Consider the following 144,179-nt stretch of genomic DNA (forward strand, 5'->3'; position numbering starts at 1 on the left):
CTGGAAGTTTCATATCCTTGCACTCTGCCTTCGTGTTCGCATTGCTAACGTATTTTAGTTGTGTTTTTTTTCGCTAGGTGGTACTGGTTTGACTCTCCAGGTGTATGCTTAAGCAACGTATTTCAAGCACAGCTCTCCATTCAGCAGCAGCGCCTTGTGGATAGAATAATTCATAGACAACACTTCAACAATCGGCAATTTATTTTTGTCAAACTCGGCAACCGGGTGCGTTGGTGGTTCAAAGCCTCTACAAGTATGTGAAAGTGCAAGGAACAGCCTGTCAAAGAATCCGAGAATAAAGGTTCTCACATCAACTAATCATGTAGAAAAGTGACGTAAAAAGTGCATTTCGCACAAAAGTGCTTTTCAAGAACTAACATCAGCATGCACTATCTGTCTTGTCAGTTTGAAATTTTGGCGATAGATTTTTCGGTTTGTGATATCTTGGACTTTGAAAGAAAAATTATTGCAATGTTCACTGATCGGTATGAAATAAATTTGGTTAAAAAATGAAAACCACTCTATACACATTACAGTAGCTTACTATGAATGTAAAACTTACTGTGTGTTTTTCATGAAATTTTTAATCATATAAACAAATACAAATGCTTTGATGATCTTTTATTGTGTACAATAAAAATTAACGCATACACAAAAGATTGGGTTATTCAAAAGCAACTCAAAATCTTATAAAGCAGTTTTACTCAATATATAAAATACAAGTAACTTGGTTACAAATACAATATTTATTTAAATAATATTTTTGACGTGTTTTGTACAATGTACAAGGTAAAACCTAGCAAATAACGACAAAGGTTATTACTTCAAGTATATGGGATCAATTGTATTGCACTGTAAATAGCATGCAGTCAGTTAAATAGCAGTGGTAAAAGAAATGTTAACAAAATATGTTTAGAATTACAAATAGTGATGAATATTGGCAAATGCAAATAAAAGAAATGTTGTCTGATGAGTGAAGTTGATTCTTTAAAGTTTCTTTATCCTAAAAAGTGATGCAAATAAATAGTAAAAATAATAAAACAAAATGATGGGTTTTTGTTGTGCAAGCTTTATGATAAAGCGTATCATTGTAGTTTAGAAACTTATATGACGTTTTTGTTGCATTTTTTTTTTTAAAGTTGCATCAAGTGTACAAAATATCATCTTTAAAAAATTCAACAACATGAAACTGTAAAAAATAATCCACTTTTCACTTAAACATCCAATCATCGACCACAGAATCGTCCAGCTCTCCAATATCATCTACAATATCTTCAACCGTTCCGCTTCTGTGTCTAGTTTCGGTTGAGGCACTGTCTTGACAATGGTCTTCATTTTGATATTTTTCGCCTGAACAACGGTTACGAATTAATAAATTCTCACAACATGCTATGACTGTAGTCGTACTGATCACCAAAAGTGGGAAACAATACGGATAGCCAGTTGTTATCAAAGGCTACTCCTGTATCAAGAGTCGAAAATTAGTAAATTTGAAAGTAGTTCTTTGTTGTAAAGGTTTCGCTACTGTAATAGACTCGAATTGTCTTTAAAGTTTTTCCTTTTGTGGACTTACTCTTAGAGAACACTACATATTTTAGGCCATATTTTTAAAAGGTAACATAAACTGTGTGAAATATTTTTTACATTCTAATTAAAACTATGGTTTGAACGATTGTGATTAATAGTCCTTATTGAAATTATCACGACGTGTATAGTAGACCAAATAACTGTATCAGTGCCCTAATAAGAAACCATTAACTGCAAAAATTTATGCGTTCTACTGGTACAAGTTAAGCTGAAGCTTAACTTGCACCAGTAGAACGCATCAGGTTGTTTAACTAAATGCCTGGTGAACAGCCTCATTCAATTTTCAACTGCAAACCTGGTAACATTTTACATGTATAAATTAAAAGGTCCGAAACCACTATAAGGTAAAAATAACAAGTTTACCATCCACTATAAGAAAAGACATTACCTAAGCAAGCCGCAAATTGGACGACACTTGCAACATGAGTCTGTTCATGAACTCCATTCAGCAAATGAGCCATTGGGCCGGAACCAAGGACAATAACATCTTCTGCACTGTGGGTTTCAGCAACCAGTGGAACAGCACTTTGTTGTCTGTACCATCGCCTAACTGCAAAACATGGTTGTGTTTCTACTAATTATCTAAATTGTGTCGTTTATTTCACTCTTTGCGAAAGTACTAAGAGGTGGTTATAAAAGTATGTATAAGCTCCATGCTAAGAAAACAACAATTTCAAACAAAAGTGTCTAACTGCCTATGCAGCCTGATAGCTTACTTTCTAGTGATAATATTACGTTGTGATAGGCTATTTCCAAGTTGATTTTTCTAACTAGAATGATGGTCATAAATTATTTTTATAGCCTATATAAGTCTACTAAAGATATTGTTACATGCCCACTACTGCTGAATACCTACTGACTTCACGACTGCTATATGTATATCACTATGCAATGGACATTGAAAAGGAGAACTAAAATTGCCAAATGGTCGTTTCCTAAGTTTATTCTCTTTAAGTTGGAACCAATGACTGAACTGTTAGCTTTTGCTTACCAGTTCGCGCAGCGTTCACTGCCTGTCGCCCTGTTTTTGGAGAAACAGCGTAACCAGGACCGTTTCCGTAAAGAATAGAGGTGTAATACTTTCCATCTTTTGCTCTTCGCGGTGACGAGTTTGAAGGAGCAAGTCCTGTCAAATAGTAAAGCTTAAAATTAAAGTCAAATGTACCACATTTTGCATTGCATGCACGCTATTAGGTTTTGAAAAATATAATTGAAAAATGGTTGTGCATTTTTTATGTTTCAGATTATTTTATGGTCAAATTTAACTAAGTAAGTGCAGCGATAGCTTACATGCAACACTGTGTTTACTAACTGCGTTTCCATGCTAAAATTTAAGCAACAGATTAAGCTTTATTTTGCGATAAATCACTTTTGCTTTCTTCCTCTGTCATTTTAGTATGTAAAGCACCAGTGTATTATCGTGATATTAATATATTTTAGAAAAATATAAACCAGTGATTGATTGATCGGAGAACACTTTCTTCAGGCTACCAACAAAAACGCTAGATTTACCGTAAACATTATTTCCTCTTTTGGAATATCCCCCAAACATGAACATGTGTCCATGATCAGCAGTGGTGACAATCAACGTGTCTTCATCGTCAGTCAACTTTCTTGCAATCTGTAGTTTACGAATGTACGTTTTTAACTAATGTACATTTTCTATATTTTTAGATGAAAAGAAATGCTCAAGTATAATCTTATAGAGATAAGATGTGGTTGACATCAGAAGGTGATAAAAGTAAAATCTGGAAAAATCAGATGAAAATAAACAAGATATAGCCTACAAAGTGTAACAAAATGTCTCCAAATTCACACTGAAGAGAATATTGTAGTGGACTTAAAAAATAAACTTTAGATGATTCATTATAAAACATTTAAGTCGTTTTCCTTAAATCTACATACGTCGAGCGATTTTTCCAGCTCATAAAATTCTTCAATGGCAAATTGAGCTCTTCCCATGTGATGTCCTTTGTCAATCAATCCGCTTTCAATCACAAGGAAGAAACCGTTTTTGTTCTTTCGGAGAATCTTGATGGCCTGGATGATTGTAAGTTTTGAATATTTAGCGATTCACTTAACTTGCTGACTCTTTCTGAACTACAGTCGGGGCCAAATATTTAGGGGTAGTCCTAAGCTTTTGGCCACGACTGTATGTTATCACTTACTGGCTGCGTGTCGTAAAATCTTTAGACGCTGCGTTAACGGTTATGTCCGAAAGTGGTTAATAAAAAATAGCGCGCAGTACATTGTGTATGTATTGGAAATACGTGCATAATATAGCCTACCTGTGGTTTTTATACATGTAAACATATTAGAAAGTCATATGTCCTATCAATCGTAAATATTTCTCAATGACACTGTGTCGTTAAGCTTAATGGGCTGCAGTTTTATTAGATACTAAGAAAGGTTTTAACGAAGTCAAAGTAAGATTTTCACCTTTTCAGTCATTTCTGGGAGAGATGGTTCCCCCGCTTTGTCCAGTCTTTTTCTAAATCCAAACTCAGTATCGAAAGGACTAAACAGAGCCATCAGATAGTCAGTACTTTCAGGATCGATAGCTTCAAAGGCAGTTTTGTTCCAAACATATCTGAAACGCCACAAGTTTATTGAATGTATGCAAAATCAAAGTAGCCTAAAATAGGTTAAGCCTACATCAAAGAACAAATGTTGTTATTTTAATGCATACACATAATATCTTGTATAAACAAATATGAAGATTTTATTATCGTGTATAAGATAATGCAAATTAGAATACTGTAGTTAACTTGCTGACAATAAGTTTCAACTGTCTAAATACTTATCATAATACCGAGCTGTGTTTTCTTTGTTTAAATCGTCCATCCATTCGTTAATTAAGTTTCTCCTATCTCTTCTTTCGCCGAACGTGGTGGTGTACTCTGGGTCTCTCTCATTGATAGGGATCATATGTGCTCTTCCTCCTCCCATTATAACCTGTAAATTATGAAATAAAATGGAAACTCTGGTACTTTGTAAAGTTTAAAATGGTACTAACATTTTTTAATTTAACAATTTGCTAAACCTACAGAGTCGCAAATTCTTATAGTGTAAGCTATATAGTGTAAGCTATAAGCTATATACCACTGTGCTACATGTAAATAATACTCGGTCAACCATATATTGTATCTGAACCCGTAGAAGTTACAATGTAATCAAACCAACAGTTAATAACCACTTTACCTACCTTTTACATATTATTGTACACCAGTTAATTTTGTTAACATTTTTAATACAAAAGCTTCAATCGGCTTCAGTTCATACATTGTATTGTAATACCTGAATATCTTTTCTCTTGTTGAACAGCTGCATAGAAATGTCTGGACATCGATCTTTGTACCTTCTTTCGGACGGACGATAATATCGGTCTGAATAGAAGCTTCTATAAAATTCATTAGGAAAACGTTTACTAAAAGCTCGCAACTTGATTTGTTGATTAAATGTTAAATGAGATTCAAGTTCATTATGAAGAGATGTATTAAAGAACTTATTGTTTTGTAGGTTACTTAGGTTTTTTATGCAAGAGCCATTTATACTATTCATTGTAAGTTTGTAATGATGGTTTGAGTTCAGTAGCAATGTTTCATATTAAATGCAAAGATGACAAACAGAAAATTTGCGTTTCACATGTTTTTATGCAGCAACTAAGTTAAAGACATCAATTAGAAACTAATAGCTTTGACATCTTCTGTAAAGTACGGTATATAGTAGGCAAGAGAAAGGTATTAGCATTTTGCACTCACCGTTTGTGCGCATGCGCATAAGTAGCTGCTGGTGTGGCATGTTGTACTCTAGTTGTTGTGATAACTCCCGTTGCTTTACCTGACGTGAAGAGTTTTATTTTGCATACATAATTTTAGTAGAAAAATCGAAACCTTGATCACAGAGGAAGTTGCTTAGAATTTATTACATGGACTTTCAAATAAATCTTATCGCAGCAAAAATACTACGGACAAACTATCAAGCTAAATCATGTAGCAACGTTTGATGATTTGTTGAAGATGCGTTACTTGTTTCATGTTTTTTTTTTTCAGGGGTTATTCAAATATCAAGTGATGCTTCTTCGTAAGAGTTTTGTAAAAGTGTCACTTCGCTGTGGCCTATAGGGTGGTGACAGACGCCATTTAACGATACATTTGAAGGTAGTTAAAATTTCAACTTTCTTGCAACGTATCAGCCTACCTGCTTCAGCAGCGTATTCCAATGAGCTCTTAACAGAATTTTTGTTAACTCCGAGGCAAGTCGATCCTTTAGCGTTGACACCAAGAAACCCAGTGTTAGTCTTTACCCCACTCATAAAGGCCGTTGCTGTCGAGGCACTGTCTGGTGTCTGATGGTTGACTGAAAAAATTGAGGTGAAATAAATATGCGTTATTTACAAAGTCATCAAAAAAGCTTGGTACTGAAACTATGGTTGTAACAAATCAGGCCAAAGGCGTTTCAAACTACCTGCAGGCCTATGGGTTGCGTTTTTAAAGAGGTCATACATTGTAGTTTTAAAGGTAGCGAAATAAATTAATAAGTGGGCCTACGGTAGGCTTGTATGTAGCCTAGTTTATACTGTAAACTGCCCATCAGGGAGCAGCATAATTTTTTTTCTTCTGATATGTAGTCGCTAGTTATAAAAGACAGTTTGACATGTCCAATACAGACCTATGCTTATCTCGGCACAATTTAAATTGTGAATATCTACATAACAACAAATTGTAATTGTTGTTATTGAATAGTTGTACATGCTAATACTAGGATTAAACTTGAGTAAAAGCTTACTGCTGTAGGTTTTCAATAACCCGGAATGGGGCATTTTGTCCAGTGACGTCATGTGTTCTTCACCACTTTTCTTAAACTTTTGTCCAATGGCAATTCTTCCAGCTGTGACAGTGCTTAGACTCATACCATCACCAACAATCATAATGACGTTCTTTGCTTTGTTGGTGTTCAAGAACTCGTATTTTTGCCGTGATTGGAAGAGCTCAAAATCCGTAACAGAGTTCCAGTACTCCGTTGTCTGCTCAGCTGGATTTCCTAAAGAAACAAGAGTTACAAGTTGTTAATTTTTATTATTCACAATTGAGAAGTTATTTACAAATTGACCAGAGAAGATTTATTTTTTTAAATGAGACCCAAAGAAAGTTATTTTTTCTCATGTAAATTTCAGCTTATTACTTACTTGTCAGAGCAGTGTTGATCATCACTAGCAATACAAATGCTTTCACAGTCTTCATTATGAATAATTTATAAAAACAAGTTTAATATCTTTAAGTTTATACAAAGTAAGTAATCTGTCAAAAATGTAATATAGCCACTGGTAAGAAATTGTACAATCAGGAAGGAGCCCAAGATGTAAACTTTAGATTGGATTAAGCTCTAAACATTCTTTGCCTGTTGCAGGTATCTCACGTAGCAAAGATTTTTTTTTTATTTCTTTACTCTGTTTTTTTAAACTCTGACCCCAAAATTTTGGAATTGAGTGGCAGATTTTAGATTAAGCACTGAATCTTCCACTAGTCGCTACAATAGCCTATATTTAGGTAAACATTTTTATGAATAAACTTGTACATTTTAAGAACGCTACAAGTTTTTAAAATGTTTTAGCCATTACGTAATTTCACTGCCTCGGTTGTTTAGCCAATGCAAGGCGGTATCAATTAATTGCCAAGAAGTAATATGCATTGTAGATGCTGAAGCCGGTATCGTAAAGTGATGATGCAGAAACGTTAAGCCTTCAATATTAACTTTTCAATATCGCCCTTGCTGGACAATGGAACATATTCTAAACATCTCCTATTAGTGCCAACTCTCAGGGGTCAGTGTCTAGATGAACTCAAAACTAGAGAAAGTGTTCATCTCCCAAGAAATGAGTATTCAATGCCTATGCAGTAGTTTACCATAGTTAAATAGAATAAATACTTTCTAATTTTCCAACTTCTATCTCTGTAAAGAATTGAATCTTGGTTTTGCTTTTATATCCAGATTTTGCAATGAGAAAAAACTTAATAAATCGATTTCATTTTGACAACGTCAATTCAGTGACGAACTTTGCAATTTACGTCAAAATTGCATCTAATACATAATAGGCCTACTAAGAAAACGTTCAGTACTTCACAAACTGTCAATCCATTAGGAATACGCACTATTTGAAATAAAGCTCAATGGGTTTAGACTATGCCATAAGAATGATGTAACACTAAGTGATGTCTTGCACGCCTATGCACGCAATCAAAATATTGCATAATCAGATGCACTTTCAGTGTTTTCATAGTGTATTTGATCAAGTTTGCAGAAAATAGGTGTACACAACCACAATTCTGTGTTTACGTCTAAAAAATAAATGACCAGGTCCAAGCTTTTATAAAAATGCGATTAGCTTAAAAAAAAAAACAATATCGGCATAGAATAGAGGTCAGCTAAATGTCTCGCTTCTCTGTTCCACATAACTAATCAAGATTACATGGATTATGAATTGCAAAGTGCAAATGAAGACTATCATCATATTCACTTTAACGTGTTTACTTGGTACATTTGTCGTATCCAGGCTTATGTTGGGTATTTGAAGATTTAAATCAAGTAGACGGGAAGGCAAGAAAGCCAATCTTCAGGCATGCCTTTAAGTTTTCTGCCAAGCACACAGTCATATGCCCTTGAGCAGTGTCGAACCGGCGCCCTTTCGAATGCCGTACCAGATCTCTCATTCCTTCGCTTGTAGGCTGCATGAGTAGTTAGGCTAAGAGAGACGAGTTATTTATATAGTCACCCCTAGTCGACCTCGATTTTAAGTGGGGTCTGATTGATTGATACAAATAGATGGTTATATTAAAACTGTACTTAATATATTGTTTTAAGACAATCAGGATGCAATTCGTTCCTATAACTGCAATGTATGGCGATGATTTCATGATGAGTCATTGTTTGAGAGGTGATTTATTTGAAATAATAAAAGCTTCCTTTTGCATCCAAGTCCGGAAATGCTCGGATGAAAGCAATTCTGAATATAAAACGGTTTCTTACAAACGAAACATGGATTACACAAGTGTGACACCACTTTTCTTACATTATGTTCAAAAATGCTTAATTGTGTCCATCAACTACATACGTCACAGTGTCCTCAATGACCCTACAAAGGTCAATGATGGACTGATGGCGTAAAATCAAATCATTTGAAGCTTGGGGTACAGGGCATAACTATCTTGATGTTACTTTTTTGCTTGTCTAATTGTTTTCGAGAAACAGGTATTTTTTATTTCATTTAGCATTGCAACATCATTTCTGCGCATTTTAGAACCATAAAATAAACGCAGTTAAAATTCGTTCATTTTTTATAGTTTGATTTTCTTTAACTTTTCAACCTATTGCATTTATATGAAATGAACACACTGCTTTTATCAAAATGCTGTATACATGAGCTGGCATGTTTTGTTTTAAATGTAAATTATGCATGATTACTTTCATATCACAAATGGGGAATTTATAATTTCAGTTAATGTATTAGTAGCTGAATAACTGATGCACGAGTTAACGACTGCATTAATGACATGTCCTCCATATGAACTCTGAAACTGTGACGTTTCAATCGATCAATCCAGAAAGAAAAAGTACAGATAACTTTTATTTCACAATGCATTGTAATCGTGATTGAAAGCTTTAACATGAAATAGAAAAGTTTTGTATTCAACATTGGAAATATGAAGGTCTACTTCGATTACGTGTTCAGTTCGGTTGGTTAGCCCCGATAGCTCAGTTGGTTTGCGCGTGACTCCTGGAACGAAGAAGCTTCAAGATCAAGCGGCGCTGGTTCGACTTTCGGAGTGTGCGCTTGAGCAACGCACGTTAACTGCTCTCCATTCAGCGGCATCTAGGCTAATGGATGATACAATTCCCTGGCAACAAGACTTTTACTTCCTCATTTAAAACGTTTTCCTTGTAAAACAACTAATGTCCTTTGCAGGCTTTAGCTTGATTTCAATTTTAGTTAAAAACCTCCTTTTTTGTTTTGTGAAAGATGTTTTTTCTTTTTTAGTTTTGCTATGGCTGAATTGCAGAATTAGTAGGTTACTACAAGAAAAGTTAGGTGGCTATAGGTTAGCAACAAAAAGCTTTGCAGCTTTGCATCAAAGGCAAAATTATATTTTAAAGATGCAAACACAGATCTCAATACGTTATTCGCCGTCAGAGTGAAATAGTTTCGATAGAACCACAACAATATTTCCTGTGTGCGTCTTTTATTCCACTTTGAAACAAACAGTTAAAAATAAAGGTATGGATTTCATCCTTCGTCTGTCTGTTACTGATAACACTTTGCAAGACATCAAAGAAGCGATATTTATCGTCTTTTTAATGTGTTTCCTCTGGCGTTAGCATTAGGAAGCGTTCTGCTGTTATAATAAGCATCTCCGACGTCATATACTGGTGACATCATCAGTCGAGGCGAGCCATTCCCTGGCCTGGTATTGTCGCTGCAAATTGTGACATCACTTGTCACGGACGCCATGTTGCGCTGAGGTTGATGTTGGCTTAAAAATCTGAAAAATACATAAATTAAAAAAAATGACTATTCCTGCTTTGATTCGATACACAACAGACAGACTAATTTCACCCACGACACTGAGAGAGTCTTTCAATGTTGAATATTATGATTTCGTGCAACAATGGAGTAATGCATGTGCAACACGTTTGAAACAAGCGTGGGAGGAATGAAACAAACCTTCGGTATCACGTAAATTTATTCAGATATAAGTAAATTAATTGTTGCTAAAACCTTTGCTAATATTAAATATTCTGTTTTACTTGTCTACAACTATGATATTCTGTATACAGTATCAGGTAGTCTATGTTAACAAGCCAACTAGTGCAAAAGGGTGAAGATACGAAATGAAGGCTATGTAACTGCTGAGGGCAGTGTGCAAGGATGTTTGAAAACTTGCGGTAACACAAAATATTTTTTCCAAAGTGCACAACGAATTAGACACGATTTCAAAACCACATTGTTACGTAACGCACCTTGCGTCATACGTCACATTTTCTATCTTCGGCTTAATAGACGTCACGATGAGGTTGACATTATCTGGATCGTTATCAATATACCGGATGTGACGTAACGTTGTGGAGCCAAGTTTTAGAAAAGCGATCAAAGCTTGATACATTACTTCTGTTGCAATGTGGAAGGGAAAAGAGTCATCTGCAAATATTAATCCACATTCTCATGTTGTTCATATTTTGTCGAATCTAATAATTTATTAATGTATATAAGTATAACTGCAGACATGGCGCCACTGCTTCAACTTTAAGGCCTACTCAGTGCAGTAATCGTACACTAGACAGTACGCCTTATTACTACAAAGTAACTCAGCGTGGTGATTTTACATTTCTGGTTATATACAGTTTATACAGCATTGTGTATTATAGCCTGCTATTGTATATTTGGTAACTACGGCATTTCACATTATCTATAGCCTACTATTGTTATTTCTGGTACAGTGAAGATTTTTTTTAAAGTGAATAGATTTTTCGTCAGTTTCAATTTATCGTCAGGAATTCTAAAGGATGTTAAAGATATGCTGTGTTTTCATTTCACATTCAAAACTTAAGCAATCAAAAATGACTATGGGCTCATAAAAAATAAATTTACTGGACTCAAGAAATGATTTTTCAATAAAGATTTTGCCAACATATCTTGACTAAATTAAAAGCACAAATACAACAAGAGCAAGAATAGACAATTGGATGCTTTGACCAAACTACATTTTGTCAAACAATGTGAATAAGAGACAGATAAAACCAAGCAACCACACGGCATTTTAACATAATACATTAAACTGAACATAAATTATAAACTATTTGTTTACGTTCAGTTTAACGTATAGACAATACTCTGGTTGCAACAATTGGGAGATGTTGCCTGAATTGTTGCCTCATAAGCAAGAAGAAGAAGTTTAACGTATTATGTTAAATGCCGCGTGGTTCCTTGGTTTTATCTGTCTGTGGTTGAAGAAAGTCACCTCTTTATTAAAATTATACAATGTGAATAAGAAGAATGAGATCACGCACCGGTTTTTCCTGCACACTGTAAACCTATGACAGGAAGGGCGAGACTTTTCGCTTTCAACTGAACATTGCAGATGTTGAAGATATTCTTGTAAGTGTTGTAAAGAAGTTTTTTGCCTTTTTTTATGTCATTTTTATTCCACTTTGGCGCCACTGCGTGGATGATATTAGCGCTAGGCAGACCGACACTAGGCGTTACCACAACCTGTAAAGTAAAGTAGGCGGACTGTAAAAGTAACACCTAGCAAAACTAAAATGTAAAAAGTAACAAGTAGTAAAAAGTAACAACTAGTAAAGTGGAGGACTGTTAGGTAAAAACTTGAAATTATAATGACCAAGGTGGTAGTCAGCAGAAAATTTCAAGGAATGGGGCAAATCAGTATTATTGCACATGTTAGTGAGCGAGGTAATGAGTCAGGAAAGACGAAGCACCCGGAGGGGGTCTGGGGCGCCTTCCTCAGAAAAAATAGAAACAAAAATACCACAAAATTGCGCATTCTGAAAGTGCTTTTGGCCTAAATCAATGCTAAGACTCTGTTAAAAGATGCTGTAACACAAGTCAAAATGTTTATTTCAAATATTTCAAGAAGAGGGAGGGGCAATTTTTTCCCCCGACTACTCCCTGATAATGATTTAAATGTTCCTGAGTCATTATACTTCAAGCAGGTCTCCAACTCGAAGGAACAATAATGATAAACATTTAAAAATAAGTTAAGGTAGGTTAAATTTAAAAAATAAAATTAAGGTAGATCTCTTGCAGCAGAAATGCAAAGCGGCCTGGGGGCATTATGGCAGGAATCAAATTTATTCTTAACGAGTCCTGCAAACTTTCATGACTCCAGACCTACAGGTACCTTCAATTTAATTTATATTGCGTAAGCTTGAGTATAAATTCATCTCGACCAGGACGTTTAATCGATGTAAAAAAGTTTGATATTTTTCCAGTTGTGAATGTGGTCACACGTTAGCATGATATAGTAGCGTAAGCGTAAGTTTGAAAGGTTTAGTCGCAAAAGTTTTAGGAGTTGAGAAGCAACACAAAAATTAACAACATTACTAATTTTTAATTTAGTTTTCAAAAAAGTTGAATTGGCTAGGTGATGGACTATACTGGTTTAAGTTGTAAGTATTGTTTTAACTTAAATAAAGCCTTTTTAGTGTTCAATCTAATCTCGAAACGTGGCTCAACCTACCTTTGATTCCATAACTGGTCCGTGCATGGCAACATGAAATTTAGTATGTTTCGGAATTTCGAAGGACCCATGCTTAGCCACGGCCCATGCCAGCTCTCCGGTCACGTGTAGGTGCTCGTTTGTGACGTTTACTATTGCGTCACAGCCTGAGTCAGTTACGTCACCCTCGTGAACTTCTATGACCAAACCAGTGGGTGTTGTGACCTGCCGAAGAAGCAAATTCAACATTTGACCATAAGCGTGAACTAAGCACAACTGTTTAAAAGGTGTAGATATTTAGTTTGAAAAGTGATGCAAACAAAACTACATCAATAACAAAAAAACAGTACCTCAAAATACTTCTTATGGTGTTGTATGAATCGAAAGGGGCTTTTTAGTTGCGGAATGATAGAAGGTTTCTTGAGCAAGGAAGATGGTTGGCTGTCGTGTCTTGTCAGTGGGTGGTCGGTGTTTCCATTCTGAAACATAGGAAGTAGGTCACATGGTCACAAGCCAAGCAATCCAATGGATGTCATTAGCTTGCTTATTATGACTTGTTTTATAAAAAGACCGTCATTATAAGTACGTTATCTGTTCATTGCTAATCGCATATAAGGATTCTGAAATAAAATATACTGACAAACGTCAATGAATTAATTGAGGTATCAAAGTAAGAATTGTATCGCCTAAAATGGCACATTGTTTACTAGATATAAAAACAACCTACTTTTTGTTTGGTGAAAGTATTCCATTTTAACACAGAAGCAAATCTATCTTCGTGTGGATTGGACCGTTTGTCTGATTGCTTGTTAGCGCCATCGTGATGATACAAGTAACTCCCTTTCTGAGAGTCCAACAAACTTTCCTGAGTGTTTGGTCTTTGAGCTCTTCTCGGGGGACTAACAACTCCACTGCTTTGTATATCGTTGTAGTAAAAACTGTCGTAATCTGGAGGTAGAGATGTTTTCTCAGCTGAAGATTTGCTTGTATTTAGATGTGTCGGAGATGAATGAGTGTGCTTTAATTTGTTGTGTGCTGGTATTATTGCTGGAAGGATTGTGCTTTCAAAGCTTCCTCCTGTGTATAATAGTTAAATAGTTGTAAGCATCTGTATTTAATAGAAAAGAGTAGCTGATGACAGTTTAAATCAAAAATTTACTCAGCACATACGGAAGACAATCACGCACATATTCGTGGTGAGTTTACGTTATTGCAACATCAGTTGATTGACATAGTTTGATGTGTTTTGCCGTTAGAAGGAAAGCCAATAGAAGTATACAACATAACAACTACGCCAAGTACAGTACAGCGTAAATAATTATAAGCTAAAAAAATCAAGTGGTAAAAAATCAAATTCCAGCTCTAACCCGGCCCCTACTTTTTGCAAGAATTTCAGACTCCCTCTCTATTCTGACTACTGCCGAAACCGGAGACTCCGATTTCTGAATGCTCCAAAACTTCAATTCCTGTGCACATCTGCTACAGGGTTTATAAGTGTATAAGGCGGTGGAGAGCATCACGTATGTAGGCTACTTAGCAACAACAGTATTGAGCTGTAGCAAGTACTTGGTACTAATCTAATGTAGGCTGCAACCTAATCCTCCCTACTGCTTACCGACTTACCTCTGCATTTTTACTTTTTTTTTTTACAATTTAAGTTGTTAAATTTCAAGTAAATTCACAGAAAAAAAAAAAACAGTTGTAGAGAACAAAAATGGATTTTGCTTTTTTCAAAGCAACGACACCAACAAAGAGTGACAAGCATGTACCAGAGCCGGAACGATCGTGCATTGATGCGTATTGGCTGAAGTGTGGACCCATTGTCCCATGATGGCTGCCATATCCGGACGAACCATTGGATGATGCGGTCTCTTCCGACAATCTGAAAAAAAAATGGTAAAAAGCATATACTTATCATCAAGGCCTATAAGAGGGGGGTACGGAGGGTATGGCGTACTCTTGAGGGCCCAGGCCTGTGTTTGTTGGGGGGCCCGAAATTGTGATTTTGTAGTTTACGCAGAAAAATATTTGGTTAAAACCATCCTAAACGACTGATTTCAAGCATAAAAGTTGTTATTCGTTAGTCCTGGGGGGTCCGTAATCTAGAAAAAGGGCCCAGAAAAGTAATCGAGTGCTTTGCGAGCAAATTAGGGGCCCAAAGTGGTAATTTAATGCTTTACGTGCAGAAATGTTCTGTTAAAAGCACCCTAAATTAAATCATAAAAGTTAGTTATTCTCCTGTCCTGGGGGGCATAGTGTAGCAAAAGCAGGTTTGAGAAAAACCCGGGCAAAAATCCTGGGTGTTTTTTTTGTGTTTTTTAAAAACTATTTGACAAAGGTAGTTTCACGCTTATTTCACTTCAAAATGAATTTCTTAGTTAGAGCAGGAGCCGGAGAATACTTTCGGAGCCAGAGTTAAAAAAGTGACTTCTCTCGTTCACCTCTGCTTGTGCTGGGCAATGGGCATGTGGTGAATGCAAAAGTTAATGAAGAAAGGTTAGGATTGGTCAGATGATTAACTTGATTATGTTTTAACAAGATGTTATGTTTGAGCCTGGGTAGAGAGCATGGCTTGTACCAGATACACATAACACTCAGTAACGTTAACGGATTTCGCTCTAAACACACAAAAAACAACATGAAAAAACTACCAAATCCACCGTTTTCGACACCACATAGTGTCCTCTTCAAAAATAATTATAAGCTACATCAAATAAAAAAAAAAAAAAAATGAATTTAAAAATTTTACATTAAAGATGTACAATAAGCGACACCTCTCAACAGCACCATCAACAACTGACACACGAATTTAATGCAGGATACACAAATTGGCAAGGGACAGATCAGATGATATGCACAACACAAGATAATAGTTTTATTGCAGCCCATTTTATTACTATTATTGCGCACAGATGTCCAATTCTGCAGTAAAATGTAGTGTGGTGTGCATTTATAGGGTGCATCATCTGCCCCTCATTTTTTGTTTGATTTTCTGCAGTGGATTAAAATGTTCCTTTTTATCATTGTTGAAGATGTGCAACTTTTCAGATGAATTCATTAGCATCTAGGGGTACCACAATTGGATTAAATTATGTCATTTTCTGTTATTTTGGGGTCATTCCATGGCTACTGGTACAGTTGTAGAACCACATGTCGCATATTTTTTTTTATGAAATTTTATATGTAGAATCTCCGTGCAATTCTGAGAAAAGTGATACCAATTTTCCGGAAGTTAACGTTTACGCATGAGCGATCACGAAAAGGGCAAATTTTCAATCACCGATATCTCAAAAAGTACTAGGCCGATTTTGGTAAAATTGGTATCACTTTTCTCAGAATTCTACAGAGATTCTACATATAAAATTTTATAAAAAAATTACCACATATGGTTCCATAACTGTACCAGTAGCCATGGAATGACCCCAAAATGACGCAAAATGACATAATTTAATCTAATTGTGGTACACCTAGACGTTAATGAATTCATCTGAAAAGTTGCACATCTTCAACAATCATAAAAAGGAACATTTTAATCCACTGCAGAAAATCAAAAAAAAAACTGAGGGGCAGATGATGCACCCTGTGCAATATGCCTAAGCAAACATCACACTTTTTGCCCAAGAAAAAGGGGGCCCGGAAAGAAGGGGGCACGGAATGACTCTTTGTACCCTTAGTGAAAATTTCTCTCAGAGGCCCTGCTTATCATTAATAGTGCAAGATAGCCTGGTTTATAAACAAAAAACAAAATAAAAACAACGTTTTGTTTTGTTTGTTTGCAATGTAAACAAGGTATAGGCTAAGTAGACCGTCTACTAAATGAAACTAGTCAAAGCATGTTGTCAGATTGAAGTAGCAAAAGCTGCTTTTTATATTTCGGTCAAAATTTTAGTTCATACTTAGGTCTCATTGATGAGGCTCTTCCATCAAAAGGCGTTCCATTTTCCTCCTCGAGATAAGCTTTGTTCATTTCTAATTGAGATGGTTGATGATAATTTGACTGAGGGAATACTGAAGCTGATTTGAATTGCAAAGTTGGAAAGTGTATCGTATTTGCAAACGGTTGGGAACGGTTTTGGACAGACGCAGATACTCTATTCTGGAGGATAACGTCTTGGTTGCATTGATTTACATTGTTTAAATGCCTTGTCTTTTTTAAAGTGTTTTTGTGACTTTCTCCACCGGAATGTGATGAATTAGATTCATATAATTCTTCACTGCTGATACCATTGGAATCTCCTCCCAAAGATTCAGAAGAGTCATCATCTCTCAAGGCTGATAGAAAGGTTCTTCTCGCTTCTCTAACATCAGCAGCAGGACAATACAGCACGATTCTTCCAGTTGTTTTAACTTCTGAAAATATGGAAAAACAAATTTTTGAAAAATTATTTACTCTATCTCTACTTTTTGTTTATTTGAAAAACCATCTTTATTTATTTTTTTATTTTTATTTTTTGTAAAACTGTCTACTTTTATCCGATAAACTAAAATAAATTGTTCAGTGTACCCATCTTGTATGCTGTTGCATAGCTTACTATGGCCACCTGGAGATTTTTTGGTAGCCATGAGCCTACAGTACATACATACCTTTTATCATTGCCTTTGCGTGAAACTTTTTCACGTTGTGCGTGGCTTTATGGTACTCATGAAGTGTTATGTTTGTAACGTGACTGGAAAGAGGAGAAGCCACCAGATTCGATGAGATGTGATGGTAAAACGAGAGAAATTGCTGAGTTGCCAAGTGAAGAAGTTGAGAAGCATCCGAGCGTGACGGCGTGCAAATGACGACGTTGTTATCTTTTCCGGACCACGTGATTGAGACTTGATAAGTCTGTTAAAAAAAGAATTAGAGTTAGAAATAGCATTTTAATGTTATTCACAAACACAGCCTAACAAGTAATTGATTATTGTTAATTACGTTTGCAAAAATATCTATGTTGCCTTTGGCGAAGTTGAAACGATGTAAAAGGCAACTTTTTGGGAAGTTAATTACACTATTCTATACATGAAGCAGTTGGAACTTCTGTTAAAAAAAACAGTGATCTCGGTACCGTTTGCACATTTGCACTTACTTTGTAATAGCTACAGAATTGCACTTTTACATTTTTAGTTCAAAAACCAAATGATCCGCTAACATAAACATGAATTTACAAGTAGTCTCTCTACTTTGCCTTTTTTGTGGTTTGCTCAACAGTATGGTTGTAGCTGAGACTCTAACCTGTTGGATGCGAGCAAACTCTTCATAATGACAATACAGAATGTAAGCCATTATGTCTGCTTCAATTTTCAATGAAACCATTCCTCCTGTAGCCTTCTCCAAAACCGACACTGCAGGGGCATCTTTCCCATCATACATTATGGGAGGCGGTTGAGAAGCGTTGTCCAGTGTATTTGTAGACTTTGTAGGTCCACCAGTGTAATCTGAAAAATTAACATTTATAAATAAAACTAAACCTAATAAAAAATACTAATCATGTTTTATTGTGTGCTAATTGCGACAACATACAGTACACTATGAATAAAGATGTAGGCTATAGTGCCATTCAAATAACGCCATCTTTTGTTATTTATTTGCAATCTTGGAACAGCACGGTCACGTAAGTTTCTGATGATCTCCTTTTTAGGGTGAAACAGACTGTAAAGATTTTAGAAAGTAATTACTGTACTAAATTTGTTGTAATTTCCTCTGCTTGTTTTTTGCTTGGTATTGAGCAGTTTTTGTAGCATTAATAGTATTTATTGTTTAAATTAGTTTTTATAAAGTTTTGTATCCATAAAAATAGGCTACAACTACAAGTTACTCTAAGTTTAGTTTGCTGTTAAAATTTTACAAAGTACAGTATAGACTTTACAGGGTCAGTGCAGCCTTTAAGACGTAACAACCGAATACGATATTGCCCTAAATCCATTACGTTACTAAATACAAAATATGAAAAAGATCTAGTGGAAGCTTTTAAAAAATCCTTTGGTTTAACCCGTCAGGGCATCGAACTCAAACCCACCTACTTATACAAGGACACTTTAGCCACTCAGCCATTTAGAAACACTGTAAATAATATCAATCACACGTTTTCAATATCCAGATTTTTTATATTTTCAAATATCAATAAAATAAATTAACTATTATTCAATTGTAGCATTGTGGTTTAATTTTTTTTTTTTTTTAAGAATTGTTTTTGCATTTTTGAAGTCTTTAACTGCACAATTCAATCTTACCTTATGTGTAGCTAGAAGTTGTGGTGTAGGCTACAGCATTTACTCTTTCTAAAAGAATGTTAAAATATTAATTTATCTATAACTTATCACAACTACCTACCAGAAGAATTTTCTCTTGGTGTCTTCTAATAAAAATAGAGTAGATGTCTCACTTTCAGCACGTATGCTTACAATAATGCCAACATTTAAAAAAGAATCTTTTCAGTTTTTGCCTATGTTGCCTGTATGAGTAATATCATTGTGGTAAATTTGTTGTCTCTTTACATCAGCTAAGGTATTTTAGCGACAGAGCTCATTTTTAAATCAGATTTACGATGTCATCACATTATTACCCGATTTATTCTCACTACTGTATGCAAGAAAGAAAACAATCGGTACCGTTTTTAAAGTCTTTGGTTGATCCGACCTGGAATCGATCTCAGATCTACCAGCACCAGATCCTAAGGCGAAACCACTCTGCCACGGAGCTGGTAAAGAGTTAGTAATGTTTGTGATATTTGAGAAATTCACACAGCTTACTTTGTAAGCAAACTCCACAAAAACAATCAAACAGTTTTTACTTGAATAATTAAAATCAAGCGACATTTTAATTGCATTAACTTGATTGTTTTCCTGAGGTGGAGTTTATTTGTCGCAATTTTATTGCCTGCCGTTGGAAAGTCTGTTAACGTTTTGATGTTGGTAATACTAGTTTATTATCTACTTGAAGAAGCTGTAAAGCGTACAGTGTAAGATTTTTAGATTTTGTCATATTTCTTTTAAATAAAGGAATTAAAGTGCGACCTAACAAACATGCCAGCCGAACTTGGGTTACACTTCAAAATTCATGAAATGTTCACTGCTTGTTGCAAAGGTTTCAAGATTACGATCAAAGTATCGAGTTACACATTGGCGAAACAACATTTAAAAGATCAACTGTCGTTAGCATAGTGCAAATACACATCTATTGTTTATCGACCACTTAAACTCTGCGTAAAATGCTCGGAATAAGCTCATTTTGTCATTTCGGCCAAATGTTTATGTGAGTTGTTTGCTTAGGAAACCGCATAGAAACAAAAAAACATTTTAATCTTTTCCAAATTATTTTCAAAGCAAGCATGCTAATATTCTGTGAATCATCAAGAGCACAAAGAAAATGTTGTTCTTCTTGTACAACGCGCTTCCTGAAGACTATACAATTTTATAAATAATTTAAAGCCAAACCAAAAACAAAGTTTGAAAACGAATAAACAAAAACTTGTTTCTATGCCTCTGGTGTAAATACAAACACAAGATTACTTGTTGTGAATGTGCAATTTTGTTTTTCGCTCACTCAAATTTTACTAAGTCGGCCATAGACTGAAAGCAAGGACTTTATCAAGACCACTACACAATGCTGTTTAATGTTTATGCTGTCGGTTTTACGTATAAATAGGCTATAGGGCTACTTCTCAAATACTAATGCCTCAACTAAAAGACATATAGATTAGGCGAATAAAGTCAATATTATCCTAAAAAATTGACAGTCTGTTTTACTCAATGACTTATTCAGAAAGTTTTTATTCAAATAGAATCAGCCTACAGCTCACGTAACAATTGAATAAAATTGTAACACTTCAGCTACGTTGCTAAACCTTTGAGGGATACGTTCGTAACTACTAAGGAACAATTTGTAAATAAAGACACGATCGTTGAAACTGAAAGGAACTTATGCACCAATTTTCCCTTTCAAGTTAAATTGATTTTTTTAAACTGTTTGTTTTGTTTTTTTGTTTGTTTTATTATCTTTATCCTGCATTGCGGGAAAGCGGACTTGAGCGCTATGCATCGGTGTACGCCTTCCGACGTACACCTGACCCACGCTGCAGCCGACTGCAATGTCTGTTTCCGGTTGTCTACTCTATTTATGACTTAAATTTGGTACTACCCATTACTCGAAATCGATCACTGGGTAGAGGCAATTATCGTAAAGTTTCTTGCCCAGAGAAACAACAGCAAGTGCGGGTGGCTGGAGTCGAACACGCAGGCTCTCGACTGCGAGCCCAACGCGCTAACCACTCGGCCACTCCTGTTGTTGCTAAACTAGATGTGTAACAATAAACCAATCACTTGAATCACATATCTACAGTAGTGACAATAGACATGATTGTATTTACACAATAAACTCTGAAAGATGTATCAGAAACTAAGTTACGACTAGCGCTATTAGAAATTAAGCCCTGTCTCTTCGGCTGATTGGATTATTGTCTTGTAGTAAACTGTCTTGTTAATCCTTCGTAAATCTCTTCTGACAACTGCTACGCTTGCTAGGCACAAATGAAGACGTAAAGCTACAGCAAAAGATCTTATTTTATTGATGAAGAAATAAAGGAAAAGACGCAAACATATGTTCGGGTTTTAACCTGACATAAATAATTAAAATCTCTGCTTTCAATACCGGCTGTTTTTCTTTTAAACAACAAGAAAGGCAATCGAATAGATTTAAATTTTGTGTTTGTTTGAAGTTTGAACAATGTACAACTAAAAGGGATGACTGTAAAATGTAAAAAAAGTTCTCAAGCAGTTGTACATTGAGTATTGAGAAAAAGGTGCATGTTTTTCTTTTAGCAAAACCAAACAAGAAACTTATCATCTGTTGTATACTTCAATAATCGAAAAGCAGCCTGTTTTAATTATTTATTAGAAGAGGTTGTCTCAAAGCTGGCAAAAGCACTTTGCTGACGGTGCTTGCAGATTACCAATCAAAAAAAGTAACTATCAATAATATTAAAAGTAATTTGCGTTCTTCTGGTGACTATTTACTAGGTTACCTCCTGACGTTAAAGATGATAACTAGCTTTTGTATTTCCGACGTTTCATCTTTAACATCAGGAGGTAACCTAGTAAATAGTCACCGGAAGAACGCAAATTACTTTTATTATCAAATGCCTGGTGAACAGTCTCTCTCTGTTTTTACTATCAATAATATTTTCATTGTCACTACAGACTCGATGTTTCACACAGTAAGTGCCCACCTCGTAGTCGGTGGATATGGGTTCAATACCCTGCAGTCGGATTATAACAAAGACCTTTAAAAAATGATACTAAATTTGGTTCCTGCTTGACACACAGCAAAAAAGGAATGGATTTAGGGTTGTTGCCTGGGCTGAAATGTGTAGTGCCTGTAGCTGTAATAAAATACAAATTTGTCTCTTTCATGCTTTTCTAAGACTGCAATGTTGTTTTAAGATGTGTTTTGCTCAAAGGTAGGTTAGTTTTATCGGCTTTGCGAGCTTGGGCATTTTTTATTATGCTCAGTGGCCGAGTGGTTTCGCCTTCGGCTCTGGTGCTGGTAGATCTGAGATCGATTCCAGGTCGGGTCAAACCGAAGACTTTAAAAACGGTACCGATTGTGTTCTATCCTGCATAGCGCAGTGAGAATGAGTCGGGTAATAATGTGATAACATCGTAAACCTGATACAAATTAAAAATGAGCCCTGTCGCTAAAAGACCTTAGCTGTTGTAGAGCGACAATAAATAAAACCATAACATTATTATTATTACCATTCTTAGTAGCCTACACCATTCTAGTACACCATTCTTACTATTGAGCAGTTAGTTGAAAAATGTTTATCGTCAGTTGCAGAAATGGTCCGTTGTTCACACATGCGCTGATTATTTTTTGGAACCTGAGTCAAGTTGAACAAGCTCATTTGCAGGAATTGCTGTATGGTAATAATGTCCTCTGTTGTTCCCCTTTACAGCCGCACTGAAACTGTCTACGGTAGTAAAACGTTAAGAGTAATTCGTAACTGCGATGGAGGCATAAGTAAATTGGTTTTTAGTCTTCTGAAATTATTCGTTAGCGATATAATAACCTTCTAACCTTCATGTACTGACAAGCTCTTGAAAAACAAGTTTTCTGTGAATTATTTGATAATTTATATCAAACTATTTTTGTTTTTCTTTGCGAGTCTTCAGTCTCTGTTTATTTGCGATAAACACATAAGTCGACTCTTAGCTATAAAATCTGCTTCACTACGTAACCACTCAAAAATTGAACAAAATTCAAAAAAAAGCTTTTTGTACTGTACCCAACTTACTAGTAATAACTTGTGTATCATGAGCATACTTTATATCCATTGTTCCTGGTCTTTTGTCGCGTTTATTGGTCTAACCCTATTGTTTCGTCTTTTTGTCAATAGGTTACCCGCGACACGAGCGATATTTCTTCTTTTAGCAATATTAAGTTGGTTTAAAGGCCGAAGAGAACTCGTGGATACGAAAGTTACATAAATATTTTTCTTTGTGTTATAACAGCAACACGAACGTCACAGAGCAACAAGTCTTCACGTTTTTGCAACCAACCAGGCGTAGCCTACTGCCTACAACAAAATCGTCATGAAAAGTTCAACATTTAGAATTGGAATAAACTACTAAATACAAATATTATTCATCTAAAATATTTTGAAATACAATACTTCCACTTTCTAGATCTTTTACTTTTGGAGTTGACCCTTGAGCAAGGCACTTCCAGGGCAGCTCGCCATTCAGCTTGGCCTATTGAATGGATAATTCACACCCAACACTTCAACAAATGGAAACATCATTTTACCAATCTTGGTTATGAGGCCTCACCAGTGCTTCAATGCCTTTAAACGTAAGCATACAGTATGAAAAGCTGCCATGAAGCTTCCAGAAAGCACTACTTTTACAGTCCGATGATAAAGATTTCCGCAATCAATTACACAGCATCCATGTTTTCCTTCGGTTCCTTTTGTTAACTTAACTAAACCTCATAATCACTAGATTACAATTAAGTCATAGCCTAATTGTCATTCTGCCTTTAAAGAAAAGTGACCACAGCTTAAAAAGGGAAAGAATATCTTGTCGCTGTTAAATCGTTTTAGGATAAATCATCACTTGGTTTAGGCTACTGTGTCAGACGCGTAGATAGGAGGAGCGATTGTGCATTTTTGATCCCATGTTTGAGACACATGTGACGCAACAATAAATTATTCAACAACAGTATCCTTTACTATTGTAATTAATTCAATTATCGAGAAATGTGTTTAAAGCAAGGAAGGGTCTGGAGTTTACACGTCTCTATGGATATGTCACAGATCTAGGATATTTTTTTCATATAAAATCCTTAGGCCCACCTAACAGATTTTTATGCTAACTGACAAGTTTAAGCTAGATACTGGATAGCCTACTGTAAAAACTTTCGAGGTAAAACTCTTTTGATTCAAAGAATTTTCTTTTGTTACCAGTCCCCATAACAGGCTACGTTTCGCCATCAACTTTATTTAACTAAAATTCGTCCAGGATTTTACGTATCACCGCCACCGTGATTGCTCAATCAATACAGAACAAGCAGCAAAATTCGTAGGCCTATAGTATGTCTTGGCTACAGTCTATCCTCGATCAACGATAAAAGTTGCAGTGCAATACCGAATCGGTTTAGGCTGAGCAACGTTTTAAAAAGAATGAAAAGATTTTAACTTCCAATAATACTCTCAATCAAACTAAAATTAAAATTTTTCAACACTTAAACCTAGGTTTTTCCAGTTGTGCTAGCCTATTATAGGTTACACAGTCTAGAATGCATAAACTGGAAGTCCACAACTATGAAAAACTTTACCACTTTTCAGAATCACAGCATGGCCAACAAAAGGCTAGTTATTACCATATTAAAATAGAAGAGTTATTGACCAGTAATATGGATCTACATTAGAATTAGAAGTAATACATTGGAAATAGTCTATTCAATAAAGTGACTTTTTCGGCTTGTTAAATAGAGTAGCCGAAGCCTAGTTTCAATATAGGCCTAACAAAGTAATCGCACAAATCGACTATAGGAACCCCAAGAGGGGGCCTGAGATAAAGAGATCAAGGACCAAGTTGAAAAAATAGCTTTTTCTTCAATGACTAAATTGATTTACAAACAATGTGTACCATATCACAATTTGTAAAAAATTTCAACTTTTGCTAACATTTTCAAAGCATTTCAACAACTTTTTTTTATGTCTTCATGTTTATTTTTCAGTTTTAAATGCCGCACTAAAGTGTCCTATTGGTAGGCTACCTTACTTAAGAGAGCAGTAGGACACTTTAGACATGCATTAGTGCAACAGGTTATGGTAATATTACAGTATAGCCTATCATAAATTTAAGGATGGTTTTATTGAAATTTTAAATGAAGTGGCTGTCTAATCAAATTCTGTCTGCCTGATGGACATCCGAACTAGTCTGACTATCCAAATCCATTAAACTATTTTCACACAATTGTTACTCGAATATAATCTTAAGTTATCAAAAGGTGTTCGTATAGTATTGTAGGCCTAGGTCTATAAAATATATGAAATTTAACATTATAGAATAACGAAACAATAAGAGGTTACGAATTATCACATTTTAACAGTCATCCAATTAATTGTATTCGTTGTAATTTTTATTCCCTCTCGTGTCGCTTTTCGTCTCTCTCCGTTAGAGGTCGAGGTCTGACTCTATTAAAGGTCAGACTCTGTTCGAGGTCAGACTCTGTTAAAGGTCAGACTCTATTCGTTCATCCCCGACGCCGACACACGCCTCATCGGTCTAGCACTACCAAAACAGGCATGAGTGCGCCTCAACTGTCTCCGTACGGGCGTCGGGCTTTTCCGCTCAACCATGCACCAATGGGGAATGGTCTCTTCCTCCTCCTGTGAATGTGGTGCCAAGGAACAGACCGCAGACCACATCATCAATGAATGTTCCATTTTCAAGCCACCTAACGGAATGGAAGGTCTGCGTGTCATGGATGATGAAACCAAAGACTGGCTGCTCTCTAGTAGCCTTCCAGTGTAGTCCGGGAACATCGTGAATCTGGGGTGGTAAAAGGATAGACCCTCGACCCCAGACGCTCACACGACGACGAAAGGTCGAGTATGAACAGTTTTTATTTTCTGTTCTCTTTTTTCTAGTTCAAACAGCATAGATGGAAAAAAATCTGTAGGAAATGACGTATGGGTTAAAATGGTTCGCTTGTTAGGAAAAAAAACGTGTTTGGATTGGCATGATATTGGATTGCTACAATTAGGTAACTAGTTGCAAATAAAAACATAAATTTTACATTGCTTACATGTAAGTTTGCATTTATGTAGCCTATTATGGTACAAGGGATAGTTTCGACACTTTTTGATTCGAATATGAACATTTTTGTTTGAAGCAAATAATAATTAGTAACACCCTTCTGGCTTTATTCCCATTCAAGCAAGGTCGCCGGTGCAGATTGCAGTCCTCCATATCAATCTGTCAGCAGCATTTTCCACCCTTAGGCTACTCCTATTATTTCCATCATTTTGTCCATGGATATATTTACTCAGGAGTGTTTACTGTTTAGATATCCCTGCTTCTGTCACATAATCTCTCGATTTTCTTTTCTGCCTTTTTCTCTTTCTTTTACCAGCTTTCAATTGTCTTATTCTTCTTCCGACATAATCTTCGTCTTTCCTGATAAGACGTCACACGTGACCCCACTGTTTAAGGCGTGTCTCTCTCAGCTTGTCTTCCTGCTCTCCAGCTTGCAAATAATAATACCTTCATAATAAAAAATTAAAACCACAATTACATTTTAACTTCAAGGATTTGCATTTCGTTTTAATCCATCGACTCATTGGTATTTCAAATACTTTTTAATTGGGGAATGGTAGCCTAACCTATGTGCTAAATTTGAGGGATAAATTTTATCAAATTATTAGGCACTTGCCACGAATATGTCCGTGGGTACTTTCAGTGTTTATATGCATGTAGCCTAGGCTACCCAATCAAGTTGATTCTCAAGCAGTTTGCATAACGGAGGAGGTTTTCTTGTTGTGAAGTGATAACTCTTACTAAAGATGGTAGACAAAACCTTAGGCCATCGTTTCCTAATTAGGTTACTTGAGCATGACGTTTTTTTGCCAATTTTGGACCAGTCGCTTTCTGCACCAACTGAGATGCCCAATGCCCATTCTGTCCTTGTGGTCACTACGGTAAACGATAATCTCTTCGTGGGAAAATTATAACATAAATTTGCCGGATCCGTTCGTCTGTATGCAATGACCGAAAGAAACACTCTTCTGAAAACGTCTATTCAAGAATTGCATTTCTGTAAAAACAGCAATAAGACTGTCAAAGAATGGAGAAACAGTGTACCCAATAAAACTTGTCACTACAATACAAATTACTGAGAAAAAAACAAAAATTTCGTCTAGTTGGTAGTCTAAACACCATAAAAACCGTTTTAATATGCGATCAACATTTTTAATATGCAATCTTCCAAACGCACGTAACCATCTTCTGTGACGTAATAATGATAAGCATTATGAAGCTATTCAAGCACCTGTTAAATTTGGCTTACACCATATCTCGTAATTCAATTCAATATATTTTTCTTTGTCGGAAAACAACAGCAATGATAAAGTTACAAATAGTGAACGGGAACAAAACCAACAGAAGGAAAAGGTGGCAAAACTACAAAAGTTTAAAACGTGCATGCGATGCAAATTTAAAGGTTACGTACACGAAAGTAAATTAAGCACGGCCACCAAACCTAAAATTCAAGATTCAAGATTTAGTTTAGATTCAAAATTTAGATTTAAATTAAATTTTATTTTAGATTTAAATTTTAGATTTTCAAAATTTAGATTCAAAGTTTAGATTTAAATTCAAGATTTAACGATGATGTAATGTTTCAACAGGTGTGACAATAACAAAGGTGATGCAATCTTTGCTTATTTCTAGCAAGTCCATTACGTATAAGACGTCAGGTTCAGTTGACAACAGTTTTATGTGACCTTTAATTTGTACAGAGATTGTCCGTAACACCTTGCGTTTGATATTTGACTTCGATATTTGTTTCTGCAAACTTAACTTAGGCTACCAAATATTTTTCACGCTTGCGTCATCTAAACCCACTTATTTTAATGAACATGATCTTACATAAGTTTCAATTTGTTTTAGGCTACTTATAATTTAAGATAACACTACGATACTCCGTCGTAGAGACTTTGAACCAGACACAGGCCCAGTCACCGAGATTGACAAAGTGAAGTTTCTGTTTGCTATTATAGTGTGGTTGTCTGATTGGGATGCAACCTAATTCGTACCCTGGACCATTCGTAACCTCATTTCGTAATCTAAAAAATTCGAGAAAAAAATTAAAAAAGCCAAAATAGCACACGGATCGGAGTTTCCGCTTAGTGATGCAGGCCGAGCCGCGTACGCGGCCGCTTTTGGCTTTTTCGCCGCGTGCCGCGCCGCGTGGAAGGTTGAAATGACAATGCCGCGCCGCTTGACGCGTGAACTTTCAAGAAATTAAACTTTCGTAAACGAGGCTTTTCGTAAAAAAGCTTTACTAGCAAGCCTCAAAGAAATTCTGACAAATTGCGTGAAGTCGTTAATTTCATCAAAAGCAGAGCTGTAAACCACCTTACTTTTAAACCGCTCTGTCAAGAAGTATGGTCAGATTACGGAGTACTTTTGTATCGGTACGTTGGTTATCTAGAGAAGTTTTAAAACGACTGCAACAGCTAAAAAATAAGGTAGCCTATCAACTCTTTTGAGAGCAAAAGGAAGTCCCCTTTTAAAATTGTTCGAAAGTAAAAGTTTTCTACAGCCTACGGCATGGCCTACTTAGCCGATATTTTCGGTCATATTAATAATGATAATCGTGGCATTCAAGGACCAGGTGTGACAATAATTGATGCAGCTGAAAAACTGAAAGCGTTTTTAGCCAAGTTGCCGGTTGGGAAACGCAGATTGGAAGCAGGTAATTACACTAACTTTCCAATGTTAGAAGATCTTATCGTGATGGATGAAACTCAAAGAGAATGTAGGCTACTCTTTTGATCTCTATTATTATTATTTATTTGCAATCAGACTCAAAGTCCATAGAATTCAAGTTTATAACAGTCATCACAAAATATCAGACTAACACTATGAGAGAAAACTTTTGCGCACACTTGAAACCCTGCAAATCTCATTTCAACGTTATTTTAATTTAGAACACCTGCCGAACGAAATTGAAACATGGATTCGAAATCCTTTTCTTTTTGACTTGAACAACATTAGCGATGACGATCTCAGTAAAGATGACCTAAGTGATTTGACTTGAGATCAAAAGAGTTATTACGCATTGAGTTTCATTCAAAAACTGTGGAAGAATTTTCGTGCTCACAACTGCAAACCTACCCATTCGTAGCAAAGGAAGCGATTATTGTTTTGTTACCATTCATAACTATTTAACCTTTGTGAGGCAAGATTCTCAGCTCTTGTTACAATAAAAACAACATAGAAATCGCCTGGACAGTGGACGTTGAAGATGACATGCGTGTTGCATTGTCAAAAACTCAATCGCAGTTCAGTGGTTTAGTTCAGGAAAGGCAACAACAACCATCTCATTAGATTTGCTTACGTTGAAAAAGTTTCGGCATGGCACTTTGGGTCACCTTAATATTCAAATAGGCCTACTGCTGACATTTCTTATATAATCCTTTCATTTTCTTATTTGAGCAACTGTTTAACCTGATATTTGCCGCAGGAGTCACAGCTGCAATGCAATATGACACAATATACAGTAGTTGAGCAGCATAACTATTAGTAGGCTATTACAATAGTCAATAGTATGTTAATTGAGTTTCAATCACAATTTAGGTAAGGGTCCGCAGAATTAAAAGTTTGTCTAAAGGGGTCCGTGACAACAAAAAGGTTGGGAACCACTGCTTTAACAGAAAAAGCTGGAAAACTATGCAAAATTGCCAATGGCTTGCAGTTGACAGTAGTGATGCAAGCCGCGCCGCGTACGCGCCCGCTTTTGACTTTTTCGCCGCGTGCCGCGCCGCGTGGAAGGTTGAAATGACAAAGCCACGCCGCTTGCCGCGTAAACTTTCAAGAAATTAAACTTTCAACTTTTCAAGAAAATCAGTTATGAAACTTCAAATTTAAATTGGAAACATGGATCATTTTTTTTCCTTTGGAAACCCTAAGCTGGAAAGCTATGCAGTAATCAGTATGCAAAGTTGCAAATGGCTTGCAGTTGACAGGGTTTTGGGGCTGGCTTGTCAGGGAAGCTGTACGAATGTTTTTGGTTAATAGCCTAGCTGATTAGCTCAGTTACCAGGCTATAGGCCTAGCGCAACTACCGCATTAGTTATTATAACAGTTAGCCCAGTGAGTTCAGCCTATAAGTTTTACTCTTGTGTGTGTAGTTCATAGCCACTGACATTAAAATTGCATTATTGCTTACAAAAAGTGTTCAAAAGTCCTGATACTGGTTATAGATAGGAACATTCTATTTGTCTTAGTTTGTATTATGTCTTAGAATTTAGATGCATTGCTGATAAGAGAATATGATCTGGTTAGCCTAGCCAATTATTGCACAATTGTACTGGTATGGTAGGTTATACCAGTTATATGCCATGAGTGCTTTTTGCTACAATTGACTTTCTAAAAAATAACGAGTTAAAATATTTTTTTAAAATTTTGTAATTTGCGGTGTGCGGTGCACTGTCAAAGTTCCAGATAAATTGCGGTGCGCGAATAGATGAGTCAGTTGCGGTGCGGTGTGCCGATAAAAATTTTGGGTTTGCTGCATCTCTGTAGTTGACAGTTTTTTTGGGCTGGCTTGTGAGGGAAGCTGTACGAGTGTTTTTGGTTAATAGCCTAGCTGATAAGCTCAGCTCCCAGTGACCAGGCTATAAGCCTAGCGCAACTACCGCATTGGTTACTATAACAGTTAGCCCAAGTGAGTTCAGGCAATAAGTTTTACTCTTGACATTTTGTCTGTGTACGGTAGTTCATACAGCGACTGACATTAAAATTGCATTATTGTTTACAAAAAGTGTTCAAAAGTCCTGATACTGGATCCAGGAACATCCTATTTGAAAAAGCATGATGTCTTACAACTTATGCATTGCTGATAAGAGAATATAGTCTGGATACCGTAGTCAATTAGTGCACAACTGTTCTGGTAGGTTACCAGTTATATGCCATGGTTGCTTTTTGCCATAATTAACTTTCTAAAAAATAACGCGTTAAAATATTTTTTGAAAATTTTGTGATTTGTGGTGTGCGGTACGGTACAGTGTCAAAGTTCCAGATAAATTGCGGTGTGCGGATAGGTGATTCAGTTGCGGTGCGGTGTACGGATAAAAATTTTGGGTTCGCTGCATCTTTATTTCCGCTTAACCCTAACTTTAAAATTTTTGCAGAAACTCTGATTAGCGACTTCGGCTTTGTTGTGATATTGTTGCGATCAACGACTTTGGGTTTGTGCTATTTTTTCTCTCGATCTTTTCAGGGCACGATGTGAGGGTACGAATTGTTGAGTGCAACCTGATTCGTACCACGAACAATTCGTATCGTCAGTTCGTACTATGAAAAGATCGAAAGAAAAAATTAAAAAAAGCCGAGGTCGCTGATCGAAGTTTCTGCAAGGTTATCGGAGTATCGGTTAGGTATCAGTTGTTAGGGTTAGGGTATCGGAGTAGGGATGCAACCTAGTTCGTACCCTGAACAGTTCGTACCCTCAGTTCGTACCCTGAAAAGATTGAGAGAAAACATTAAAAAAAGTGGAAGTCGCTGATCGCAGTTTCCGCAAACATTTTAAAATTTTCCCTCTGAAAAGATCGAGGGAAAGATAGCACAAAGCCGAAGTTGCTGATCGCAGTTTCCGCTAACCCTAACCGTAACCCCATCCTAACGCTAACCCTCGCTCATCGCAGTTTCCCCAAACATTTTTCCACAGTTTCCGGCTTTCCGCTAACCCTAACCATAGACTAATCTATGCTCTAACTCTAACCTTCGCTGATCGCAGTTTCCGCAAACATTTTTCCGTAGTTTCCGCTAACCCTTACCCTAACTCTAAGTGTCTAACCATAGAGTAATCTATGCTCTAACCCTAATCCTCGCTGATCGCAGTTTCCACAAACATTGTTTCGCAATTTCAGCTAACTGCAGTTTCCGCTAACCTTTACCTTAACCATAGAGTAATCTATGCTCTAACCCTCGCTGATCACAGTTTCCGCAAACATTTTTTCGTAGTTTTGCAGTTTCCGTTAATTGCAGTTCCCGGTAACCTTTACCCTAACCATAGAGTAATCTATGCTCTAACCCTCGCTGATCGCAGTTTCCGCAAATATTTTTCCGCTGTTTCATTTTTCCGCAGTTTCCGCTAACCCTCGAGTTTGTTTGCGGAAGCTCTGATCAGCGAGTTCGGCTTTGTGCCGTTAAACTGCGATCAGCGACTTCGACTTTTTTTAATTTTTTCTCTCGATCTTTTCAGGGTACGAACTGAGGGTACAAACTGTTCAAGGTACGAACTAGGTTGCACCCTCGGAGTAGCCTATCGGTTAGGTATCGGTATCCGCAAACAAACAAACTGAAAAGATCGAGAGAAATAAATAGAACATCGCTGATCGCAGTTTCCGTTTTTTCGAAGGTTTCCGCAAACATTTTAAAATTTCCGGTAATGATTCTAAGAGTTTGCCGAAGTCGCTGATCGCAGTTTTCGCAAACATTTTGAAAGGGTTAGGGTTGATCAGAGTTTCCGCAAACATTTAAAATTTCTGGTAATGATCCTTAATTTTTGTTTGTTTGCAGAAAATTTTTAAATGTTTACGGAAACTGTGATCAGCGACTTCGGCTTTTTTTAATTTTTTCTCTCGATCTTTTCAAGGTACAAATTGACGGTACGAATTAGGTTGCATCCCGAATTGTTTAGGGTACGAATTAGGTTGCACCCGTCTGATTGTCTGTAAATTACTCTACCCAATAGGTGCTGCTGAATGCAGAGCAGTCCTAAACTTCCGTTGCTCAAGCGCACACCCCGAGAGTCAAACCAGCGCCGTTTGATCTTGCAGTGATCTGTGCAACTGGAAAATCTGGCAATGATTTCCGAAGTGTCGAAGGCGAAAGATCGAAGTGATGAAACATATGGCACCCAGTAGAAGTAATAGCCTAATTATGAGAGAGAAAACTTTTAATTTGTCAGTTGTAAGTATCAGTAAGGTATCAGTAGTATCAGCTTTCAGTTGTTTCTCAAATTTCTGTAGGTAAACATGAATAACTTGATGTAGTAACAATAAACCTTCAGCTCAAGTATATAACTCGAATTACAAACAAGAAGTAGCATACAGTTTTAGAAGTGTTATTGCTAGCCTCCCAAACATGTTGAAATACAATTAATGCATACCTGTAGTACTGTGTAGTCATTATATTCTACTGTGTAACAAAACCTTTGTGTAATATCTGATGTGGATAGCTGATTTTTACAGGTTTTAAAGTGAATTTGTTGAATTGTTATTATATACTATATAATACTTTAATCTTGATTATATAGATTGATCATTATATACTAAATTTTACCTTACATTGTTTACACTAAATTTGTTGAGCTTTCTACCTTTTTAAGTGTAATGACAAGCTGGGCAGCTCGTGTTAGTAGTTATAAACCAGCAGTCAATGCATCCCCAGATGCATGTAAAGAAGAAATAATCACATTGAATTGCTCCATTAAAGCAATCATTCAGGCAAGTTTTGATGGTTCTAAATTAAGGTTATATAATTATACAATTACACTTCCTTCAATGGCGGAGTTTTATAAACTCTTTGCTTATTTCATTTCATTTTTTGTTAACAGTGTGTTACCGGTTTTTATATAGAAAAACTGCTTCTTTTCTGAGCATCCCTGTGTTTTTACATTAGTTGTTTTGCATGTTTATGTTTTTTTTTTTATTATATATATGCAGTCACTAGCTATAGTTATGTACCCCAAAAAGAGTAGATAATAACATCCAAGACAATATTTACAGAATCACCCAACCATGCAGTTTTTAAATCAGAGACATGGACATGATCACCTGGCAAACAACATTTTAGTGCGAAAATTGCTTCAAAAGCCTACATAATGTATTATATTGTAGTAGACGTTTGAGCTGAATGTCAAGTTATCAAATTTAAATATTGCGTATCAATGATTTTTTCAGCAGTAGGTTTATTATGCCACTTGCCGGCTACCATGAAAAGTATAATCATTAACAAGTCTATAATGTTCATTGTTAACATTGTATATATGCCTACTTCTTTGGGCTAATAACCTACCATTAGTTGAAACTTTGAAAGTATAATACTGTATATAATTTATTTTCATAATGATTACAAAAGCTTAAAGTAGAAAATAAAGTTCATTTTTGCATTTCTGTGAGCAAATTTGCTGAATCATGAAGGAAAACATTACGATCAGGACTGAAATCTGCACTTAAAAATAGGTATTGATTTTTTCTGCTGGAGGTTGCAAGCCATCAGTATTAAATCAGTAAAAATGTTTTCATTTTGCTGTCTTGCGAAACAAACTTGTTTATGTTTAGGATATATGGAATTGCAAGGGTCCTTTGCTAGCTCTGAAGGAACTTAACACGACAGCGCGCAGTCAGATCAACCTTTTGCGAACAAAAATCAATGAGCTTGATGATATTGCAAATGAAGTGGACCATGAAAGAATACGAATTGATTTGAAACAATTGGTTGACAACCAAACACGACAGCTACAATAGTGAGTGATTATAAAACAATGTTACATCATTTCGAGTTTATGTTTCGGAAAAAGCCAACATTTTGCTTAATTGTTTTAATGTATATTGTATATATATATATATAATATTGGGTTCAGGTAAATTTAGTACCATAAAGCGTGATTGACAGCATCAACATTGTCAATGCATTGAATAGCTTAGAAAACCACGTTTACAATTATTTGGTTAAGTGGTTGGGAAATCTCGTGCATTTGCAAAAGTTGATTAATTTGTAAGTATTAGAACAAGTTTTATTATATATAAATGATGTAGATGCATTTATTATCCCCCAAACTATGTTTTGTCAATACTTAATGCTCGAAAAATTGTTTATGCAGCACACAAGCAAGTCTTCGAAAGGCCAATTTATCATGCAAACTTGCCATTGACAATAAGGAAAAGGATGCTTTATTAGGCTCGAGAGGTATTACTCCAAACACAGATCTCTGTTAAGTTTTCTGTCTGAAGTTGTGAAAACTGTTTTTCCGCTTGATTAAAATTGTTGTAGTTAGATGTTCCCAAATAATTAAAATGCTTCACTTATCACTTTGTGATGCTTTATTTGTGAGTTATTAATTGCTCTAAAAAAGTAGAAATTTGGTAAAATGCTTCTTCTTCGTTTGAATCTTCTTCGCCACTCCTTGGGTTGAGGGGTTCTGCCTCTTACCACCCTTGGCGGTCTTGGGTAGTGGCGACGGCAATGCAGTCTAGATGTTTTGGCAGGTATCGAGCAGCCATTGAATTAATTCGTCCTTCAGTTCGTAGCGCGGCGAGAAAGAGACAGGATGTCTTCGCGACGAAGCTCAGCTGGTTGGATGCCTGCAAGGACACGGACAGGGAGATTGTCCGATGGTGTAGGTCGCAGGCATCCTGTCACGGTAAAATGCTGTAGTTGTGCTAACAAAATGTAAATATTTTCTCACAGAAGCTAGAGCAGAGCAGGTGAGACTGCGACGAGCCAACGCAAATCGGGAACAAATGGTCCAGACAGCAAGTGATATAACCGAAAATCTGCTCAGTATCACCCGAATGATGGACACGACTGTCGAGCAAAGCTCACATTCTCTTCATAGTTTAGGTATTTACTTGTCAACTGTAATCAAAAGCAATATACAGTGGTTGTTTCTTTTTAAGTTGTCTCTCCTGCACTCAGACCTTATTTATGCGACCTACCACATTTTAAGTAATATTGGCGGTTTAGTGAAGCTCAACTGTCAAGATCAAACGAACAAGTGAAACTCGATTTTGCAGATTAGAATGAGTGGTGAATAGTCCCAGCCATCGAACTTTCCAACCAGCAAATCAGTTTTTTCGTTGATTAAAATTGATTTTACGTTTCCAGATGTTGAATCAATGTAAAAATGCTTGTTTTTTGCGGATTGTAATTTGTGTAGTTTGACTGTATCTTTTTTATTACAGTTACATCTTCAAAGACAGTGAAGGATACTAATGAAGAGTTGAAGGATCAATCAGGGTTGATACATACTAGTCATCGGCTACTCACCAAGTACAACAGAAGGGAATTCACTGACAAAATATTGATATTCCTTGCTCTCGCTCTATTCTTTTCCACTGTTCTGTATATTCTCAAAAGAAGATTGTTTTAACGGATGTTTTTCGCACCATAGTCGCAAGAATTAGTAATGTAGAGTTCAGTGCTGCTGAATTAAGAAGTCTTCTTTAATATTTATTATTCTACGATTTCTTGCTTGAAAAACGCGTTAAATTATGTCGTCAGACCACTCGGCATGCGACAACTCAGCAAGTGTTAATTCAACTCAGTAAGTGTTTCAACTCAGCAAGTGTTTCAACTCGGCAATTACATTTCAGCTACTGCCAAGTCAACTCACGTCGGTCTTGTTTGGTCGTCGCTTGTTGGACTCATTTTGCTGACTTGTGACATATTCCAACTTTCGGCTTGCTCAGTCGTTAATTTCTCAGTTTCATCATTTACCAACTTCAGCCACTTGCTGAAACGTTGCAAGCTCAGTTGTGACTTGCTCAGTTGTCGTTTGTTCAGTTCACAACTGCTGACTTGTTGGAGACTCGTTAGATTATTCTACGAACAGTTCGTTAGCGAAGACCAACGAATGTGTAAAAGAGTTTGATCAATACGTATGTAAACGCACTGATCAGTTCAATTTCGTAAAATTTTCAATCTTTTGATAAGTTTTTTAAGTTAGTCAGATGACACCCCGGAAAACTCATGCTGCAGTAGTTCACTAACTCAGTGTCGCCATAAGTCCCCACTCCCCATATACCCCGATGTCCCCACTTTGCCTACTTATTTGTTTTAAAAACACACTTTGCCATTGGTGATGACTTGTGCTCTCTATCACTCACTTGTAAATGTTGCTGACATTTAACCAATCTTTAGCTTCACTTTGAATTGTACATCACGTTAACAGTTCCAAGTTACTTCATTAGTTTGATAGCGAAATGATCAAGATAAACATACTACATTAGGAAAGAAATCCTGAAGAAGATTTTATGAGTTATGCGCGATTGGAAGTACTCGCTGGATGTTTATTTCATTTCACCAGCCATCTTAAAGGCCACCAACGCAGTCTCCTTCATTTTTCGCTAATAAAAGCTTTTGTGTTGCATCATAAGTTATATAATATATAGGGTTAAGGTTTGAGGACTGACATTGTCTAACCAGAATTGAGTTGTTTGGTTGAGCTTTAACACAGTTCCATGTTCTTGGTGAACTTTGCTTCACAGCTGATGCAAGGGTTCTAGACCACACCAACTGAAAAGCGTAATAGGTTCTGCAGGTCGTATTAGAAAAGTTAAGAATTTCATCTGTATGAATTGTTTATACTGTAATTCAGCAAGTCTTTTTTATCCCCAATGTGGCTGTCAGAGTATGGTCGAAGCGACATTTTGGTAATTTGCGTCAAAACCACACAAAATTAAATTTGTTCCAAACAAACGCAATTGCCTGAATATTTGGTAAATCTTTGAAAGGGATTCAAGACCATGCACATAAAAGTACAGTTGCAGTCAAATTATCATGTACTTTGTTTCGATCCCATAACGAAACCAAGCTGCTTCGATCGAAAAATCGAAATGCTTTAATTTTCTTTCGAGTAATCCTGCTACACAATCCGGTGCCCTGTTACATTACGTTGCAATACAGTTGTTTCTGGTGTCATATGAGGTGATCAATAAATTTCAACAGGTGTGTTTGTTGTCTTTTGCATTGTAGCGTCGCTTTGTTTATTTAACTGCATATGTGTTCTTTAGTCATTAGGAAGAGAGGCGCAATTATATTAGTCGTAGTTTAGTTCTGCGAGTTTGAAAGTCCCTATTCGTTAGGCTAGCATGAATGCTCACATTGTAGTGGCTCTGATAATAAGTAATTTATTTTTGGCTTCTGTAATCCAGGTAAGATGTCTGCAGCATGACCCGTAGTATTTTAACTAAATACTGTGTGTGTGGTAGGGCTACAAGTAGCTTTCTTAAAAAAAAAACAATCCTGCATTTTAATTGGTTATTAAGATGCAAATTTTTTCGATGTCCTAGGAAAGACACAGCTTTAAAATTATTTTCAAAGCACTGTGCTTGGGAATGAACCAGCAGCTGGATGCCTAGCTTTTATTGCGGCTTAATTATATCGTCTTGTTCTGTGCATTTCAACGTTGTTGGAGGCAGGTTTCAAACAAAGGTGATGCTCTTGTTCATGAATAATGAAAGCGTAGGCTATGGTTTTCAATGGTGAATGGACTTGGTTTTGAATCTTTATCCTCGGACTGACAAACCCTTGGTAGGTTATTCCTGGTAGTTTCGCATACTTGTAGAGGTTTGTGACGCAGGACAGGTTACCGAGATTGACAGAATGAGGTTTCCAGTTGTTAAAGTGTTGTTGTCGGGGAATTATTCCATCCATTAGGTGCCGCTGAATGCAGGGCAGTCATTAGAATGTGTTGCTTAATCCCGAGAGTCGAACTAGGGCCGCTTGATCTTGAAGCTTTTTTGTTTACAAAGTCACGCGCTAATCAACTATCGGGGCGATCTAAGCCCAGCCTCGGAGAATGGCTCGAATCAAGTTAGATGCAATTGCATTTTTCAACGTCTCGCGACGACGTAAAAAAGTTACAAATTTTTACCTCAAAGTTGTTCTTCGATATGCAGCAAGGTACTTATTGACAGCGACGTTGTTTTTCAGGAATCGAATTGTTGTCGTATACAATGGGCGATTCAAGCAAAAAGCTTCTTCGTCCAACTTTTTAGCGAAGATGAAAAAACTCAAAAAAACAAGGGCAACATTTTTAACGAGTATGATATTCCTCAAGGCTACCTCGAAAATCTTGACTTGGAGAAGCGTTTCACTACAAATCCTAAGGTCAAAACAATTTCAGTTTACACTGATGAAGGAGGTTGCTTTGAAGAAGGTGGGCAAGTTAGGCTACTGTGTCCAGGTTAAGGACACTCAATCTCTCTTTCCAAAGAATGCAACAAGTTTGCTCTGTTTTTGCGAAGTTTTCTCGCTCGCTCAATCACGTTTCGTTAGCCTGCTCAATTGCATAGGCTAATAATGACCTGAAGAGATGTGTTATATAAAAATCAGAAAAAAGATTTAACAAGAGGGGAAGAATTTCATTGCAAGCTTCTTAAAAACTTAGAAACAATGATATATTTTTATCCAAAATATCCCCGTTTAAAGTACGGTAATCAAGCAAAATATTTGCAAAGTTTAGTTACACTGTTGGTTGTGGTAGCTTATTGCAACAACCAGGTCTCCAAGTTTTGTTCTAAATTGAAATTGGTAGTTTTTGAGATAACTTATAAGATTTGAAGGCCTGTAGGTTAACTGTGGTTCATATTTTCTGATAGATGTGATGGCTTTGGCCATTTATACAATTTAATTGCTTTCGAAGCAAAACAAATTACCAACACAAGTCTATGAAGACTTCATGATGTCTTTTGAGGAGACGTTTTTAAAGCCGCTGTCTACCTATTAGCCTACGTCTACGTTACATAGCGTAGCCCAGACAGCAAAATCCGCCATTTTTACATTGATTCAAGGTCTGCAAACGTTGAGTTAATGTAAAAGTGACGGGTTTTGTTGTCTGAGAGACTAGCCCCATAAGTTTGCAAATTGCGTCTCGTTTGGTGTTATATGGAAAGGTGATAAAATATCATCTGAATAAAAAAGACTTGTTTGCATTATCGTAATAGTTAATCTGCGCTTTGCAGGTAAATCTTCTTCTTATCGTGGTGATGTGAGCACGACAGAAAGTGGGATGACTTGTTCTAAGTGGAGTGGATTTTCTCTCTGGGTGCGCAATCAAATGAAGACGACAATACAGTCCAAAGAAGAGCAGCAGAATAAAAGAGGCTGGTTCAGTCTTCCCAAAACCAACGTTGACGAAGATATAGCAATAGATATTTTCAACAAAACTGTGATAGAGTTTGAAAAAAAAGGTAAGATCTGTTTTGAGGTGTATGCTATTTGAAAACACGTAAATTGAAACCTAATTATTATGAGACTGCCAAACTGGTTTCCACTCCAAACGTTTAGCCTAGCCTACTCACAGCTTCAACTGAACTGATGACGTGAATTTTAGAAACTTTATAATTTAAAATGAAACCTTTATTTATATCCAGGAGCAGGCTATGTCGGTAATTATTGAAAAATTAAGTAGACTGTAAGGCAAGGAAGCCAATTTCGTATCCACTTTCAAACATGTTGTTGACCTTGCTCTTGAAAGATGTTGAACTGGTGTCCTTTCCAGTGTCCTGCAGCCGCGGTGACGACTCGGCCATTCAGCAGACTTAAGTAGTCTATTGCAGAGAATGTAGCTTTCTAAAATTTACCAAAGGCTGATCTGCAGTAAATTTATGGTGTGATGAAGGCTAGCCCTCTTAGCCTAATTGTTAACTTGTGAATTGCAGGTTTGCTGGATCATAACCAGTGCCGTGATCCGGACAATTTTGGAAAACCGTGGTGTTTTGTGAAAACTTCAGAAGTGATATTGTGGGAACCATGTGCTATTCCAAAATGTGTATGTAGCATGTATAATTATAAAATTTGCTTATAAATTATAAAGAATCATCATAAACTTCGCTAAGATTTTAAAATTTCATCCTTGCATTATGTTGACAGTGATAACGTTTTATTTTTTAGACTTCTTGTTGGCGCATGCGACAACGAGCAAGGAAATTCTTTCATGTAGCGCGGTTAATGGCCACAGCATGGGTTCCAATATGCACGAGAGATGGCGCTTTTGCTGCTTTACAAGTAACAATCTAGTGACAATATATTTTCAGTTGGATCAATTAATAGGATCAATATAATAGGATCAGTTCAGTTTGTCTTTATTTCTGACCAGCACAACAAAAAACAATATATTCCAAATATAGCAGAGACTTGGAAAAAAAGTAGAAATAAATTGCAGCATATTGACGTTCAATCAGACAAGATTTCAAATTCCCGCTGTTTCTTATCTTTTACATTATAAACACCACCTATCGGATCAAGGGCATTTAATCCCACTTTCCTTGTCAGTGACGTCACTGGCCATAGGGGCTGTTGGCGTCCACCCTGCACGTACTAACGATCATGATTAAACATGTAGTGCTGGGATGCCTTCTGTTGGTGTTCTGACCGCGAAGGGACTATAATCAAAGGAACGCTGTCAAGAAAAGTTGATGGAAAACCGTATTGTGGTATGTCTCATCCAACAAACAACTATAATATCATCGTAAACTGTTTGTCGTTTTCCTTGTTTCATTACGAAATATTTTAAACTTAATCTGTAAAAAAGCACGAAGTAGACTACATTGAGTTGATATTTATCCAGCAAGACCTGGCGCAAATGTTCTTTCCCTTAATTCAATGTTTGATAAAATTGTGCTACAGAAGGTTATTTTATGTTAATCATGTTTCTCGTTTTGTTTAATAAATTAATCGTTTATTTTCCATGTCAAGACGTTGTAAGATGATATACTAACTTGATATATTCTACCATGACAGGAACTTCATTTCAAATGGGTCTTCCAAGGTTCACAGCAACCCGAACTACTTCTCCAACATTTCAAAATGCACAAAAGTCTATGAAGAAGGTCTCCAAGGCAAACCTCAAGGACATTACAAACAGATTTGCTAAAATAATTAAAAAGGTGCATAAATATTCGATTAACAGAAATTCTCTACGTTTAGAAGAAGTGAAAGACTTTGCTAAACCTCCTAAAAATTCCCACAGTCTCCATACAAAGAACGAAATCCAATATTATAAAACACTTCAAAAAATAATATCTAAACGGATTCATTGCCAAAAAGCTTCTTATTTCAAAAAGCAATCATTTTCTTTTGACGTAGAAAAAGAAATAATTGAACAACAATCGTCTGAAAATACGGTTCATAAAGGCTATAAGACTTCCAAGCCTTATCTAGCTACTTACAGAGGCGAGCAGTGTACCTGCCGAATGACATACATGGTTGTTCATACCATGTACTGCAAGTCCGTTAAAATTGATGCGGCACGTTCTGGAGTAAAAAGCTCATTAAAGGGAGCGAGTTATACGCAACAATGCCACGTAGAACGTCATTGGGTTGTTCATAGTTGGAGATGTTCGCGACGTTTGAGCGAAAACGATTGGTTTCGTGTTTCGTTCAAACGCGTCGAAAGCAAAGGAACAAAAAGCGACAGGACGAGATATGTTGGAGTGGAATTTGTTTGTACAAAAAATATCCGGGAAGCAAAAGATTCAACATCTTACACGAGGTAACAACAGTTACTATTTTACTGTTCATGTTTGTGATATTTACAAGCAACTCTACTAGGCTTTACTTTGTTTTTCTTAATGCAATAGATAAAGAATATTATACGTCACACTAGGCTAAAGTTTAACTATTGTCAACCACTTTGCTTTATTTGTTTTATATGCTTAAGAAAAGTTAAACTTCAAACGTAAAACTGGTGTGTAATATTTTGTTTTTGGTCAACAATTTTTTTGATTAAGTTCTTGGACAGTAAAGCAAGTAAGATATTCGTGCTGAGAAAGCTTAAAAAATACTTTTTTGTTATGACACTTCCAAAAAAAATGCTCAATTATTGTTAACAACAAACTCTCTATCAATAGTTTATTTAGGTACACTATCTAGTGCCTTTGCCTTCAACTTACATCTAAAATACTCCACAACTAAAAGATAAAAGCTACAGTAGCTATGTTTAATGTGTACACTATCTAGTGCCTTTGCCTTCAACTTACATCTAAAATACTCCGCAACTAAAAGATAAAAGCTACAGTAGCTATGTTTAATGTGCTGCATCAGAGAGAAAAAAGTTGCCTATTGAGATAAACAACATATTGTTTATCAATTGCTGACCATCAATCGTTTCCCTTGTCTTTTATTCTCACCTTTTGCAGCTGCAGACCAACAAGCAGCAATCAGATCGATGTTTTCGTCAAATACATTGGGAAAGTTCGCTATCTGTGTACTGCCACTTACAGAAATGGAAAACTGATGAATGAAAAATGCGTCAAAGACAAATTAAACACTCCAGAAAGGAGTACACGAAAGAAAACAACAATATAGAAAAACTGAAAGAGCATATAGCAAATAGCCTATTGAAAAGGTTGTTTCTGAGCTTAAATTATACGATTTTAAACCAGTCAAATGCTGTTTCATTGCCAGAATAAGAATGTCTGTCAAGAACGACAGGCTGTTGCGTTTTATGTTCTTCATCCACGTTTGAGCCACAAATGTAAAAATTTAACTGCTTCGAAAATCGTCGTGCTGTGAATGTGATATCATATTTTTTAAGATCGTCTAACGATGCATTGTTGTACCAAAACTCTGTAGGCTTATGTAATGCTAACGTATTGCTATGAAGGTGTACTCACTCCGGGTGTTTGCTGGAAGGAGAAGATATGTGTTGATTCAGCGTTTTCTATTAACATTCCTCATATGAACAAGCGTTTCATCGTTTTATCCTTCACATGCTACAAAAATCTTTTAGAAAGCAGCTTCTAGCATCTTATTTTATCATCTTAAGATTTAATTCCTTAAAATTTTATACACTCAAGTCATAGCTTTGGCGCCTTAACTTCTAACTGCATTTAGTATTCATGAAGAGGTATCGGTTTTTGTAAAGGAACCTCTCGCGTACTAGCCTATGTAATTTCTTGTGCTTTGTAGCTTAGGATGCACCAACAGCAGATTATGCGACCGACTAAGCTAATTGTGTGATTACTGATTAGTAAATCTAAAGCCAGTATGCAAAAATCTATCTTTGGGATCAGCAATCGGCGATTTTGATCAGATAATTACGGCTAAAGAATAAGGAAAAAATAAACAGAGAATTAAGTTATTAGATAATTGGCTTAGTTGTAAAACGATTCTTTGTTGGTGCATCCAACTCATGCTGCCTAAGAATTCTCAAGAATATCATTTAAATTCTGAAATGGAACCTAATGACGTAGTCAGACTATTTTAAGGGGGTGAAATATTTCTTTGAAAACTAATGTTGCATGGCCACAAAAAATTCAAGAAAGATGAAGTCTTTGTGTTTTTGGGAAAGGGAATGCAGTAGTTTGAGGAAAAAATTTCCTTTTGCTGGTCTAACTCCCTGTAACTACTATACGACTGTACGTCTCCAATGAATACAAAACGCTATAAATAGGACACGGATCGTTTTACTTTTGATATTCGTAAAATTTTCTACTGGTTTTATTGCCCTCTGCAACGTTTTTGACTCAATAAAACTGAACGAATGGATCTGAATGAAAAATGAAATTGGCTCCATCGGTACGATGTTGTTGTCTTGTGTCACCAGACATGTATTCTGCATTGCAGTATGGAGGTCACTCGAGAACATCAATGGGGAAACATTCATTTTGATGGAGTTGAGTTTAATTCTATTCAAAGCTGTTCCAGACATGTTTGATTAGTGAAGTAACGTATAAAAACAAGTTAAATTATGTGAGAAACTAATAGAGCTACATATAATTATGACAAAGTTAAGGTTAATTCGACTTATTTAAGTGACATAGGATCTGAATGAATCCGGAATGAAATAAATTCTTACATTACACAGAGATAGCCTACCAGAAAAAAGGCATAGGTAGCCGAATCCAAGAAGAATGTCTATTTTTTAAAACTTAGGTGACATTACGGTCATCAACAATATAACATAGCTCTGAACCTGAGCTTCACACTTGTCGGTAGTAATTCATTTGTGAAACGAAGGATTTTTGTGTTTCATTATAATACTATTTTAGGCCCATGGTAAATTCATGGTGCCACATAAAAACATCTCTCTGCTATTTTTGGCTATAGATCCAATTTTATCTTCATTGGCAATTGGCATACCCATGATAAAAGACTTTCACTTTTGTATTAACCAAACAAGCGAATGCCTTTGGATTTATTAAGATATAAAAAAAAAGGGAACGAATTTGTGAGTTCTCATGTTAGTAGTCTTGAAATCGTTCGCCAATGTACACATAACTAAGCCTACTACTATGGTGACGTGACTTCTATGCAAACAGTGATCACGAGATTTTGGTGATTTGAAAGCCACCAGCACAATGACCTCACTTTCTGTTAGTCACTTTTATGTTCAAGATTTTTATATGTTTTGCATGAATATGACGTTGAAAGACGGCGAATGATCACAAAGATTGGCCACCGATGACGTAAGGGGTTTCACTATTGGAGTTTTTTAGAGTGAAAATTGCAAACGGAAAAGTTTTTCACCAATAGCTAAGCACACATGTAGCCTGTGGGATCGTTTGCGACAGATTTACAACAGCAGTAACACTGATAGGTAAGCTCATTGTAAATGAGCTTACACAAGCAGTATTGCAATACAGTAGTTTCAACAAACAGAATCAGCAACAATTGAGAAAGGTACTCAGGTAATTCAGTGTTGTTGGCCATGAAGGCTATAAGGCTAATGTCTGGACTGTCTAATTTTTGAAGGTCAAACTTGACACTAACTTGATCTTGAAACAACCATGACGTGGCGAGCTTTTTCAGTAAGCAAAAGGATCTTGTTTGGCCTTTCAAAGAAAAAATCAATCGTAATCCTATCAAATAACTTAGAATCAAATTATGTTTGCCTATGAATGCGGTGCAAAACTATTATTTTGTTGAGACTTTGAGTGTAAAGATAATCACAGTTGTGCAACACATAGCCAAGTTTTCATTAGTTTGAAGTCTATTTTTGTATTTAAAGTAAACTACTGTACAAAAAACATGAAAACGCAACCTATTCAACAAACCTAGTTTTTCAAAAATTTACTTGTAGAAATTTTTTCATATTTGGATAAAGTTTTAAAACTCAGTTGGATTAATAAACTTGCAAAAGATAATTTAAAAATCAATAAAATTTTTTGTAAAAGGCACAAAATGTAGTTGATCAAACTTGCCAGGAAGCCTGTTGTTTGTTTAATGGAAACGTGTATAGCCTACTAGATCTTTCTAATGAAGGATTGGACTATGACAGGTTGTGTCATATCCAAGAGGCTAAAAAATTAAAAATGTTGATCAGTTAATTTGATATTGTTGTTTGATTTCGAACCTATTTCTGGGTTGAAAAAGATCTAGATAGACTTATCGTGACAGTTTTGCAGAAAGTTTCAATCACAGACGCAGGATCGGTTACCAAGATAGGCAGAGTAAAGTTTCCGATTGTTGCCTGTGAAGTATTCCACTACTACGTGCCGCTGAATGGAGAGCTGTTCATACGCGTTGCTCAAGCGCACACCCCAAGGGTAGAACCAGCGTCGCTTGATGTTGAGGTTTCCTCGTGCACAAATTTGAGCGGTTAACCAACTGAGCTAATTTTACATCCAATTTCATTATACTTGCTTGCATTGACCCGTTATCTGCGTTGCATGATTATAAGAAGCCTAATTTCATCATCGGACATTTAACCATGAAGTAGCTCGTTCATTGAACATCAGGATAATTGAAAGCATTCTGAGAAAGATACTTTTTGCAAAGAATGCTCGCAACATCTTAACATATAAATTAATGACTTGCGTTCTTCCTTTGATTGTAGATTATACTATCACAAGATGTTGAAATGATAACTACCTTTTATTATGACAACATCTTGAGATGGTCTAGTTTACAGTCACCGGAAGAACGCAAGAAATTAATCTATAACTTATGATGCCTGGTGAATAGTCCTATTCTGTACCTTAACATATGTTAAGATAGAAAACAAGTTAGGCACTTATGTAGGTGAGTTTATACTGTAGACTGTAAGTTAAAAAATAAATTTCCCACAAATTGTGTCTGTGAAGAAAAGAAAAAATGCAATCAATTGCCATCATGTACATTGTACAATATAGCATGTGTCTGGTACAAATGGAGTATTTGAGTAGGCTGCTCTAGGCCACCACGAAAACGTAGCCAGTTCGAGCAACTGCTGTGTTCAAAGCTACTGTGTATTAACCCAAACAGCAAATCAATGTAACAAACGATTGGTTTGATGTCAGGGAAAAAGTTCTTGCGATTTCTTTGCATGGATACCAAAATCAAGCGTATTGCTGGGTAACATTCAAATCTGCGATATGTCAAACGCCTGTGGTTTCTTTTTCAAGTGAAGTCACTCTTTGGGCTACTCTGACACTAGGGTATAGCATTAGCGTAATAAACAATCTAGAGAAATCAAAATGATACCAAAAGCTTGTTAGTATAGAAACCAGAGATACTGTACACTGTACAGTAGTGCTTGTTTTGTTGCTCTTAAGATCAGAATCAGACTTTGAAATACAGTAGGACAAACTTTTTTCTGTCGATATCTGTAATATCGCACACTATATTGTTATACATAAAAAGATCAGATCAGACTTTGAAATAGGACAACTTTTTTTCTGTCCATATCTGTTTTTATATTTGCTATTAATAGCTACTTACTTCGGTAATGTTCCAAGAATTGATGAGTTGTACTTAATCTACAGTAGTATTGTTATTGAAAGCTGACTTTGCACTTAAATTTTACTCTTTGCCCATTGCATGGACTTGATTTTGTAGCAGGTGAAAAAATGCGAAAACGGTCAGTATTTTCGTCAAAGCGAGTCGAATTACGTCATGTTGTGCTTTTTATTATTTATCGATTTCATTTGTCGTCATTACAGTTGAGTAGTAGAATTGCATAGCATTACGTTATTTTGGTGTTAGAAAAGGCAGCAATAATAATTACGACTTAAGAAGTCGTTTAATTTTGTCTGCAGTGATCGTGTAGGCCTAAAAACAGTGTATGCATATTAAAAATGCAACAAGTAGCCTGCTGAATTTAAAATAAGACAAAACAATTGTTTTTCTAAGTTTTGTTGCAAATAATTGCTAGTCATTAAAATCGAATTTCAAAGAATCAAACTCGACCATACAATGGCTTACTGAGCAAAAATTGTGCTCTTACACTATTAATGTTTCACTGCACGTGTAACCAGTATTAACCAAGACATCATTATCGTCAGGTTATTTTTCGTCTTTAACGTGTCTGAATGCAAACCCTTTAAAAAGTTAGTAAAGAAGTTAGATTTTCGATCTTGCTTATATATTTTTACAAATTTAAAATTCACGAAAATCGAAGTTACAAAGCTTTTCGATTTTTGTTGAGTCGCGAATTTTGAAGTTTAAAAAGTGGCAGGTTGTGCTTTCAGCATAAATGGCGGAGGTGAGTTGCCTCAAAATCAACATTGCTTGGTGATGTACAAAGGGAGTGAAGCTAATGGTGTCAATGTTGTATAACAATGAATTGCCAAAGATGATACAACACTTTAAGTTCCGTTTTCTTTTAGCTAGAAACACAAATATGCCAGCTCTCTCAATTCAATCTCGTTTTGCAAGTAAGCTAAGCCATAGAGCTTCGATTTACAGCGTTTGCTTACTTCAGAAAAAAAAAAAATGATCAGATCTAATTAGTGCAAATCGATTATTCAACCCCACAACTGTGTAATTTGTAAAGAATAACCAAAATATGGTTTTCATTTTCAAAGTGTGATCATAGTCGCAAGCTTGTATGCAAGTAATTTATAGTAGGCACAGAACATTTGCTTGGGTAAAACATGATGCTTTCCTTAGTGAGGAAACTCAAAATATATATCAGCAATCATTATTTCAGCAGAATAGCGTTTACAAGGCAATGCTTCTTAACTTTTTTAGCTGACCACCCATTTCTGCTGATAATTTTGTTTGCTACCTGTGGGATAAAGAAAACTACTGTCCGAATTAATTGACCCGAACAAATAAATAGAAAACTCAGTGTGTTTCGACGCAGTAACAATGACAAAAGCTTACTGCGTGAATGAGAAAGGATGTTGCTTGTTGTTGAACCGCCAGAATGCAACCCTCATGCAGTTCAAAGAGCTTTTTTCGAGTTTTATGGACAGGACCACACCCTCTGCTGCAGAAGTAACAGTAAACAAGTTCAGAAACCAAAGTTTCCAGAATGTGAATAATTGAGCAAGATTTTGAATTACCAGTATTGGTTTAGAAATGTTTACATGAGAACTACAATAGAAGTGAGATTTTGAGTGTTGTGAACATATTGAAACTTTAAATAAAAAGTAGTCATTACTACAATATTCAGCAACAGGCGAATAAAAGCAACAAGAAAAATATCAATTTGATGTCTCCTTTCAAAAAGACTAATAAGAAATTTCTTTTTAAAAGCCCCTTGACCTCACATTGGTGTGAGAGCTACAGGTGATCTGAATTGAGCATTATTGGCCAAAGAGGGTGTCAATAACTGGCCAAGTAATGTTTTGCGAAACCTACATCACGGAATGTGACTGCAGTGCCACCTTTCCCCTCAAAATGTCACAATGAACAGCCCCTGAGATTGCTTCAACAAATAACATCACTCTGTGTTCTTGTTATTCAAATGTCCAGCATACCTAATCGCTCAGTTGTGCAGTAGAGTGTTGTTTGTCTAGCGTCGTGTTTTCAACAGTTTTTATAAAAGAGTGATCGCGTCATATAAATCTAAGTTACGTGGGTTTCGTTGTAAAAGCTATTTTCGTCACATGGTTTTAAAGCTTGGAATTCTGGTGAAATAAATCTGTTTGCTTTTAGTGCGCTTTTAAAATTTTCAATTGTGATGTTGAATTTCGTTTTGTCATTCTTCATTTTTCTTTACGCAAGGTAGCCTAAAAGGTAAAGGTGGTCCCATGGATCACAAGCATCGAGGATGAGAAGATAGAGTTCTCATTGTACTAAGCCTTCGCACTAACTAGAGTAAGGTGGCCAGTTCCTTTCTCTCAGTCGCCTTTTCTTCAGCAACTATGCCCATCCAAATTATTACACTCTGGGTAATTATTTTTATCTGGGTAATAATAATAATAACAATATATATATTGCGTCACATGTACAGTGCACAGAGGTGAGCGGTGCTACTAACAAGTTGAGATATTGACAAAAATTGGAATTTATTTGATTCTGTTGAAATTAGTTTAAGAAATTGCTTTTTTACAATGAAAACATTTATGCAACATAATCAACTAAACAAATCAAATAAGAATAGGAGAAAACTAAGTACTCATCACGTCTGTTGAGGTTGATTTGATGTTAAACGAAGTTTATTTCCAATACGTTGTCATTTTAATCGGATGGTTTTACAAAATGCTATAAACAAGGAAAAACATATTTTTGACTGTTTATCTACTAAGCAAATGCTGGTTAGATCTATATAAAACTTTGCAAGATAGTAGAAAATTGCGTTTTTTTTCAGATTAACATGTTATTTACCAAAATTGTTTATTGCCTGCTGGATAGAGCAAAAAAAAAATTGGAATTTGAAACTATGAAATACAAAATAATCTGTATCCTGGATCATTGTAGGATCGTAGGCTACAACAGACATTGAGGCGTGTTCTTGTTCCAACATTTGGTGAATGTCAATATTTAACCACAAGCTTTTAATCCGCCAAGGTATGAGTCATGTTGGGTTATATTTACAGAGTAGCCTACCTACGTATAAAAGTCAGATTAATAATTTGTTAGAAAGCAAGAGAGTTGAATTCACTTTCAGCCAACTGAACAGAAATACCTTTGCATAAATGGATCGTTTGGCAACGTTACATGTTGTTGTAAGATTGTAAATGTTGTTGTCCAAAAGTCAATGACCAAAGAATTTCCTACTGCTACAATGTATCATTATGGTTAACGTATAATGTCAGGCCAGAAGTAATATGTTTGGATTTAATAAGCAAATTAGCAGTAGTTTGATAAACATATTGATGTCATACTGTATCAGAATTGATAGCATAGGCTAGAAGCGTTGCGCTTGAGCAAGTAGTCTGTTAACAAAATGGGTCAAATCACATTTCTCCATTATGTGTCTTCTCTTTGCCATTCAGTTAAATTTTTAAGATGTTTTTAAAATTATTCTTAAAATTGCAAAGGGATCATTTTCCAACATTTCCAAAAGATTGACAACTAAAAGTCTAGGACAACCAAAATATTTAATAAAATAGTGGTTTGCATCTAACTTTGGTGATACAGTACTTGAAAGAATACAAACATCACAATATCTCTGTTTAACATGATATACTTGCAATGTTAATAAATGTTAAATTGTGATTAAAATTTTGACATTGATAGCCTATGCAAGATTTGTTCGTTGTGCATTTTTAGGATGTAATTTGCTGCATTTTGCCTCAGGCCATTCCCTGCACCACTTTGTCTAATTTACCTCAAGAATTTCATCTGAAACACTTGCATGTTGTTTTAAACGTTTTGTAAGACATGTTACTACTGTATGAGCAAGTTTCTTCTAGTGAGACTAGAAAGTTGAGAAGCAAAAAACTTTCTTGTTGTGTTGTTACGGTGTATACAATTCCGCGGTAAAAAAATGTGTCAGTGTGTGATGTAGCCTACCGAGCAATTTAAAAGACTTGATACAAGAAAAAGACTGTAAAAATACAAGATTGGGAAGGAAGTACAGTAATTTATTACATCAACATACGCGCAAAACAGCCTATATTGATTTCGGGCAATAAACTTGTAAGTAGAGTGTTTGTATTTCACATGTTGTAAGTACTGTAAATAAATTCCCTTTATTAAGGTCAGTCGAGAAATTGCCAGCTTGCTAATAGTTGGTTTATGCAGTACAGACAGATTACGATTTCTTGGAGAAAAAATGTTTATCAAGAAGATTCATTCATAACTTGTCGGTCAGAGCTACATAAGAGAAAAATTTCTAATACCGGAAATTTTCGTCTTGATCTGTTATTTCTGCACTAAAAATAACTTTACGTTATATCTGCAAGTGTTGTAGCTCACGTAAACTAATTGTCCAGTGAGAAAGGTGTCTAAATATAGTCATAAACTAAGCATAGTTAAGATATTTACAAGTTAAGACCCGTTCATTCAAAATTAAACAATGTTTTCCATTTTATGACCAACCAACAGAATCAAGTAAAGATTTTATGTAAAATACCATTTTCTCTTTAGCTACAACCAAAGCCAATGTCACTCGTGACTCTCAACATTTACCCAAGAACATTCCGTACGTATTCTTCATAATGCTGATAAACAGTAACAAGATATGACGGTAAAAAAGAGCTCTCCTCTACGTAGCAGCATTTTCATTTTACTGTATTGAGTTGAAACCAAATAGGCCACTATTCATCCTGATCAATAGTTTTGTGAAACCACTTCTAGACAAACTAATCTATTTCACTAAATAGGCCTAAGGTTAATATATTTTTTTTTCCATTCTTCAGGCTGTAAGACTTTGTTATAAAATTTTGTAAGAGAAATATTGAGTGAAAAAATTCCTCCATTAGTCATCCATTATTGATCTAGCGACATCGAAATGGGTGGAAGTGATTACACCAGCAATCATTACAGTGACCGATATTATCGATCAGATCGGGATTACAGGCATCATGACGATAGAAGACATCGCGCTCGAGATAGCAGAGACAGCTATAGATCCGATTACAATCAAAGACGTGTCCCAGGACTTGTATCGGACCCGGACAGCCAGTTGGGAGACGTTGATAGCGCGATTCAGCGTGGACAACGTGAGACAATAATTCGTGTTCAAAGCGACCGATATTCTCCTCACAAGCACAATAATGCTTCAAATGATGCTGCAACAGCTTTGCCGTTATATCATCCTTCGCCAATGACAGTCAGTCAAAATTTTTACTCCTCTTCGCTTCGCGGCTCGCAAAATAACAGTCGGAAACGAAACTTGCATAATCCTGTGATGTTATCATTTCTTCCTGGGCTAGCTGGATTTGCGCTGATCATAACTGCGATTGTGCTCGTAGCTTGGACAACAATAACGTCTGTAAGAGCATCTTCAAATGAAGTCAGAGTATGTAAACACTACTTTTGTCTTATTTTTAACTATCAAAAATATTGAATATAGGCCTTTATCTTATTTCCATCATTGGTATAATAGGAAGTTTAAAAGCTAACAATCTTCTTTCAAAATATCGGGTATCTATCGCTTGTCATGTATGCAAACGTTAATTGTTTCTTTAAAATTGGATTCAACTCATATAAAACTTTTTTAGATCAACTACAAAGGTCTCTTTCATGTGTGCACGACTGTTTTGTCAAACGACGCAATATCGGATCAAGGTTGCGATACCACAGAGAACTTTGCTGATGCTGGAACTGGTAAGAAAATTGAAACTGTTGTAGTGTCGATTTTTTGGTTTTAATCAGTCTAGCCCCTTTTCATCTTAAAGAACATAATTATAGAGCATATTGTTAGTATTTTGCCCGCTCCCTAGTTCAGTTGGTTACGTGCCTGACTTCACGATCGAACAAAGAAACTTCAAGATCAAGCGGTGTTAGTTCCACTCTCAAGGTGTGCGCTTGAGCGACGCATTTCAAGGACTTTTTTTCGCTAAGCGGCGCCTAGTGGATGGAATAATTTACAGACAGACAACACTCTTACAACAAGCGGAAAATATCAATCTGTCAAACTCAATGATTGGGCCTGCGTCAGTGGTTCAAAGCCTCTGCAAGTATGCGAAGCTGAAGGGATTCAACTCTCAAAGAAGCTTTCTCAGGCCTATAGGATAAAAATTCAATCTATCAATATACTTTGAAGTTTGGAAGCATAAGCACTGTGCAACTAAAAATTCAAAACACTCACGAAAAAAATCTTTCTTAAGATTTCAAAATGCAACCACGTTTTGTTTCAGAGTCCTCCAATCTTGAGCAAGCCACGAGAGCGATGATGATAATTGCTGCCATCATCGGTTTTGTTTCTTCCGTCGTGGCTTTTGTATTAGGCTTGAACAAGCTGGAAAGACCCAAAAGCGCATTCATTACTGGTGGTCTTCATGCGTTTGCTGGTGAGTGCTCAACTGAAAACAAATGCTTTAATCAATAAAGGCTACTTGTGAGATACTGTAGTAGTCTGCAAGCACAGCGGTAAAGAAAACAGAACGACCACATTTTGTCTATGCTTGTTTGTATTTTCTTGCATGTAGCCTTATGGTAAGTCGTGAATGCAAAAGAAACAATTAACAACCGCAGAAACTAATTTTCAGCTGTATTTCTCAAATTACTTCCATTAGGCTACAAGTAATGTTTCCAAAAATACTTTCTCATATTTTAGATTAAGTAAGTATGCAAACGTTTCCTTATCCAAAGACTTTTTTTTCACAAAAGGCAATTCTAAAGTTTTTGTTTGGTTAAATAGTGATAAAAATTCTTTTTGTATGAAAAAAGTAGGCTACCATGGGTATTTATTTATCTTCATCTGCATTCTCTTCTCCCACCTAGTGTCTTTCAATCCATGAAAAATTTACCACTGGCAGTAGCCATAGAACACAAGTATCGTTTGGCTTTCTTTACATAACAAATTTTTAAGTTACTGAATGTTTAAATTTGTTTGGGATATTTACCTTGTTTCTTTGCTTTTATGTATAAATTTTTTTTTATTGTTGCGTAATCCTATCAATTTTTTTTATTGTTTTTGTTTCGGAACTTCGATATGATGTCCATGGGTTAGGCCGTGGACGTTGCTATAACAGCAGATGAACTTGAAGTCGAACGCTAGGCCACAACTTGCACGGCAAACAGGATTGCCATATTGGCGGTTTTAACGCCAAGTTTTAGAAGTTTAAGCGTAATGGGTTTGACAGGCTACTTTAAAATTGGCATTTTGATATTTTTTTGGCGTTTTTTCATATTTTTTTCAGCATTGTAAATTGTCAGCAAGCTTAAAAAACTCTTTTGTATAATAATTTTATTATAATGTGCAGTAGCCTATTTACAAAACATCAGGTCAAAAACGCAACTTTTCCCAACTTTGATAATACTTTTCATAATGTTAATATGATTACAGCACGATTGCTACCATAGCCTAAGATTTTGCGATTGTGCCATATTTTAATCTAAAAATGTGTTAAAAAAACGTCAAATTTGTAAAATTTTCCAAAACCCGCCAATATGGCAATCCTGTTTGGTGACAAGATGAGGCCTAGCGTTTGGCTTCTCTTCCAGAAGCTATTGTAAAAACGTCCATGGTTAGGCCTAAACAACTTGCATTCATTTTTGAAGTAAATAGAGACTGTATTTTAATTTTGTCCAATTGGCTGGCCACGTATGCTCATTTGAAGTAGGTAAAAGATCTATTTCGTGTTCTCTTAACCATGGCCACCTAGAGATGCGGCCTGATTTGTCACATTTTGCAGGTTTTGATTACAGCTACTGCTAGCGCTTGACCGACATTTTTTGAGATGTTTTTACTTTTTGCGGTTTCCTAATGACAAAAAACTTTTTTGCTGCCTTGGGGAAGTAGTAGCAAATGAGAAAAAGTAAGTTGAAAAACGCAAAATCAGACTGTTATTGAAAAGTAACAGTTTGACTAAAAGCTACAAAATCAAATTTTCTTTGTTTTTCAACATGTGAGGATGTTAAAACTTATTGTGTTATCTGGGGAAAAGAATAAAGAAAGCGTAAAAATCTAATTTTTAGAAACATTTATTTAAACGTTTGCCCAAAGTTAGAAAAATCTGGAAATTTCTGCAAAATGTGACAAATCAGGCCGTATCTTTAGGTGGCCATGTCTTAACTGATAATAATGCTTTCATACTGTCTGAGCTTTAATCGAATTATGTTTGATGAGAGGTGCTTTTCTGGTGTACAAAAGTTGGCGCTGGTTCGGCTCTCGGGGTGTGCGCTTGAGCAACGCATTTTAAGAACTGCTCTTCATTCAGTGGCACCAAGTAGATGGAATAATTTACTGACAACAACACTTCGACAACAATCGGAAACTTTACTCTGCCAATCTCGGTATCCGGCCTGCGTCAGTGGTTCAAAGCTCCTACAAGTTTACGAAACTGCCAGTAATAACTTATCAGAGACTTTCAAAGACTGCTTTCTATTCAGCGCACCAAGTAAATAGAATAATTTTAAGAGAACAGCACTTCAACAACAAGTGAAAAATACTTCACAAGAGCTTCATTTAAATATACTCTGGCTATTTCAAAGATATTAAACGGGTGCCATGCCTAATTGCCTAACCATCGGTGGCTTAGAATCACAACGTTTAGGACTACGCGTTGTTGTCACCTGAAAACTTATCCATTTTATTGAAATAAAACGATGATTTTTTTTTTATAATTGAGAAAATGTGTTTTAATAAATACGGTAACACATAAGATCTCACAGAAAAAAATTGAATCTGCAGTCTCTTTCCTTAATACTATCATGTCCGAATTTATTTCATATCATAGCATGGTCGTTTGTATTTAGGTGCATGCGGTACTGCAGGTATGGGCTGCTATTCTGCTTTCCTTGTTGATAGCATCACGAGCACATCTGCAAACGGAGTTGGATTTGTTTCCGCTGGAACTTCATTTTACTTAGGATGGGTGGGAACTGGACTTCTTTTCATTGCATCTGCCACCGCTTTTCTAGGACACTGCGCAAGATGGAAGAAAAAATGACCAGTTTCTTACTTTGGTAGTCCTCAAATCTTCAATAAATTTGTTTATATTTTGTAATAATTTTATGCAGTTCTCGTGTCATTGAAGTTTAATGTAAGATCATGCTAATGATGTGACACTATATTGTGGTGTATATGTCAACGATTTCTTACAAAGTGTCATTTTTCTGCCATTGGTTCATATCAAAAGAATTGTAGCGATTGTAGGCTACGCAACTGGTAATGGACGTAACCCTTAGCCAAAAAAATGCTGAGCATTCGGCCTAAAAGCTAAATAATAGAATAAATTATTTGAAGTTCAAATAACATCTTTCAGTAGCATATGTTGCACTTTGACTTAAAAGCTTCTTTTTCTATACAAGGTTATGCTTAACTTGCACAATCATACATAATGGTCAGTGGCCACCTTAGCATTTTTTTAAAGGCTGTGTTTATTACTTTCATTGCTTTAAAGCCCTTGCTTCGGCTATTATATGTACTTAAGCACACCTACAACACCTTTTTTAATATGTCTATACCAGTCTATGCCGGTGTTGCAGGACAAACGAGATACAATTGACGAAGCATGTTTTACGTGGTGGTTGATGTTGGTGCAACAAAACATAATTTGCTGACGACCTCAACTTTGTTCATTCTTCATCGTAAGCCGCATGACGTTTCCTTTTTGAACTACATTTTTCATGTGACTTTGTTGTAAGCGTCTATTTTAACGTAGGATATATATTAATGCGCCACTTTTTGAATGTTTAAATACATTTTTTACGTGTAAAGCAAGCAGTGGTTGATATATTTGTTTTCAATTAGATTCTAGACATATCCTTCTAGCAAGGAGAGGTAGCAAGGCGGTCAAAAGTGATAGTTTCACATTTCAGTTCATACGACAGACAGCATATAAGCTTAGACTGCTTAGTCAACTTATTGCAATCTAGTCTAGTCTTCTAAACGCAAATTTATAGCGGTGCAGTTTTTATTTTTCTGCAATATAAAAACTTCCAAAACTTCTAAGGTGCCGCACCATTAGCCTTTGCTTCGGTGTCTTTCCGGCTCGATAGCTTTGTGGTTAGTGCGTGCGCTTCTGAATCAGTAGGCATGGGTTCGATACCCTACATACCAAAGACGTTTTAAAAGTGGTACTGAATCTTACTACTTGGCACTGGAATGAATTCGAGTAATACACTGGGGAACAATTTTGAAAACATTTTTTGTTGACTTTGATTTTACACTTGATTTAGGCTAATTCCGGTGTGCTGATTTCAAAAATAGCGCCAGTTTTCTTCTATCACGTCAAGTTTTTGCTCTACAGCATACACCCAAAATATGCAACTTTTCACGAGTTTAGCCGTATTGCTTTTCCATACGTAATAGGAATGCACAAGCTAATCATATAGTAAGTTATATACAAGAAGGGTCAACTGAATTATTAAGCAAAACAGGCACAGGCATCGATTTAGGTCGATGCTATTTCCCCCACTTTTGGTAGGAGGATGCAATCATCCAACGATGCAGTCATCAATTTTGAAGTTAGTTGCTTTCCACTTTCAATCATGTATGTACTAGTACTACATGTTTGTTTGTTAGAATACTATCTTGTCTGCGACTGTGTCTGCTGTTTCTCGTCCTCAGTGTCTAAATAACCCGGATTCATTTTGTTATATTTGCGGCAGTTTTACTATTCCTAGCCAAAGAAAAGACTTTAGTGCATTTGTCAAATAAGCCTACTTTGCACCTGTTAAAATAAAACTTGATGATCAAGATAAGTCTTGGGCACGCCACAAGGTATGCAAGCAGTGTATCGAGAGTTTGCGGATGTAGACCAAGGGAACTCGAGACAAATTGCCATTCGGTATACCCATAGTTTGGCGAGAGCCTAAAAATCATTACACAGACTGTTACTTTTGCTTGGTGCAAACTTCAGGGTATAAAAAGAAAAAAAACGTAAAATTGAGTACCCAAGTCTTCCATCAGCTATAGCCTACCTCCAGTGCCTCATTCAGCTGAAATCCCAGTTCCAGTTTTCGTTCAAACACCTATGCTCGAAGATTTGGATCATGATGAATGTTTTAGTGATGACAAGCCTAATGATGAAGATTTTGCAATTGAAGATGATTCAGAACGTGTAGTATTCCATCAACATGAGTTGAATGATTTGGCACGAGATTTGGGACTAGGAAAAAAAGCTTCGGAACTCTTAGCATCCAGACTAAATGAAAAAAATTTACTTGGGAAAGGAGCGAAGGTATCACTTTCGATCGAAAGAAAGTGCGTTTTTACCGTACTTTCGAAGTGATAGTAGCTTTGTGGCCGAGATCTGACCTTAAACCTGGTGATCCTAATACTCTAAATGAGCCACTTGTTGACAGAGAGAAAATTATTTTCCCACCTCTGCATATAAAGCTCGGCCTGACAAAGCAATTCGTTAAAGCATGGTCAACCGAAAGTAGCTGTTTCAATTACCTCGTTTTGGCTTTTCCTGGCCTGTCAATACAAAAAATTAAGGCTGGTGTAGCCTATTTAATTGTCCACAAATTTGGAAACTCATCAAAGATGAACATTTCAGTGGTTCAATGTCAGAATTGGAAGAAAATGCGTGGTTATCATTTAAAAACTTTGTCAAGGGATTTCTTGGGAATACTCGGTCAGAGAATTATATCTAAATTGTTCAGAAGCTATTCGAAAGCTACAAAGAACTCGGCTGCAACATGAGCATCAAGATGCATTTTTTGCATAGCCGTCTTGCTAATTTCCCGGAAAACCTTGGTGCGGTCAGCGATGAGCAAGGAGAAAGATTCCACCAAGATTTGAAGGTGATGGTGGAAAGATATCAGGGAAGATTGGATTTAGATATGCTGGCTGACTATTGCTGGAGTAATAAGCGAGACTGTTCATAGCTTGAACATTCCAGGAAAAGCTACAAGTGTAAATTTTTGCCTTAAAACTCGCACTTTATTTGTCCTGCAGAAGCAATATCCGTTTTAAGGAACAGAATATAGCTGTATGAATGTTTATTTGAAAACCATGGAGTTACTTTCGGTTGCTTGTAGTTCTTAAAACGTTTTATACAATAAACGCAGATCTCTTAAATGTTGTACTTTTCTGGGTTATGAGACAAAGTGGTGGGTGCCTAGCTCAAAAACTTGACGTGATAGAGAAAAACCGATGTCATTTTTGGATTCAGCGCCCAAAAGTTAGTCAAAAACAATTGTAAGATCAAAGTCAACAAAAATTGTGTTCCCTTGTGTAATGCACTCAGTTGCTCCTCTATACGGTTGCATTGCTACTGTCTGATTAATAAAGCGCTGAGGAGAAACGCAAACCATGAAAAATACAGCGCTACAAAAAACAGGTATTACTATTAAGCATTATTATTTCACTGTAAGTTTATTTCCCGCACATGTAGCTACAAAGTTTCAACATTTTTTTTATAACCCAATTAGAAAGTATAACTTGCCATCGGCATTTCTTTTTGTTCGATGCTTGTATAGGCCTACAGAAAAATATACTGAGTTCAACTACCAAGTATGAGCAACTTCTATCAGCTGGTTGTAGCGCACCGTGTGCAGTAGGCACTACTTCTTTCCGATGAGACAGTTTTTGCAAAATTAAATAAAGGGGTGAATATCCAGGCCATGGTAGCTTGCTTATGTGGTACTCTACTTCGTCGGTCAATAACTGAATTGTGGTTCTAATTTGAAGATTTTGCAAAGGCAACAGAATTTTTTTCCAAGTTAACAACAGTTTGATTACGAAAATTGGTATTGTCGAACTGAGAAAGCCTCAGAAAGCTTCTTTGCATACTTGTAGAGGCTTTGGATCATTGGCTCTGGCCTAGCCACTAAATTCATACAAAGCTTCCGCTTGTTGTTGAAGTGTTTTTGGCTGTGAGTTATTCTCACGTTAAAAAAACTAGGCAGGCACCGTAGGCTGCCAATGTTGGAAAACTGTCAATGAAGCTGCAGTAGTTGCTATAACACAGATTTGGAAAGTCGAACTATTGCTTCATTTTCTGCTCGGTTGGTGTCTAACCTACTGTCAAGGCAAGATATAGTTTTGTAAATCCAGATTTTATAGATATTTGAGCGATGAAAAAAATAGCAATTTTATCTGTAAAACCAGTATTTCCATCATGTTGAAATTTCAGCAAACAGGTTATTAGGAATTTAAAAATGTTTTCTTATTTGATGAACCGATGTGACATGATTCACTTTCTAACGTCCTTTAAAAAGAAATTACGTTTCATGTCAGATTTATTACGTTTAAAAGCAGATTCAACAAAGTGACTGATTGATATATTGTAGACTACAGCCAACAAAAGGATATTCGAAAGATGTCATTTTTTTAGTTATTTTTATCTAATATTGAGGAATGCAAAAATCTCATGGCACATAGAAAACAAACAACAATTCAGTGATTTCTATCGAACAAAGTAACTGTGTCAGTGAGTTCAAAATCACCTAGCTCAAGTGTGATATATTTCCACTCTCCGCTTAGTGACAGCAGTGGATGTGGATTAAAACACTCGATGCCGACATAGTCATTCATCAGAACCTACGGATGAATCAGAATCCCCCTGTCTTAAAAAAACTCTTAGATCATTTCAATTCAGTTGTTGAAGATGCTTCCAATTCCGGCTCTACAATTAAACACAAGGCCTCAACGTCAGACTTAAACTTACTGTCAGTTATAAAACTCAGTGGCTTAAAAACTAAGGAGGGTTAATGAGGCTTGCTATGTTGCACCAAGCAAAGTCGCTCAAGCAATTATGACACAATCACGTCAGGTGTCAGCCCTGATTTAACATTAAGAATAATTTGAGTTGTCAAAGCACCGTACGCAATTTCACTTGTTCTGAAACGATTTCAATTCCAGTAGCTTCATATAATTTATATCCCGTTGCCTAAATTCAGGCTATGCAATGTTTTAGTAACAGCCTACTGATTTCAGCTGAAGTATGGAACCCAGTTTTCGCATTTAGTCCAATTTGCCAATCACGAACAAATAAGAAATTCATTTTTTTAACGTAGGCTAATCGTCTACTACTCTCAATTAAAAGAATTCAACATGAGCCTACTGCTATGCTCGTATCTGTTACAAAAGTGGAAGTTTTTTGTCAAAAAGTAGCCTAATAACATAAGCTACAATAGACATAACATGTCGATTGTAATGTAATCTTTTTACTTGTCGTTCTCTCTGATACTCCAATCACTCTGCATTAATTAATGGCACAGTTTCCTTTTATATAACTCCAGTAAATGTTTACCGCTGTGTTGCAAAGTCAGCACAAATTGAACTGAAATGAGGAAAACGGTTTTACTTAATCATTTACAAGCAAATGGAAAGATTAATATTTCGTTTTATAGCTTTCTGTAAAATACTGTAGGCCTATATAAAATAATCAGGAGGTAACCTAGTAGCCTATAGTCACCAGAAGAACGCAAGTCACTTTATTTATCAAATGCTTGGTGAACAGTTTCACTATGTTTTTATCTAAACGTTTAGCCAGTTTGTATTCTGGAGTGCCAATCATGGAAATGGTCTGGACTGGACATGGAACTGGACTGGTCTCGCGGGATTGCCTGGCTTGTGCACTTTTATTAATCCATATAACTTTCCAGGACAGCTTCCGGTTGGAATAAGAGATTTTACCATATCTTGTTCAAATTTTTCTAGATCTTTCAAATGTAGCATTGAATTTGTAACTTGACCTCTTCTTTGAACTAACTGGGTGTACTTTTTTATTGTCATCAACTTTAATAAATTTTGTATCATCATTAACAATTTTGTCAAGTTTTTAAAAATAGTCTTCAGGGACCAGCATTGCTGTGCCTTTACCTTTATCAAAATTCGGATACCTTGATGTTATGGTTTTGAAAGATTGCTCAAAGTACGGTAAAGCGCTTTGTTTCGTCGTGTGGAGCACACCCAGTTGGCACCAGACGTTGCCGTTACAGTTATAGTGCATAATTAGGTTTATCTTACAATTTTCATTTTATGTATATAGGCAGATTTGTATTTCCTGATGAGGACACAAGTACGTGTCGAAAACGTTAGAGTTTTTTTATTTTAATTATGTTATACTTTTTTGTGTGTAACACATTATGTTAAAATGTATTGTTGTTAACAATATTTGTAAAATATATTCTGTATGTAAGATCCATTATGTCATGGTTCATTTGACATTGACGTCAATGAAGTTGACCTTTGACACCAACTTAAAGAAAGCATACCAGGGGTAGTGTTAGCAAAAGGACGGTTGTATCATGTCGTGATTGTTTAGCATGTTTGCTTTTAAGCTTTTATTGTTAATTATGTGGAACAATTATTTTCACATAAACGACATTGACTTTCTAAGAACAATGTACCTGGGGGTGTTGCTTGCAATTAATTACAGTAACGCACTGCCATTTACAAGCAATAAGTTAAACATAAACCACGTAGCCTATATTTGACAAGCTTTGAACGCCTTTTTTCAGAATATTGCTTGATTTTCAGTTGTGGGCCACATACTGTACGTCTTTCCACGATAAGACCTGTTGCTTATCATTTAAGACTTGTCAAGGTATTTTTTAGGTTTGTACATCTGAGGCAGCAAACAATATTTGAAGGAACGACTTGAATTGAAATATATTACTTTTCAGACAGTCAAACAAATATTTTTAAAAATTTTTAAAAGCGGGAGAGCGCATTGTCTTATGTCTTGTGCTCAGGCAGCTGAGTGATCTGCAGTGGAGAAGTAAACGAGTTTGCTTTGTCAATCGATGAATGTTTCCGGAAACAAAGAATGTTCATAATTAGGTTATGCTCTTCAATTGTTCTTTGTGGCAATGCGATAATTGCTTTAGGTAGCTATTAAGAACCGCAGGAAATTTGATCCTATTTTGTAATAAACTCATAAGGAAATGCCCTTCAGAAATTACAGCTAAATATTTTGTTCAAACTCATTGAAACCCAATAAGGAAGGTAATGTCTTTCTCCTGTATAGCAAAGAATTTGTGATAGTTTCACTGGTAACAAGCAAATGTTAATGTTTAAGATCTTACTCAGTTTTGGCTGGTAAGAGTCTGTATGAGGTTCAACGTGCGGATCAGAAAATTGTTTCTTCAGCTACTGTAATTAGTATGAAAACAAATGCATATATGGTAAGTTAAACGATTCAGCGCGGTTGTAGGTGGATTAAATTGAAATCTGTTACTGTATATCAAGATAAACGTTTTGCTTTGTACAGTATCTTAAATAATAATAATAGAATAAGACTGTTCACCAGGCATTTCATGATAAAATAATATCTAGATTGCAGTCGCCAGATGATAAAGTTGACCAAGCAAAATAAACGTACAGTATCCTATATGAAAAGTGACTTTTTTGATGACAACTTTGTGCAGCTTGAAGAATTTTTCATAGGCTATTTCTCTTGCTGTAAGCTACAGTACAAGGTAAGATACACTCTTTCCAATAACGATTCTGTCTTATTTCTTTGACAGATAAGAATTTGTGGTAGCTGACCAAAAAGTCGTTGATACTAGTTGTTACTTATCATCCGTTCTACAGATAAGCTGATTGCACTGATAATAATTTGAATGGAGCTTTTGACTGTGACGAAGAGGTCATCTATAACATATGTCAAACAAGTTTAATGTTGTTCTGCCGATAATCTTAATACATCAAAAAAAAAAAAAAACTTACCCGATAGTTCACATGCATACTTTCAGGCTTTATAAGAAAACGTAAGGCACGCTTTTTCCAATAGAAAATGTTTGATAGACGACCGTGGTGGACGTTTTGATCAAAATGTCCATGTAGTTTTTATTACAATGGTCAGTTCAGTTTTCTATTTTATCTTGACGATTTTTACGAATAAGTTTCATAATTACATGCAGCCTAAGCAAGTTTTTGTCTTTCGCCATACGCCGATGATAAAATTAATCAGACAGTTAATTTCACACTCATGTGCCCAACTTCCCATAACTTGAATGCTGTACAACCAATTTTTCAAACTAGTTGTTTATTGCGTTCATAAACCGAAAATCGCTTGTAAAACTTTCAAGGGTATATCAGCAGGCGCCATATTGTCTTGCCTTTAGCGAAGAATTACTAAAAAGAAAAATTGAATCAAGAAGAAGAAAAAAAAAAAAAACTAGGTCACTTTGCTTCGAATAAAACAACAGAAATTAACAATGAATAACAAATTGTACACTAAAAGAAGCGTTATACCACGTACAGTAACCGGCCTTATCTTCAAATGAAGGACAGGTTAACTCAAATGGGCCTAGGTCTTAGTAGGCCAAAGGTATAAAGAAGTGATCATTGACATATGATACACAGAACGCATTCAAAGGGTAATAACTGAGGCTAGGCATAGTCTTTGTCAGTGCTATTGATTGTTTATATCAAACAGCAAAAAAATCATTTGAAAATAATACACCTCACTTTAGCCTGGTGAAACAAATCATGTAAAGAGGATTATTCTCTTAAGCAAAAAATCTTAAAAGTTTAGAGCCAACAATATTTGGCATGATCTAAAAAGTAATTGGGTACCAAAGTCTGATGCTGTTATGCAGAATGTTGTAAACTAAACATTAGCCATAATTTGGTTAATTATTAAATTATATCAAACATGTATTGTGTGTCAATATTTGTATATTTTCAACATATAACTTCATCACTGGAGCATTTTGATACATCAATCACGCTTAACGAATCAAACGTATATTCATTTATCAACAACGTGAAATTAACGTTTACAAACGAGGTATGAAATCCATGTATGTCGTATATGCAGTACAACTTTGTCAAAAGTTTGCCATGGTTGTTACAACATTGATATCAGTATGATAGTTCAATCTTGCCAACCTGATGCGTCCAGCTCTGCCTGCCAACCAAGGAAAACATATTCATGATATCAACTTTGGTGATATCATGATATCACCAATTAGTGGTGCGATACTGATGAACCTAGCCTCATTGGCGAAACACGTGTATATCGCTGTCAATTCTTGCTACACTCGACTGCCGAGAAACAGATATCAACTTTGGTGGTGAATCACAGTTATATGTGCTATATGTTTTTTTTTGTTTTTGTCGTCCTGCAGCAGCCAAGCACCATCGGTAGAAAAGGGAATTCATGTTACTAAAGTGCTTTCATTATTTAGAGATTTTAGATCATGGAGATGCGAAACTACATCCGCTTTTGGCTTGTCCACAGTGCTAGAAAGGTTACATTTTTTTTCTGATTTGCAAAATAATGTACTTTTTATGGGTTACATAAGAGGGTTTAAGTTAGTTTTGAAGTTATGTAAAGTTTTTTGTTGAAAGCAACCTTGAAGCAAGGCGTAAAAATATGACAAATTAGCAATTGACCCTTCTAACGTTGCCGGAAAAACGAAGCAGCGCTTCCTTATCGTTATTACTCTCATTACACCTTTCTGCTTTGCTTACTGCCAACTTTAAAGTTTTTTCTCTTTACTCTTTTTTTTTCATCAGAAAGTAATTTATGATTCAGTGGTAGTTTGAATAATGCTTGTAAACGTTATTTTGTAGTTTCTTTTTTTGCTTCTTGATAAAGTGCTATTTAGCGTAAAATGTTTAGAATTCGTCAAAAACAACATCATCCAACTGCTTTACAAGCAATTTCGTTTTTTTAAGAATAACATTCGTTGTCCACTTAAAGTCTGTTGATATTGACAAGTTACTTGGCTTGTATTCTAATTTTTATTCAGAATCATTATTTTTTTGTCAATGTGATCGGCACTGTCATCAAGATTGCATCGTTTCAAGTTCGCTAGAATTTGTAACGTAGTGAAAACTGCAACTTTGCTGGCTGCGTAATGCGTATGCATCTGTCAAGAAGTTACTGCAATTACAAAAAGTCATTTATTAAATAGTTTGAAAATAAATCAATTTTAAGTAAACGTAACGGTTAAAACATCGTTTATAATAAATTATTCAGCAACTAATAACAGAAAAGTGGGCAGTGCATCCAAAGCGTTGAGAGTTGCTAATTTCCAGTTTAAAATCGCAGGTTATTTGATATTCAATCCAACCATTGGAAGTTGTTGAACTTCCTGACTGGATAATCTCAGCGTTTGTGTATACAACTCACAACATTACGTTTTGCACAAAGGTTGAGCAGATAATCTTTTTGAAGTAGGTGCCTTTTTTATTATCATTTAGGGAACTGTTTCTTTGTTATTGTTTAAGTTTTTTTGTTAATATTTTGTTATTACTACAATAAGTACAACTCTATCTGTAATAATTAAAATCCGAGCCCTTTGGTGTGCTGCTAAGCACTAACTTACCGATGTTACGTTGTATGTAATGCAAGACATACATGCCAACACAATGTTTGTATGATTGTGGGTTTGCTAATAGAAATCTTTTTCATAAATTGATTTGACCCAAATGGTGTTGCAGGTTTTTAAATCTTGTTGTTGTTTTTCTCGTTGTAGTTTCCGTCTTGATATTTTGTTTTTCGGCTTTTTGTTGACGTTTTTACAAAAGGATTAATGTGAATATCAACTGCTTAATTTAAATACAACTGGCATCTTTAAACGTTGATTAGACGTTTGATAATGTTGAAGAAGTGAAAAATAACTAAAATTTACGAACGGTGGAACGAGTGGTTATAATATCATAGGAGAAAGTTTTAGCTGCGGGGATTAGATAAAGTCTGTCAGCAGAAGTCTGCAAAGATGTGAGATTCTCATAAAATAAACCAAGGTTCAATGACACGTGTGTTACTTGTCGGTCATGCGAATGAATCGTTGTTATACACCACCCACAAGTTTGGCCACTTCGTCATTTGGAATAAAATAGACGCCAAGGAATCATCTGCTGAACATCAATATATAGTTGAAATGCGTAGGATCAATGTAGTAGATCTGAAAAACAATTGGGTTTTGAAATATAAAACATAGATAAAAATGTGAAATAAGAGCATTAATTGCTTCTTCTGTGCACTAAAGTGATAAATTATTTTACAAGCACACGTTATAATATAGAAGTGCTTTCATTTCTCAATAAAAAAAAATTTTGCAAGATTTTTTTTCATGCACCTCAAACGTTTGCACACAAGCCACAAACTAATGATTTCCCTGCATGTTTTACAACTTCCATAAAACAGTAAAAATTGAAAGATATTATCCGAGCTGTTACAACAATTGCAATGCCAAGCCTCGCCTACATTAAAAAGATCAGCTATTGCCAATAAAACCAGATGCTTTTAACTATTGTACAGAAAAACAACGCAGCAATGTAATAGGGTTTTATTGGCTGGCAAAATGATATTCTTCTAACTTCATTAGATTACTCACCTAACTTTTGTTAGTTTACACGTTCCACAGAAAAGCGAACTTCATTGAATGACCGATGTGTCATTTCGACAAAGAAATCTTTTTGAAATTGCAGTTTGTTGCTTTTCCTACAGCGACCTATAATATTTTTTCAAAAACTTATTTTACGATTTTTAATTTTGTTACCGCAAGTTATCTTTTTTTTCGGGTGAAATTACAAATTGCTGTTGTTCACTGTGTTTCTCTGAGGAGTTGTCTGCTGATAAACTAATGTTTTATTAGTTTCACTGCTTGATCAAATGCCTGTTCTTAGATATATTGGTAACAGGTTAAATTTTTTAAATTCCTAAAGATATAAAATAGACTGATCGAAATATTTAATAAAACTTGTAATGCACGCAGTTGACCTGTGACGCATCTTATTGCAGTACGGTAATTAAATATCTTTATATTCTTTTAGGCATAATTACTTACATTTGCTTTGCTTTAGATCAAAGATTGCCTTGCAATTTTCACACTTAATTGTATGATAAAAAGGTGTCGAGGTATAAAGCAAACTCTATCATACTGTTTGCATAATTTATTTCAGAATCTTATGTTTCAGAAGCCCATGAAAAATTGGTGATATTCTTTTTTATAAACCAAACTATGGTATTAGGAAAAGGGGTCGACAGGCAAAATCTATTCTTCATCAATTAGAGAAAGACACTGGAGTACAGAAACACAAACTTTCAAATTTGATGAGGGAAAGTGATGTTTGGAGAAACTATGTTGCTGGTGTCCGGGCACCGCCGAATGGATGACGATGGTGATTAGAACACTGAAATGTTTGTTTGAGTTGAGTATGTTAACCAGTAGTTGATAGTCTGACTGAAACCTTATCAATTAACTTGTTTTTGTTTTCAACTCCTGATGATGTTAAAACCATCCTATTTTGTCACCTGCAGAAGTCAGTAGACTTCAATGTTGATCTGCAGGATGGTGAGACGTCTGAACGTGTCCGTTGTCTCCTGGAGCAGGTGTGCCATCCGGGTAGATAGCAGATGTTACTCACACGATGAGCCATTGAAGAAGCAGTTAAAATAGAATTTTCAGAAAATTTCATTCAGACAGTTACCAAAAGTTGGCAAAATCTAGAAAATTCTGCAGAATGTGACAAATCAGTCCATATCTGTGGGTAGCCATAATTTTACACAAAAAAAAGGGACGAATTTACCGATACTGTTATTCAAGCAAAGTGTAAAGCTATTAAGTGTCGCTGTGTCAGAATTAGTGAGTAAACGCTAAAGGTAATCGACCGCGGTGTCATTGACCTGGCGCGTCATGTTATCTGATGATGTTCGATGTTGCTACGTCACTCAAAATAAATATGCACAGTGTATATATTAATAAGTTTCTCATATGCTTGCACAAACGTTTTGTCAATGTAGCAGAATCAGAAGCTCAGCAAAGCTTTTCTTTGAGTTTTTGAATGAAATGTAAATGCATTGAAGAAAACGTAAAAAAACAAATTTTTTCCACCAATTAATTAAAACTGTGTGAAAATTGAATTTGGTAAATTCGGAGCATGATAATTTGTCATTTCAAAAACATAATAAGTTTATAACTGTCTACTGTGTAAGATTGTGCGATTTGAAAATTCGTTATAAGTTTCTCTTTGTTCACTACTGTTAACGTTGTACGCTTTTTGGATCTTTAACGAACGGTAAGAAATGTTCAAGACATGTAGTTGTTTTCATAACTTTTGTAGATTAGAAAAAATTGTTAAGAAAGTAAGTTAAGACTTTTTTATTTATTCTATCAGGTTTGCAGATTCAGTAAGAAAGTCAGTAGAATATCTTCCGGTTAAATGTTCTTAATATTGTTTGCTATATTTGAAACGTAATGTTGCAAGTTTATAAAGCTTTTTTTGCAAGCTTTCTTTGTAATGTAGAGAATTAATCTTGTCTGAAATGAAAAATTTTGAAAATTTAAAAAAGGTTAAACACATGCCGACACGTTTTGCTATAGAATGGCCTATTTAACATGCAGAGGACATTCTACGTTTAGGTTGTAATGATAAATTTAAGCAATATTAGAATAAGTACAAAAACACTCCATTACAGTATGTATTGTTATTTGGGCGATGATTATTAAACAAGGCGATCCAAAAGTTTGTAATCAACATTGCTTTTTTTGCAGTCAATGTGTAAAACAAAAACTTTAATTTGAACGTCAATATAAAAAATAAATAAAAAATACCGTTTATCCTACAATATTCTACAGTAAAAAAAAGCACAATGAAATGATGCCAAAATAATCTCAATAAAGACATTAAATTCTGCAGTCGGATTTCTAAACCATAGGTATAGCAAAAATTATGACTAATGAATATCTAACTTTTTGTATAAAAGTAAGACAAAGGAATTTGAAACATTTGGTAAAATATGAAATGAGGATTTTTTCTGATACTGTTCCAACGGTGTAGAAGTGTTGCAATCATAAATTGGATATAAACAAATCGGGCAATTTTTGATAATGAAAGTTTTATTCTTGATAACGATTTCTAAGTTGTATTTTACGTAAAATTGTGCAAACTTTTATAGGTTTGTGGGCTTTGAATTGCCGGAAATTGCCAAGGACTGTATTAAAGCTGAGATTGCTGTCATGTGTGAATGCAGACCATATAACCACACAGAGAGTGATAGAGAAATGCTGAGATAGTTAAGATTAAAGGAATTTTAGGTTCCAGCACTAATACAACGTCATTGAATGAAGTGTATGTAAAGTTTGATAGACTACGTTTTAACTCACGCTTTGCGCTTATTGCAGTGCTAGTTAAAGGCTCTTCTTGAAATGTTTGTAATAAATAACACTAAGATTCTGACTGACTTATCCTTCAAGCGTAGTGCACATTTTTGAAGATATTTTAGCCTGAAATAACACGCTTGGGCATTATGCATAGCTGGTTTCACTACATGGCAGTTTATACGTAAATACCATCTCACAATTTGGATACAAGGACAATGATTTACAAATTAAACGCATTTACAGCAGAAAAGAAGCATTTGTATCCATCACAAAGGATTAGATGTCAGTACAAAGATAAAAGAGTATGTGTGACTGTGTAGAAACACGCATATAATGAATGGATAGTTCATGTAGCCTATCTCACAGGAATATGAGTCGTTCTATTTCATTACAACGTAGTCAGTAACAAATCAATTCATTGTTGTACAAACATCCCTAAAAATTAGCACGTTGACAAAAGAGCTCCTAAGTACTTGAAATAGTAAAATATACCTTATTGCCTGTAAGTGGCGGTGATTTCGCGGTTTTCACTTTTCATCATTATTATTTCTATTTGTTTAATGAGATGCATGACTCAAAGCTAGCAATTATAGCAAACCCAAACAATAGATCACGTAACAAAAGAAAGCCTGCGGTTAGGGTGGCGAACAATTAGATTATTTAGGTATGGTGAGGAGAAGAATTCTTCTAGTCCTAAGAGATGTGCTATTTATGCAAACGCATTATTCTATACGCTGATGCAGGCTAGCTAACTGCTCTAGACTGCTGCTGAGCTGCGTCGGAGTCTGCCTCGCTTTCTGACCTAGTCTTGTTCTGAAACGATCCCTGTTCCATATCTAGAAAGCTAAAACCTCAATTGCAAAGGTAACAGGGATCAGTAGTCAGTAGATGTAACAGAAAATATATTTCGCACTATGTTAGTGCATCGTCAGTTCTGATAAATGTTTGTTTCTGGTAAGCTGATGCAGGCTAATATATTTTTTATTCTTATTTAGGTTTGTGTTTTGTTTTACTAAATTACTAATAAATATGAAGTATCGGTTAAATAGCGAACTAGAAGGAACCGATTTTCGAGATGGAGACGGTTCAGAAGACAAAAAATCTTACACAAATGAAGGTTACGTAGAAGAACCAGGTAAAAAGCAGCAATTTTTCTTTTTATTGCCACAATGATGGCAAGTGTAATCTCATGAGGAAAAATACATTAATAACTACAGTATTAAATTTAGAAATAAATATAGTTATTGTTGATAAATCCGGAGTAGAATAGTGTTTTTTAGCAGTATTTTATTTGCTCTCAATATTGACAAATGTGAATGAAGATCAATGGATATTTATGATTGTATAGAAGTTAAAACAAAATGCTGTTGAATCAAAGTATAAACAACAAACTGCGTCAACCGTTGACGACTAAAGAGCTATAATGTCGTGGTAGCCTATACTAAAATTGGATAAATAGTCGAAAGTTGCTAGGCGGAAACTGGTTGTAAAAGTGGTTATTCTCATTCCACACCTCCAATTTCTTTTATAAAACAAAACTTTTTGTTACTTTATTATTTGCATTAAAAGATGAATGGCCGAAAACGTTCGTAGTTTATAGTTTTATGTTAACTCTAATTGTATGATATTAAATGCTGTGTGGTTGCTTGGTTTTATCTGTTCATGGTTAAAGAAAGTCACTTCTCTACCAAAATTGTATTAAAAGATGAGTTTTCACACTCGGCTTGAATACAAATAGTATTTGTTTCTTCCAGATATTTCAAATGGAAAAGCAGTAAAACCATCAACCGGTGAAAACTATGGGTCCACAAAGTTTCGTGGCGAAACAGAAAAAGGGTTAGTTACAGGCAGGAGCGCCGGAAGGGGGGGAGGGGGCGGATGGATTTTTTCATAGTCCTGCCTCCCTCCCCTCAGTCAAAAATCGTTCCGGCGCCCCGAGTTACAGGAAAACATTTTGAAGCTAAATAATAAAAAATTAGCTTTTTGTTATGCAAATCTCAATAGTGTTGCTTAATTTTATATGTCAGGGTAGTGAGAGTGCTCGCGCAGCGCTTGAATCGTCTTCCGTTTGACACCGCTTGAATGCGCGTAACTGTGTTTTGGTAGAATATTGGTAGCAGCCTTTTGATGACCTGCATGTGTATTATGTGTACAGCTGTGTGGGTTGTTATTGCTTCCAGCTGCCTGCTGTGTTGCATCTGCAACTTCATTGTGTTATATATGGCCACAACAGATGTACAATGAAATCATTGTTATGGCATAGCAAAGCAAACACTTTGCCCCTATGTTGTCACAGAACAGTAGACATATTTATTGATGCAATGGCCTATGTACGACATATATTTTGTTAGAGTGTTACTATAGTATTATGGCTTAAACTTGAGATATCAGAAGTCTTTTATTGCATGCGCCATCATTTTTACAATGCTTATACTCAGATGCAACTTTCTGGTTTAAAGTTGTGTCTTGCTTTGTTTGCGTTAACGCATCCTTTGAATTGTAGACAACTTTCGTTGGAAGAAGTAGTTGCCAAGCAACGACGGAGAAAAAAGAGGTTATGAGGCTTTTTTTATTTGGTGTCATCTGCTTTGCTGTCTATACTTTTGTTGCATGCACCACTCGGTATTTTGCTATCATCATCATCATTAAGTTCCTTCCTCTCGTCGAGATTGGAGGAAATGAGGCGCCAAGTTTCTCTGTTGTGAGATTTTTCTACTGCAGTATTGTAATTAAATCCTTTGCTATACAGTTAGTATAAATCTACAGGATAGACTTGAAAACACTGCTTTATTATTTTGTACTGCAATTTTAAATGATGTGCATTAGAAAAGTTTTCTTAGGCTACAGTTATGTAAGCATGTATAGCCTATACTCACAAAATGCTTGTTAATTTCCAGGGCCAAAAACAAACAAACAAAGAAGAAGGACAAGAAAAAGAAGAAGAAAACAGAAAAACCACCTCAGGTTCCATTTTTTAAATTGGTAAGAACCAGACAAAATTTGCCAAACATTTGATAGGACAATAGTCCATTCGAAAGTCATATAAACAAGCTACTGTTCCAACTTCAATCATTATTAAGTCAAGTAATGTAGCGGTGGAGATGAGTGGGAAATAATTTTCTGTGTTCATATCATATTTACACAAAATATTTAGAAGAATAGTTGTTCAGAGCGGATGGTTTCGAATACATATTCTGTTTGTGCAATACTCCACGCGTGCATAGTAATCATGCTTTACAGAAAAACATTATCTCATGATAATAATTAAAGTAGCCTAAAATAATAATCTATTTTGCACTATTTAGGTGTAAAAAATTAAAAGCTATCAAGCAGATGATAACCATGTCAAATTTATACTGCACAGAGCCTGCCCAGAAAGGCCACATTATAACTTTCCCTTGCGCCCCGGTAAACATGGTAAAAGCTATTTATTTAAAAAAATACAAATTATGTTCCAGTTCAGGTATGCGGATTGTTATGATGTGATTTTAATGATCGTTGGAACGCTTGGCGCTATAGTCCATGGGGCAGCTTTCCCATTTATGATGACAAGTAAGTGCGATCGGTTGAGGTTAGAATGTGAAGTGTATCACCAGTGATGTACAAAGTGAGAGCATTGGGCCATGCCTCCTTTCTTCTAATTAAAAGAAAATATATTAGTAGTTGTGATGTGTAATTTAAGTGTTAGTTTTTGTTGAAAAAATGTCAAATTGAATCGAATACCTAATACAAAATCCTGCGTACGCCGCCGTGTATCATGGACAGTGCAACTATTAATATTACGCATGCATTATTGTGCCCATGTTAGGTTGAAGGCCATATATAGCCACTTTTAAAATTGTTTAGCTAAACCTGCAATGCAGTCGAACTAATAACATACAGTAGTGAAATATGAGATATTGCAGGTGGTATTTTGATATGTTGATAAGTTGATATGTTACCCTGTACTTCAATTTATGGCTAGTTTGTAAAAGATCCTCCAAGGTTAATACAGTAGGATCCAAAGTTTATTGACCGATTTGTAAGAATGGAATTTTACTTTTGAATGAATTTATTTTGTTCTTACTATTAATACATTTTCTTGCGTTTGTAAAGCAGCTGCCTCGATGACTGATATAGTCTTTCGCTGCTTGTGGAATCTCGATTGTTGTGGTGCTACTTTATTCGCATTGTTCATACTGTATTTGTACCGTATACTATTCTTGCAACAGACGAAATAAAAGGTTTCTCTCTCTGTAAACAAAATTGACAGAAATAATGTTAAGATACAGGTGTGTCAATTGTTTGTTTCTTTGTGCAGTATTCGGACAAATGATCGACACTTTCATCGACTACACTGTGTGCACCCAACAAACGCTGGGGGGATGCACGCAAGCGGAAATAAACGAAAGCTACGATCGCCTGAACATAAGCATTGATAATTTAACAGAAAGTGAAATGCTTTAGTGAGTATACTGTATGCCATCTATAGAAGCCAAATTGTGCTATAACGTCGATCCGGTGATAATTTTATCTGTTAAAAGAATTATAAGAAAAAATCCGTAATACTGATATTTGATTAAGATACTTTTACCTGATAAAAGGCAAGATACTTTATACTGTTGAATAAATTACTGTTTATTATTATGTTTGATAAATCAATTTTAGTATTTGAGGCTATAAAACAACTTATCGATTATACGAAAATTAATAGGCTACTAAAACAGTAAAACTTCATCTTGTTCGACCCTTGTTGACGTGCGATTTCTCGGCTAACTGTATAATCTTTAGGCGTTGTGCTGAGACCAGCATGCGTCTGCTAGGCATACACTTCAATGCGTTGTTTTACATTTAGATTATGTAAGGAATCATTTAATTGTTTTCTTGTGTGTTGAAAGCACTAACACTTTATTATTGTGTTGCAGTCCTATTGATGTTGAAGCAGAATTGACCAGTTTTTCATATTATTACATTTTCATCGCATGTCTGGTCATTATTTGTGGCTACTTGCAGGTGAGTTACATAAACCTATTACTTAATGAAATCATTAATATTGTTATTTTCAGTTTACCGAACTATTGTATAGTAACAAATTTCTTTTCTATAGATTTTGGGTAGGTAAGTTAAGTCATTACTCAGCATAAATACTGATGTAATAAATTAATGATACATCAAGTTATAATACAAAGAACTAGCATGAAGTGGCTGCTACAAGGCTATAAAAAAACATTATGCGAAAGAAGATCCTTCTTAAGGCTTTATTAAAGTTTATAACTTTCAACATTGTTGGCTGCATTGCCGATTGGTGAGAGCCCTGGAACGACGTTCGAAAGGGCGCTGGTTTGACACCGTTCAAGAAAACGCGGCTTTGTCTTTGGTAAGACACTTAAAGGCATAGCTGAAGGTGGTCACGAAGATTGGCTTCCTTGCCTTTCCGTCCACTTAATTTAAATCTTCAACTGCCCGGTGTAAGCCTGGATACGACAAACACACTGTCAATAAAGTTGAATCCTCGTATGTGTGAAATCGCATGTAAATTATATTTTGTTTTTAGGTTGGAAACTGGGTCTTGGCTTCGACTCGACAAACCAGAAAAATCCGAGAACTTTTCTTCAGGTCAATTATGCGTCAGGAGATTGGTTGGTTTGACATTCACCACATGGGGGAGCTCAATACTCGTATGAGCGAGTAAGTTAAAAAGATGGAAATTTTTTTTAATATTCACTCCACTAGAAGTTGATGTGTTGAGAAATTAGTGAAAAATCATATGGTGTACGGTAGTTGAAATTACGTACCACACTGCTTGCGTTACTGCAACGAGACCTCCTGCTTCTCTGGCACAGGCGTTGAAATTGATTGCATTCACACATGCGCCGTGCAATCAATCAGCGTTCTGTATCAGAAGCGCAGGAGGTCTTGTCGCGGTGATCCTGGTAATGTGGTACATAAAATTGACGTAATATCAACTACACCAGTACACACTTGGATTAAGTGGTAATACAGGTTACTGTTGTGGTAGTGATTGTGGAGGATTTATTACATAGAAACGTATTGTAAAGAATGATGACTGTTGTGATGTTCTAAATTTATTTCGAATGGGTCTACGAATTGTGTTTGGTCGTCCAACTAGGTTCTGCTTTTCAAAATAATATACACAAACAAATATTTGTTTCCACCAAACATGTGTGGTTTCTGAAAATAGAAAACCAGATTACAGAAAGTACAACATAGGCATAGAATAAATGTTAGTACAACATATTTGTTCATTTATTACTGCATAATGTGTTGACTAAATGCATCATGACGTTTTTACAACCTGCCCATCATGCTCAAAATGCAGTAAACGTCCATCACAATCAATGTCTATTTACCTTGTGTGATGCTACGTAACTAATGTAAACTCGGAACCTGATTCCTAACAATCATTTTTTCTGTAGTGATGTGAACAAGATTAGTGAAGCAATTGCTGACAAATTCAGCGTCTTCATCCAGAGAATGACTACGTTTGTCGGTGGATTCGTGATTGGATTCATCACAGGATGGGAGCTTACTCTAGTAATCATGGCAGTCAGTCCATTACTGGGAGTTGGAGCGGCATTAATGTCAAGGGTAAACTTACTGTACACAAGAACTAACATTGAATAACTAGACTCCGATGGCATACGCAGTACACATCATCATAATAGTATTGAAGTCATTAGTGAGTGCAATGTTTCTTGGTAATTCGTTACCGCGTTTAAACTTACTGCATTGACATGAAATAAAACAGGTTTTTGTTTGAACATAAAGTTTATGAGTTTTCCAAATTATATGACGTGGTTTATGACTTTAGTGTGTCATCTGCTTGATTGACAGCAGTTCTCTTCTTACGAACAAGCATTTGCTTGCACTTTTATACAGCAAAAGATAAATAATTTTCATCAAAATTATGAAAGCGATTTCATGACGTGTTTTGATTTTAAAGCTACAATGATATGGTAAAAAGCGATGCAAAAGGGAACTACTGTATGTTTGATAATTGTCATCATCTATTCAAGTTTCATTACCATTTCTATTTCCATTACTGGGGTATGGAAGAAAAAACGTTAAAATGAGAAATTATAGTAATAGGTGGAGGTACTTGCTTTTTCCATGTATGATTCGATTCCTTTTCATCAATTTCTTTTCAAAGAATACTTTTCTGTTAGGATTTTTCTTTCCCCATTTTATGGCAGCTTCCACCCATACCAGCTATCATGAACTTCATATGCATTGCATATAGCCAGGTTTGCAAACTGTTGATTGTCATTTTCAGTTTGTTGCCAATATGACCGGCAAAGAACTTCAAGCATACGCCGGTGCAGGATCAGTCGCTGAAGAGGTCTTGTCGTCGATACGAACTGTTGCCGCCTTTGGAGGGGAAAAGAAAGAAGTGAAAAGGTTCGCTAAGAAGAAGATTTTGTTTGGTTCTTTTATAAATACTTTTTAAACATTAAATAAAAGCTTTTTCTGTTCGACATTTTTGCCATATTTGATGACGATAATTCTTGTTCACAATTTCTTGAAGTACTCAATACGCAACATCAAAACATAAATTTTACTGTAGAAAAAGCCACGGAGACTATACTTTTTTTGGATGTAGAAATCAAGATAAATGGTAATGGATTTGATACTTGGGTCTGGCGTAAACCGACAAACACTAATCTTTTCCTTAATTTCAGCGCTGTTTGTCCGTCTAATTACAAATCTGCTTTGATCAAGTGCCTTATCTCGCGAGCTCGAGACATTTGTTCGAACCATGACTGTTTCAATAATGAAATTAATAAATTACGCTCATACTTTGGTGCTAATCATTATCCGACTTGGTTTTTTAATAAGGTTCTTAGAGGGTTTTTGAATTCGGTTTCCACTACGTCTCCAGTTGAGGAACCTGATTTCAAAAACTTTCTAACAAATCCCGTTTGTTGGCAAGGAATCCAAACGTTTTGCCACAAGTTTGTCCAGATTTATTGCATTGAAGTTTAACGTTAAGATTTTTCCCGTTTATAAAACATTTAAAGCTGGTTATTATTTTCAGTTAAAGTCCAAAACTCCTTTCTGCTTATGTTCTAACGTCGTGTAAACTTATAAGTTCACTTGCTCGCATGATGCGAGATCGTCATACATTGGTATGACCACGCGACATTTGGTGACGAGAGTGGGAGAGCATTTGAATTTGGCTAATTTTAATAAAAACAGTGCAATTAAAGACCATATTAGAAACTGCCAATAGTGCTCAAACAATAAACCGTCATTGCAGTCTTTCAAAATTCTTGGTAAGTTTTTGTCCGAATTCGACACCAAGATTCATGAAGCATTGGTCATCAAATCTTTAAACCCAGGGCTCAACAGGCAATTATTTGCTTGCGGAGCTTCTTACCTTTTAACAGTTTTTTGATTGAATTATCACGTCTTGTTTTGTGCCACTATCTCTTGTGCTTCTGTCTTTCTTGCGTAATATGCCTGAGTCCTTGTCTGAAGAATCAATTAATTTTACCTCTGAAATACTTGACCCGTTGTGCTGTGTAATTATCAGTTATCATTTTGTGTGAGCGAGGCAGTTTCTCAAATGTTTAGATTTGACCATATTTTTGCTGTGATACTACAGTATATGATTCTTTAGCATTTCTTTTATTAATGTATTTTTTCTTATAGGCTTGAAAAGGGCTATATGACTAGCCGAAAACGTTCGCTTTTTTGTTGTTTGTTTTTATAATGTTAAATGTAGTGTTGTTGCTGAGTTATGTCTGTTTATGGTTTAAATAAAATAATTTTGAAAACTGATTGTAGGTTTACCAAGTTGTTGCTTTCTATTTGCGGTATCCAGGCTTACGCCCGCTAAGCCAAGTTGAGGATTTAGTTTCACTGAACCGGAGCGCTATGAAGCCAATCTTAGTGTTCACCTTCAAGCATGTTTTTGAGTGGTTATCAAAAGACACAGCCACATGCTCCTAATTCCTACTACGCTTAAATTACAAATAACTTCTTATGTTAAGTTAGCCTACTTTATGAGCTCGGTTTTAAATAAAAAAAAAACAACCTAAAAACAAAAGAAAATATAAGATTTTCTAATTCTAATCTAATTTTCATTTTTAATTTTCTAATTTTCATTTTCTAATTCTAATTTTTATTTTCTAATTTGTTTATAGATACGATGGTAAACTGGAGGCTGCGGAAAAGCAAGGAATCAAAAAAGGAATGACGCAAGGTTTCTTCTCCGGGTACATGTGGTGTATGATATTTCTCAGTTATGCTCTTTCCTTTTGGTATGGATCGTCACTTGTTTTTGATGAAAGCAAGGATTTCTCTCCAGGAAAGCTCATGACGGCAAGTGATGCTTATAAACAAAAGTTTTTGTTTGTTGAACACATACATCCTGTTGTTGAGATTAAGTTAGTTTGCAACAAGAGTGTTTGTCTCATCGTCGTTACAAATTGTTGGACAAGTAACGTGCTTACCTGGCTGGTGTTTATAAAATGACTGTGCTAAATTAATTTTTATTTGATGCTAACATGATCTTAAGAAGCTGTAGAAATTTTAACATGGATTCTCTCATTCTCAGTAAAATCAGGATTTTCTATTGTCGTAAATATTAGATCAAATGTACTTTTTTATCATAAATCAACAAGAGCTTTTAAATTTAAAATAGATAGACTGAAATAATGCAATAAATACGTGTTCGCATTACAAGAGATTTTTTCTATTTCAGGTCTTCTTTGCGGTTCTAATCGGTGCAATAAATCTTGGACAAGCAGCTCCAAATTTGGAAGCGTTTTCAGTTGGAAAATCAGCGGCTGCCTTGGTTTATCAAATAATAGAAAGAGTGAGACTTTTGTTGCATTTTTTTCATCATTATTATCATCAACATCTATTCGGAAGTTCCCGGACACGACCAATATAGATATTCCCGACAACATCTAATGTTGTTCACGTTTCTGCTCTCGAGTGTCACGTTTTAATTGTAGAGAAATGCTTGTCAACCTTTTGTGTCATGGTTTAGTATCTAAAGAAGAATGTCAGAAAAAGGCTTGTTGACTTCTAATCAATGACTAGTCCACTGTTATTTTAGTCTGCAAATAGCGAGAGGTGGCTGGTCACTGCAGAGATTTTCATTAGTGTAGTAACATTCTGTTTTTGATTTACAACATGATGAAAGAAAAATTTGGTTTGCAGCCTACTTATAATCGAGCTTTATACTTCGGTATTTTGTAATTTGATAAATATGCTTTCATATGCATTCTGTCAGTCTTTGCTAGAGTTCTTTTTATTAAATATCAATGCTTTAGCTTGTATGTTCTTCAAGTTAATTTTTTTTTACTCAGTGTGAATTTATACTTCAGGAATCTAAGATCGATCCTTTTTCCACTTCGGGTCACACTCTTGAAAAAATGGTCGGAGACATTGAACTACATGACTGTGACTTTTCATACCCGAGCAGAGACGACCAATTGGTAAGAACACCACATGTTTCTTCGGTTCTACAAATCTAAATGCAAAGAAAGCGTCGTGGTTCCATCGTGCACGACAACTTATTAAAAAGATACATTTCCCTAGGTCTTGGATAGTATACGTGTGAATTTCAAGGCGGGTGAAACAACTGCTGTTGTCGGACCGAGCGGGATGGGAAAAAGCACAATTTTACAGATGATCCAGAGATTTTACGATCCCGATCGTGGCGTGGTAAAAAGATTTGTTTGTTCAACTTGTGATGAAATAAACACCAGTGCATTACAATATAGTGGCAGCTATGCATATTAAAGCGATGCTTAAAAGAAAGTTTAAGCATAGTCTATGTGATGTAACATTTTTTACAATAGACAGTACAAGTGTACAATGTTTGGTAAAAATCTAATTCCTGGCTTCTCCTTTAAAAAATACTCTACCCGTTGATTCTGCAACAGTATATCTTATCACTTACTTCAGGAGCAATACTTCGTATTGTGATGCCTGCAACAACAAAAACGACTCGATTTGAAATAGCCTACCATTACCAACAAACGCATCTTTTTCTAAATGGTTACAAAATAGATGGCTTACAAAACTCACTTTACATATTTAGTAATCACTTTATTGTACGCACAAAGAAACAAACGTTATTGCATCTCTTAATTGAAATCCATCTATTGTTAATTCAAGAAAAAATAAAAGATTACTGTTTAGGCATGTTATTCTATTTGATAGTTTTGTTGCGTATTTCTTTTTCAATGCTGAATAATTCTACATTGCAGGTGACTTTAGATGGCCACGATTTGCGAACACTTAACACTAGATGGTTACGTCAAATGGTGGGCATTGTCCAGCAAGAACCAAGCCTATTTGACACAACAATTGCTGAAAACATTCGCTTTGGAAGAGAAGGTGTATCCGACGAAGAAGTGATCCAAGCTGCAAAAGCTGCCAATGCTTACAACTTCATAATGGACTTGCCACAAGTAAGTAAAGTTTTAAAATTCGGATGGGTACTTCATTATTTTAACTGTAAAAGCATTATGTTGGTTTATTTCAGCTCGTTATCAAAATATGTTCGATTCATGCACTATTGGCAATCATAAAATTACAGAACTTTAAAACTTCAAACTACATTATATGATGTGTTCACTTATTTATGACATAATTTAAAGCATTCAAAATATTCGTTTTACATTTCAGTAAAAGATATAACACTGTCATTTGGGCAGACAAGTATAGTCAGTTTTTGGCACAACATCTTTTCAAGAAGTGCAATACAGCTGACTACATACAAAAAGAATCTTTCGCACTTTCGAAGATAATGCAATTTTTTGTTCACGTTTTTTTTCTAATCAAATCTATTGTTGCATTTTAGAAATTCCAAACACAAGTCGGCTCCGGTGGTGGTCACATGAGCGGTGGTCAGAAGCAAAGGATCGCGATCGCAAGGGCCCTGGTTCGAAACCCAAGGATTCTGCTTCTTGATCAAGCTTGTTCGGCGTTAGATACTGAAAGCGAAGCTATCGTATTGAAAGAGCTTGACAAAGTAAACAGCTAAACACTGCTACTTTTTCTATGCTGCTAAACGATGTCTACTGTGCATACAGCCTCCATTTTTGAGTGTTTGTATGTATTTTCTAAACAAAACAACGCAATAAATAAAAAAATAGAATTTTATTACTTGGAGGAAATGAAAAAGAACAAGTTTTGGTCAATTTGTAAAAAAAGCATGAATGAAATCACAAATGTATAATTTATAGATTTCTCATAGTTCTGCAAACGTTTCTGAAATATAACTGTAACAATGGCCGATTAAATGCGAGTCTGAACTTTACTGTGATTTGAGTTCTAAATTTCGAAATTGATTTTTGTGATTTTTGCGCTACTTTAAAATAAATGTTTTCAAGTGTAACCAGCAATGAACCAGCAGTGTAGTATGTAAGTGAATACCATCTTTCAACTTGTTATAGGCAAGTTCATTCTATTTAGTTTTACTTAAATTTTGCCTACATTACAAGTTGGCCTATACAGAAACAAGTTGCCAGTATTTCTTTACAATATATCTTTGAATGAAACAACTATTGCATGATTACTTTTAAAGTACATGATCGTTCGTTTGTCTAGTATAAGTGCCAAGGGAATGTGCAACAGAAATAGGTTGTCGTACTGAAATGTTAAGTTATTGCTTTGCACTGGAAACTTTTGCTTTACCTGAGCCTTCGATAGGTGAAAAAATATCAATAAAAGTGATGTTGCTTCATACGTATTTATACGTCGCAGCAACGAAAGGGAAGGACAACTGTTATTGTCGCTCATCGTTTGTCCACTATTCGTAATGCTGACGTCATAATCGGAATCGAACACGGCAAAGCTGTGGAACGCGGAACTCATGAAGAGCTGATGAAAAATAATGGAGTGTATTTTACTTTGGTCACTTTGCAGGTAAAATCAATATTATCGATAATAATTGCTGATCATGCTGCAAATTGCCTTGTTGTCTAATGTCTACACAATCTCATCTTTGGTTTGACTCTTTGTGCCACTTACATACAAACATTTCATAGGACTATGTGCATATTTCTTCACCAGTTGATCAACTTCCTTTTCTAAATCGTGTACAAACTATCCAATCTTTTTTCAGCACACTAATGCACGTTGAACTTGACCATATTACTCCTAATATTTTATAAGGTTTGTTTTTATTTTTAAAAGTTAATTCTTATTTTCTATCACTTGGGTGCACCAGAGTTTGATTTTTATAGACAGTCTACATTTCCAATGTTAGAGTTTTACATTGAATGCTTGCAGACAACAAAGAGAAAGACGGGTAGCAATGATGACGACGATGACGCAAACGATGATGTTGAAGGTCCGGATGATGGTAAGCATGTTTAGATGTTAGAAAATTTGTGGCATACAATGTGCGCAAATATTTTATGAGTAGTTTTAGGCAATTACAGTTTAATTCAAAACTAATGTGCGCTCCTCAGTTTAAAAACAGGAGCATTTGGTAAAGGTATAAGAATTAGTTTTTAATTACCAATTATGTTGTTGCGCTACCAACCACATTTTTAGTACCGTAGTTAAGAAGAGTTAGTTGGCATTTTTGAGTTCTTCAAAGTGATCTTTCAGTAGCAAAAATCAACGTGAAATTTACATGTGTGTACATAGATCATAGATCTATGAACTTTAGTATATACATAGGCTACTAAAAATGTTAAGTTTTCTATGGTATTTACGTTTTAGCTGATATCCTTGAATCGGGACCAGAAGTTGCCTTAGAACATGTGGCGGATATTGGACGACATCATAGCTTCAGGTAATTAATCTCAAATAAAAGCTTATTCCATTTTTTTTAAAGTTAAAATGTTTTTAATGGTGATTGGGGAAATAAATGGTCATGACAACTCAATGTTTTAAATTATCAGCTGTCAGGTTTGGCAACCGAGAAAGTTGTTTACAAGCATTCTCTTCGGTACACATTGGTCTACTTTATTCGTTTATTGCTGGTGTTAACTTCTCGTGATTATGATATCATTTTCTAAATGCCCCAGTTAAGTAAAAGTAATTTTAGCAACATTAAAGTCGGCCTGCAATCCTTTTTATCCAAAAGTTGCGATTTATTCGTTTTTTTTACTTAGGTCTCTATTCTACCTTTCGTCGTTGTTTTGATGGTATTAATGTAAACAGCAAAAATGTACTTTAGGAGTTTTGTCGAGTGTTTTTTCAAATGTATAAAAATGTTTGCAAAGGTTTATATTGTGGTTGTAATTTCGGTATTGAAATCATTAGAATTTAGTCCCACTAATGTCATGATATACACAAGTCATTCATATTTCAATGCATTACTAATTAACATAAAAGCAGCTCTTTTTCAAATGATGATTCACTTCTGTGTTTAGGAGAAGCCTTCGCCATCGTGCCCAGTCACAATTGAGTGGAGCCAACGACATTGCCGGCGGTAACGCAGTTATACAAGGAACACCTATCGGACTGACAACACCCACAACAGTGAAGAGATATAAGACTTCAAAAACTAAAAAGTCTGACGACTCTGATGACAGTGACGTAAGCAGTGGGCAATTTCTTTGAAGTAAAGCTTTGGTAGAGAATACGCTTTATTGTTCCACAGACATACATAACAAAGTAACTTCAATAATCGTCATTGCAAAATACTAGGAAGCTGTGTTCCGAAAGCTAGCGCAAACCGCTAGTAGGCTACCACAACGAACCCGCAGCATCAGACTAAAACAGATTGTTTGTATTTACACTTTTTATTTTTATCACACAAAAAAGATATACAACATATTCAAAAGAAACTTTCAAACTTCTTTGAAGTAAAAACATTATTGATTGATACTTTATTCCAATTTATTCGTTTACTTTGTTGATTGCGTTGAAAAGGCAACTACAATCAATAAATCAACATCAGTTCAATTGATAGTTAAAAATTTCAGTGACAAAGCTAAAAAAATATGAGGGCGAAACAACTGGTGCGCGGAGGTAAACGCCATTCAACATAAATTACAGTGGTATTAAAACATATCTTTGCGGGTACAGGCAGGATACAATTTATGAGGGCGATTGCTCCCCAAAGTCCCCCCCCCATGGCTACATCTTTGAAAATTTTCATACGTCCACACATGGCCACCTAAAGATGCGGCCTGATTTGTCACATTTTGCAGAAATTTTCCGATTTTGCTAACTTTGTGTGAATGTTTAAATAAATTTTTCAAAAAATTATATTTTTACGCTTTCTTTACTGTTTTCCTCAGATGACACAACAGGTTTTAACATCTTTACATGTTGAAAAACATAGAAAAATTAATTTCGAAGATTTTAGTCAGACTGTTAATTTTTCAATAACAGTCTGATTCAGCGTTTTTCAACTTGCTTTTCTCATTTTCTATTGCTTTCCCAAGGCACCAAAAAGCTTTCATACGATCAGGAGACAGCAAAAAGTAAAAAAATCTCAGAAAATGTCAGTCAAACACTAGCAGTAGCTGTAATCAAAATACGCAAAATGCGACAAATCAGGCCGTATCTTCAGGTGGCCATGGTCCACAGTTAAAGAATTGTATATACTGTATAAAAAGCAATGTAAAAGCAACGTGTAACAAAATAGATATCTTTGTAACGTTGGCTACTTTTAACAAAGCTTCCATCCATCTGCAGGATTCCGATTACTCTAGCGATTCTGAGAGGGAAAGCGAAGAAGAGGAAGAAGTTGTTGAACCTGCGCCCCTTAAAAGAATAATGAAGTTGAATTCAACCGAATGGCCGTACATTGTATGGGGAACAATAGGATCTGCTGTGAATGGCGCGATTCAGCCAGTGTTTGCCATTTTGTTCTCTGGTTTGCTTGGGGTAAGATGTGTAAGAATAAACCATCTTATAGGATTTACTACTTAATAATATTATATCTTACATAATAATTTTAAGAATATAGTAAAAATATTTAGTAAAGTAGGTCAAGGACAAAATGGTGTCTTAGTCAACGCCTAGTCCTAGTTAGTCAATCACACTGAAGATGAAAAAAACTTTCGTTTTTGAAATGTTCACTGAACATGAATTTAGTATCTCCATTTCAGGCTCTTTCTTTTTTGATAACTTTTTTTAAGATTAGTATCAAATGTGTTGATCCTTTGTTCAGGTGTTTGCTCTTCCTATCGAACAACAGCAGCAAGGAGTTAACTTTTATGCTCTTCTGTTTGTCGCGATTGCCATTGTGTCCTTTGTCACATATTTCCTGCAGGTAACATGACCTTATGTAACACAGATTATGATTGCACTATCTTTTGTTTAAATCAAGAGCATTTACAGCGAAATATAAGTTGGGTTACTCATACGTGTTTGTAAATGACAAAATTAATTTGAGTTTTGTTCTTTAAATCAATTCAAATGCCTCTCATAAACTCAAACAAGAAAGAGTTTCCCATCCGTGCCTTGATTAAGCAGCGACTCATGTAGGCCTATCATAAAATAAGATACTTTTTCATGCTGCAACAGAGAAATCAATACTTTGCTTTCTGTCACGTTTGTTATTGTATTTGATAATATTTTATACTTTCATGGAGTTGCACATGTAGTACTAAAACAATACAACTGTATTTAGAACTACATGTTCGCAAAATCAGGAGAGATTCTAACCCGACGCCTCCGCAAGATGGGATTTGAATGCATGTTGAGACAGGACATTGGGTGGTATGATGACCACAAGAATAACCCAGGCGCTTTGTCAGCAAGACTGGCAACGGATGCTGCATACGTAAAAGGAGTAAGTTAGCAAATAAATTCGAATGTTGTTTAAATTATAATGCTACGGTACAATAAGTTTTTAAAATTGTTGTTGTATTTTCAACTTGCTATGTCTTCCTAGTTTAATAGTCGGTCTTTGCAGGCAACTGGAGCTCAGATTGGAATCATTGTGTCTGCTATTTCGAGCATCGGCAGCGCTCTGATCATCGCTTTCTATTTTGGTTGGAAACTGGCCTTTGTCGTTGTCGCTTTTCTTCCTTTTATTGTTATGTCTGGTCTAATCCAAGCACGATTGATGACAGGAAGCGCAAGACGTGATAAAGACTCAATGGAGGAAGCAGCAGGGGTTAGCTTGGCAGCGTATATTTTGTTTGATTTGCACCTAAATATTATTTCCAATATTCAAAAACGATTAACATACTTTGCATGAGAATTTAGAAAATATAAATCAAACCGTTTCTTACTTTCAAGCTATTTTGTTTAAGAGAGTTTGCTATGCTCTTCATTCAATATCCCACCGGTTTTTTATAGAATTATTATTGAATATTTCATTTCCGTCCCAAACACGACAATAACGGCTCATAAAACTGTCATTTTTTTAACAAATCACAACCTCTAGGCTTATCGACGTTCATCCGTCAACATGTGAGCGAGATAATCATTCCATCTTTGCAGGTCGTGTCGGAAGCGATAGAATCTATTCGAACTGTTGCGTCATTAAACAAGGAGGACTTTTTTACAAAAAAATACAACGACGTGTTGGTTGGGCCATACAAGTAAGACTGGTTGTTCTGGTGTTTTTTTTTTGTTTTAACCTTTACAAACTATGATTTGATATTGAAGTGTTTCCAAACATAACAAAAAAGACCACTATTATAATGATAAATTCTTAATATGATCAATGTGTGAACTAATCATGACAAAAATTGCTTTAACACTAGTATGACTACACTGAAGAATGCAAATAAATAAAAAAAGATGTTTACGCTACGAAATGTTGGTTATGGTAATCAAATTATATTTTTTTATGAAGTAGAAGTGGTAGGCTATATATGAATATCTGCCTCTTTAACTTGCAGGGAAGGAAAATATAATTCTCAAGTGTACGGAGTGACGTTTGGAATTGCAAACTGCATTATATTTTTTGCGTACGCTGCCTCCTTCCGTTTCGGCGGTTATTTGGTGGCAAATGGCGAAATGGAGTTTCAATACGTTTTTAGGTAAACTATTTGAAACTAAAAGTTTCGTTTATACTATTTTCTAGCGTATGCTGTAACTGTAGGTTGTGTAATTTTCCAATTTAATTTGTTTATAAATTCCAGCCTACGCGATGATATTATTTTTACGTATCTCTAAACAAAAATTAAAGTTTTCTCTTCTACGTATCAGGGAGCCCGTCGGTTAGCCACTGCCTGGTTTCATTGCCAAGACAGACTAGGCTTTCCATAGTGTGGGGTGGTCTGTACAGCTGAAAATGCTTGATTGTATGGGCTACCGTGTGCATTTCACCACACTCACAGACAGCTCTCCCTGCCAAGCTCTAACACAACATGTCTGCACCACAAATGGCGTAATAAACCTTTAATTCTTGATTCTGATCATTTTTATAACAAGATTTCTACTTGATTTCTAGAGTTTTCTCTTCTATTGTATTTGGTGGCACGGCTTTGGGAAGAGCTTCGAACTACGCACCAGACTACGCGAAGGCGCGAACTTCCGCAGCAAGAATATTTAAAATGTTTGACCGTGTGCCCCCGATCGACTCGTACAGTACCGAGGGAGACAAATGGGTGAGAGTCTATAACTATTATTAGCGAAAAAAAAACACAAACGCACCATTGATCAAAAATAATTATTTACTAAAACTTGTCCAATAATGTATATATTTACTTTACAAACTTACTTTGTTCGTTGCGTAGTTTTAATAATGATTTTAAAAATAGAAAATCTAGCTAAACGAATCGTTTCAAATGATGAACAAATTTATAGGATAATTTCAAAGGAGACATTGAGTTCAAGGACTGCAGGTTCACATATCCCACAAGGAAAGACATCACTGTATTACAAGGATTGAACATTACTATTGAAAGAGGAAAAACATTGGCTCTGGTAGGCCAGAGCGGATGCGGAAAAAGCACAAGTGTGCAACTCCTTGAAAGATTTTATGACCCTGATGAAGGCGTTGTGGTGAGATCAATCATACTTTGTTTATAATAATAATAATAATAATGCTTGTTTTTATGTAGCGCTGTATCCATCGCCAAATGCGTTGCTTTTCAGCGCTTTACAAAGCAGTTAGTGTCAATGCAGTCGTATGGAGGCGCAACTGAGTACATCGTTACCCGAATCCATTTCATTGCTCAGTGCCAAGCAGGAATTAGATTCAGTACCATTTTTGAAAAGTCTTTGGTATGACCCGACAGGGTATCGAACTCATGCGTACTGATTCAGAGGCTGGGGCACTAACCACTAAGCCACCGAGCCGAGTTATGTTTTAGCTTATTTATTAAAGCTCCAACAAGACATTATAACCTCAAATTAATTTGCAAATAATATTTTTTCAACTATTTGTCACTTTCAAATAAATCCCAGCGACATATCGGTCGTGTAGCTTTTGTAAAATGAGACTACTGTAGTGTCACAGTCGAGTTATTGTGAGCTAATTTTAGGTTTAGCTCAATTTCTTGTATGTTGCAGTATGTTGATGGCCATAAAACTGCCAACACCAATGTTGGATTTCTTCGAAGCAAAATTGGAATTGTGTCCCAGGAGCCGGTTTTGTTTGGAGGAACAGTTTATGACAACATAGTCTACGGGGACAACAGCAGAACTGTACCCAAGGCAGACGTTGAAAGAGCAGCAAAACTAGCTAACATGCATGAGTTTATATTGGCTCTCAAAGATGTAATTACATTGATTACTACAGATTGTATATTCTTTTCACGTTTAAGCTATAAGATGGAGAGCAGACTATTTACGTTTTTGCATTTCTTCTTGCGATTTTGAATTGCCGTTAAACTCGGGCCATATCGCTGACTTAACGAATGAAAAAAATATGTTGTTAATGTCATGAATGGACCATAGACTATCACAGAGGTAACCGACGTATTTATTTTCTTTCACTCCATAGTTGACTGTGTAGTGTGTAACAATGAACTTATCATCAATTGTGTACTGTAGCTTCAGCTAATTTTAGGCAAGATTTTAGATATTTATCATGTGGTCTGTGTTTCTTCTCAAACAAATTCACCATGTTGAAAAAGGAAGTTTATCTAAAGGCTAAATTTATCTTCGGCTCAGAACCCTTAAACATCATATTGCGATAATATTCTAATTTCTTTATGTGTTTCTAGGGATACGATACATCAGTCGGCGATAAAGGAGACCAACTCTCACGCGGCCAAAAACAAAGAGTAGCAATTGCCAGAGCTCTAGTGAGAAGCCCAAAGATTCTCCTTCTAGATGAAGCCACATCTGCACTTGACACAGGTAACTTGTGGCATTAACAAAGAAAAACTGAAATTTTTGAATGAAATTTTAAAAGAATATAAATGTATGATGATTGTACAAATGTACAGTACTTGCTGCACTGAGGAGGCTGGAAGGCCGAAACAGTGTGCACTCTCTGCAGTAAATGTATGATGACATAAAATATAAAGGAAACATAAATGCACCAGTCTTTTGTTACTATACTATGTTTTAAGATTCTACGAGAGATTCAAGCATCTAAAACAATTGACAATGTTTTTTGTTGCTTGCTCAAGCTCAACTTTATCAAGTCGCTTTGTGGTTCTTAGTTATTAATATTGTAGCCTAGCCTATGCCTCGACTGGATCAACTTTATTGTAAGTCATCATATTAAACCAGACTATGATTGTTTCCCGACTCTTAGCTTTCACAACACCAGCAAGAGACTGTGACAATGCAATTGAACATCAGCATTGTTTATGATTATAATTGATATTTCAGAAAGTGAGAAAATAGTTCAGGATGCGCTCGATCGCGCCAGAGAGGGTCGAACCTGTGTCGTCATCGCCCACAGATTGTCAACAATAAGAAACGCAGATAAGATTGCAGTCATATCACAAGGTAAAGACAAATTATTTTTTTAAAGTTTAACTTTTCCAAACGATACATCATGTTGACCTCAGAAACGCTGTGCTAGAATAAAGTTTTTCTTTGAACAAAAACGATTATTACGTCACGGTTTAGTTTTTGTAGGTAATTTTTTCACAAAATTAATGTAACATTTTTTGACAATTATTTTATATTTTTAGGCCAGGTCATCGAACAAGGAAATCATGATTACCTAATGTCAATAGAAGGGGCGTACTACAAATTGGTTACTACCAATGCCTCATTGAGTTGAAGTATTCGAGTTTATATTACACAGAATAACTTTTTCCACCGTTTTTGAAGCTTTTACGATGAGTGAGGTGGTTGTATTTCATGCCGTACTAAGCCATTTTGTGGTAATTTATTGTCAGATGTTTGCTAAGATGTCGATGTAAATACAATGTCTTTTCAATTGAATTTTCCGTATCGTTCAATCATTATATTATTTATAATTTTTTTATGTTTTTAATTTTTTTAAATTTAATTACAGCAGTATGCAAAAGTGTCGAAATTTTTACTAACATTTTGCTTTTAATTTTCTCAATGATAACGCAAAGCAAAATAAAACTGCATTTTGTTTTTTAATTGCAGTATTGTACTGTATATAAAACATATGTCAACAATTTTTCGGAAATAAGTTGCATAAGTATAACATGCAGATTGCAGAAGTGTTCAATATGACTTTTGGTTTAAATACATTCTGTCAATAACTGTGGACTAAGCTATTGTAAACTATTGGAACCGGCCATCTTCTTTATTTACAGTATTACTTTGTTGAACCAGCCTGACAGTTTTTAAGCAGTCGCAGTATCACAAATACCTTTGTGGAATAAGTATAGCACAGAAACATAAACAAAATTTGAATCCGAAAGTAACTTAAGAACAACTAGCAGCATATTTTCGAATTGACGCTTTGCTGTACAATTTTCCTATGTGTTTGCTATATGCTTCAATTAAACAATCTAGAATTTATTAAAACTACTAAAAAATAATAGCATACCCACTTTCACATTATAACCAGTTATCTCATTTCTATACATTCATTTTTGTTGCAAATAAATCGATCTTGTTACCGACTGGAAAAAATAGTTATTTTGAAAAAAACTGAGTATATAGGCCTAATAAGAGCACATTTCTACTATTGTGCTGTAATTGAAAGCATCATAGTAGTGTTAGTGTAGTTGCAGATTAGGATCATCTTGAAGAGGAAGTATAAGAACCAGTTGCGTAGCTCGACCATTGCTTTGGCGTTCATTTTTTCAGTTTTTAAGAATAAAATCTACGTGTATTTAAAAACCAAACAATAGAGCTGACTTTTAGGCTTTTTCTAGATACAAGTAAACTAAATTTTGGTAAAAAACCTGAACACCCAAAAAATCGTCACGCTACGCCATTGCATAGAAACCACATCGAGGTGTCTATGGTTTGTCACTTGATTCCGAAGATTTGAATCACGTGAATTGAATACCTAGAAAGACAACCTATTTCGTGTGCATTTCAGCGCCATATCATGATATGTCTTAAAGAGTACTCACAATAGTCGATGAGCTATTACACGTAGGAATAATACTCGTATATGCCAGAAAATGCAACTATATTGTAAATAGCTTGTTAAGATCGAATCGTACATCATGTTGCCTTGTTATTTAACTCTAGGATGCACAACCATTTTGGTTCCGCACTTTTCACGACTAGGGTTACCTTGACCCTAATGCATTTTTGATGAAAATGAGCAGCTTTATTAGTCAGTTTCTCTTATATCACAAAACAAAATGATAAAATTAGATTTGCCATGTTGCGTTGGTTAACCAATTGGTTTATTTATTACGTTAAAAAACAACAACAACAGGAAATCATAAAGACATCAATGGGTTTTTGCATTCTACATTTGTTCCACATTTGAAAGAAATTAGAAAATTCTGAGCCGATGAATGCATTTACTAAACAAATATAAGCAAAAATTGCGCTTGCAGGGAAAATTTGACCCTGATTGCGCATCTTTGGGTTAATGTGGAGACCAATCACAGAATATTTCAATATCCCTTGGAGTGAGGTCCACGCAATATTTGCGGATGGTAGCTGTCAAACTAAAGGTGAAACTGGTCACCGAACATAGGGCTAAGAAAATATATGGTTTTCAAGTCTTCGACATAAACGAGAGTGTAGGCTATAAGGTGGTCACTGACCAGACCATCTTTGTTTAAACATTCTTTCATCTTGCAATGTTGCAGTTCACTCCAAAATTTGTTCATTTGACTCTACAATGATAGGACCCAGAAAAGTAGATATTCGTTTTATTCTTTCCGCGGTTTTCTGAATAACAAAAGCGAGATAAAGGAATAGCAACATGAACAATCAGAAACTCAGTTTGAAAGCTACTGGAAAGTTCGAAAAAATGAAAAAAAAAATCACATTGAATCATGTGCAGCTAGCAGCTTGGTACGATAACTGTTTGATTAATAAATTTAAAAGCAAATTTAATGGTAGGTCTGAGTTAAAAACAAAAAAGCATGAAGCCTTTCCTGTCAGGCGTTATAATATATCAAACAATAGTATGTTAGTGACTTATCACTACGCATTGATCAGTTTATCTCATCGACTATTATAACTTCGACTTTTTATTCTTATGTCTAATGTTGCGTTGTGCTGTTGGTGAATAATTTTGTCCTGACATGGGTGCAGTACTGCGCCAAAAACGTTTACTTTATTACTTTATTTTTGTATGTCCTAATATGATAACATTATTAGCGATAATCTGTAATTACTAAAATAGTAACATAATCAATCAGAAGTTACCACATCCTCTGATTTACCATTGACACTAGAAGGCTATGTAGCTTCTTTTTAGTGACCAATGTGTCAATATCAATGTAATTATAGGAGTAAAAACTTGCATAGAAAAGCGTCGTGTACCAAAGTAAAGTTTTGTGCAGAACAACTACAGTAGGCACTGCCTGCATTAAAAATACTGCTGTAAATTCTCAAGACGCTCATGCAACTTACAATACTGGTGTCTGTTTTTTGAACCGAATTAGTTTCACATTCGTGTGGACATCGTTGGAAGCTTTCGTTGGTAACAATGCACACTATTAGTTCACAATGAACGTAAATCTGAAAGCCAAAATTTTATACTGCATTGCATTTAAAAGCCATTAAAGTTACGTAAAAACTACTTAATCTATGTAGATTTAAGGTAAGCTATTTCTGTTGTCCTTTTATGTGAGAGAGAACTTAATTACAGTATATATATCAAAAGCAAAAATGTGATTTTAAATTGCACTATTAATAATTTTTAATTTTTTTTCAGCATTGAATCGTCATACTTACTGTACTGAAATAATTAAGAAATTGAGAAGCAAGTACGCTGAATCGCGACACCTTTAAAGTGTCTCGTGGCTCAATCTCAAATGTAGGATCGAGAATGCAACTGTAAAAATAACGTTTCCGAAATTAAATGCAATAAGTACAACTATAAGTTACTGTAAAATGTCAAACTTTAAACTTGTTTGCACAACGAGCGTACTGATAGAAGATAATATTTACCCGTTTTCTATAAGTTTGTATTTTTCTCTGCTTTCAACATTCACAGTAGATGTCGCTATGCAGCTGATTGGATGGAGTTCAAGATTATGACCAGCTGCAGTCAAGCGAACCTTTGGGAATTTAATTAAAAACATTAAAGGAGCAAGAAATTGTTGTAAAGCAATTACACGTTTTACGTTACCGTTATCCACTTGAAAAAATAACTTTCTCCGGAAAAAACTTGTGGAAACTGAACCAGTCTTTTGCTTGTATTGCGGCTATTAGGAAAGATTCAGTAGCACAAAGCTAAAATACAGTATTCACGTCATATTGTTATTATTAACGTCGTTATGTTGTCATTATTTTGTATTGTGATGTTATTATGATGCTATTCTGCTGTTTTGGTATCTATCGCGAAATATGCCTAATTTATTGTTAATTAGCTACAGAGCTAGTGGGATTAAACTAGACTAGAGCGACACTTGAGTGAAACGTGGCTACAAAACAAAACCAAACCGAATAGAGTTTATATTGCGGTGCATGCAGAAGGATTAGAATAAACTTTCACTTTTCAAGAGGATATTTTGGCTTGGAACTCAGTAAAGGAATGGATTCAGAGTAATAATGTTGCTTACTCTGTTGCACCTCTATAAGCTACGGTTAGGCTGCACAGTCTGCCTTGTGAAGGGCTGAGAGCAACGCATATCTGCTATGGACTTAGCGCTATAAAAACACATTGTTGTTAGGCCTATTAAGCTAACTTATAAAATGTTCACACCTCAAAATTAAATCTGTTTGATCTTTCAATACGCACTGGAAAATCTTCAAGGTAGAAAGGACATTCATAGCTATCATCTTTATAAAGAAGAAATACATGTGGAAATACCGAATCACTTTCAACTGTAACTTGATTTGGCCAGTTGTCTTCCAACAGAAGACGTTGCTGAAAATGTAAAACAATGTTATTGTTAATGCATTGTCCTCCTCTATGTTATGGCTTGCAGTAGATTACTGCACAAGATATAATGAATTTTAGAGAAAAATATTTTTGATCACTTGCTCATGAGTTGTCAGTTATACTGACCGCCCGAGCTGACAGTGAATTTCGATAAACATTAAAGCATTGATAAGGCATAAGGTTTGTAGGTTTACGTAGTGAGCACAGGAATTGATTGTAGTGTAACACATAAGCCTAGATTAACTGCAACATTATCAGTGTAAATAATTAACAACCATGCCATATTAAACACTAAGAAAAGACATGCAAACGCAACAAAATGTAGTCTTTCAGACTCATTTAACTAAAATGCAATCAAAGTATTTGATAACAGCATAAACTCTAGGATTTACGGAATTGCTTAGATTTTAGAGTAGCCTAATGTACGATTAACGTACAGCGTTTGACTGCGGATAACGACATTCCAATACCGCCATCTCGGTAATCTTCGAAACCTGTTGTGGCCTTGATATCGAAGTTTTCGGAGACAACTTATTGATGACGTGTATAGTACTGCGGAAGGATACATGGCCCTCAGGGAGATGCTGCGACAAACATGGAAATCAGCATTCACTTTGAAAAATTATAACTGTTGCGTTTGGTTCATTCACAACCGCATCTACTGTATGTTACGTCTGAAGATGAAAATGTTATAGTTCTCATTCTATAGTTCTCATAATTTGAAGCTTGCTTAACCTATTTTAAAATGTTTACAATCGTTGTGGCAAAAGCAGGGGCTCTATCCACTATTAGAATTCGGGGGGGGGGGGGGAGGGAGAGAAGAGTGATTTTTGGACAGTAAACTAAAATCGTCATAGTCATTTCAACAACAACTTTCAACTCGTCTTAGTCATTCCAACCACTCCAATGAGTGGGAAGTGATAACCCTCCTCACCCCCTTGGATAGAGCTCATGGGCAAAAGTATCAAAGCTTATAGCCAAACTGTTTTACACAACGTGCAATTAGTCAAATGCTTTTGTTGCAATTTGACGGTCTCACGTTAGTCTGCCCAACTACATAAACACCTGTTTTTGAATCCCACATGAATTAAGGGTAATATGTATTAAAAGAAGAGTTCTATTTCGAGTAGGTCGGCAATTTCCATTGTTGAGAATCACAGAAGAATCTTTCATAAGTGGGAAGATAGCTAAAGGACAAGCTGCCCGCATCATTCCAGCTTTGCAGTCCAAACTACACATTGCATCGCCTGTAAAATTTTCGGTAGCAATACTTTTGTAGCAAATTTCTAAAATTTATGCAAATGCAGTATAATATTGTTTATTGGCCTTAATCATTGCAAACATGATTTGTTTGCGTTTTTTTTACTATGCAAATTTACACTGCAAAGGAACAATGAATTAGCTTCATTTCAAATTAAATTTTCTTAACGTTACTGGAACATGTATATATTCCATATTTTGGACCAGAACGCCCGGCGCCTGCCAATATGTTTGTAAGCTCAGAAGCATCGTTTTCTTGAAAGCTTGCTGAGAAACGGCTGCAATAAATTCCACAAAACGTAAAATTGAACTCCAAAAAAATTTAGTTTCATTTATGGAACATCACCATGAATTACTCCTGAGTCTACAATTAACAACAGTTTGCAATGCTTAAAAAAACTTTCAAGCACAAATTTGTTCATTTTTCACATTTGCAGTAATGGTTTTAGTTATATATATGATGCATACATCCTTTTCATTAGACGTGTTATGAAGTGGTTATATTACAGTATATTTTCTTCAATTTACTTTAAACGTAACTCAAGTTGACTCCGTCATATGATAGCGTACCAACAGTCAACAAATCTACACTTTCAACTGAAACTTATTATTTTACCTACCTGGAGTCTGGGCACTTTCGATTATCGCTGTTTTATTTTCTACGTTAGTGGCTGAAACATAGCTAACCACTTCAACAGGTAGATGGTTATTGTTTTCTATAATAATAAAAAGACTATTAGACTATTTAGATTAATGAACTTCCTCCTTTAGATAAACAATTAAAAATCAATTGATAAAGTTTCCTGCATTTGCCAAAATTCTAAATCCCAGCACATCTACAGCCGAACAAAATAAAATGACTGTATCAAGTAAAATATTAGTGACTGTTTGAAAACAAGCCATGAAATTCACATTCATTCCAATTTGTACGTTCATTGCTCTTTGCAATGGAATAATTTTATTCCTTGTAAAAGCGAATGAATACTGAGTTGAAATCAAATATTCAAAAACGTTTATAACTTGGAACCCGACATTGACTGAAAGCAACATTTCATACATAAACACCTTTACGGTGATCTGCAACATCTCACTGACACTATCAGAATTCGGAGATTACAGGAAAAATCACAGATTTAAAAGTCAACAAGAAATTGGTAATATTCTTCTTGGAGAACCAAATTATGGCATTAGGAAAAGGAATCGACAAGCAAGAACCTTTCTTCATAAATTACAGTAGACATTGGAGTAGAAAAACATGAATTGTCAAAGTTGATGAGCAACAGGGATGTTTGGAGAAACTATGTTGATAGCTTCCAGTTCGTCCGAATGGATGATGATATTTTGAAACTTACCAAGCATTAGAAAACTGTTGTTGTGTGATTGAGTATTTGAGACAATGAAGTCAATCTAAAAGATTAAATAGTATTAATGAGATTGGCTCGAAAACCTCACTAGTTTAAAAACTGGAATTTTTTAGAAATTGACAAGATGTTTTTGGTAATACCACGTCAATATAATATGCCATAGCGATCTTATCACATTGTATCATTTTAATTTATGCCTGTATCGTGTCTGAAATAAAATAGTTTGCTATCATGACTCCCGGTCATGACTACAATGATATATCAACACCCCGATAAGCAGAATGGATGAGAAAACTTTACAAAGATTTAGAATGCACAAACAGTTGTTTCGCTTTCAAAAAGTTAGTTTTAAAGGCGATAGCAATGAGCTAACACAAAGCAAATTAATGCATTCTTGCTCAGAAGTTTCTCAGACTCTCTTGGATACGAATTGCAAACTTATGTCAAAAATCACACTAATACAAAAATAAGCTTACGTGATTTTGATTAACTTTTCTAAAAAATGGTTTCTAAAGCTCTAATCTTCTTTTATCTAGGTTCCTACAATATTCAATTATTTTTTTGTCGCTCACTTCAATATTAGAAAAGTAAAACAAATGAGTCACTTTATCATACTTCATCGTCCCATGTCGTTTCAGAAATTGCGTTTCCTCCGGCATCTATAAGAGTTCCCAAGTTTTCCGGAGTGTTCCAAGTGTAGGATGATGCTACGAAACAATCAATGAATATTAATACGCAAACAAATATATTTGTGATCGAACTAATAACAATAATAAATAATTTCATACATTATTCTGAGCGAAGAAAATTATGCATCATTTACATCTCGTATAAGTTAATTATTTATGATCATCTATGGAGCCTATGTTCTTCTGAAAGGGGTAATCTGGTGTCTGTTCAAAAGATACAACTATAGCCTTGCAACTAGACCAGTAGCATATACTTTAACATCAGGTTTTTGCATTGTTACATAGCAGTGATTTAGCACCACTCAATAAACAAACGTTACAGTTGAACATAGGTTGTGTATCTTGCACGTAACTTGCCTTTAACTTCAGATTTAGTGTCATCAGAAGCAAACGTTTCTGCCTGACAAATAAAGGCTTCTCTCCGTTTGCAAACAATATCGTACCATTTAGCCGAATTATTTGATCCAAAAACCTGTTTGTACAAAATGATCTCTTTGTTTTTATTTTGCTTAAAAAATTGATGTTTTAACCACATTAGCATACTCTGAAAAATCTTGTTGCATTAATGCTTTAAATGATGTTAAAAGAAATAGCATCGATTGGGACATTTGAAACATATATGGTTGTCGTAATGCTTTCCTAAGGGAGCTGCAATTTTTGCACTTAATTTGTATCATCTAGCTAGGCTATTTCATGTCATGTAATATACTTGCCAACATATCGACGGTTTATCACGCAAGCTGTTTTGTGAAATTTTGCTCAGAATAACTAAATTATTTATATCATCGACCAAATTGATTAATAAATAAAGTGCTGTCTTAGAAATTATGTTCAGAGATGATAACATACCGACGTTGGTATAGACGCTTTAAAGTAGAGACATTCCATCAACGTCTATTGCTTGAATTATTTATTTAATTTTAGTCGAAGTGTTGTTCCTTGATATTACATTCCTAACTGATTCAAAGAGAAACTTAATTTGTTTCCATTATCCACTACTGTAGAACGTTTGAAATTATTCGGAAAAATATTGTCCGAAAACATGTTTTCGACATTTAGAAAGGATGAGCGATTGTGTCTTTGGTAAAGAACTTAAGGTTACCATTGTGAAAAACACAAAAAAGGATTTACTTGAATTTCGATTCAAAATTAGCCTACGCCATGGGTTTTTGTCAAAATCAATAAAATTCCTCAATTTTGACAAATTTGCAAAACTCATAAAAATCTTCTATATTTTGAAAACACCCAGCAAAGCTCAAAAAGCTCATCACAATAACAAAAAGTCTAATTTCCTGGTTAACCTACTTGCTTCTAAACCAGTGTGGTTCTGAATCTTTTTAGTCAAAGACTTTGCATTTTTAACCGTGCCGATATTAGAAACGTTATAATCTTTATTAAGATTATTCTTAGATGTACAGCTTTCAGAGCTTGAATTTCAGCCTGGTTTTAACATCAATGCCTATTCATGGACTCAGTAAAAATTGTATCTGATTCCTTGGGATTTTGTATACATTGGGTTAGGAACTTGTAACCAACGCCCTAAACAGTGAGAAAAAATAAATTCTATGTGGTTGACCAAATTATGAAAAACATTTGCTTTTTTTCGGATAGGAAATGAACTAATGTCCAACCCCCTAGATCCAGTGCTGAATACAATACGTAATTTTTATTTGTTAAAGTTAACGCTAACAAAATGTATAATTTTGATTAATTTTATCATTCCTGGAAATTGAAACAAACACTTCCACAGTAAATTTAATGACATTTGTAACGAACTGGTTGTATCAAGAATTGTTATATTCTTTTATATTGCTTATTACAACCGCGCTAAAGTAGTTTTTACCCAAATAGCCATTTTATTGCAGTCTTGTGGGCTCCTGCTTTCAGTTAAGCTTACTGAATTCAAATCTGATTCTTCAGTTTGCCATGGCGGGGGAAACAGCATTTTCGAAGGCTGTTCAAGCCACCTTACATAACTTTCTTCGTCCTGTCAACAAAGTAGTATAAGTTGATAAGTTATTAGCCTATTTTGCAAAACTTGTATTGGCATAACAATGACAGAATAGCTATTCCTGGACCGACAAAACGCTTTCCACCCAATGCCGGATTATCCATGAAGCTGAACAAGCTGTAGCTTTAGCTTCACGAAAGTTAAGCCCATTATACCTAACTGTCTTATAGAGGAGTTGAACTGAATAATAAAACTTGAATCCATCACCAAACATGTGGGCATTCACGTAGGCAAATATTGTTCTAATAACTTAGGCTACTAGATATTTAGTCCAAATAAGTTTGATACGGTTCTCGCATTGCGAGCCAAAGCTGTCCTTACAAGGTTTAACGCTCATATCATAAGCCTACGAATGATTTAACCTTTAGGTGTAATTTGAAAACAGTGTAATATGTCAAGTGCTAAAATGGTCTGCTTTTTGTTTTTGTTTGTCGTATCCAGGCTTACATGTGGTGGTTAAAGATTTAAATTAAGTGGACGGGAAGGCAAGGAAGCTAATCTTCTCTACCACCTTCAGGCAGTGCCGGTCTTTGGGGTGTGCAAGCCGTGCAATTGCACACTGCACAGGGCCCGCAAATTAGGGGGCCCTCAATTTACTCAGAAAATGCAGTAATTTTGTCATTTCCAATGTAAAAATTCAACAAGTGAATTCAACAAAGGAATTAGCAACAAGAAAACAAAAAGACTCAATGGGTGCAACCTATTTTGTCCCCTAAACATTTCGTACCCTGAAAATATCGAGAAAAAACAACAGAGCCGAAGTCGCTGATCGGAGTTGCCGCAAACATTTCAAAATTTCTCTCGATCTTTTCAGGGGACGAAATAGGTTGCATCCAGACAACATAGAGACATAGCTTCAATGCCAAAGAAAGCATGATCTTATCCTTTTGCTATGCACCGGACAGCACCACTTTACAGTAATATTCATACCCAAATTTTTGGTAAACATGCTCTCAGAATGCCCCAAATTCAAACTAATTTTTCAAAATTTTCTGGGGGAGTTCCCCCAGACCCCCGCCATTGGGTGTCGCCTTCGGTGATCACGCCATCAGGCTTCGCCCGCTGACCGTCAAACCACCCCCCTCCCCTTTCAAAATACTTAGCTACGCTGCTGAATTGGATCATTGTCATTTGGGCCCGCAAAGCATATTACACACAGGGTCCGAAATACCCTAAGACCGGCACTGCTTCAGGCATGCCTTTAAGTGTCCTGCCAAAGACAAAGCCGCATGCTCTTGAGCGGTGTCGAACAGGCGCCCTTTCAATTGTCGTTCTAGGGCTCTCACCACTCCGCTATGCGGCCGACGAAAGTGGTCTTATAAGCTAGTACTGTATGTTGACAAAAGTTAAAACGAAATAAAGCTTTCACCATGCTAAAGGCAAAATGCATGCAAACCTGGTTCAACTCCCGGCTTCAGCTGGTTGTTGAAAACGCCGCTCACCTCTACCCAGGGTGTAATAAATTTGGTGGGTGTAGTTGCTGAAGTAAAGGTGGCAGAAAGAAAGGAACTGGCCACCCTATACTCTCCTTAGTGCCGAAATCTTAGTATAATGAGAACCTTATCTTCTCATACCCAACACTTGAATCAAGTATGGGACTTTTACATCTTTGCAACATTACTTACTTGACCACTGAGTTCGATCCAAAACCTCTTTGGTGATAAGTTTTTTTTCACGACAAACTGAGCCAGTCCGGCAGCTACTGCGGAGTCTTTTGGTGCAGCTAATGTGGCGTTGATGCTTCTACATGTCTCAATTGCTTGCTGAAAACATAAAGCTTGTCTTTTTCACAGATTCAAAAACAATGTTAGTGATGGTTTACGAGCAGTTGGTTGATTACGCGCCCGGCTCAAGATCACGTGGCGTAAGCTCGACCCTCTGGGCTGCAAGCTTGAGCAAAGCATTTTCAGGACTGCTCTCCATTCAGCGGCACCTAGTAAATGGAATAATTCCCCAGCAAAAACACTTGAACAATCGGAAAACTTCGCTCTGCCAATCTCGGTAACCGGCCCTGCGTCAAGAGCCTCTACAAGTATGCAAAACTATACCAGGAATAACCAATTAAGGTTTTGTCAGTCCCAGGATAAAGATTCAAAACCAACCAACCAACCAACCAACCAACCAACCAACCAACCAACCAACCAACCAACCAACCAACCAACCAACCAATTATTGTTAATTAAGAAAACCGCTCACGGTCGATTTTAACAAGATTGTTTTGTCCTGGTGGTTGAAGATTTCGATGAAGTGTATAAAAAGAAAATGAAGCTAATCTTCGTCTTTATATTTAAACATGTCATTACGTGTCCTGTGAAATAACTATCCACATTCCACATGCTTTTGAGCGGTGCCGAATCGGCGCATTTTGAGCGTCATACCAGGGCTCTCACCACTCGCCAATGCAACGGACACTGCTCTAGATACATCGGACCTACTGATTTTCTATGTGAAATCATCGCATTTTCATAAACTTGACCAATAAGAAAGTTTTAAAAGATATCGATAAGGTCTAAAATGCAATCAAAATAATAAAGATCGAATGCAAGTCTAGCTTATAAAAGAACAACCAACAGCAATGTCAAAGAACATAAATATAAAAATGAACTAAAAGCGTTTCCTACATAACTTATAATAGACACTGTCATTAGCGAACTGCTGGGTTTTGCAACGAAGAAGTGGAGCAATCGACACAATTTGACATTTTTTGATAAAAATTAATACTTTTATATCTTATATCCCGTGCAAGTTGTTGCAAAATTTTAGAAAAGTGAGGGAAGGACATGGCCCAATGTCTCCCTCCTTGCGTATGTTACTGTACACTGGTACACTGTGGTCGCATTGGTAGCCTAACTGATCCAGAATGACAAGAGACCATGTCACATTTTTACCTGAAATGTATAGCGCTCTTCAAAAAATTTGTAGCAATTGGATTGTTCAGTGTGTTCTCTGTCTCCAGGCAATTTCCGGGAGAGTGGTTTCACGCGATAATATCCCCCTGGGCAGTTACTTTTGTTATGTCCCTTTGTGGAGGTGGCGCTAATTCTTTCAGTAATTGTGAAGCAACAAAGCAACATCAAATTGAAAGAAACTACTTGTGAAGCAAAAAGTTGTTTCCGGTGTTGAGGCCACAAATCCATTACGTCTTACAGTTAAATATATCAAAACTCAACCACTCAGTTGCAGCGAACTCTAAAGGCAAAATCAGTATTTCTTACAGACTTACAGTAAGCAAAGGTTTGAGAAAAAAAGTTTGTTGGCTGGAAATAGCATCTTTAAAATGCTTTTCAAGTTCACCCATTCTATCGTTTGGTTGCAAACACAACAATTTGTAAACGCCTAAGGTGCCCAGTTTGTGATTTTGTAGGCTACGTTTTTTGCCAGGATATGAGCTCACCTAAAAGTTTAATTAGTCTTTAGGCATATCAAACAATTAGGACGCAAACTACATTAAGGAAATATTTACATTTTTATCTTTACCTAATCATCGTTTTTAACTATAGCCTACTTTGAATGAATATGAAAACGAAGCGGTTTTCTCACCGGGTTATTTTAACTTCTGTCAAACAGTTTCTACAGTTTATAGACAGCAATACCGTTTTTCAGTTGATGATCTGTAAGTTTCCTCGTACACTGGCACGCACTTGAAAGGGCGTCAGTTCGACACTGATCAAGGACAGGCGACTGTATCTTTGGAAAGACACTTAAAGACGTGCTTGAAAAGCAACACAAAGATTGGCTACCTTGCGCTCCCATCTACTTAATGTATAGTTTTCAACTACTTGATATGACAAAAAAGTCTCTCCTCTAAACTTTTCTTTCAGTTAAAAAATACATAAGAACTTATTTTAAAGCAAATATGGCTGCTTCTCGCCAAAAATCCTTGACAACCTGTTTCTCCCTTATTGAAATTCTCAGAAAGTTCTTATTTAAATGAATTCTATTTTTCAAGAACATACTTCGATTCGCGACATGCAACAAAAAGACATACAACAAGATTTTCAGAAGAGTAACAACTATACTCGCTTTAGTTCGCTGTGCTTGGCTTCTTTGCTTACCATTCGACAGTCCTTTTCTAGTGTGGTAGAATTTATTGCATAAAAGCTTATGCGGTACTTTAGGCTACGTAGTTTGCAAAAGTACTTTTAAATGATTTAACAGCCGGTTCTTATGCCTCTGATATACCAAATACACGATATGCGCAAACCAGTGGAAGCCGGTTGAATCTTGCCACAACTTGTTTCTTTTCTGTTTCTCGGCAGCCGATTTGTAGCAAGAATCGCAGCTGCTCGCTGTACTAGCGAGTGCTCAGCCTTGTGCTGATAGCCGGGAAGAACGCCCCTCTCTTCACTTGTTTCTTTTCTGTTACTTTCTTTCTTGTCTTCCACATTAAATTACGATTTTATCTATTCCCATTTGTAAAAACATAGCCATCACGATATTTTGTTTAATAATTAATAGTTTGTTCTGAAATTAGATAAAAGTCTTCAATAAAGGAAGAGGCTTACAATAAAAGAAAGATCAAGTTTCAGAAGCCGCACCGCTTTGTTACGTTATTTCACTTGTAAAATGTCTTTGCGTCTTGGAAAAAGAGTTTGCTGGTTTATTAGCTCTCAAACAGGCTGGTAGGTTAAGTTTGCAAGTTGGTCGCTCAACTAAAGCCAAAAAGTTAGTCATTTAACTGAAATAAATTTAAATAAAAAGGTATTCAATGTAGCTTACTACAGAAAAAAGTTTCGCTCAGGCTGTGGATACCAACCACAGCAAGCAGCTTTTCAAACTTTCAGAATTTCCATGTGTATATGAGAAACATTTTGGCTTGGAAGTGGACAAGTACCTGCAGGTTGTCACCACAATGCAATAAAATAACTGACAAAATTTTTAATTAAATTCGCCTTCACTGTAAGCGCAGATGGTCTTTTTGCAGTTCTATTCATTCACACAGAACACAACTCTGCGAAAGCGCGGACTTGCTCGTGAGTGTCTTCTTCACGCTATCGCTCCTGACGTAAATCGACGCGGTTTCTGATTGGTTAATTTTTGAGATAGGACACTATACAAAACCTTTTGTAAATGTGCGACTGGGCTTGCGTCAGTAGTTGAAAGTCGTCACTATAAAATATGCAAAACTGCCAGCGTTAAACTTCGAAAAACACTTCTCAATATCAGCATAAAGATTCCAATGATTGATTAACTTATCATTTGATGAGCTGTTTGTCTTACAAAAGCAACATTTTCTTTCTAAAAAGCTTTTTCACATCATTATACATTTTAAAGTGTGCAGTTGTTGAGACATTTAGCTCAAGTTTCGCAACAAACGCAATTATTTACATCATTAAAAAAGCGTCGCCAGAGAAAAACTGAAAATAAACCTTTCAATGAGAAAAGAAATTGATCTGTTACATTGGTTGGTTTAAGTGATTAAAAAGGAAAACTTTGCTAGCGTGTACTAAACTGAGAAGAATGACGCTTAAAACTTGATATTTCGTTCTATTCCATAGCATTTAAATGACAACAAGTTGTGAAGAACAGAGCGTTCTTCTTGGCTATCAACACAAGGCTGAGCAGCTACAAATCAAATGCATTCAATTTTTTTTTTTTAATTTTAGAAATAAATTGAACTGAAATGGGAAAGTTTGTTGCTGATTGTTTTGTCACTTTAAGAACTGATTGAAATCGTGGTACAGAGTCAAATAAAAAAACTTCACTCCACTTCTTTAAACCTCACAATAATCCCAATGTTGCTTTTCAAAATAACTCGAGGAATAGGAAGAGGTTCTGGAGTATTCTCATCGAGATAGAATTCAAAACGTCGCAGCAATTGCGATAGCACAACCTTCATTTCATTCATAGCAAAGTTCTGTCCAATGCAGTTTCTGTAAAACAGGAGCTTCATGTAGACAGTGGCAGAAAATATTTTAAATTGCTTTTTATTACATAACTAAGAGGTAAATCAAAAAGTGGAAGTACTGATATAGAAACAGTCTTTGCATGTTTGATTTAATGTGAGGTCAGTATAGGTGACTGAACAAACTAAACGAGGTTCACAAAAATTTAAACATTTATTCCCAAAAGACTTTGGTGTGTGAAAAAGAAAACACACAAATAGGGACATAAAAACCACTGTCGTATCGATCAGGAATATAACCTACAAAATTGTCTTGGGAAGACATCGTAAAGCGTGACATTGTAGCTCTGAACATGGACTCTGTCAACCCAACGAACAGCTAGGTGTGGTGAAAAAAACTTTCCTATCTACAGACAGACAAGCCACACCCTCGACGTGAGGAATAATTTATGGCTTGTATCATCAAAATAGGTTGATGATGAATCCTACAAATCAGATCTTGTTACGGTTCATACCTGGATCCAGCGGAAAATGGAATGTAAGCATGGGGCGATCGCTTTGCAACGTTTTCAGGTGTAAATCGTTCCGGGTCAAACACCTGAAAGCAAGAAATGCTTTTTGTGTTGACGAAAACATAGTGGTTAAGATTTTTTGCTCTTAAAAACTTGCCAATCTCGGTTTCATTTACTGCTAGAAAGAGATATTTTATCTTACATAGAAGCGTTTTTATTCATGTTCAGTAACCCCATCAGCATGCTGTGCCTTTGGTCCAGTTTTACTCTAAAAAGGTAAAATATTTTCAGTTACAGATGACGTTTGGAGTTATTGTGTGTCATCTTTGTATAAAAACATTGTCCATTTAAATATCATTGAATAGTACTAAATTAAAACCTTAATTTTTTTACGGTTAAACTTGTAGTTACTTTTTGTGGTCACGCGTAGGCCTAGTCTACGAGTTAAGTTTAGCACAAATTAAACAAAGACATCTTACCAGTGGATCTTCCCAGATATTGCCATTTCTGTGTTGACAAAAAACATTTACAGTGACGGTAGTGCCAGAAGGCACCACTTTCTCAGGGGTTTTGCTGTGAGACAGTTGAAGTGAGTCTTCTAACTTCCGGCTTATTGATGGCACAGGAGGATATAAGCGCATGCTTTCTTTGATGAACATTGTCAGATACGTTAACTTTGGAAGATCATCCCTTTAAAAACAACACAGTTCCGTATCTGCCCATTAGTTTATTGCAAAAAATCTTTTTTAAACATCCTGAACTTAAAGTTCAAGAAAAACCATCTAGACCACTTAGAAAAAAGATGTTGGCCTATTAATGTAAACTGTGATTACCACTCCACATTTTTCTTATCCCCGGCTACAGACAACACTTCTTTTCTGCATTCCTTTTGTAGGTCAGGATATTTAGAAAAGTTATATACAATCCATGTTAAACCTGAAAGAAAACAAACAAGCAATTTTTTAAAAAATGGTATTTTTCTAGTTTTTAAATTTATGAAATTATGTTATTTCATCTGTCGGTGATTTGGTCAACCACTGCAGAATTGTTTTATTATGAAGAAAGAAAATCAAACGCTTTACTTACTAAAAGAAATCCTTTTGTACAGTTTATCATGGGACGTAGGCTAATAAACCAATGTTATAAAAGATCTAATTAACGAAAATGTACCACAATTGTGAAAATGAATAAAAGTTTTCATAAGTCAGCCCACTTTACACAAAATACCTTGCAAATATCAATTTAAACACAAAACAAGGCTTTCCACCTTAAAGGGGTTAATACTGTTCAATAGGCTTTTCACCGCTAAGTAAAATTCAGGCTAATTTAAAATAACGTTTTTGTAACTTTGGAGATTGTTTTTATGCTCACCACTAGCAGTGGTGTCATGTCCCTCAAACAGGAAAGTGTCCACTTCATCACGGATTTCAAGATCAGTCAAACCTTTACCATCTTCATCCTGTGAGATGTAGTGCTATGTGTACTTTAAAATGGTAAGACATAGTGAATATACTAATATTTATCAAAACTGACATCTCAAACTGTGTTAAAAATCAAGTCTTGCATCATTCATTACTATTCTACAGACTTCCAAAAGCGCAGTATCCCAAAGTGTTCTTGGTTGGCTGATTGATTTATTTTATTGAAAATTAGATAAAAATGTCATTCGTTGTCTGCCAGGAGCACTTTACTGGAGAAGGCGACCGCTTAGACAGAGATCTTCAAACTTTTCTTTCCTGATGATGGGACCGAGAAATTTGAGTTGTCTTTGAGTTATGTCGTTCAATAGTTTCTTATCTTGGTGTAACTGGTTTAAAACTTCTGCGTTTGTGACAAACTTATATTTGTGATAAATAAGTAGAGTATAAAAAAATTTGTGATTTAGTTAATACTTTAAATTTTCTTAATGATAAAAAAAAGCTTGATTTAAAATATACAGACTAATGTAACGTAGGAAATGATCAGTGAAGTCTTCAGTGACTTGCCGTGTTGCAAACATAAATCCTATTGGATAATTTTATCAGGAATAACGGTGCAATCATCCACTGGAACCTTATTAAATTGGTTATAAATTTTAAATACTTTTTATAAGCTAATAATATGCAATATGTTATCATCAATATCAGTACTATTTTGATTGTCCGTTTATCTACATAGGCACAAGAAATATTTGTACTAAAGCAAGCCTAGTTCCAGGTACAGACCCTAGTTTGGATTAAAATGTCTAAGAAATCCAATAATTCATTGTCTCTCGATTTGAAGTCAAACGACTCTTCTTCTTCCTTCAAAACTTTCTTTTCACTTGTTTCCCGCCGTCTTTGTTGTATAAGCTGAAAGTTAATAGATCAGTTAAAATGTCTGAAGAAATCGTTGAATTATTGCAAGAACTCGATCACGGTTAAGATTATCCTTTGTTGCTCTTTGAATAAGAACCAGATTTTTTTAAGTAAGGACCAGTAACATCTAACGTAAACACCAATGGTTCGATTCTTAGCATTTGCTCAGTGAATAAGCGCCGACTCAAGATTAAGCGGTGCTGGTTCGGCTCTCTGTGTGTGCGCTTGAGCAACACATTTCAAGGACTACTCTCCATTCAGCGGTATACCTAGTGGATGAATAATTCCACGGCAACAACACTTCAACAATCGGAAACTTTACTCTGTCAATCTCGGTAACCGGGCCTGCGTCAGTGGTTCAAAGCCTCTACAAGTATGCGAAACTGCCAAGAATATCCTATCAAAAGCTTTGTAAGTTCAAAGATAAAGATTCAAAACTAATCAACTACGGTAGCTTGTGCAACTCATTCTTTGAGCTAGTAGTCAACGGATAAATTTAAAGACCACAACACTTTTAACAATAAGTGGGAACCAAATGTAGTGGGTCGTGGTGACTGGGCCTGCTCTAATAGTGCAAAGCTTTTACCTACATAAAAAAAATGCTTTTTAACTATGAGCATCAACATTGCAATGAATCACGGACCTGTTCTGTAAATGAGTGCACGAAATCTGCTGCTTTATTAAATCTTTTTCCATCTTTAGTTCGGTAAAATATCCAATCCAACAAGTAGTATGGTTTTGTAAGACGTTTAACTAAAATAGCTGAGAGTTCAGACACTCCCTCAATGTAAGGATGCTTTGCTCTGTAACATGTTATTTTAAAAATGGGTTAAAGTTTTGTTCAGGAAGAACGATACCAAAGAAAAGAGTCTTCATTTAATTTCTACAAAAACCTGTCGTGATAATTGCAAGTTTGGAGTTTTCCGATCAGAGGTCAGTGAACCACTTTAAGATTTTCAACAAAGACCTTCAAAAACAACCACCAGCGACCAAGGAACCGAAACACAAATTACAAAGCATGTAAATCAAAATTTAAAACATCTACCATCACAAACACCTGAAGCAACCCTCAAAATAGCAAAGAAGTACACCACTTTAGGTTTGTTACGTATGGTTGAAATGTCTGGTGCTAAATTATAGACTACTTATAAAGCCTCACCTAACATTCTGGCAATCAGTCTTTTGAGACATAGCGCATTGCATCATTGTGTCCAGTGTCAGCAGGCTCAACGGCTCGCTTACATCTACTGGGTTTCCAACTTCATTTTTCCACTTTTCAATGAGAACCCGAGTACATTCATTAAATATGTCGATATACCTATTGGCAACATAAATTACTTTTAACATAATAAAAATATAAAACTATTTTTTGTATAACTGCAGCTTGTATTGTCTTCAGTATTCAAAGAATGATAAAGAATGTGGAACAACAAACGGTATTTATTAGATTTTAAAGTTGATAATATCATAATAAATTGCATGCTTGGCCTTGTGTATATTAGGATAATCCATTAATCACGTTATTTAAAAATTTGTATTTTTGAAAAGTTTATTCAACAAGCTAATGAAGTTTAGAGCAAAATAGTTTGTTCGAAAACGTTTCGAGAACTACAGTGTTTTCATCTTCAATAGGATACTATTGGCATTGAAGTACTGTTGGCACTATTTGTCATCAGCACTAAAAATGAAAACAGTTTCGTTTTCGAAATGTTTGCTGAACATGAGTTTAGGTCTATCTACCATTTTAAGATCTTTCTTTTTTGTTAATCTACTTTAGTAGGCTATTTACAAAAAAAAGGTAGTTATAAAATTGAAATTTATACAATTGTTTTGTTTACGAATTTTTAATTGTTTGGAAACTCACGGTCTCAGAATTTTATAGTGAAACGCTGGGGTCAAAAGACGTCTGTTCCTTTGCCATTTCTTTCCCTTTGAGGTTAGAAGTCCATCTCCCAACCAAGGACGCATGAAACGATACCCAAACTCGTTTTTTGGTGCTTCAAAGATAGTTTGTGGAAAACGGTATCAACAACAGCGACTAATTTTATATTCGAAAACCACATACAAAGGTTAAAAATGATTGTTGCAGACTTTTTATTATCAATTTAATCTATTTTGCAGTAGGACCTAACTGTAATATTTTCAACTATAAATTAATTGAAAAATTAGAGCAACAGACAAATTTTTTTTTGTTATTTTGAATTAAATTTAATTTGAAAACATAGAAATTCTTTACCTCCACTTCCAAGCACCGAAATGGTTGTGTCTGGGTGAAAAGTGTACACAAATGAAGTGAGAGGTCCTAGCCATACGTTAAGTGTGCGTGGAAACTTCCAGAGCATACGAGATAAATTAAGGAATCCTTCTCCAGCAAAGCCATACTGTAAGTAAGTAAGTAAGTAAGTAAGTAAGTAAGTAAGTAAGTAAGTAAGTAAGTAAGTAAGTAAGTAAGTAAGTAAGTAAGTAAGTAAGTAAGTAAGTAAGTACGTAAGTAAGCGAGTGAGCGAGTGAGTGAGTGAGTGAGTAAGTGAGAAAGTGAGTGAGTAAGTAAGTAGGCTAAGTGAGCGAATAAGGTGTGAGTGAGTGAATTAGTGAGAGGTCAGTGAACAAGTAAAAGAGTAAAGGAGTGAGTAAGTAAATAAAATAAGAAAGTAAGTGAGTAAACGATCAATGACATCAGAAATCAAAAAGATCAATAAATTTATGGATATTCTGAAAGGTTTCTGTCACTCATCAATGAGCATCTTGAAATGATGCTGGACGAAAAGAATTGCTAATTTTGTATTCATTAAACAGTAAGCACATTGTTGGCTAAACAGCAGCTTCACTGCTTCACGTAAAATTCTCAATTGGTACAGATTACAATTCTTTGATTCGACCCTACCAACGATAGTGGTGCAGATAGTAATCACTGAGCCGCTGAGCCGGTTAGTAAATTTTCCTAAGTTGAACAACGACAGAAGAAACTAGTTGATAGATGAATGCAAAGAGTCGAGTAAATTTGTTGCACTGCTGCAAGCCAAACATTGCAAATTCTCTTTGCTAATCAACAGGCTATAATGTGAAATTAGGCATTTGCGCTGTTGAATTATGATCAACCAAAACCATAATGAAGCTGTTACGTTGATAGGCTCAGCCACCGAATAAAGAAAAACATTAAAACGTTGACTCTGATAAACTGACAGGTAAGCCTAAGCCTATACTTTCTAAAGTTTGTCAACTGAAATTTGCCAAAATACGCCAACTGCTACTGGCTAACCGGCTTGCAATTTAGTTGCAACATTTCTATTAACTCTAATTTTTGTAAAAGAAAGCAGTTTTCATTGTTTTGCTCAAACAAATCAGAGCAGATTAAAGTCAAAACTGCATCACATCTGAATCGTCATCAAACAAAAAATTAACAACCTGTTGGCTACTTTATTCATACAGTTTTTTGATATAATTATTTTCTATGCTATTTGGATTGGATCTCAGTCTTGACAATTCGAAATATTATCTTCGTCATTTGAGATTGTTACGTCACTTATCACATGACATTGCACGGAAAAAGTTTGCGGCTCTACGCTTGATCCATATCGATCAACTTAATAAAAGTATTTTAACAATAGAAATTTAGCAAAGCTGGTTCAATTTATTTTCCATGCATTTTAAATTACCTTTTTTACGTGTCCATAAAACCAATGCTTAGAATCAGTGCCAAATAACCTGTCAAGATTCTTTGCTGACTGATGACTTTTCAATGCAGGAATAAGAACTTTTCCCGTCAACATGCACAGAACAATTGCCACTAGAACGTCTGCTAGCAAGTTTGGAAATAAGTATCCGCTTCCATAACTTATTAGTATGTCAAAGCACCACCAAAGCATACTTCCTACACGAAAACCTGGTCTAAACATGGAAAAATTAGTGCAGCCTCATGGAAGAACTAGGGTAGTTTTGGTAACTTGCACAAGCCATGCCATCAACCCGGGGATAACATCAACCACTCAAACCAATGTATTGCGTCCCTTTGTAACTATTCTCCCACTGTAGATCAAAAGTAGGCCTACTTATTTTTAACTTAAGGTGAGGCATTGCATAAGCAACGAACGTGAAAAGGTAGAAGCCTGTGAAGAGACGGTCTAAGTTAATCATTGATTTTCATAACAAAATGTTCAGAACAAACCCTAACTAATTCTGAACAATTAAAAAGCCGAATATGGAACATCAATGGACGGTGCCATTGTATCACTGCAAGAAAACTGATGGTATACCTCATCAGGGCCGTTGACAGGATTTCTCGGGCCCGGTACCAATTTATTTTCGGGCCCCCTTCGGCCTTCATCGACTATGTTATGAAAATAAAGGTTGTGTACAAACTTTTATTGATGTCGTTTAAGCATGGTCATTTAACAAATCTTGCGCAATCTTAAAATTTCTTGAACCGCAAAACTTACTATCTCTATCTAGCGGTTGCTTTTTTGAACTTTTATTTGTCACATGGCGCTAGAGTATTCTAGGCTCACCAGAAGAGAATTTACAGCAAAGGTGGTGCAGACAGTCAGAAACTTTTCAATTTGATTTGGGAAAGGTGTTTGGGCCTCGATCAAACATTTGCTGATTGCTGCAATCTGAAAAGTGGTTTTGTGCAGTTTTTAGTGCAATGCAATTTTTAGTGCAGAAACAGGGATAGCAATCTTCTTACCTGTGCCATTTCAGTTTGAGTTTAAACATATATTAACCTGTTTATGTTGAAATTCGTGTTTCGGGTAGTATTCATGGTTAGGGAAATCACTATACTAGACTAAACTAAATTCTTATTTTACTGTTTGGTGGCTGAAGTGGCTATTTGACCACCAGAAAGCTGAAGTGCAGTGCTGTGTTAAGCCCTTTGTGGGCCCCCGGGGCCAACATAATTTTGAGCCCCTTATTGGCAAGCAGACTTATGATAATATAGTGTGTATGTTAACTGCACTGATATGGAAAGGTGGTTCACTTCACTAGACTTTCTCACCAGTTGAGAAAACAATACAAATGTAAATAAGAGCAAACACAGGTCTATCAAGTCATAGCTACACCTTTGCTTGCAATGAAAGCCAAAAGTGTTAACGATTTCTAAACATACTGGCAACGGTCATGAAGCGTATGGGTCATTCAACCCAGATCTTATATCACACAGTAGAAGCTGGTATCAAAATTTGACATGCTTATCACATTGAGTTCATACAATTTTTTACATCGGACAAGAATTGACAAAATTATGAGAAATTTAAATTGGTTACCTACATTTGGAAGCAATTTTTTCCAAAAATTACAGATGGCATTTGAAATTTCATTAACCTATTATTTTTAAATGTATAGCCATAACATAGCAAAACAGTTTAGAAGTGCAAAAAAAAAGTGAATTCACAAATGCTTTAACAAACAACATTTTAACACTTTCACCAAGTGGTAATTATGTTTTGCCTTATAGGATCGCCGAGGTGGAGGCTGACTTGGTGACCTCATAAGGTCTTTCGCTTCTTTCCTATCTCACTTTTATGTAATGTACCAGTGCATTTGATGTGATATTTTGTGAAAAAAAATAAACTAGTGATTGATTGATTAAACCACTCACCTATACAATACTTTCAAAAAGCTAACAAGTACCCAATCAAAATGCTAACATGAAAACTCAAGTGTACTCAAATGTGCATAATCAGGAACTTAAGTACGATAAAAACAATAGTTTACCAATCTAGTGATATACTTTCAATTCACAACAGAACAGTGTTAATCCACAACAGCACAGAATGGCGTACATGGTTTATTAACTACTTACACAAGATACACTATTATTAGAAACCTGTTGTTAATCATGCTATATTTCACTAAAACATTTTTTTTATTAATTGCCTTATTTTTGGAACATCGTGGTTGCTGAATTTAAGAAGCACAATTATTATGAGCAGCAGTTGCTGTAATCTAACTGTTGAATTAACTTTTCTACATGTAATTATTTTTTCATATGCAAACACCATTGGTCATGCTAAAAACAGTTGTTATTGAAATGGTGCATGAGTGCTGACTTATGTAGATGAAGTTTAATAACTTCATCACATGTTGCAACTACTTCACAGGAATCACAGCATACATAAGAAAATTACTATGAACTTTAACAAAACGGAGCAATATTTACAGTGTAACACTAGTTAATAGGTTTCTAGGTAAGGTCTAACAGCTTCATCACTCACTGACAACTTTGCCATTGAAAACATTCTTTCAACTGCAGCGCTGGAAGGTATTGGCGTGTTGTAGCGAAAAAACTACATTAAAAAGTATCCGTTGACGCTATGCGCTAAAAAACCGCGAAAACTTTACGGCGTAGCCTCAAGCGCAAACTATCCAAAAAAATGTGACCGCAAGCGTTAGCGTAAACAAAAAGTCTACGCCGCAAGTATGCGGCGTATACGTACATCTCTGGAATTAATCTACGCCTGGGATCCCATTTCGACTTGCATCAGCTTCTGCATCTGCAAGACTTAACTTAGAAAATGCAGCAATAAAAAAAATGAGTGAAGATCTGTTACAACAGGAAACATTTAATGATTTTGCATCATTCCAGCAGAAAATAAAGGATGAACCATTTATAAGTGGGTACATTGCAATAAAGAAAGACAATTGTATGCAATTTCATTACATGAAATGCTCAGGGAACTTCGTTGATGCTCCATAGTTGCTGGCAGCAGTAATTATTACTGATAGTATGGAAATTAAAGCATGTAGCTGTATGTGCAGATAATCATGTTTGCAACAGGTAAGCTAAAATATGTTCTTATATTGATACATGTGCAGCATTTAAGAAATTGTTGTTTAGGCAATTGACAATTTTGGTGCGCAAGAAATTAGCTTGCTTTGGCAGCTAATGACAGTTAGTTGTCGCTAATCTCACCATACTCTTTGTCTTTAGTCTCAATGTAGCGTTTGAAATTTTTTGATAAAAATGATTTAATTTAGTAACATTTTTTCTTTACAAAAACCTATGAGCAACTCACATTTGTTTCCGGCTTTGTGCAAAAGTGAGCTTGTTAGTGACACTGCATTTGTATATATATACATAATGTATATACAGTATGTGAAAAGATTTGGAGTTTTAAATAACAAATGTGGAGTTAAAAAGTTTAATTGCATCTAGAATTTCTATCCTCTAGAGTGTGGTGTTCATATGGTATGATTCCAGTGTGGTTTGGCATTTTGGTTTTGTCAAAGCAGTGTGTTGCACTTTAATATTTGGTGCATACATAGCCTCATCCGATGATAACAGTTATAAGCATAATTTTAATGCTCTTTTTCTCTGTGTGGGTTAGTTTGTTGTGTTATAGTAATTTATAAACTGTACTAACTACTGGTGTATGTATATATATATTTTTAGGAAGCTTTTTGTGGACCTTTGTGATGGGAAGTTGTCACACAGCATTGATCACCCAACACGGAATGGAGAACGCTTGTTTATTTTATTCGACTTAAACACAACTTCAAAAACATGTACAACAACTTTCTTAAAAGGAAAATAATGTATCTTCCCACTGTTGGCCATGAACAAATATTGGGTGAAGCCTGTTGTGCTGAATTCTCAAACATCAAGAAGCTGTATGCTCTGGAAGAAAATAAGACTCTGAAAATAGCCCACAGCTTGAAGAAAGTATCATTAAATCCAAGCAGTATAGAACGAACTTCTCAACATGCTCTGGGTAAGTAGATATGTTTGTTATACCTCGGGTACCTGTTTATTTCACTAATAATTATATAACAAATTTATATTGTACATAGACATAATTTAATGTATTATTAGTTAAAATAGCGGTTACTGTGTTATACAGTACTGGTCACAGCGGTAAACCATAATCTCTTCGTGGGAAAATTGTAGCATAAGGTTCCCGAATCCGTTCGTCTGTATGTAATGACCGAAAGAGAAACACTCTTCTGAAACGTCTATTCGAGAATTGTATTTCTGTAAAATTATCCCGCGGCTATCAAAAATGAGGTGCAACGCGATACACCACTAAAAACTTGTCACTACAACAAACTACTTAGATAAAAGACGGAAATTTTGTCCAGCAAGCACTAAGCAAACAGTTAAATGTGCGACCAGCTTTCAAGCAACCATTTTACAAATGATCAGAATAATTTGCGATATCTCAAACTCACGTAAACAGTAACTGTGACGCAATAATGAAAGACATTGTCACGCAATTCAAACAGGTGTTCAAAGGCGATGATGCAATATTTCATCAGGTCTTACGAACGATGGTGCAATATTTGGACATTTTCTAGCAATTTCCATGACGTAAGATGCCAGCTAGGTTAAGTAGACCATAACGGTTTTATATGACGTTTGATTTGGTGAAAATTGTCCGTAACAAGTACCAGTGCTGTATTTCCATAAAAACAGCAAAGTTTTGTAAGAAAACATCTTAATGTCAAGACTTTTTGGTAAATGACAACCTCTGGTTATATGAACAGGTTTGTGCTCTTTTTCACTGCATGATTAATTATTGAATGACTATGTAATTATTAATTGGTAATTATTAAATTCCTTATCCATTAAGTTTGTTGTTGTGAACAACTCAAAAGAGCTTCATGAATGAAAGTATATTATACCATAATATACTTTCCAGGTGTATTCAGTGAATCCACTGCCAGAGGTTTGGAATACTATGCCAGCAGTCCAGCACCTACCCTCCATTCATGCAGACTGCTCGGTACGTGAAATTTGTGAACAACATATGGAAAATCATGTCAGTAAAAGCACCATATAAAGGTAAGTCTTGTTTCTGAATTAAATAGGTACTGTCGCTAAGAACAGTCACACAATAGTTATGGTTTTAAAAGCATTTTTTTAATCTGGCCAGAACTCAAAATCCAAGTCTGGTATATCCCTATTAGTGTTTACTAAAGTATATTATACACAAAATAATACTGGTTATGCTTTGGTAGATTTAAGAAAAAGAGACCAAATGTATATGGCGATGAAGGTAGTAGATGGTGAAAATCATGCAGCATTGGCATACTTACAAGAAGCAACACCAGTCTTAAAAGAATGGCAAGCATCTCATAGATCTGGACTTACAACCGAAACCTTCACAGCGTGCATACAAACTATGGGGGCACCCCCTGAATTAACTCGGCATTTGCAAGATAAACACAGTTTCAGTATGTTCTGTCTGGCAAACTAATGTCGGATCCTCTTGAAGTGCGTTTTGGCTGGTGCAGGCAAGTCAATGGCAAGTCAACATCTTCTGAAGCTGTCAATTTAAATGTTGTTTTCTTCAAATATGTGTGTTCGTGTGGTTCCTTGGAACCTATTTGCAATCATCAGTTTAAGCAGAGCCACAATAGTGGGTAGATTGCTTGACCCACGTGTTACGTTGAATTCTGTTGTTTGTACTTTGTATGCTTGTGATATTTGATGTATGTTTCTACTTGAAGTCTCTGGCATGACCCGACTGGGATCGAATCCGGTGAACAGTTACAATAACTGTTTATACCTTTTCGGAAATGTCCAAGCATTGTTATGTTCAGGTTATCCAGTATCCACACCACATTAATATTTTTATTAAACAAATGTGGCCTTTTGCTCCAAAAAGGCTAGATCTGTTAAACGTCATTGTCAAATTAAAACGGTCTAGTTTTAGTGTAGTACCGGTATTTGAAGAAACTTTCCCCTTCACGCATTCACTGTTACATCACTATTGCTGCAAATTGTATTATATCCTTTTGAAGCCAACTTTGCTACCGCTTATTGGTAATATACTTGTGATAATCTTTAAAATGTGGTCTGACGAAATGAGTTAAGTTGCCCTCAAAACATCAAAAAATAAATGTGGGTGGATCAGCGTTATGTATTGACCTCTTAGAACATTAATTTAAGAGAACATTAACAAGTTTGCAGGGTTTCGAAAATCTACCCTACTAGTGTTCGGGGCAAAAACAAGTGAGTCATCCCGTACTTCAGAGATCCCTGGGAAAATCCCAGAAAAAGCAAGGTTACTTCCAGTTTAGTAGTATTTGCTGAATCATGCGATCGTACTGGTATTTCAGATAGGTCTGAAGCACTTACTGCTTCATCATTTCTACAAGATGCAGGAGTTGTAACGGATAGCGAATCTCAATCAGTTATACCTAAAACCTGGTAAGGCCCCTGGTCCAGATAAGATATGCCCAGAGCTTATCATGCACGCTGGTTATGCTCTAAAGTCCTGGTGATACGATTTCCTGTCGTCCTGCCTGCGCCGCCTCAAGATTCCTAAAGTATGGAGAAGATCTCTGGTCGTCGTGATCCCTAAGCCAAACAAACCACTAGACGATGCAAAGAGCTATCGCCCCATTTCCTTGCTCTGCATCCCTTTCAAGATCCTTGAGAGCCTGATCTACGCTCGTGTCGAACCAATAATTGAACCACTGCTTCCCAAAGAACAAGCTGTTTTCCGACACGGGAGGTCAACTGTAGACCAAGTCACACTACTAACTCAGGATATTGAGGAGAGTTTCTCGGCAAAAAAGAAAGCAGGGGCTTTTTTTATCGACCTAACAGCAGCCTATGACACTGTTTGGCACCGTGGCCTAGTCTACAATCTACTCCGCCTACTCCCTGACAGGCACATGGTCAAAATGATCATGGAACTCATCCACAACAGGAGTTTTACCCTTACCACCGGAAGCGAAAAACCAAGTAGACTGCGGCGACTCAAAAACGGTGTCCCACAGGGATCAGTCTTGGCTCCCATCCTCTTCAACGTCTATACGCACGATCTACCATCAACAACGTCTGACAAATATGCATATGCTGATGACTTGGCCATCTTGCACTCTGCGAAAGACTGGCAATCATTACAAACGACGTTGAGCCAAGACATGACGATCATATCTGGATACCTTCATCAATGGAAACTGAACCTCAGCGAAAGTATAACTGTGACGGCAGCCTTCCACCTCAACAACAGGGAGGCAAAACGTGACCTGAAAGTGACCGTTAACGACAAAATTCTGCCGCCCTGCCCAGAACCAACATACCTTGGGGTTACACTTGATAAGTCACTCACATACCGTCACCATTTACAGGCACTACGCAAAAAGCTGACATCTCGCGACGCCCTGCTGAGACGTTTGGCAGGCACAACTTGGGGTGCAGGTGCTGACACCTTGCGCACTGCAACCCTGGCTTTGGTTCACTCCACTGCTGAATACTGCGCCCCTGCCTGGTGCCGCAGTGCCCACACCCGCCTCATCGACAGCCCAATCAACGACGCATTGCGAACTGTGACTGCATGCCTGCGCCCAACTCCAACAGAGTATTTACCAATCCTTGCAAGCATCCAACCTGCTGAGCTCTGCCAAAAGGGAGCCATTATACACCTGGCTCGCCGGGCGGGGGATCCTAACCAATTGCTTCATGCAAAACTCAACATCCCACCTCAGGAATCTCCCCGGCAACTAAAGTCAAGACACCCCTTTGTGCCAGCTGCTGTTGAATTACTACATGCATTCAGCGATCATGCCATCAGCGCAGCTCACTTCATGGAAGACACTTGGAATGCAGCGTGGTACGCCACCTACACCAAACTACATGGTTTCATACCCTACCCGGTGGCGTGCCCCCTTGGTATGGACCTGCCTCGGCCGACTTGGGTCAAGCTCAACAGAATCCGAACCCGAGTCGGTCGCTTCCATTCCAACATGCACAAGTGGGGTCTGGCTCCCTCATCGGCCTGCGAATGCGGCGCGGAGGAACAAACTGCTGACCATGTCGTTCTCGAATGCCCCATCTACAAGGCACCAAATGGAACGCATGGTATATCAACGCTGGACGAAACTACACTCACCTGGCTCTCTACCACCTGCCCTGAAATTTGATTTGATCTAGTCTCAAACGAAAGAAGAAGAATCAGTCATAGATAAAAGCAAAGTGAAAAGAGCGAGAAAAAAAATGAGATTTACAACTCAAATGGAAAGTAGGTCTATCATGTGCATAAATTTGCAAAGCATATATTTTGATGGCCGAAAAGATTAAACATCAAACAAAATGAAATTGCTGGGCGACATTTTCGCAGTTGAATAACACATTACTTTACTCGAGGAGCCAAGTTATCATTTCATTGGTCATTTTACTGCAGCCAATTGATCTAATGTGTCAATACCTACCGGGATTCTTGAATATCTTGGATCCAATAAAATTAGCTACGATAATGTAATGGCAATTGGATGCGATGGAACCGCAATAAACACAGATCAAAAAGGCGTCGTGAAAAAGCTCCTGGAAGATCATTTCCAAAAGCCACTTTAATGATTAATATGCCTACTCCATAGTAATGAATTGCCTCTTAGGCATCGTATAAAAGATATAGCAATACTAGCAGACCTGATAGCTTCACTGGGTCCATTATAAAGCAGCTAGCCACTGTCACACCACTAGATGTTGTAAAATATAAAGCAGTTCCGGCACCAGAGATTGAAATTGATGAAAATGACCTCAGCACTGACCAACATGCAACATGCACCAACATGCACTGACCAACAGCACTTCTGCACATGCACAGAGCAGTAAAAGTGGAGATATATCAATTCATTTTGCATATAGGAATCCAGGTATGATGAACCACTCAAGATGGTTGAACACAGCCAATAGAATTCTACGTTCATACGTTGCATCTAACGCGTCAGTTGTATTGGTGGAACGTGTGGACTATATTATGAATGTTTATATTCCAGTATGGTTTGCCATGCGTTTGGTTTGGTTTGCGTTGAAAGAGATGGGTAGCCTACAAAGCAATATTGCAATTAAGAGAAAAAAATTCCTAGGTTCCAGTCGAAACAAGATTTTATGATTCTATAGACTTCAGCCAGAACTAAATTTGAGCAATAATTTGGGGAACTGGCTAAAAGACCTTGTTGTTTGTTGTATTTTTGACACAATTTCATTTTTTTTTTTTTTAACACAAGTTCTTTTTTATAGTTACATTGCTGTCAAACAAAGTTTACTCTTGTATGTGGTTCTGTAGTAGCCTATCAAGTGAACGTTTAATGGTTTGTAAATGACAAATTTGTGCAAGCAAAATCATGATAACAATTCACGTGGAACTGTACAGTACATTCCATTTACGGAACCTGCAGATCATACTGCTTTTATTCTGAAGTAAATTATAGGTTGCGTTTTATAGCTGCAACTGATCAAACGTAGCCTACTATTGCTTTTAATTTAAGCAAGACTACTGTACGTCTTATAGTTTGTCAGTTCGTATCATCCTGCAAAGTTAGTGGACAAAACATAAATGAGCGTACAGCGTTAACACCATCTCGCTCTTTTGCGACAAGTTTGTTTATTGAGCAATGACAAAATAGCATTTCAAATTGGTGAAAATTTAGCATTTTGGTCGTCGATGCGGGGCAGTAAACCTTAAGCTTCGAACATGCCTTTACATAGGAAAGTTCTGGGTACATCCCACTTACAATTTATAACTAGCCAGTAGAAAAATTATGAAAAAATTATGTTAAAACGGAAAGTGAAATTTCCCTCTTTTTTTCAAAAAATTGAAAGTTTGACCACCCTGCGGGGGCAGAAGATACACCCCCAAACTGATGAAATTTTGCACACGTAACTTTTTCATGCATGTGCCACTTTTTATGACTAGCCGTTTTTGAATTTCGAAAAAAAGTCAAAAACGGCCCACCCTATTGTATAAACAATTGTTGTTTGATTCTCATATTTATGTTTATATTAGGGATTTGGTAATTGCAATAAAAGTGACTTACCACGCTTCAATGGAAGAAAAACAAACAACAACCACAACAGTTAAAGTTAAAATCCCTCCAAACAATCGTTTCATTATTATTTGTCTGTTTTAAAAATAAAGAGCAGTAATACATGTTACAAACAATCTTTAAACAAGTGCATAACTTTTCTACAACATCACGTTAACATAGTTTTAGTTTGTAAAATTGAAAACCACTGTAAAACACAATAGGCTGGCTATTCGTGATACAAAAAATTTGCAATCAATTATATTTTTGTTTCCATGTGTCTTTGTCAAAAAATTGTTAAAAAGAGAAACGTTGTTTTGAGGTTACTGCTATTTTTTATCGTATCAACAACAGATTAATATAAAAAATAGGCTCTTCTCAGGAAATGTAGCTGCACACATACCGAAAATAATAGTAATAGTGTCTGTTTTTATAAGAGATTTAAGATACTTTTTATACAGTGCTGTGTCCAGCGCAGATAAACGTTTACAAAAAATGCACCAGCATCATTGAATTTAGATCGCTTTTTTATTTTTTTTATTTTAAGATCTATAAATGCCTTATCAGATCCCGTCTGCTTAAAAGCCTAAAAAATTGCTAATTTTTATTTTCACATTTTGACTTTTATGCAGTAAGCTTGGCATCCCTAACATATTTATGCCTTAAGTCATCCGCTCAATCTGATGAATGTATGTAGTTGAAACACATGCTATTCTTACAATTCATAATTATTACCTTTATTCAAACTATACTTTTATTTACTGCAAGTATTTTACTCTGTGGCTTAGTGAGGAGGCTATTTTGTTCTGGTCTAGAGCACGTTGGTACATTGTTGATTTTACTTTTTTATATCTTTGTTTTTAACCAAATCACAGTGAGATACTCCCAAATTAAAAAAGTATACATGGACTATTTCATGATATACTTTTTCATTGAAAAAAAATGTTAATTTTTTGTAATCGCTCGTTAAACTTACTGACTGAATAAAGTTTAAACTAACAGAACAAAAATAACATGATTAAACGTCACTTTCTGAGCAGCTATTATTGAATTGTTTACTACAACATAGTCTGCAACGTAGGAAAAGCCATTTATATTTTATAGGATATGATAGCTTATAGCAGGGGTGGGGAACCTGCTGCACGCGGGCCGAATGCGGCCCACGTGACTGTTCCATGTGGCCTGCGTCAAAATTTCTTTACCCAAAATATATTGAAACGACAGCTCAAAAAAGAGTGACGATACATTGAAAGCAATGTACCAAAACATTCTACTGCTCAACTTTTATCAACGCTACATAAATGCTGATGACTTTCCAGTCATGCGGAAACATGCTTTGAAATATGTGCTTCTGTTTGGAAGCACCTACCGTTGCGAGCAGTTTTTTTCCAAATTGAATCTAACAAAAAGTCGGCTTCGCTCCAGACTGACTGATAAAAACGTGGAGATGCAGTTAGGAGTTGCAATGTCTTCCGTGTCAGCAGACATCACACGACTCACCAAAAATAAAAGCTTTCAGCATTTCCACTAGCTGTGTAAGTGAAATAAATCATTGTCTACTTCGCTGGATTTTTTTCTGTAAATAAAATTTCGAAATTTTTAGTGGGCCCGCCTGTGTAATTTCTCATTTTATGTGGCCCGCAATACTAAAAAGGTTCCCCACCCCTGGCCTATAGCATAACTATTAAAAAAGAATTGAAAACTTCCAGTGGACTTCTTGAAAGTTGTATGGTCATGATGTAGTTTATTACTTTTAATCTTGTGATGACGAACTGTTATTCTGATGAACTGTTGAATTGCTTTCGAATTTGCTTGCTAGGTGACTTTGTTATATTCGCAGCGCTGTAACTTCTTAATAATCTATACAGTCACCAGAAGAGAAAGAAAGTATGGCAAAATATATAAAATCTTATAGCACCTCCTTTTATCCAAATGTATTGTTGCCTATAACTATTATGATGAAAGCATTTGTACCGTCTGATTTGCAGATAAAGTCACTTCTTTTTCAGTGATTGAACCATTCGGCATGCAGAAATTCGGCAAGTGCTTCAACTCAGCAAGTACATTTCAGCTACTGCCCAAGTCAGCAAATATAATTTTCATCTAAGATCGGACTTGCTTGGTCATCGCTTGCTAAACTGAAGTTACTGACTTTTTACTTGCTTAAGTTTTTTATTTGCCAATTTCCGCCACTTTCTGAAATATTGTGAGCTTAGTTGTCACTTGCTCAACTGCTTTGTGCTGAGTTCACAACTGTTAAGTTGTAAGAGACTAATTCTTTCTTGCGTGTGTTGTTAGGCTATTGGGCTAACGAGGAAGTGTAATGGAGATCTTGGCATAAAAATAAAATGTCTTATCAGCTTTGCCACTTCACCTATAGCGAGTTATTCTTTTAAATTTTAAATTGGTATTTTTTAAGACACACTATATGACAAGTGCTGAATTAGTGATTTGACAAGAAATTTTTAACACCAGAAAGACAGCAAATTTTAATTACCTAGAAAAACAACTGGTGTCAATTTTAACTGAGCGCAAGTTTAGGTTAAAAAAACTTTAAAATTAAAACAGTAGCAGAATGTCGGTTATACTGTATTGTTGGTCCAACGACACTTGTTATGGTTTAATAATGGAAACAATAAAAGCAGTATTAAAGCAAATAGCACCTAAGCATAGTATTTTTTTTCTCCATTAACTTTTGCAATAATCTTTTGCTTTCAACCAATTGGAGCAGTTTAAATGGAGCAGTTTGCGTCATTTGCATGTATGACAGCCGAATGCACTGGGTCGACTTGTTTTTGAATTGCTGCAGCTAAAACTGGTTCCGCTTATTTTGTGACCCTTGGCTAACACTGCGTGAACAGCCAACAAAACTGTCATTGCTGCACAAACAACATTTTTTTGGTAAGTTGCCATTGAAGAGTTTTTGGCATACACTTGTTTCTCACTTTTGAATAGCTAACATATACACTAACACTTACAGTATATATACACTAACAATTAAATTTTTGCAAAGTTCTTCAGGAATTTCACGGATCCAGACTAATTTGATTGCTTCAAGTAAGAAGAAATACTCGAGGGATGTTTTTCAGCAACATTATTCTTGAAAAAAGTCCAAAAGTTTTCGATAGGGTTAAGATTGAGACTGTTCCCCGGCCACTGCAGAAAAGTAATTTTCTTAGCCCTAAAAAACTCTGTTACTGTCTTCAAACGATGGCATAGGGCTCCATCTTGCACCAAAATTGTACACTCGTGCACCGACATGTGCATTATTGTGCAGTTGTAGCTCTCTTTCAGTTCAAGTATTTCTGGACGTTCATCGTGGTTTCTGGTTTTAGAAAAATGAGTTTGGCTGTATCTTTGGTCGAAATGGCTCCCCTTATCATCACACCTGGTGGATGTTTCATCGTTTGCTGCGTATACTTTTCATCAAATTGTGTTCCTGAGGATCGACGGACATTGCCTTTTCTTGCACCAAGCTGTTGGACACTTGATTCGTCCGAAAATTAAACTTTAAACCATTGGGAAGAAATCCAGTCTTTGTGCTGCAATGTAAACAGGAGGCCCTTCTTCTTCATCGCTGGTGTAAGCCTTGGTTTTTTTGCTGGTTTTCGTGACTTCAAACCAAATTCTACAACTAAACGGCGACTAACAGTCCCCCTGCTGACTGGAATACCAGCTTTATTCAAATCGACCCTGATTTGTTTGGCTGAACGTGTTAGAGACTTCACCACTAGCTTTTTCATGAAGATGTCAGATCTAGGGGTTGTTTTTCAAAGACAACCACTGCGTTTTGCATCATCATAAGTTCCTGATTTCTTAAATTTCACAATTGCCTGATGCACAAAAGTTTTTCTAAATCCAAGCTGCACACTAATTTGATGTTCTGTGCAGCCTTCCTTGCGGAGAACAACAATTTGCCATCGCTGAACATCCGAAAGGAAGCAGATTTTACCCATTTTAGGCAGATAAATAATACAGAAAAGTGATCTCTACTGGCTAATGTGCAATTGATATTTGCTAAATAATGACTGATTATATCAGATTTTGACCCAGAATAAAAAATGATGCAATTTAAGCAATATCTGATGCAGTATTATGGCGTAATACAAAAAACTTCATAAATCAAGTCTGGTCTTAAACTTTTGGCCACGACTGTACCTCCAAAATGAGGTTAAGCCCCACCTTGGGGCCATAAGAAAAGTTGTTTCGAACTCAGTGGAACATGCCCCAACTGATGAAAGAAGTTCCATCTTTGTACCTTATGATGTTATTTTTACGTATTTTGCCCCAACTTTGGAGGTCCCTTATTCGGGAATGCCCCACCTGGGGCACCCAGATCGACTTGTTCCAAAATCTACAAGTGAAGGCATAAAATCTGGCGTAGGTTTTGTTCTTGTACCTTATGATGTCTTTTTGGACACCCAAAATGGGTTTTTCACCGGGCCGTAGCTCCCAAACGCCCCAGCAGTGAAACCTCGGATGTGGGTTTCTGAACATCCCACAGTGGGGCAAGGTTGATAAAACACTCAAACCTTTTGTACCTTATGATGTTACAAATACGTCACGGGCTGCCGGACTATATTATAACGTCAAGCCGAAGTCGGCAAAATGTGTCTGCATTTTCTTACATTTTAGACGTTGCGCGGGTCAATGCGATGATCATTAGTTACCTGAACCGCGAGTTGTCCTTTTTACAAGCCAAGGGAGACGAAAGTTTTGTGGAGGGGTGGCAGCTAGCCATGTCGTTAGTCAAATCACACATGTCTAGAAGTTTGGATGATGTACCGATTCTACGTGGGTCACTCCGCCATACAATGTCAACATTTTTGGGACGAAACCATAGATTAACAGCAAACTCAAATTTGCTATTACCAGTGGTTTTCATAATGAAATAGCGGGTTATCATAAGATTTGTTCTTATCATGTTATCGTTGATTATAGGATTAGATATTTTAATCACAGTATTTGGCCATCACCGTTTTATTCAAAAGCAGGGTATTTTTCTATCTATAAATTGATCGAAATATTACTGGTAAAGCTGTGCAGTTCAATTTCATTACCATCATACTTGACGATGCTAATTTACTACATTTGCAATACGATCTGTTTTGTACAATAGTTCGCACAAGTCATATTTTTTGTGACTGGAATTTCTTGTCTTCGAAGAATTTTGATAAGTTAATTTTTTCTCAATGCAATGACGAGCTGCATGTTTTCATTTTCAATAAACAGTGCCTGGATGACATTATGACATTATGTGCTTCCATTTTCGCTGATAGGCATTACTTTCACAGATCAAATGTTTATACTGTTTCAACGTCTGACGACGGTGAACCGCTGTAAAGCGGCAGATATTTACTGCGAAAGTTTTGCGTAACAAAAAAAGCATTCATTCAAGAGGAATGCAATTTGAAACAAACGCTTGACTTTCTTAGGTTGTATCGCAACACCGCTGAACGTTGTATCGACATAAGCAAAGTAACTATAAGCTGTTAGCACTCGCAATGACACTATACTGCAGTGGTTCCCAACTTGGGGTTCGTGGACCCCTTGGGGATCTGTGAGAAAGCATTTGGGGGTCCGTGATTACCTTGATGAATTTTAGAGAAAAAAAATATACTTTGTTCTAAGTTATATGCACGAATAGAGCACCAGCTATGCTTGGGAACAAATCCGGATTTGCTGCTTTAGTAAAAAACGAAGCTCCTCTCATGGTTGTTCCCCATTGCTTCTTGCACAGGTAGCCTACGCCTTAGCAGCAAAAACTTTACGAGCAAGTATCAAGAAAATTCTGACGAATTGCGTGAAAGTCGTTAATTTCATCAAAAGCAGAGCTGTAAACCACCGTACTTTTAAAGCGCTCTGTCAAAAAGTAGGGTCAGATGACGGAGTACTTTTGTAGGCTGTCATTCTGAGGTACGTTGGTTATCTAGAGAAGTTTTAAAACGACTGCAGCAGCTAAAAAATGAACTATCAACTCTTTTGAAAGCAAAAGGAAGTCCCCTCTCAAAATTGTTCGAGAGTAAAAGTTTTCTATACGGCATGGCCTACTTTGCCGATATTTTCGGTCATATTAAGAATGTTAATCGTGGCATTCAAAGACCAGGTGTGACGATAACTGATGCAGCTGAAAAACTGAAAGCGTTTTTAGCCAAGTTGCTGGTTTAGAAACGCAGATTGGAAGCAGGAAATTACGCTAACTTTCCAATGTTAGAAGATCTTATCTTGATGGATGAAACTCAAAGAGAATGTACTCTTTTGATCTCTATGAGAGAAAAATTTTGCGCACACTTAAAACCCTGCAAATCTCATTTCAACATTTTAATTTAGAACACCTGCCGAACGAAGTTGAAACATGGATTCGAAATCCTTTTCTTTTTAACTTAAACAACATTAGCGATGACGATCTCAGTAAAGATGACCTAATTGGTTTGAGATCAAAAGAGTTATTACGCATTGAGTTTCATTCAAAAACTGTGGAAGAATTTTGGTGCTCACAACTGCAAACCTACCCATTCTTGGCAAAGCAAGCGATTATTGTTTTGTTACCATTCATAACCACTTAACCTTTGCGAGGCAGGATTCTCAGCTCTTGTTACAATGAAAACAACATCGAAATCGCCTGGACAGTGGACGTTGAAGATGACATGCGTGTTGCATTGTCAAAAACTCAACCGCAGTTCAGTCGTTTAGTTCAGGAAAGGCAACAACAACCATCTCATTAAATTTGTTTACGTTGAAAAAGTTTCGGCATGGCACTTTGGGTAACCTTAATATTCAAATACTGCTGACATTTCTTGAACAATCCATTTAATTTCTTATTTGAGCAATTGTTTAACCTGACATTTTCCGCAAGAGTCACAGCGGCAATGCAATATGACACCGTTCAGTAGCTGAGTAGCATAATTATTACAATAGTCAATAGTAGCCTACTGTGATTGAACTGACTCGTGTGAAAATAAATTTCTTTGCAATAGTCAATATAGTATGTTAATTGAGTTTCAGGCAAAATTTAGGTAGGGGTTCGCAGAATAAATAATTTGTCTAAAGGGGTCCGTGACAACAAAAAGGTTGGGAACCACTGCATTATAGGGACATAGCAAGCTGTGCTTATTTCTCTACGATGAGAATTAGGTCAGGACAAGAGCGGCAAACCAGAGTTGACCTTTCGCTGCTTGATATTTGAGCAAACAAATTATATGGTAGATTATAAATATTAGTGCAATTTCTTTGTAATGTAAAAAGGCCCAAAAATGCCCTATACTTACGAGCAAAAGTAAATTTTTATTTAGTTTACCATTACTCCATGGTGTAATTTAAAAATATGCGTTCGAACGGTCAATTTTGAAGCTATTTTCGGGAAATTAGAATAAAAACCGACTTTCTATCGTTTTTTCATCTCAAACACATTATTCCAATAAATATGTTGGGTAAAATTTTAATTTCTATACGCACAATACACATGGCTATTATCTTGCAAAATATTTTGGCTCTGTGATTTTCATAGCTCCCGTTATTAGCGATTAATTAGCACGGGGCTAAAATAGCCCGTGTCGAACTTTCAGCGTACGAAAACAGCTCGTATATTAAGATAGATTTAAGCAGTCGCTAATGATGACCGACTTACTTGGTTTGGTCTCTTTTATCCATATAAGTGCAGCCTTTATTGCAAACAGTTCGGCACTGAACACAGATGCGGATCTATTAATTGTGAAACAGCGTTTTATTCCATGGCGGTTTACAAAAAAGGAAGATCCGATTTTCGTGTTGGTCTTGGATCCGTCTGTGTATATGTTGAGAAATTCTGAGTAATTTTTTGTGAGGTGCTCAGCGACTATTCCAGAGATGGCATTCGGATGGTCAAGCTGGGAGGTTTCAGTTACAAGGGTGTAGTCAGTTGTGGGTATATAGACTTCCCAGGGTGGGATAGATGGTTCTTGGATGAGGTTTACGGTAATATTCGTGTCTATTGTCTCGGTGAGGGAATGGAATGGTTGATAGTTACTTGTGTTGATCAAATTTCTTGGCAAACTTTTCTCGAGGATGTCATGTGCTGGGTGGCGTAAAAATGTCAGAATGTGGGCTTTGTAGTTTAGACAAAGTTGCTCGTATCTAAGTGACAAGGGTAATTCATTGCAATAGTGTTGTAGGTTTGAAATTCGGGTACTTTTCATTGCTCTGGAACATATTCTTACAGCTTCATTTTGTAATGTCAGAATTGGTTGGAGTGTGGTTTTGTTTGTGGCAAAATATGCTTCCATACCATATTCAATAACCGATCGTATTATGGCTCTGTAGATGCAAAGCAGTGCTGATTTTCCTGCTCCCTAGCAGTTTGTGCCTTTCAGTACACGAAGAACATTTAGTCTTGATTTGGATTTTTCTGCAACATGTTTAGCATGGATGCTATACTTTCCATTTGACTGAAATGTGATTCCAAGGTATTTGTAGTCTTTTTTGATGGGGATTAACGAATTTTTTATTTCGAGTGTACACGGATCATATTTACGTTTGTTTGTAAAGAGCACAACCGCTGATTTGTTTGCGGAGATCTTGAAGCCCCATTTATCACACCAGTCTTTGGTTTTTGAAAAGTCAGATTTGATTATATTAGACAGAGTTGAGATGTCTTCTCCTGTTTTCCAAAAACAGAAGTCATCTGCAAAAAGTGCTGTAGAAGAAGTAATTGAGTTTGGTAAATCGTTGATCGCTACGTTGAATAGTAATGGACCAATAACGCTGCCTTGAGGAATTCCGTTTTCTAGTTTTCTTGTGGTAGAAAAAGCTTTAACAACCTTGACTTGAAAAGTACGATTTGACAGGAAAGATTTGATCCAAGATAGCATGGCTCCTTTGATCCCTAAGTCATATAGTTTTAGGAGGACTACGTCGTGATAGACCATATCATAAGCTTTCTCAAGTTGAAGAAATACTGTTTGTACTGATTCACCGCAAGATAAGGATTTTTGGATGGTGTCGTGGAGTCTGATAATATCATCTGTCGTTTGACGTCTTTTTCTGAATCCCGACTGTTGAAGATGAAGAAGATTGTTCTGTTCTAGATACCATCTGAGGCGATTAGTTACTATTTTCTCCATAGTTTTGCAAAGGGTGCTGGTTAAAGAAATTGGTCTGTAGGAGGAGGGTATACCCGTTGGTTTGTTTGGCTTATGAATTGGGATGATGATTGAATGTTTCCATTTGAGTAGCAGTGTACCTGTTGATCAGACGTAGTTAAAGAAGTCGAGGAGGATATTCAAACTGCAAGGGGGTAGATGACATAACATTTGATAATAAATGCCGTCCGCTCCGGCGGCAGTGTTTTTATTACCTTTAAGGACTGTCTTCAACTCGTTCATTTTCAGGGGTGAATTGTAAGATTTGTTGTAGAAATGGGTTGCCAGTTTTGATTGTAGATTGTTCGAAATTGAAAGACTGGAATTTTCACGAAATGTTTTTGAATAGTTAGTTGAGCTGCTAACTGAGAGAAATTGATCTGCAAGGATGTTGGCTTTGTTGGTATCACTTTCTACTTTAGTGGCAAGAGTGAGAATTCTTTTGGTTTCCTTTATGCCTAAAAATTTTTTAATAATTTTCCACACTTTGTCAAGCTTTGTTTTACTATCGAAGGAACAGCAGAAATTTTTCCAGCTTTCTTTTTTTGCTTGGATGATGGTTTTTCTGGCAATTGCCCGGAGGCGTTTAAAGGCTTAGATGTCTGTTGAGTGTCTGGTGCGATGAAGACGTTGTAGTGCTATTTTTTTTTTCCTTACTGCTCGTTTACAATCGTCATTCCACCATGGAACGCCGTTTAATTTGAATGGTTTGATTGTAGGAATTGCTATAGACGCGCAGTGTTGGATAGTTTCGGAGAGGTTTTGGTTATATGTATTTATATCATTTGAGACAACAGAAGAATTTAGATTTTCTTGGCATAATTTGGAATACTTTGCCCAATCAGCTCTTTGGAATGCCCATGATGGTACAAACTCTGCATTATCTGAGGAAGAAACATTGACTGTAGTAGCGATTATGCAGTGGTCACTACCCAAAAATTCATTGATGACATCGGTGATGCATTTGTGACCAAGGGAAGTAGAAGCAATAGTGAGGTCTAAAGTGTTCCATCGGTTTTCCGGCTTATTTAAAGACATGTGGGTGGGAACAGTGGTGTTGAGGATTACTGCGTCACGATTTTCAACTAGTTCAAGTAGAGCATACCCTCTATTATTGGTTTGGTTTTGGTTTGGTTTTGAATCTTTATCCTCGGACTGACAAAGCCTTGATAGGTTATTCCTGGTACTTGTTCGCATACTTGTAGAGGCACTTGACGCAGGGCCGGTTACCGAGATTGGCAGAGTGAAGTTTTCCGATTGTTGAAGTCTTGTTGCGGAGAAATTATTCCATTCACTAGGTGCCGCTGAGTGGAGAGCAGTCCTGAAATGCGTTGCTCAAACGGGCATTGAAATCACCGCAAATTAATAATTTATCATGGTTAGAGAAAATACAGTATATTTGGTCACCTGCAAATGAGTTTGTCGGTGGGTTATATATACTGCATACAGTTAGGTGTTCGATTTTAATTGCAATAATTTCCAGCCGTGGGTCTGTATCCGTGATGGGTAGCTCTCTAAAGGAGATATTTCTTTTAATGCAGATTCCGACACCACCTCCTTTTCCCAAGTAAGCAGGTCTGTCTTTTCTGTAGAGATGATATCCATTAATATTAGGGGAGTATTTAGGTGTTAGGCGTGTTTCTTGTAAGCAAATGATATCCGGTGGCGTTTGTGAGCTTGCTATTAGTTGATTCAATTCCGGGATTTTCTTATAAATTGACCGACAGTTCCACTGCCACACTGTGAGGAACATTAAATTATTAGTGATTTTAGCATGTCCGAGTTTGTTAGGAATCCCATTCTAGAACCTGCTGCATCGGCGATAAATTGAAAAATGTCAATTTATTTATTTTGGCTTTGAGCAAACGTTGTCTTGGTAATCACTTCTGCTAAAAAGGCAAGAAATAGGATTGGGTTATTTATAAAGTGGCCGCTCTCGTTTCCTACATTTGTTGGTTTAGAGGGTCCGGGTTTTTCCATTGTGACTGGAGTTATATTTATACTGTCAATAGTTTGGTTAGAGGATAGGTTTTTATTCAATTGGCTTGTTTTAGTTGTGCTTGCTACAAAAGGAGGGAAGTCCAGAACATAACTTGGCATTTCTGTATTTACAGCTCTTTGCTGCTTGCAGGCTTCAGCATATGTTAGGTTCTTAGTGGTTTTCATTTTCTGAATGGCTTTTTTTTTTCAAGTACTTGGGGCAGTTTTTAGAAATAGCGACGTGATTTTCACCACAATTTGAGCATTTTACTGCTATACTTGGGCATTCATCATGCTTGTGTTGTTCACCGCATCGGAGACATTTGGTTTTAGATCTGCAGAATTTTGCTATGTGTCCAAAGCGATTGCAGTTGTAACATCTTAAGGGTTTTGGAATGCATTGCGAGACTCTAAATCGTTGATAACTTATTTTTATTGAGTCTGGTAGTAATTTGCTATTGAAGATTAATAATACAGTAGTAGATGCAATTAGTTCAGACGAGTCAGAATTTCTTTTATTAAACCTTTTAACCGACCTTATGTTCGCATCCTCCAGCGCCGCAAGAATATCTCCATCCTCCATGCCGAGAGGAACATTATATATTACTCCAATTGCTCCAGGTGGTCTTTTGGCATAGGCGGTGATCGGAATGTTGATGGTGTTTCCATCCGTCAGTGTCTTTGTTTTGAGGATAACCTCTATCTGGCTTGGGTTTTCATTTATCTGAAGTCCTCCATCTTGTCTTGCTGAGCAGGATTTGTATTCGCCTATTAGATATTGCAGACATCGGTCGATCAGTATCGGCGAATGTTTTTTTTGCTCTGGTTGGTTCGATTTCAATATGACTGTAGTAGTATTGTTGCCATTTTCGTCTGGGTTGTTTTCCGTTTGGTACTCCTCTTCGGAATGCATTCGTTTTCTTTTTAGAGACGGCGTCTCCTTCTTGTTTTCTGGGTTGTCTGTCTCCAGTTTGGTTGAGTTGATATAAAATTGAGAGCTCAAACTTGTATTTCAAACTGCACCTTCCTTCTTGTTCTGCACCGCGCAAAACACTTGCTTCTCTGGGCAACTCGCAAGCAAAAAGTCGGTTATGCTTACCAGAAAAAATCTCACACCAACCAACAACTAGAGAATCCTATTTCGATAGTCCTCTCTACCAGTCAACTAAAGAATGAACTCAATGAATGAATGAATGAACGAATCGTTAGTTTCAAATGACCACAAAAACCTCAGTCATCGCGCACGCAGCAGTCCTTGCGTCGCCCTTGCGTCGCTCAGGTACGCGCACAGTGCTGCGTATTTACCATTACGTGGCGTCTCAGGGGCATCACATGGATTATGTCTTTACACTACATTCAGTAACTACGGTAATATTACGTCACAAAAACCCATTCTTCTGGCTAAACTTCGCAACAAGTAAGCATGTTTGTGGTGTAATAATAGCATACAAAATCAATGAAGGTTTATAAAAAGCTTAAAAATTATTCTAGAAATGCAAGAGTGTAGAATCTTTTTAGGTTAGCAATAGCACTTGCGCAATGCTTGTACAAAAGATTATCCTAAGAAAATAATTAAAATTAACCTTAACAGCTAGTAAGATTTTCTCAATTAAAACAACGTACATAAATGCCCAAAACACAAATGCCCACAACAAATGCACATTTATAGCGCTGACGATGAAGACAGTACAGTTTTCGAAACGTTTACTTGCTGAACATGAGTTTAGCGGCTTGGGCTCTTTATTTTTTGATTAAACTAACCAGGCACTCCAACTATTTTTGCTTGTAAGAAGAATTTATTTCGCAATAAACTGAAATGAAAACGGTAGCGATATTGTTGACAAACACAGGAAAGTGTAAAACTCATTAGCGAGAGGTGCTTATCTTTCTTGTTATGATCAACTAACATCCTGGAAAAAAAATTTTCAAACAATAGATACCTGTCAATTGATTCGTTTCAGATAGAAAAGGCAAAATAACTTTGTTCAAAAAAAAAGTTTCCGTAATGCCCCAGCAAAACATTATTAAAGGTAAGCTGGATTCAAAATTCAATCATATGTTGACTGTTCCAAGGCAAAAAAAATTTGAAAAACTTGAGTGTCGTTGTTTGGTTCAACTTTTTTCTGTTTAAAATTTTTTTTAAATAATTTTGTGATTTTTTTTTTAATTTTCTTCAAATTAATCAACATGCAAATTAATTTAGAGCAATGTGTGGTATCATATAGGGACGGTATATTACGGGACGCGCAACTCCGTTGTTCCTTCAACATTAGAAGGGTCAATTGCCAATTTGACATTTCTTTTACGCTTTACTGCAGGCTTGCTTTCAACTAAAAACCTCTTATTACTTCAAAACCAACTTAACTCTTTTTATATAACCCATAAAAAGTAAAATATTTTGTAAATTTGAAAAAAACCTAACCCTTCTAGTGTTGCGGATAAGCCAAAAGCGGATGAAGTTTCGCATCCCTATGATCTACAATCCCTAGGTTTCATATAGAAACTCATCTCGTTTCTTGTTAAAAATGCATGCAAAAAAATTGTTAAAGCATATACAATATAAACAAGTCATCCTGACAGTATTGTGACTTGTAAATAACTTGAACTATTGATCTTGGCATTGAAACGACTTGTTTACTATTAAGTACTTGTTCAGTTTGCATAATACTATCGCGATAAAATTACAGCTAAACACATCTGGATAAATTGAAAAGTTTATCAATTTTTAATCTTAAGATGATTGTTTTAATGTTCCAAATTGTTAAATGTAGAAATCTTTATATTCAAATTAGAAAATGTTTTAGAAATTTAATCCAAACCTTTTCGGACTTGTGGAATATTTGAACCAATCACGTGGTTGAGAAATGAAAAGTTTTTTTCTAAAAAATTACAACGCGCTTTGATGTGTGAGTTTAAATGTGGTCTTCATGCAAAAACAACTTGACTCACTTGCAAAATAAAGAAAAAAAATACGCAGACACAGCGATGGGCGTGATCTTGATCGTGAAGGTGACTTTTATTTTGGTGATCTTCATCTTGTAAAAAAACTGATTTTGCATAAACGCAAATGTGTGTTTCAGACAAGGTTTGTTTCAGCTAGCTTTAATTGGGACACTTTTAAAACAAACAAGCAAGCTATATAATGTCAAAGTTAATCTTCCATTTGGTCATTCTTCTTGTGTTATGCATGTTGTCTTTATCTACAGCTTGGTAAGTTAATCTATTTCAATAAAACTAATTGATACCAAATAAACTACGACAGTCAACCATGAGTAAACATTACATGCTAAACATTACGTACTAAAAATTACATGTTAAAGTTTGTCAAACTGGTCTTGAAGAGTATTGTACAGTTTTCTATAGCAACAAAACTACTTTCACCAATTTTCTCTTTCATCAGTTTAAACTGGCGGATTGAAAATTGAAGGATTACAAACATATTGATGTTGATAAGTTTCAAGTTTTGAGTCAATGGTTAAATAATTAGCTAGATTCTTTGGTATTAGATTAACCCTATCTTAGTACGAGCTGTTTTCGTACGCAGAAAGTAGCCTACTTCACGGGCTATCTTAGCCCGTGCTAATTAATCACAAATAACCGGAGCTATGAAAATCACAGAGCCAGAAAAATTTACAAAATAATAGCCATGTGCATTGTGCGTATAGATATAAAAGTTTTATCTAACAAATTTATTGAAATAAAGTGTCAGAAAGTCAATTTTTATTCTAATTTTCCGAAAATAGCTTCAAAATTAACCGTTTGAACTCATATTTTTGAATTATAACATAGATTAATGCTAAACTAAACAACAAATTATTTTTATCCATAAATATAAGGCAATTTTGGGCGCTTTTACATTTCAAAGTAATTGCACTAACATTTATAATCTACCATATAATTTGTTTGCTCAAATATCAAGAAGCGAAAATGTCTAAAAAACTTCATGAATTTGTCTAGCCACCTAAGACGAAATGCTTATGGTGAAGGGCAGAAAGATAGAAAAATGACCAGTGTATGTTTAGAAAATTTGCAAAGAATAAAAAGTAAAAGTCAAGGAATTTCACATTTCTAGCATATTTCCTTCTGTGAAATATTTCACTAATAGAATGGGACGTCCTCATAAAACCACCTGTCGCTACAGATAGAGTTAACCCAAAAAAAACAAGACTCTTATCATCCTAGACTTTTAGCAGTTATTTATTTTTACGCAAACAATGCTAAACAATGCAATACAATGCAACACTGAATAATGTAATTTTAAGAAAAACACATCACGAAATTTAAAATGTTTTATTCGAAGGTGGTGGCCAAAATGGGGACATAAAAAACACAAATGTCACGCTGTCCACTGCAACTGGGCAGCTTGGGGAGCTTATAGATCATGCTCTGCTTCATGTGGTAGAGGCACCCAATACAGGAATAGAGGGATTGCAAGACACGCAAGTTGTGGTGGTTCAGGCTGTCATGGCTCATCGCGTTCTTCTCGATCATGTAACCAACGTTGCTGTCCAGTTAACTGTAAGCTGGGACCCTGGAAAACAATTGGTGGCTGTTCTGCGACTTGTGGTGGTGGTATGCAGAGGAGATGGAGAGATGTTGTTGTTCTAAACAAATGTGGGGGCACTCCCTGTGCTAATAAAGATGACAAACAGCCTTGTAACACACAATGCTGTCCAGTTACTGTAAGCTGGGACCCTGGAAAAAAGTTGGTGGCTGTTCTGCGACCTGTGGTGGTGGTATGCAGAGAGAAAAGAGAGATGTTGTTGTTCTTAACAAATGTGGAGGAACTCCCTGTTCTAATAAAGAAAAAATTGACACAAAGCCTTGTAACACACAATGCTGTCCAGTTAACTGTAAGCGGGGCCCTGGAAAAAAGTTGGTGGCTGTTCTGCGACTTGTGGTGGTGGTATGCAGAGAAGAAAGAGAGATGTTGTTGTTTCAGACAAATGTGGGGGAACTCCTTGTTCTAATAAAGACAAAATGAACACAATGCCTTGTAACACACAATGCTGTCCAGTTAACTGTAAGCTGGGACCCTGGAAAAAAATTGGTAGCTGTTCTGCGACTTGTGGTGGTGGTATGCAGAGAAGATGGAGAGATGTTGTTGTTCTAAACAAGTGTGGGGGCATTCCCTGTGCTAATAAAGATGAAACACAATCTTGCAATACACAATGCTGTCCAGTTAACTGTAAGCTGGGACCCTGGAAAAAAATTGGTGGCTGTTCTGCGACTTGTGGTGGTGGTATGCAGAGAAGAAAGAGAGATGTTGTTGTTCTAAACAAATGTGGGGGCACTCCCTGTTCTAATAAAAACAAAATGGACACAATGCCTTGTAACACACAATACTGTCCAGTAGATTGTCGCTGGGGATCTTGGAGTGATTTTACATTTTGCTCTGCATCTTGTGGAGGTGGAACAAAGAAAAGGACTAGGAGCATAAAATCCAAATCAGTTTGCGGCGGATCTGAATGCCTTGGAAAAAGCAAAGAAACAAAAACATGCAACCAGCAAAACTGTCCCATTGATTGTTTATGGTCGGATTGGAGCGAATGGGGAGAGTGTACTGTGACTTGCGGTGGAGGAAAAGAAACGCGAACAAGAAGCATTGATGTTATGGAACAATACGGTGGAGAAACGTGCCAAGGAGATGACAGCCAAACAAGGTGAGGCAAATAATATTGAATTCTTGATAACTTGATTGTTTGAATATGCTTAGTTAAATAGGTTTGTCGCAACACTGTACAATGAGATTAGTTATATTTGCAAAATGTCGTTGAACATCGTAAGAGTACGAACACTTTCAAAAACATTTTTCATTTAGTTCAAAGCATTGTTAAATATGATGTATTTCTAGAATTGGTACTCTATATACACAAACAATGTTTAATCACCAAAAATGTAGCCTATCAAAGAATGCATGGGCAAATCAAATTTAGAGTAAATTTACAGAGTGCTCTAATCAAAGCTTCTAATTTTTAGAAATTGCAATGAGAAATGCTGTGCCGTGGATTGCATCTGGGGTGATTGGAGTTTGTGGACGGCTTGCTCGAAATCTTGTGAGAAAGGTCCGATCATTTAAATAATTGAGTGTGTTACTAAATAACCTAACTCTTTTGTTACCTAACATTTTTAAATTTTCTGCAAAACTTTTTAACAAGTTTTAAATGGAAATTCATTTTTCTAGCAGTGACGTTTTTTTTTAAACTTCAATGTTAGATTTTGCACACATTTGTTGGACTTTGCGTGGTTTTAAAGCACAATGATTGCTTGTCTAAATGTACTCTAACAATAGTAGTAGAGCAAATATAAATTTAGTTTAATAAAAAAAACAAAAAAAATTTGCATAAAACAACAAAATCTATTTGTCTCCAGGTTCACAGACTCGTCAAAGGGAAATTCTTACTCCGCAAACGTGTGGTGGAAAAAATGCAGTGGCAAATTTACAGAGAAAAGAATTTGCAACGATCTTTGCTGTCTTGTAGATTGTGGATATTCAGAATGGTTGGATTGGGGAAGGTATATGAAATAACAAAGCCTGTTTCACGGCATTGATTTTTTAATTTCGCTGAATTATTTTTTTTGATTGTACGTGGAAGTTTAGGAGTTCAAAGCTTTGAGCATGTAGAATTTGTACTAGCTTTTATTTTTATTTTTTATTTGCTTAGCTGTAGCAAAACATGCGGAGTCGGAATTCAACGCAGAAGACGTACGGTTGTAAGAGAACCTTTTTGTGGAGGGAACAATTGTAGAGCAGACCTTGTAGAAGAACTGGAATGCAATGCTGGCTGCTGTCCAGGTTTGTCAAGAACATAAATTGCAAATAAATAAAGAAAATATTATTGCCAAAACACAAACCACTGATTTTCAGTCACTCACAACAGGAGGTATCGGTACAGTTATTATATTTTGTAGATATGATGCAAAAAGAAAATACAAAGATGTGTCGTTTAAGTCCATTCTGCTAAAGACACATACTCAGTACTCACTCCTTTTTTACATATTGCAAAAACTTTCAAGTATTGCTCTTCATATTTGATATAAAATTTGATAAAATCATAAACAGTAGAAAGAGAATTTTCTTTTGTGTACAAATACAAAAGATGTTTTTAATATAGAACGCTTTGAATGATCAATGTATTTAAATACTCACAAAAAAACTTTTCTATAGTGGCTAGCCTACGCCAAATCAGTTGCTAGAATTATTACAAGCAAACAGACTTAAAGATTAAATGGGACTTTCATATCATATTTTAGTAAACTGCAAAGTGACCGAGTGGGGAGATTGGGCTAAATGTTCTTCAAGTTGCGGCTCTAATGGCGTTCAAAAGCGCACACGTTCTGTTTCTATCCGGCTATCCTCAATGCTGTTCCGTAGCATTGCTATCCTCAATGTTACGGAACTCCATGTCCAAAAAACACTGAAGAAATGCAACCCTGCAATAGAATCTGCTTAAATGGAGGAAAGTTGAACAGATATCAAAATTGCTTGTGTTCTTCGGGCTGGTCAGAAACATGTTGTGAAAAAGGTAACATTGTACTACAGAATATTAAGTTAACGCAGCACTTTACAACAAAAAAACATATCACTGTGACAGAAATATAGCTTAGGTCTATAAAGACTTTTTTTTTGTCATCCACAAACTGCATGCTCAACACCCAAATATTCTGAAAAAAATGCCATATGAAACTTATTTGAAAATTAAAGTAATTTACAGTTTCTATGAATTTTGAAATCGAATATACTGCCATTGTGCCTACTTTTTTGTAAAATGCCAAGTCACAAATCCAGTGTTGGAAAAACGAACGTCACTGTCTACAACTACCAACTGTTGAAATAATTGTGACCACACCAAAGCGCAATTTCAGATTTCCCACAGTTTCAAAAGTGGTTGATTTAACCCTTTGAAGGTTGGGGGGTGGGGGGCTGTCAATTCAAATTTTTTGTATCAACAGTTGTATCTCTAAAACCACTGAGGCTGCGACTACGAGATTTCTTGACTGTTCCTAACTTTTATTCACCTCTATTGAGCTGAAATTTTGAGCAAATAAAGGTTATAAATTGAGAGATATAAGGCATTTCTCAGCACATCCTCTGAAATATTTCATATTCTATTGTTCAAAATTTTTCCACCAGCTGGATGAAAGCAATTAATTTGGCCCATGTCTCGTTAATCAAATGATTTAAATTGAGATTATGTAAAAAAATTTAATCACAACATTGCAATGCATGTTTTTCATTATTCTATCAAAAAATACCAAATAATTCAAACGTCATAAGTCACATCAACATTTCAACGTATATAAGCAGTTCTAAAATTTACATAGTTTTAATTTTCGGAGATGCTCTGCGTGAATAGTTTTACAAAGTGAATCCCAAATTTTGAAACCGTGCCTTAAAAAATAACAGAGATATCACTCCTAAAGCATAAGAAGAATCGACAGCTCCCAGCTCCCTACCCAAACTGAGCAAGACTCCAGGAGCCCAACCGCCTAAGGGTTAAACAAGTTGCATTTTTTTGCAGCATAACAGAATAAATCTACGAATAAACGTGATGCCAAATGCCGGCTTGTTAGTTTTTACTTCTAAAATTCTCTATAGAGTCTATGGTAAGCAGAACTTCCGCATTCAGTTTAAATCATTCGTGCACTGTCTGTCACGATGAATGAGACACGAAAGTGACACATCGTACGATGGTATCACGAATAACATCATGAAAGCTAAACCGGAAGATCTCCAACAATGTGATTGCACGTCCGCAGGATGTCCTTCCAATCAACTACGTGTATTTCCATGTATTGAAACAGAAGAGATATACTGTAGCCTAAATATCCACATTATGTTGTCAGATACCTAATATAAAAAGATTTGCTATAATGAAGAAAAAAGCAAAAACTGGAATCGTTTTTCAATACATTTATTCAGACTTACAAGCGCATCGGCAAAAATGTAGATTTGATACAAATGTGCATTTGTATAAAAACTTAGTTGCGTCGTCGAGCGTGAATGGGTAAACCATAAAATTTTTGGAACGGCGTTGGATATCAATGGCGTACGGTGGCCATTTTTTAGGTGTTCACTTTTTCAATAGTCTTTAAACCTACACAACGTTTATATGTTGCTCAATAGCTGCTCACTGTTCAGATCATATCAAAATAAAGTGATGTGATATGTTATAAAGAGTCATGTGCAAATTAAGCATGTGTATCTTTGAGGACCGTTGGTACATATGTGTACCATGAACTTTTTCCACGTTGTCTAATCATTTTCTTGTAGTAGTTATCAAAAAGCATTTGTCTCTAAACGTTTCTAAAATAGATAATCTATTTATAAATAAAAAAAAATTTGGAAATTGCATTTTGTTTTAGCTTTGCTTTAACTGGTTTTGTTTGGTGGATTGGTTAGGGTTGGAAGCGGTAAACTTTGAAAGATCAACAAGACAAGTAAAAAATATAAATAA

General features: G+C 36.0%; 8 protein-coding genes across 11 annotated transcripts; 4 read left to right on the forward strand and 4 right to left on the reverse strand.

Annotated features, from left to right (window-relative positions):
* Positions 1-625: 625 nt before the first annotated feature.
* On the reverse strand, positions 626-6,830 carry LOC145776785 (alkaline phosphatase-like). Its single transcript, XM_082588011.1, has 12 exons — positions 6,776-6,830; positions 6,376-6,630; positions 5,788-5,946; positions 5,349-5,427; positions 4,885-4,987; positions 4,400-4,542; positions 4,027-4,177; positions 3,493-3,627; positions 3,100-3,208; positions 2,579-2,713; positions 1,976-2,137; positions 626-1,350 (listed from the first exon to the last, which is right to left on the reverse strand). The coding sequence occupies exons 1-12, from the start codon at positions 6,828-6,830 to the stop codon at positions 1,211-1,213; spliced, it is 1,626 nt and encodes a 541-aa protein (XP_082444137.1). The 3' UTR covers positions 626-1,210.
* Positions 6,831-9,823: 2,993 nt separating this feature from the next.
* Positions 9,824-18,156, reverse strand: LOC145776786 (uncharacterized). Its single transcript, XM_082588012.1, has 10 exons — positions 18,034-18,156; positions 17,403-17,646; positions 16,715-17,168; positions 14,588-14,700; positions 13,546-13,895; positions 13,169-13,297; positions 12,840-13,043; positions 11,650-11,851; positions 10,603-10,780; positions 9,824-10,124 (listed from the first exon to the last, which is right to left on the reverse strand). The coding sequence occupies exons 1-10, from the start codon at positions 18,112-18,114 to the stop codon at positions 9,926-9,928; spliced, it is 2,154 nt and encodes a 717-aa protein (XP_082444138.1). The 5' UTR covers positions 18,115-18,156; the 3' UTR covers positions 9,824-9,925.
* Positions 18,157-33,357: 15,201 nt separating this feature from the next.
* LOC145777258 (vesicle transport protein SEC20-like) lies at positions 33,358-37,769 on the forward strand. Of its 2 annotated transcripts, none has more exons than XM_082588594.1 (5): positions 33,358-33,541; positions 34,379-34,563; positions 34,921-35,006; positions 35,508-35,660; positions 36,002-37,769. In XM_082588594.1, exons 1-5 carry the CDS (start codon positions 33,428-33,430, stop codon positions 36,187-36,189), a joined length of 726 nt encoding a protein of 241 aa, XP_082444720.1. In that variant the 5' UTR covers positions 33,358-33,427; the 3' UTR covers positions 36,190-37,769. The 2 variants fall into 2 exon arrangements, with proteins under 2 accessions (XP_082444720.1, XP_082444721.1); XM_082588595.1 differs by having other exon boundaries at positions 35,511-35,660.
* A 14,514-nt stretch (positions 37,770-52,283) lies between these two features.
* On the forward strand, positions 52,284-57,242 carry LOC145777548 (uncharacterized). Its single transcript, XM_082588961.1, has 4 exons — positions 52,284-52,881; positions 53,084-53,189; positions 53,723-53,875; positions 56,286-57,242. The coding sequence occupies exons 1-4, from the start codon at positions 52,372-52,374 to the stop codon at positions 56,477-56,479; spliced, it is 963 nt and encodes a 320-aa protein (XP_082445087.1). The 5' UTR covers positions 52,284-52,371; the 3' UTR covers positions 56,480-57,242.
* Positions 57,243-71,552: 14,310 nt separating this feature from the next.
* On the forward strand, positions 71,553-92,447 carry LOC145777753 (bile salt export pump-like). Of its 2 annotated transcripts, XM_082589198.1 has the most exons (32): positions 71,553-71,688; positions 72,308-72,389; positions 73,057-73,107; positions 73,451-73,535; positions 74,012-74,105; positions 74,854-74,998; positions 75,458-75,545; positions 76,087-76,220; positions 76,970-77,141; positions 77,827-77,951; positions 79,700-79,877; positions 80,260-80,373; positions 80,891-81,001; positions 81,105-81,230; positions 81,779-81,982; positions 82,375-82,545; positions 83,280-83,441; positions 83,808-83,880; positions 84,246-84,318; positions 84,902-85,067; positions 86,175-86,366; positions 86,653-86,754; positions 87,115-87,276; positions 87,400-87,603; positions 87,933-88,033; positions 88,337-88,477; positions 88,891-89,047; positions 89,247-89,444; positions 89,955-90,161; positions 90,611-90,746; positions 91,227-91,346; positions 91,535-92,447. In XM_082589198.1, the coding sequence occupies exons 1-32, from the start codon at positions 71,583-71,585 to the stop codon at positions 91,624-91,626; spliced, it is 4,272 nt and encodes a 1,423-aa protein (XP_082445324.1). In that variant the 5' UTR covers positions 71,553-71,582; the 3' UTR covers positions 91,627-92,447. The 2 variants fall into 2 exon arrangements, with proteins under 2 accessions (XP_082445324.1, XP_082445325.1); XM_082589199.1 differs by lacking the exon at positions 73,057-73,107.
* An 814-nt stretch (positions 92,448-93,261) lies between these two features.
* On the reverse strand, positions 93,262-104,475 carry LOC145776787 (oncoprotein-induced transcript 3 protein-like). The gene is made up of 14 exons (XM_082588013.1): positions 104,401-104,475; positions 102,803-102,940; positions 101,010-101,153; positions 99,524-99,638; positions 99,093-99,184; positions 98,466-98,520; positions 97,734-97,829; positions 96,919-97,100; positions 96,291-96,437; positions 95,674-95,838; positions 94,917-95,026; positions 94,701-94,800; positions 94,377-94,484; positions 93,262-93,686 (listed from the first exon to the last, which is right to left on the reverse strand). Exons 1-14 carry the CDS (start codon positions 104,473-104,475, stop codon positions 93,606-93,608), a joined length of 1,608 nt encoding a protein of 535 aa, XP_082444139.1. The 3' UTR covers positions 93,262-93,605.
* A 2,175-nt stretch (positions 104,476-106,650) lies between these two features.
* On the reverse strand, positions 106,651-113,835 carry LOC145777245 (cytochrome P450 4F2-like). 2 transcript variants are annotated; one of them, XM_082588576.1, is made up of 11 exons: positions 113,527-113,835; positions 112,107-112,251; positions 111,735-111,867; positions 111,030-111,188; positions 110,514-110,673; positions 109,739-109,864; positions 108,906-108,993; positions 108,368-108,470; positions 108,014-108,224; positions 107,538-107,620; positions 106,651-107,050 (listed from the first exon to the last, which is right to left on the reverse strand). In XM_082588576.1, exons 1-11 carry the CDS (start codon positions 113,764-113,766, stop codon positions 106,879-106,881), a joined length of 1,620 nt encoding a protein of 539 aa, XP_082444702.1. In that variant the 5' UTR covers positions 113,767-113,835; the 3' UTR covers positions 106,651-106,878. The 2 variants fall into 2 exon arrangements, with proteins under 2 accessions (XP_082444702.1, XP_082444703.1); XM_082588577.1 differs by lacking the exons at positions 106,651-107,050; positions 107,538-107,620 and adding an exon at positions 107,696-107,802.
* A 26,211-nt stretch (positions 113,836-140,046) lies between these two features.
* Positions 140,047-142,175, forward strand: LOC145776788 (coadhesin-like). Its single transcript, XM_082588014.1, has 4 exons — positions 140,047-140,384; positions 141,094-141,237; positions 141,387-141,517; positions 141,976-142,175. The coding sequence occupies exons 1-4, from the start codon at positions 140,047-140,049 to the stop codon at positions 142,173-142,175; spliced, it is 813 nt and encodes a 270-aa protein (XP_082444140.1).
* The last annotated feature ends 2,004 nt before the right edge of the window (positions 142,176-144,179 follow it).

This window comes from Aplidium turbinatum, chromosome 9 (genome assembly GCF_918807975.1).
Source record: "Aplidium turbinatum chromosome 9, kaAplTurb1.1, whole genome shotgun sequence".
Classification (NCBI taxonomy): domain Eukaryota; kingdom Metazoa; phylum Chordata; class Ascidiacea; order Aplousobranchia; family Polyclinidae; genus Aplidium; species Aplidium turbinatum.

Excerpts from the sequence above, each read along its gene's own strand:
- LOC145776785 (XM_082588011.1), bottom strand. The coding sequence starts at position 6,830 with ATGAAGACTGTGAAAGCATTTGTATTGCTAGTGATGATCAACACTGCT. Across the intron at positions 2,714-3,099 it reads AAGAGGAAATAATGTTTACG|GACTTGCTCCTTCAAACTCG; the intron begins GTAAATCTAGCG and ends ACTATTTGACAG. Across the intron at positions 2,138-2,578 it reads AGTGAACGCTGCGCGAACTG|TTAGGCGATGGTACAGACAA; the intron begins GTAAGCAAAAGC and ends CATGTTTTGCAG.
- LOC145776786 (XM_082588012.1), bottom strand. The coding sequence starts at position 18,114 with ATGGTTTCATTGAAAATTGAAGCAGACATAATGGCTTACATTCTGTAT. Across the intron at positions 17,169-17,402 it reads CGCAAAGGCAATGATAAAAG|AAGTTAAAACAACTGGAAGA; the intron begins GTATGTATGTAC and ends CCATATTTTCAG. Across the intron at positions 13,896-14,587 it reads GCACGATCGTTCCGGCTCTG|GAGGAAGCTTTGAAAGCACA; the intron begins GTACATGCTTGT and ends TATTATACACAG.
- LOC145777258 (XM_082588594.1), top strand. The coding sequence starts at position 33,428 with ATGACAAGCTGGGCAGCTCGTGTTAGTAGTTATAAACCAGCAGTCAAT. Across the intron at positions 34,564-34,920 it reads CAAACACGACAGCTACAATA|CACACAAGCAAGTCTTCGAA; the intron begins GTGAGTGATTAT and ends TTGTTTATGCAG. Across the intron at positions 35,661-36,001 it reads ACATTCTCTTCATAGTTTAG|TTACATCTTCAAAGACAGTG; the intron begins GTATTTACTTGT and ends TTTTTATTACAG.
- LOC145777548 (XM_082588961.1), top strand. The coding sequence starts at position 52,372 with ATGGGTGGAAGTGATTACACCAGCAATCATTACAGTGACCGATATTAT. Across the intron at positions 52,882-53,083 it reads CATCTTCAAATGAAGTCAGA|ATCAACTACAAAGGTCTCTT; the intron begins GTATGTAAACAC and ends AAACTTTTTTAG. Across the intron at positions 53,190-53,722 it reads CTTTGCTGATGCTGGAACTG|AGTCCTCCAATCTTGAGCAA; the intron begins GTAAGAAAATTG and ends GTTTTGTTTCAG.
- LOC145777753 (XM_082589198.1), top strand. The coding sequence starts at position 71,583 with ATGAAGTATCGGTTAAATAGCGAACTAGAAGGAACCGATTTTCGAGAT. Across the intron at positions 75,546-76,086 it reads TTATTTGTGGCTACTTGCAG|GTTGGAAACTGGGTCTTGGC; the intron begins GTGAGTTACATA and ends TTTTGTTTTTAG. Across the intron at positions 87,604-87,932 it reads CAATGGAGGAAGCAGCAGGG|GTCGTGTCGGAAGCGATAGA; the intron begins GTTAGCTTGGCA and ends CCATCTTTGCAG.
- LOC145776787 (XM_082588013.1), bottom strand. The coding sequence starts at position 104,475 with ATGGGTGAACTTGAAAAGCATTTTAAAGATGCTATTTCCAGCCAACAA. Across the intron at positions 98,521-99,092 it reads AAACGACATGGGACGATGAA|ATTGACTTCATTGTCTCAAA; the intron begins GTATGATAAAGT and ends TTAATCTTTTAG. Across the intron at positions 95,027-95,673 it reads CAAACAGATTTAATTTTGAG|GTTCGCTTGACTGCAGCTGG; the intron begins GTGTGAACATTT and ends AAATTCCCAAAG.
- LOC145777245 (XM_082588576.1), bottom strand. The coding sequence starts at position 113,766 with ATGTTTAGACCAGGTTTTCGTGTAGGAAGTATGCTTTGGTGGTGCTTT. Across the intron at positions 111,868-112,106 it reads TTCGGTGCTTGGAAGTGGAG|CACCAAAAAACGAGTTTGGG; the intron begins GTAAAGAATTTC and ends CTATCTTTGAAG. Across the intron at positions 107,051-107,537 it reads CCATTTTCCGCTGGATCCAG|AAACTGCATTGGACAGAACT; the intron begins GTATGAACCGTA and ends CCTGTTTTACAG.
- LOC145776788 (XM_082588014.1), top strand. The coding sequence starts at position 140,047 with ATGCCTTGTAACACACAATACTGTCCAGTAGATTGTCGCTGGGGATCT. Across the intron at positions 141,238-141,386 it reads GAATGGTTGGATTGGGGAAG|CTGTAGCAAAACATGCGGAG; the intron begins GTATATGAAATA and ends TTATTTGCTTAG. Across the intron at positions 141,518-141,975 it reads CAATGCTGGCTGCTGTCCAG|TAAACTGCAAAGTGACCGAG; the intron begins GTTTGTCAAGAA and ends ATCATATTTTAG.